General features: G+C 36.8%; 3 protein-coding genes across 4 annotated transcripts; 1 reads left to right on the top strand and 2 right to left on the bottom strand.

The window, feature by feature from the left end:
• Positions 1-25726: 25726 nt before the first annotated feature.
• Positions 25727-49292, top strand: LOC142358581 (intraflagellar transport protein 70A-like). The gene is made up of 10 exons (XM_075410002.1): positions 25727-26083; positions 26353-26519; positions 32762-32889; positions 36448-36559; positions 36700-36840; positions 37105-37284; positions 39015-39192; positions 47717-48172; positions 48414-48635; positions 48890-49292. Exons 1-10 carry the CDS (start codon positions 25783-25785, stop codon positions 49024-49026), a joined length of 2022 nt encoding a protein of 673 aa, XP_075266117.1. The 5' UTR covers positions 25727-25782; the 3' UTR covers positions 49027-49292.
• An 8555-nt stretch (positions 49293-57847) lies between these two features.
• LOC142358580 (CCR4-NOT transcription complex subunit 3-like) lies at positions 57848-60827 on the bottom strand. Its single transcript, XM_075410000.1, has one exon. It carries the CDS (start codon positions 60653-60655, stop codon positions 58160-58162), a length of 2496 nt encoding a protein of 831 aa, XP_075266115.1. The 5' UTR covers positions 60656-60827; the 3' UTR covers positions 57848-58159.
• A 9153-nt stretch (positions 60828-69980) lies between these two features.
• LOC142358579 (uncharacterized) lies at positions 69981-143142 on the bottom strand. Of its 2 annotated transcripts, none has more exons than XM_075409998.1 (9): positions 142445-143142; positions 141761-141946; positions 112006-112106; positions 111812-111942; positions 109033-109298; positions 106444-107042; positions 87234-87477; positions 80706-81005; positions 69981-70668 (listed from the first exon to the last, which is right to left on the bottom strand). In XM_075409998.1, exons 1-9 carry the CDS (start codon positions 143034-143036, stop codon positions 70244-70246), a joined length of 2844 nt encoding a protein of 947 aa, XP_075266113.1. In that variant the 5' UTR covers positions 143037-143142; the 3' UTR covers positions 69981-70243. The 2 variants fall into 2 exon arrangements, with proteins under 2 accessions (XP_075266113.1, XP_075266114.1); XM_075409999.1 differs by having other exon boundaries at positions 80706-80999.
• Between the last annotated feature and the right edge of the window lie 1037 nt (positions 143143-144179).

Genomic DNA, 144179 nt, shown 5'->3' with positions numbered 1-144179 from the left:
TGGAGAGTGGTGCCGGATTGACAGAAAGGTGTTGTCGTCAACTATGTACTTAAAGGCGACTGGAGAAGGAGTCGGGTGTTTTTCTTTGAACAACTCATATACAGTTTTTCCGTTAATTGCATCGTTTGGTTATAATATCCCGGATGATAGCTCACCAGTGAGGCATTTAATGGCGTCCAAAATTTTTCCGGTTCCAATTCACAAGTTTTGCCGGTTTTTGGGGTCTTACGCAGTTAATATTGCAGAACTTTAGCTTCCAGTAGAAGCTCGTCAAGGCGGCCTTGGCACTAAATTTGTAGGGGTCTGACCCGTCGTTGGTCGATTCGACGCAAACGAGAATCAGGGCAAAAAAATCAATTAATTAATTTCTACTAATTAACATTTACAAAGCTTGTACAATATTGCAATTGCAACGGGTAACTGCAACCACCAAACCAATTAGCATCCAAAACAGGGATTGAAACAGGGAATGATGTTTTCAAATTTTTGAACAATCTTGTTGATCTTGAAGTTGCCATCATCGATCATCCATGTCGCCTTATATCGATACAACCAAAAAATGATCATGTTGACGGTCAGTTCGTAGAAGTATCCAGGGGATACTTTACGTCTGAGTTTGAACTTTTTCTCCGTCCACTGGTCACACTAAGAGATAAAACTTCAACATTATCACAGAAACTGCTCAATAATTTCATTTGGGCCAAGAGAATTAACAGTCGGCAGTCCTAAACTTGGATTCGAAAGGCCATCGGCAGGACTATATGTGTGAGAAAAGTGTCCAAGTAGTTCCTAGAACTCCCGTAAACCCACCTCAAGCACTTTTTTGGACATTCATGAAAGCTCTGATGTCTGCAAGGGACAAGAAACAGATTTAGGAACCATAGAGCAGTAGTGGAACAACATAGGTGACATAGAGCTTGTACTTGATATGTGATGGAGTGCTCCAAGTTATAGTGTTCATGAGCTTATAGAAGGCTCGGCAGTTGTTGGTGACTTTACTTTGAGTGTGCGGGTTCCATTTTAATTTTCTGTTCACATAAACTCCGAAATCCTTCATGTACTCTTGTTGCAGAAATGTGAAGTTGGCGTACTCTAACATTGACTCCATAGTCCCAAAAGAAATATATAAGCTCTTTTTCGCATTGACTAACATCCCGTTTGATGCAGCAACGTACAAGATCGTCGTTTAAATTCAAAGAGTTGAACACTGGTTTTGCGTCATCAGCAAATAGCCACATAATACTGTCCAAAAAATACACGGCAGGTCGTTGATAAAAATCAAGAAGAGCACGGGCCCGTTGCACTTCGAAGGAAACCCGTTGATTCGTACGACTTTAAATCTTCCGAGCACGTAACTTTCAATGCAGAAAACAAAGTTTGATTCCAGACCAATTTTTTAGAGTTTCAGTAGTAGAACGGAATGTGGCACACGGTCGAAGACTTTCTCGTGAATGAAGTATATAGAGAAGAGTATGTCTCCCTTGTTGAGATAGAGGTAGTTGACTTTTTCTAGGAGCTGAAAAATTGTAGATTTCTTAGACTGGAAACCATACTGCCTGGCTTAAATTTTATTCTTGAGTAGATCAATATGAAACATGTGGAGAGCGGTTTTTACAATATATTTGGTTTTCATTGACCATGGCAGATTTATAAAACACTGATTGAATTCGTTGAAGAGATTGATTTTGTCGTGAGGTTGCGTGCAGCTCTGTTCCTTTGAAGTCAGTACTTTGGCTAAGCCAGCCCTTTTGCTGAGGCTCCTGGAGTGCATGCAGCTGAGATTTGTCTCTTTCGGAGAGCAGTGATTCCTGATAGTTGGTTTATCATTTTCCATGGCACTTGGAATTCAGATAAGTTGACGGACAGAAATCTATGGTCATCTGCAAAATGAAAGATTCAGAAGGCTAGAGCTTCTAGTAGGTTGTTAATAAAAAATACAGAACAGGTGTGGTCCTAAGATGGACAATTGGGGGACATCGCTAGTTACGTTCTCTGGTCGAGAGCTGACATTGTAAAATCGCATAACCTGCATCTGGTTGGAGAGATATTCATGGAGAAGTTCGAACAAGCAGCCACTTACTGTGTATAAATGTACGACTGTGTATAAAAGTCTGTGTATAAATGTACGATTTCGCTTTGCTGATCTTTTTCGAGTGCTTTGTAAACTGCTTGAAGGAAGGCGAGCATGTTCGTTATTGTCGAATTCTAGCGGACAAAACCGTGTTGGCTTGAACTCAGGAAGACAACGAAGTGGTAGTAGAGTTGCGAATACATGCATTTTCTAATAATTTGCTGTCTATGTTTTGCAACGATATTGGTCTATAGCTGTTCACGAAAAATTTTTGGCCTTTCTTGTTAATGGGCGAAACGACGGCACATTTCCAGCATTTAGAAAATTTTGAAACCGTTTTATGTTTTTCAGCAAAATGTGAAGAGCTTGAATCATACTTTCGCCTGAATTGACGAAAAAGGAAAGTGGATAGCCATTTGGTCCTCGGGTCTTGCTTACGCCAAGGTCAGAAGCAATGGTCCGTAGTTTTGTCTTTGATATGCTGAAGTTCGATAGGGAAGCGTTGTTATCTAAGATGTTGTTCAGCTTGTAGTCTAACTCTGGTGCAAAAACTGAATAGAAATATTTGTTGAACTTTCCCGAATTGCATTGTTAACGGAAATGAAAAGTTTTTCCGTTCTTCTTAAGCCTAATGAAATATCATCTGCAAAAACCGCAATTTAAAAAGAAATGATGTTCAAATTCAAAAAAAAACAAAAAATAAGGTGGATGAAAAACTTAAAGAGCTATACAGGAGAGATCAAGTGAACAACTCAAAAACGGCCTAACTCATCCAACACAACCCTATGCCGATATTGACAGAATAGAAAAATGGTGCAAATAGAACAAGATGAAATTAAGTGAGAAATATTACCTTTTACCTATCAGAAAGGAAACAATTGCAATCTTATAGTGACGACTGGCAAATAAATCGGGTCAGAAAATGAACAGAAATATTTGATTTTGGTAATATCCATCAAACTCATCGGGAAATCTATTTGTTAAAAGCGGTGCACAAACGCCTGAAAAACGTAATATTTCTTAAATGAAACGTTTCTACCAAGTCTAGTGAAAACATACAATTAAGTTCATATGCTGGCCACGGTGTACTGGCCACGTTTTGCAGGTCTCGTTTGCAAAGAAACTGACATGGGGACTTGAAAAACATCACCGCAAAACTACAAATTAGGTTTTTAAAGACTGGATCACTAATTATAAAATCAGACTGGAAAAGCTCAAGATCTTACCGCTTTCGATGTACTCGAGACTTCAAGACGTCCTGTTTTACTCTCCTCCCGAAGCGAATTTTGATATCAATCTAACAAAAAGAGAAAAGCAGAGAAAAATTTTATGACAAAAGCCAGACAACAGGATTTTATAGAAATAAAAAAAACAGCGAAAAAGCTGAAGAGAATTTCTGGACAAGATCCAGCCATCTTTTGAATATAATCGTTATTAAACCGAAATGTACATTTATAAGCGAAGTCAACGAATCTGATTTAATTAAGATCTATGGAATGACTTTATCAAGAGTTTTTCAGATGTAATTTAATGTTCGCGGACTCTCATGTGCAGTTGCGGACCTTGCGACTCAGTCCTAAGCTGTGAAATGACGGGACCAAGCCCCGAATCAGACAGAATCAGAGCTTAAACTTCTACTAAGAATATGAAGGACAAATGCGAAAACTGAAAAACGGAAACTCAAGCAGAATAATGTCAAAGTTTCAAATCGAAGCTGAAAGTGTCAAAAAAGTTACCAAAAGATGTAAACAATCCTAGGGGATAATACAACCAGGAAATGTGGCGTCCATCTTCGAAGAAGTATCCCTAAAATATGCATTAGTGGAATCGAAATGAAAACTAAACCTCTGATAAGAGATTACATGCTGATAGAGCCTAAATCGAAGCTTTTTTCAAAGTCTAACAGTGAACCTGTCGGAACCCAAAAAGTATGACAGATATGACAGGAAAGATATACCAAGAACTCTTCTGGTAAAATACAGAAATCCTATCAGCCGAGATATTGTCCTAAGAACTGCCCATTAGCTAACGACCGATAACAACCGATATGATTACCCTGTCTACGTTAACGGGAACTTAGTAGCATACACGCGTAAAAACAAACGGAATGTCTAAAATTCTGCCGACAGCCAATCCAGTAGTCATACTAACAATCTAACCATGAAAGATATTAGGAAAATAAATCTTACTATTAAAAAGAGTGAGAAAAATGGCTATCAATAGAAACAAGCTTGTTAGCAGAAGGGTAGTTTTTCAAATACAGAATCAAACGACAAATGACAACCGTTAGTTTGTCTGATAACTTTTAATGTGCGGATTCTACTGGCACTCTTCCTCGCTAAATTTCAAATCTATCTAAAAAAGAGGGAAATATAAAATTAAACAAACATCGGGTTATCGTAATTGACGCTAAAAATGGCATTCCACATAAACATTTCAGCATTGACTTTTATTATTCAGATTATGTGACCGTAACAGGATCAACTAAAACCAACTCGGACGTCAAATTTAAAGCACTGTATACATAATGCGCTGTGTCCAAGTCCACGTCAATTGAAACCAGATAGGGTAAGAGAACTCCAAATTTACGCTATTGAAAAAGATTGTGTTGGTGCTGTGAAAACAGGGGATACAATTTTCTCCAAAACAAATTGGAACGCCATGTCATCAAGAAAAGCCTGTGAAAAAGAAGTCCTACGGACAATTATTGTTAGAAGCACCAGCAATTTTTCACGAGATCAATTTGATTTCGTTCTCTGTAGAAACCCAGATTTTGAAAGTCTACTAAGAAATCAATAATGCAAAAATTATAGATCTGATGGCAAATCCTTCTCCGACCATGCACCTATTGAAACCAAATTGTCGTCAAAATATTTTAAAAAATCTCAAAAGCTCTGTTGTAAAATATCTATTTCAAATAACAAACTGTGGGCATTTCAATGAAAGCATTTTGATTGAACCCTTACGCGGTATTTCTACAGCAATGCTGACCAATTATTAATTCGCAGTCAACTATCCCCAATGATTTTAATTTTCATTTTTAAAAAACGAGATAACACTATGAAGCGAAAACCTAAGTTCTCTCTCGATAAATTGATGAAACTGAAAAAGCTCGAAATGCAAATTATGATTCATTCAAAAAATGTTGACTCCTTGCAGTCTAGATACCCCATAGGTGCAGAAAAGATTGGCAACTTAATTGTCAAAAAATGTCAAAAAACAGTTAGCGATTCATCAAAAAAATTCCAGACATTCATCAAAATGAAGAATTCTTTCAAATGTTGGAAAACAAGGCAAATAACACCAAGATTTAACGACGGAAATAAAACAGATTTATCACGCTGCAAACGCAGAAATCTGCTGTACTACTGCTCAGAATTTGTTCCAAACATCGTATTTGACGAATTATATACTTTTGGTTCCACCCCTGTCAATATGATTTTAAAAAACATCTGTGAATGACATTTCGGTTAGTAAAAATTCTCGATAAAAACTACGAGAACAATATTGATTCCTTGAAATATATAAATGCACTATATCTTGATTTCTCCAAGGCGTTTGACACAGTTTTGCATGGTATTAAGAGTGGAAAATGTGAACATTCGGAATCATACTGGCTGATATGATTATATATTAATTTGACGGAAAACAATTCCATTTCGTGCAAATAAACGATGAAAAGTCTTCTCTCATAAATGTTACACTTGGTGTTCATCAATTTTCAATACTTGGTACCTCATTATATGTTTTGGTCAATAATGATCTATTAATGTTGATAGTTACGGCGATGCGAACGACGTTAAAGCAGTTTTTCTAAGTCAAATTGACATGAAATAAGCAAGAGAAAGCATTGCAAAATGGCTTGATGACAAAAATTGAAACTGAATGCAAAACTAATTTATATGACACTCGCACCAGTAACATCCAAGCCTGATTCAGGGTTAAATTTTTCTTAAAAAGTCTCTCATTGAATGAAAATAGTCAAAAACGATTCTAAAAAAGAAATGGTATCTCTGTAACAATATAAAAGAAATTTTAGATTAAAGCGTGATTTCAAAGTGAAAATGATACACAAGCAAATATATAGAAAATACGTTAGCTATAGAAGTTTTTGCCTCTCAAAATCGGCTCCCCAACAAATAAAAAAAAGTTCAAGAATTTAAAAATTTACAAAATCTTGCAACGAAATGGATTTTAGGCTCAAACCTAGATTACCGGGAAATATTTCAATCACTAAGAATCATACCAACTGGTTTTTGTTGAAATTCGTGATTTGCTTTCCTTTTGTTTAATAAAGCAGGGCTTAGGATGTCAAACGAACGAGAAACAAAACCAGAACGTGAGGCAAATTGACAAAAGTGAATTGTAACGGCTGCTCTCCTATCAAAGTCAAGGAAAACTTTACACCGCCCAGTTCGTTTCAGCTGTTTGAAATCTGTTAGGATATTGTGTTTTTGCAGTTAACTTTTGTGAACTGTATTATCCGCAATACTGTAGATTACTGCTGCATTACTTGTTGCACAATTACTCTTGATAACTAGTTGCTCAGCTTTGCTGTATAACCAAATTTGTTTCTCTCGGAATAACAAAATAATTCAAATTAAAACAATCAAATTTTTGTTGAGTTTTGTTAATAACTCAAGTTATAAACCGAACTTAGGAATTCTATTTCCAACAAATTGTAGACTTGTATATTGGCCGTACTTCTACAAAGTTTCAGCTTTCTGCCACAAAGATTACAGAAAAATGGTGAGTTACTGTAACTATAACTGAAGGAGAATAATAATTTTCTAACTTTAATGTTAGCAAGTCTCTCTATTGGTTTCAATAACACCAATGTTGAACTAGAGTAGGCTTCGTTAAAGCCAGTAAGAGAAACTGACTTTATGCTTTGCACAAAGTTTCTCTTACTTAGGAACTTTGTTCCTCAGAGAGAAAGTTTTGAGAATATCAAAGTTAATTCTATTTTCAACAAGTCAAAGTAAAGTTAAAACTGTACAATCACTAATATGATCTTCAGAAACAAGACACGATAACAAATAATTTACCGCTCAAGAAAATGTGCTTCATTACGCACTATTTGTCAGTTTAATATAACCAAATTTACGAGTTTCAACTAATTTTTGTTAGTTTTTCAAGCTCCTTTTATGCTGCTAGTCACGTAGATTTACATGCCAAACTCAACTGTTGATTGGTTGTAGATAATAATGTCGACAGAATGTGAACAGTTTTCCATAGCGTCACTTTTTCAGTGTAAGTTTGATGTCATGGGAAATTTGTTAACCATGTAAAAGTTTTGTCGAATATTCTGTATCAATAACAGGTTGATTCGCAATCCAATCGCAAAGAATCTGATGCAATACTGTTTAGTCGTAGTATTGTTTCGCTGGTGGTTGAGATAGTTCGAGTTTGAGTTAGAGTTTAACTTCATGAATGACGATTGTGTACTAATAGTAGTTGCTAAATTTAAATGTTGAACAAAATGAATAAATCCGTATGACTTCCATAGAATGTAGCATTAAATTTCGCTTGTCATGCTATTCTAGCTTTGAGGTTTGAGATGGCCTTGAAGCGCTATTCAATTTGGTAATTGAGTTAGTAAGCTCAGCCGCCACATCGCCGGCCCTGTTTTCTATCGCGAAAACATCTTTCCCAGGTAGTACTAGGGCGAGCTTCACTACTGGTCTCTTGTACACTCCGTCGTTTGTTCGAACTATCACTGATCGAATCACACCGTCAGACCCATCGATGGTCTCCGTAACTCGACCTAGGTTGTAATATCCACGCTTATCGCTGTCTTCGATCAACCAAACGAGATCGCCTTTTTTAAGGATTTCGTTCGACGTAGATCGCCATTTTTGCCGGTTGTTCAGAGTTGGCAGATACTTTTTCCGAAATCTGTCCCATATGAGATTTGCATATGCTTGAGTTTGTCGAAAGAGCTTTCGATGATCCACAAATTCCTCTGCGCATGGTAGGTAGGGTAAGCAAACGTTTCTGTTGCCAAGCAAGAGGTGATTGGGGGTCAATGCTTCTAAGTCATTCACATCTGAACTGACTGGAGTCAAAGGTCTTGCGTTCAATTTCTGCTCAACAATACATATCGTTGTTGGAAGAACGTCCTCGGTGACTGATCTGTTCGCGAACACTGCATACATTGCTTTCTTGCAACTTCTCACCAACCGCTCCCATACTCCTCCAAAGTGATGTGCTGCGGGTGGGTTGAACTTCCATCTGATCCCTCGTTGAATTAGATGTTCTTCGATCCCTTCTTTGTTCCATACCGCAAAGTACTCTGCAAACTCTCTTTCAGCTCCAACAAAGTTTCTCCCGTTGTCACTGATGATTGTACTTGGTTTACCTCTTCGAGCAATAAATCTCATTATTGCATTGATGCATTGAGACAACTGTCTGTGTCCAACTTAAGTACCACCTCTATATGCACCGCTCTCATAGTTAGGCAAGTAAAGAGACAACAGCATCGCTTTTCATTTCTTCGCCCAATCTTCACAATGAAAAGGCCAAAGTAGTCAACTCCAATATTTGTAAAGGCTGTTCAAGCATCTAACCGCTCTTCGGGTAGATCTGCCATTACTGGTGCTATCGTTTGAGCTCTGCTCTTTCCGCAGGTAATGCACTTGTTCTTGATTGATCTTAAGGCGTTCTGTATGCCTAGGATCCACATCTTCTGCTGAACAATGTTTCTTACATGCTCAGTGCCCTCGTGTTGATTGTCTTTGTGTTCGTTTCGCAAGAATAATTCAACCGTATGATGTTTCCAATGTAACAAATTTGGATGCTTTGCATCAAAGTCCAATTGACTTTTGCCTATTCTGCTTTGGCTCGAATAAGTCCTTCTTAATCTAAGAAAGGTGAGAATTGTAGGATTTTGCTGCCTTTTGAAATTTCCTTTCCAGCTTTGAGAGATTTCATCTCTTCGCCAAAATGTTCTCGCTGTAGTAACTTGAAGATCGTTGCTTTTGCTTTTTCTCTTTCTTCAGTGCTGACTACGAGTGTTGCTGGTTTGTGTTTGTTCAATGCTCGCTGTACGTATGCCACTGTATTTACTAGTCTGTTAAAATTACTGAATCGTTCCCACTGAACAACAGCTTTATTTTCTTTAGTCTGTATCATGAAGACTGATGAGGGTATATTCCCTTCATCTGATGCAAAAATTAGGTTCACTTGCTCTAGCCACTCGCTTTCTGGTTGTTTCAACCAGGCCGGCCCAGTGAGCCACTCACTTCTCTTGAGTTTTTCAATGTTGATTGCTCTGGTGCCAATGTCCGCTGGGTTGTTGATACAGCTCACATGTTTCCACTGTTAAACATCAGTTGTGTCTAGTATCTCCGCCACTCGATTGGCCACAAACACTTGTTGTTTCGGATGGGAACTGTGTATCCACTGCAATGCCGTAGTTGAGTCTGACCAAAAACTGCAACTATTTATCTTCATTTCATGTTCCTTGACTATCTGTTGTTTCAACCTCACTGCCATGACTGCCGCTTGCAACTCCAATCGCGGTATTGAAAGATGCCTCATCGGTGCCACTCTGCATTTTCCAATGACAAATGCTAAGTCAGCTGAGTATTCCTTTGGATGTGAACGCAGATAGGCCACTGCACACATCGTGTCTTCAGATGCGTCAGCAAACACATGAAGTTCGGTTTTATCCCTCTCTCTGTTGAAGTACCTTCTATCGATGCTTGTTTCAGCCACTATTGGAGGTTGTTTTTTCCATCTCAGGAATTCTTCTTCTTCACTAGGCTCCACTTCGTTGTCCCAAAGTTGCCCATTCTTAGTCCACATGCCTTTCAGAAGTCGTCTCATGTGAACACTGAACGGAGCAAACAATCCGATTGGGTCGAATACTGAAGATACCAATGACAAAATCTTCCTCTGGGTTATAAGTGTTTCAACTTCCTTGTTTGTACCTCTGCATACTTGAAGACTGTCATCTGTAACGGTCCATTGTAGTCCAAGCACTGAGGATCCCTCCGTATTGGGTTCCACTTCGACTTGTTTCGTATTGCTGATTGACTCCAAGTCTTCTGGGATTGCTTCGGTAACTGCATCGTTGTTGCTTATCCACTTCTTCAATTCAAATCCATGTTGTAAGAGAGGAGGTTGTAGTTGGTCGAAGACTTCGCTTGCTTCTTGAGGGGTTTCTACTGATTTGATGAAATCGTCCATGTAGAAGTTGTTCTGTATTGCCTTTGCTTCAATTGGATACTCCTTTTCGTTGTCCAGTCCCACTGGCTTGAGAGCATAGTTTGCACAAGTTAGAGAACTTTTAGCTCCAAATACGTGACGCTGATATTCGTATATCTGTACAGGTTCGTTAGTTCTTGGACGCCATAAGAACCTCAAGCAACTTCTATCCTGTTCGGGAACTTGCACTTGTAGAAACATCGATTCGATGTCAGCTGTCAGGGCTATTGGTCCTTCACGGAATCTGAATATTGTTCCAATCAAGCCATGTATCAGATCAGGTCCTGCTAGTAGCTTATCATTAAGGCATTTTTCTTTGTACTTTGAGGCAGCATTGCAAACACGTCTTACTTTGCCAGGCTTGTTCGGGTTTAGCACTGGATGGTGTGGCAAATACCATTCTTTCCCGAAGGTGCCTTTCACTTTGGACTCGTCCAATATCTTACGAATCCTTTTTCTACGTCAGTAGCTATAGACTGTTGATACACACTCTTCAAGTTTGGGTCCCTTTGGAATCTTCGCTCCAGTGAGTAAAGCTGACCCAAGGCTGAGCTGTAGTTGTTCGGTAGGTTTGGCTCTGGTTCACTCCACAGCATTCCCACTTCGTACCGCTCGCCTGTGAACTTTGTCGTACTCTCTAGCATTTTTTTTGCCTGCAGTTCCTTCTTTGACTGGCTGACGACGTTGATTTTGGAAGCATAGGTTTCTATGTCCCACCAGGTTTGGATATTCTCAGCCACTTTCACATCTTCAGTGAAGGCGAAATGACAAAAATTTTGTCTTCTTTTGCCCGTCATGGGTCCACTTACTACCCATCCTAGCTCTGTTAGAACGGCGGAAAGTTCACTTCGTGTTCTTATCATGTAGTTCAATGGGCGTTGTAGCTCTTAAGCATCTTGACCAAGGATGATGCCAACTTCCTTCAAGTTGAAGCTTTTGTCGGGTAAAACACTCAAGTGATTGAAGCTTTGCTTCAGCTTGTTGTAGTTGTAGTTTGTGTTTCCCAAGGAGATTGACGGGTGTGCAAACGCTTCGATTGAATGCACCTTTGAATGTAGTCCCTTTATTTTGAGAGGAACGCTTTCTGTCTTCAGGTCCTTCGTTCCGTGTATGCCAGCTATGTTGAGCGTCACATCGGTGCCTTGGGCACGTAACTTCTCGTGCACACTTTGATCCATGAAAGAACGAGGCGCACTCATGCACAGCACCAACCCATGCCAGTTGGTTTTCCTCGCATCAATTCAGGAGATCGTGGCCTTGCTGGTTTGTAGGGGTTCCCAGGACCCACTTCCCTGCAACCCCTGGTCGTGCGGAGTTTTGGAGTCCTCTGATGATCAAGAGGTTTTCTCGGGGACACTTCAGATCGTCCACCCTTTTCCATTTTATCTCAAATGCCATTTCTCCGTGTGTGCTGATTGGTTGGTAAACCGCTATCAGGCTCATCTTCTCAATCTTGATGCTGGTCGCTCTCTCCTTGAAGTCCATCCGTTGTTTCCCGTGCGTCCATTCAGCCAACGCTGAACCCCTAAGGATGAAGCCCAATATAGCCTAATTGTTGTGACAGATTTATTAAATAGTTGCAAAGAATGTAAATGATCATATTGATCTTGCTCCTTTTGCAATTGAGCCTCTCTGTTGTCCCGATCAATAACGTCGGAACCCTCTGTGATTGTTTTATTGGTTTGTCTCGACAGTTGGGCTAAGTCTTCCTCCGTCGACTGGTAACAGGTGAGACAGTTCCTTTTTATTGTTTGATTTTATCGTTTGTTGTGTTTTTTAAGTTTTGTTTTTCAGTTACAGTCAGTTCAGTGAAAGTATTTTTTGCAGTTGAATTTTTGTTAAGGCCTTTGGCTCGGGCATGCTCGCTTTTTTTCCGTTACTACTCCTTTACTCATTAGTGATGCCTAACAGAGACAACGTTTTGTGTAACGCCCAAAACTGCTCTAAGTCATCTGGAATCCTAAACTGGATTAATGCAACTTTTGTAAAACTTGGTACCTTGGTGTTTGCGTAAATTTAAATCTCTGTGAAAGTGAATAACTAGAATTTTACAAGTGTGTAAAATGTTCCAGTGTTCTGTTAGTAGGAGATCATTCGTGTTCTAATGAGTTCACACTTGAGAGTGTGATTAAAGCCACGAAAGCTCGGTTTTCGAAAAGAGTTCATAAAGATTCACGTGATCATTTGGCTAACAGCTTAACCGAAAAAAAATTGATAATATAATCAGAGACCAGAGTGTGTGTCGTAGTTGGTTGATTTCCTTAGTGTCATCATGTCTTTTTTGGGCCAACCAAATAACAGTATCAGTTCTGTAATCAACCAAAAAGTACGACGCAATTTCTGACCTTGCCGACTGCTGATACGAAGGACTCCAAGGTAAACAACGACTGGGACTTTGAAAAGCGTATTAAACTTATTTCAGCTATATTAGATGAAGGCAAAATGTAAAACGGGAATATGGTTAGATAGCTCTGATAATTCCTTTGCGCCTTGTAACACTGGAAAATATGAAAAATTGTTTTCTAAACATCCGACGCGTAGTTCTATCAATGTTCCTTCCATTGAAAACGTAGACAGTTTTATAGCCAGCAAGTACGACGTTTACGAACGTATAACATCCTTTCCTAATGGGTCTGGTGCTGGCCCCGATGGGTTGGCTCCTCAAGTCTTGGAAAATCTTGTGTGTAAGTCTAATGGAAGCGCTGGGCTCGAGATTTTGAAAAGCCTAAGAAAACTTGTGATTGTAACTGCAAATAACAAAGTCGCAGAGAACATTAGACCGTTTTTCTTTGGAGCTAAATTAACCACGTCAGTTTAAAAGAATGGTGGTCTACGGCCCATTGGGATTGGCAACACCTTTCAAAGATTTGTTGCAAAATGTGCTGGATCCAAAGTCTCAGATGAACGAAAGGAATACTTTGGAGAAACCCAAGTTCGATGTGGCACTCGCAAAGGAGCAGAAATCGCGGCCTATCTTTTCCGAACCATACGTGAAAAGCAGTCTCCTAAAACGCATGTTTTGCTTAACTTGGTTTTTAAAAATGCTTTTAGTTCCCTGAACCGCGAGACCATGTTAAATCATGTGCATGCTATAAGAACAAGTGTGTATCCTTCGGTTTTTTCAACCTACAGCAAGCCTAGTTACCTGACTTTTGGCAATAAAATTGTCTCATCTAAAGCGGGGACGCAGCAAGGGAATTCTGAAGCCCCTCCTTTTTTAGCAGAGACAATTCAAGTACTTGCGAATGATATGAAGTCGAAAACTAATTAATGGTACCTAGATGATAGTAATTGAGCCGATGATTACGAAAATGTGTTGAAAGATCTTAAGTGGGTTAAGAGCGCTGAAAAAGATCTTGGTTTGAGTCCAAAATTTGCTAAATGGCAGCTCTTTTTTTTGGGAAATCTTACTGTTAAGCAGCATAACACAAATCTGCAACAATTTAAAAAATTGTGTCTGGGAGTAAAAGTGACAGCTAAAGACCAGCTTGTTATCTTAGGTGTCCCCCTGGGAGATGCAGATAAACGCGGCCGTTTTGTTGTTTTTGTTGTTGTTGTAGGGAATTTACGACAGCTTGTCGAGGGGTCGTTCTGACCTTTGAGTCTTGTTTTTCGAGAACTGTTCGTATATTTCTGCACCGGTGAAAATCGCAATACAAATGCCACGTGCAGATATTTTGAGTGTTGAACGATTTATTAACAAGACTTCCATATCAAATTTAGTATTCGGTTTTTCAGTACTCGGGGTTCCATAGAATTTATTTTATTGTCGCTTCAGTTTGCTAGTCTGCAGTTTTTGAAAACAAATCCGTTTCACGCCTTTTCGAGCCTTACTTTTCTGGGCGTGTACAATTCTGTGGATCTTCCTCAAAGATGCACAGAATTTTTTTCAGGTATTGTTTATTTCAGTTATTTCGATATCGTCTCTTCCTTCTTGAGTAAGCTTTGAGAGAGTGAGGAGATCGTTCTTCGGCATGTACATTGGTAATGGCAAGATGTTCAAAAGCCTCAGTTGATTCCCTTAGGGCCCGTTTCGTCCTGTTATCCACCTAACTGCTTTCCGCTGGAGTTCTTCAAGATTGCCAAAATCAGATTTTGAGGGCCGTGTACAATTGATTCCGTATAACAAGACTGGCAGAACCGGCGATTTGTATAATTCCAGTCGGTTTTATGAAATGTTTTACCGCATAGGCGACGTTATTTCTTATCAAGTAAAGGACTCTGTTTGCTTTATTGAGTGTAGCATTTATATGAGCTGACCATTTCAGTTTCTTACTGATTTATACCAAGATCCTTGACTGCTTGCAGAGAGTTCAAATTTTGATTTAAGAGTTCAAAATCTTTTTCTGCTCCTCTTATGTTTAGTATTGCACACTTGTCGACTGCAAGTTCCATTTTGTTTGTCGCTACCCAGTACCCGGTTTTGTACTGCATTTATGTCCTCCAGGAATTCGGTGTCACTGTATCCTTTTGATAAGATCTTCAGGTCATCGGCAAAGAGGTATAAATCGCCAAATTTTAGGACATCTGTGAGGTCGTTGATGAGTACACAGAACAGAAAGGGGTCCATGAAGAGATTTCAAGAATACTGGAGCTTGTGTTATCAGCTCTGACGATTGTCTTCTATTGTGGAGATAGTCAAACAAAACTTAGCGGAAGCATCCGCCCACACCAATTTGATCTACTTTGATGTCTAATTCTTTATGCGGTACTTTGTCAAAAGCTTTGGAGAAGTCAAAGTGGAGGGTGACTATGTTTTCACTTTTGTTCTAGTCCTTTGCCTCGTGAATCTTTAGCAGGAAAGAAAGCATATTTGTATTTACAGATCTATCTCAAACAAAACCGTGCTGGTGTTTGCTCAAGTGTTTTTCAAAGTGTTCATATAGTGGCTCAAAAACTTTTCGAAAATTTTTTACCTGCATTTTTCGAAAATTTTACTGTCGATTTTCATTAGAAAAACCGGACGATAATTCGTGACCAGCCTCCTGTCGCCTTTTCTATAAATAGTAGTGACTAATGCGCTTTTCCATTGGTTGGGAATTTTTCTCAAGCGCTTTATGTTCTGAAAGACTAGGTATAAAACATCAGTCATTGGTTTCAATGGTTTTTGGTAGAAGATAGGGGCTTACCCGTTAGGGCCTCTCGTCCTAGTGATGTCGAGCTCCAACTGTATTCAATTAATTTTTTGCTTTGATATACAGAAGTTTGTTAAAGTTGGGTTCATAGAATTGATGTCTTCCATGCTAAAGGAATGTTTAGGAGTGTAGACAGAATGAAAGAAGTCGTTTAATGAGTTTACTTTGTCTTCAATGTTGGATGCTGATCTTCCACCATTAATTAGAACTTTTGGGAGGTTTGTGACTTATTGACACTTTTGAGATGTTTGAAGATTACAAATTTTTTTTTCGCTTCTTTTCCGTTACTATTCCTTTACTCATTAGTGATGCCTAACAGAGACAACGTTTTGTGTAACGCCAAAAACTGCTCTAAGTCATCTGGAATCCTAAACTGTATTAATGCAACTTTTGTAAAACTTGGTACCTTGGTGTTTGCGTAAAATTAAATCTCTGTGAAAGTGAATAACTAGAATTTTACAAGTGTGTAAAATGTTCCAGTGTTCTGTTAGTAGGAGATCATTCGTGTTCTAATGAGTTCACACTTGAGAGTGTGATTAAAGCCACGAAAGCTCGGTTTTCGAAAAGAGTTCATAAAGATTCACGTGATCATTTGGCTAACAGCTTAACCGAAAAAAAATTGATAATATAATCAGAGACCAGAGTGTGTGTCGTAGTTGGTTGATTTCCTTAGTGTCATCATGTCTTTTTTGGGCCAACCCAAAAAAAAGATGGGGTCAAAAAAATAACAGTATCAGTTCTGTAATCAACCAAAAAGTACGACGCAATTTCTGACCTTGCCGACTGCTGATACGAAGGACTCCAAGGTAAACAACGACTGGGACTTTGAAAAGCGTATTAAACTTATTTCAGCTATATTAGATGAAGGCAAAATGAAAAACGGGAATATGGTTAGATAGCTCCGATAATTCCTTTGCGCCTTGTAACACTGAAAAATATGAAAAATTGTTTTCTAAACATCCGACGCGTAGTTCTATCAATGTTCCTTCCATTGAAAACGTAGACAGTTTTATAGCCAGCAAGTACGACGTTTACGAACGTATAACATCCTTTCCTAATGGGTCTGGCGCAGGCCCCGATGGGTTGGCTCCTCAAGTCTTGGAAAATCTTGTGTGTAAGTCTAATGGAAGCGCTGGGCTCGAGATTTTGAAAAGCCTAAGAAAACTTGTGATTGTAACTGCAAATAACAAAGTCGCAGAGAACATTAGACCGTTTTTCTTTGGAGCTAAATTAACCACGTCAGTTTAAAAGAATGGTGGTCTACGGCCCATTGGGGTTGGCAACACCTTTCAAAGATTTGTTGCAAAATGTGCTGGATCCAAAGTCTCAGATGAACGAAAGGAATATTTTGGAGAAACCCAAGTTCGATGTGGCACTCGCAAAGGAGCAGAAATCGCGGCCTATCTTTTCCGAACCATACGTGAAAAGCAGTCTCCTAAAACGCATGTTTGAGCACTGAAAAAGATCTTGGTTTGAGTCCAAAATTTGCTAAATGGCAGCTCTTTTTTTGGGAAATCTTACTGTTAAGCAGCATAACACAAATCTGCAACAATTTCAAAAATTGTGTCTGGGAGTAAAAGTGACAGCTAAAGACCAGCTTGTTATCTTAGGTGTCCCCCTGGGAGATGCAGATAAACGCGGCCGTTTTGTTGTTTTTGTTGTTGTTGTAGGGAATTTACGACAGCTTGTCGAGGGGTCGTTCTGACCTTTGAGTCGTGTTTTTCGAGAACTGTCCGTATATTTCTGCACCGGTGAAAATCGCAATACAAATGCCACGTGCAGATATTTTGAGTGTTGAACGATTTATTAACAAGACTTCCATATTAAATTTAGTATTCGGTTTTTCAGTACTCGGGGTTCCATAGAATTTATTTCATTGTCGCTTCAGTTTGCTAGTCTGCAGTTTTTGAAAACAAATCCGTTTCACGCCTTTTCGAGCCTTACTTTTCTGAGCGTGTACAATTCTGTGGATCTTCCTCAAAGATGCACAGAATTTTTTTCAGGTATTGTTTATTTCAGTTATTTCGATATCGTCTCTTCCTTCTTGAGTAAGCTTTGAGAGAGTGAGGAGATCGTTCTTCGGCATGTACATTGGTAATGGCTAGATGTTCAAAAGCCTCAGTTGATTCCCTTAGGGCCCGTTTCGTCCTGTTATCCACCTAACTGCTTTCCGCTGGAGTTCTTCAAGATTGCCAAAATCAGATTTTGAGGGCCGTGTACAATTGATTCCGTATAAGACTGGCAGAACCGGCGATTTGTATATTTCCAGTCGGTTTTATGAAATGTTTTACCGCATAGGCGACGTTATTTCTTATCAAGTAAAGGACTCTGTTTGCTTTATTGAGTGTAGCATTTATATGAGCTGACCATTTCAGTTTCTTACTGATTTATACCAAGATCCTTGACTGCTTGCAGAGAGTTCAAATTTTGATTTAAGAGTTCAGAATCTTTTTCTGCTCCTCTTATGTTTAGTATTGCACACTTGTCGACTGCAAATTCCATTTTGTTTGTCGCTACCCAGTACCCGGTTTTGTACTGCATTTATGTCCTCCAGGAATTCGGTGTCACTGTATCCTTTTGATAAGATCTTCAGGTCATCGGCAAAGAGGTATAAATCGCCAAATTTTAGGACATCTGTGAGGTCGTTGATGAGTACACAGAACAGAAAGGGGTCCATGAAGAGATTTCAAGAATACTGGAGCTTGTGTTATCAGCTCTGACGATTGTCTTCTATTGTGGAGATAGTCAAACAAAACTTAGCGGAAGCATCCGCCCACACCAATTTGATCTACTTTGATGTCTAATTCTTTATGCGGTACTTTGTCAAAAGCTTTGGAGAAGTCAAAGTGGAGGGTGACTATGTTTTCACTTTTGTTCTAGTCCTTTGCCTCGTGAATCTTTAGCAGGAAAGAAAGCATATTTGTATTTACAGATCTATCTCAAACAAAACCGTGCTGGTGTTTGCTCAAGTGTTTTTCAAAGTGTTCATATAGTGGCTCAAAAACTTTTCGAAAATTTTTTACCTGCATTTTTCGAAAATTTTACTGTCGATTTTCATTAGAAAAACCGGACGATAATTCGTGACCAGCCTCCTGTCGCCTTTTCTATAAATAGTAGTGACTAATGCGCTTTTCCATTGGTTGGGAATTTTTCTCAAGCGCTTTATGTTCTGAAAGACTAGGTATAAAACATCAGTCATTGGTTTCAATGGTTTTTGGTAGAAGATAGGGGCTTACCCGTTAGGGCCTCTCGTCCTAGTGATGTCGAGCTCCAATTGTATTCAATTAATTTTTTGCTTTGATATACAGAAGTTTGTTAAAGTTGGGTTCATAGAATTGATGTCTTCCATGCTAAAGGAATGTTTAGGAGTGTAGACAGAATGAAAGAAGTCGTTTAATGAGTTTACTTTGTCTTCAATGTTGGATGCTGATCTTCCACCATTGATTAGAACTTTTGGGAGGTTTGTGACTTATTGAGACTTTTGAGATGTTTGATGATTACACTGGTGTCTCTGGAGCTCAATATTTTCTCTTGATAATTACACCCATCTGTTTCTGCGGCCTCTGTCAGAACGTTTTGAACTTTCCTTACGATGTTTTTCCGATATGACGTTGGTTTGTTTGTTACGAGCTAACGCTGAGTGTTCAACTTTTTCATCAAATTGGACGAAATTGCTGCAATCCAGGGTGGTAGCGATTGCCTACGCCTGGTCCTTTTGGGAATCGTTGCTTATGCTAAGTTGTCGAAAAAGACGTAAATCTCTTCGCACATGTTGTTTATGTTTGTGTAACACACTGGTTTGAAGTCAGCAATTTTGATAATTTCGCTGACTTCCGAGTAATCAACTTTTCCAAAACTTCGAAAAATTCGAAAGTTGGTTTCATTTCTAAATGAGGACACTCAACTAGCAGACTGATTACATTGTGATATGAGCAATTAAAAGTTTTTGTGAATTCTTTGTCAAGAGCGGAGTACGTGTAGCATTTTCAATGGAAGGCAGCGTCCAGCATGTTGTTTTCGCGTGTGTTAAAATCAACAATTTGAATAAAAAAGTTGTTTTCAAAGAGTTCTAGTACTTTCTGTTCGTCAGTGTCCTCACTTAAGGAGTTGTGCCAGTTTGTGTTCGGAAAGTTAGGATCTCCACAGATTATTGCTGTGCTGTTTTTTGGTAGGGCTGACAGAAGAGTTCCAAAGTCCTCTTGTGTGTATCTGTCTTCACTTTCTTTCGGGGGGTTGTAGAACACAGAAATAAAAAAGCTGAGTTTGTTAATTTTTAGTCTGCAGGTGAGTGAACAGTCAGGTTGGTCAGTATTAAGTTGTTCAGATGCTAGGCTGTTTTTGATGGCAATCATTGCCCCTCCATCAGTGCTTTTTTCCGCATCTTGTTTTCTGTCTGATCTATATATGGTGTAGTTGTCTAAGGTTAGTACAGATTATGAAATTTTGTCGTTTAAACATGTGTCGCACGCACAAATAGTTTTATAGTCATTCAGAATTACTGCATTACCAAATTTCTGTCTTCATTCCAGGCTTGCTAGGCTTTTTGTATCAATTACAAGAATATTTATGAAACCTAGTTACCTTTCTTCATGGTTATCTCCTAAGTCTACTTTCTTGCCATCATTGAAGAACTCGAGGTTTCGAATTTTCAGTTTATCGCGGGGAACATTTTCCTCAAGAAGTTCTCTTCATTAATTGCGTCTTCTTTTGACAAGGCTGGTTTAATGAACACACATTTCTTAATTAGAACTGTTCTTTTTTGTGGGCCTTCGCTAAAACTCATCTGGCATCGAGTTCATCCGGAAGCGTCAGAAGTAGTGTCCGTGGTTTTTTTCCGTTTAATTTACCAAGTCGTTTTAGCTCCATCATTTGGTTGTCACTCCTATTCGTTTCAACACATCGTTCACTTCATTCGTAGTGGGGACAAAACTCTCGGCTTTGGATTTGTCGGGGTCTTCTGGAATCCCTTGTATTCGAATGCCTTTTCTGATATTGTGATCCAAGTCAGGCGGCTCTTTGGAGTGTGCTTTGTATGTAGCACCTGCATTTCTTGGCTGGACGGCAACAGCCCACGCTTAGCTCTTATCTACTTTTTTGCATAGAGTTTTAGTGGCATAATCCAGTCTTGTATCAACGACTGCTGTTAATCTCTCTTCCAATGTCTGCATTTTTTTTAACGATCTCCTGCGTTTCTGTTTCAATGTTTTTGTAAGTCCAGTACAACTTGGCTCGAAGTGCTTATGAACATTACAGGCGACGAATATATATCTGGGCGATGTTTGATTTATCACTTTTTTACGCGTACTGCAACTTTTTGATATTTTTAAGGCGGGTAAATCAAGCAAGACTGATGGAACAGAAAGATAAAAAATGCTAGGAGTCTGGACAACTAAATCCAGTCTCTTAACAACAGAAGAAGAGTCAATACAAAGTTGTATTCAAAACCTGGACCTTTAAATGTAGTCCTTTCACAAAAATTTACTATAAATTATTCAATGTCTTGAGTTTCTTCCAGTTTCCGTCATTTCACTATTCGTTGTTGCTTCTTCGGCTTCTTTCGTTTTTTTAAGAGTCTATTGAGTTCGATACCGTTATTGATAACAATTTCGATGCTGTGAATTGCTAAGGAATGTTGTTGGTGAAACTCGTTGTATTCGTTGGTCTGTGAGCTGTCTTTTCGTTTACTGTTAGATATGAGATCCTTGTCCACGTTGACAACCGGTAGGTTCAGATTTTTCAGCTCTGATTGTATACCGGGTGCACCCTCTCGCTCGCAATACACAACACCTACTATTTGTATCAGATTCCGAATTTCCTTCAGCAGTTGAGCAGACGACAGGGGAGTTCGGGGATCGAAAGGATGATCTGTTATAGTGTTTTTTATAACATCTTGCCACACAATAGATTCTTCTCCGTAATCGAAATCTTGGGTTTCTTGCAAGTGGATGTAGACAAATAACAGTGTCACTGTAGACGTTTGCTGATAATGTAACTGCTTTTTGTGGTAGTTGAGGGTCTCTTGTTTGTAGTGCGTGGTGTAATGAACTTGCTCCAATAAAGGTACAAGATTTAAAAAAGGATTGTCATTTTAAAACTTTCTTACGAACGTTATCGAACTCTGAGTTCATCGTCAGGTAATAAAGAATACAAAATGCTAAAATGAAAAGCTAAAAAATAAAATGCAAATCACTAAAATCAATCATTCAAGGAACTTTCAAACGAATTTTTACATATCTACAATCGTATCTACAAAAGATTTACATCTGAGTAAAGAAAATATTTTCGATTTGATGTAGCAGGTGCATATCGACATGTTTTTCATTAAAAAAACCTACATATATTGCTTTAAACTTACTTTGGTTTTGTTCAATTGTAAATTTGAAATTTTCGTTTTTTAACGTGTCTTTCAAGTTGGATTCTCATCTCCAAACTAAGCTTTCAGTGTCAATTCTCGTGTTCGGTATTCGTCGCGCGTGTTGATGGCTGTTTCAATGTAATTATATAGAGCGCCTCTAGTGTCATTAACTTAGATTGGTTGTTACATTGGTCTGATATCTTCCACTGGAAAGCTGTTTTATCACCGTTGCATTTGATTCCATTTACTCACAACGGTGAGTCCGCCTTGGCATGCTCTGCAACCCTTGTGGTAAAATGCCGGCATGTCTACCCTACATAGATGGATTTGCATCCATTGCAAGTGAGTTCATAAACCACGTGGGATTTGAGATCCTTATCAAAGCTAGACTTGAGGCTAGGTAAACAGCTCTTAAGTTTCCGAGTGGAGGAAATCGTTTGTACAGGATGAATTTTGTTCAACTTTTTTTTTACAAATTCATTAGAAATGTTGCCTCTGTACTGTAATACAAATTGTTGTTTCTCAGTATTTTCCTGTTGTTTTACGGCTCCCCCCGCGTTATATCCATGTCCTTTTCTTTGTTTTTTTCATTCGCAGTTTGTTAATTTTTTTTTTTTTAAAAAGTGGTCAATTAAGAGAAAGCCCCTCCCCTAAAAGGGTAGTCGGTCAACTCGGGGGCAGCAAGTCAACTCCTATGTGTATTTATAAATTCTGACAGTAGTCAAAAATTGAAGCATCAGATGCAAAGGATAAAGAAAATAAAGCATCAGAATTATGAACAAGATAGATATGGTAAGTAGCAATTAAAGTATAATATGCAGTGATTTTGAATCAAGATTAGAAAAAATATCAAGCATTTAGCATAACAGCCTCCCTTCCTCTACAATGGTTCCTATTGACGCTTCTACTGCAGGGCGCCTGCGCATGGAGCGCGCGCCACGGAGGCAGAGTATGGAGCTACGTAAAAGAGCGAAACTTAGTTTTGTCCTTATGTACGTGATCACGTCCGAATATGAATCTTCTTTCTTATCGCTGATCCTAGAAGCCAATCTCTGTATGGCTTTTGATGCTGATGGACCAGCTCCTCCTGTACACGAGAAGATTAACGGACAGAAGGTGGCTTTCTCGACGTCGATTATCCTCTGTTCGTATTTCAGCTTCTTGATGGACTCGTGATATTTGTAGGAATCCGGTATGCTTCTTGGGCAACTCTTCGCATACGGATTAAACACTTTCACATCAAAGAACGTTCTGCTGAAGCGTGAATCGAAGAAACCATTAGCTTTGATATCTGGTCGAGCGTCGTCATCAATAGTAGTAGTTCTATTTGCGAAGGTTTCCCCTTGCAAAGACTGAAGACAGGGCTCTACTTCGACATCATCGCAGACCTCATTGAGCAGGTTGGCAAAAGAGTCACGGATGTCATTGTGTCTTATGTGCGTATAGCCACCTTTTGGACAATGAAGAGCATGGGCTACATTAAAATTTTCTCCACATGCGCATCTTGATGGCAATTTTACGGGATCCCATCCCTATCTAAGAGCAATTCCATCTCTAAACTCTCCCTTGGTTAAATCAAAATGATATCTTTTCAATGGAAGTGCATTTAGCCAGCATGATGCTCCTTTTTCCATAGCCAAATCTAGAGAATATGCCTCTTTATCATTGATGAGATCTTTGATTGCCAACTTTTTCGCTATAGCTTGTTCCTGTTTTTCTTTTCTGATTTTCTGAAGTATTTTCTCCTGATAAAACTCTGCATCTATAGCGTTTTGATTCTGTAACGGCTCACAAACCCGAATAGATCTTTCATATTCGTTTGCCCTGTCTTCAGGAAGAAGAATGTTCAGCCCACCCTCTTTAAGAGGAAGAGAGAAAACCTTCCGGTATCTGTCACTGTAAGAGGGATGATTCAACATTGAAGGTATAAGATTTTTATCAATTATTTTTTCGGCTTCCCTCAGCAGACTGTCCGCGTTTGGAGTAGTCCTAGCAATAAAAGTCAACTTGTGTTGCAATCCGTTCGTAAATGATTTGTACACATTCTGAGGGGACACCTTACTATGTTTGTTAATTGTATCCTTGACGATATTCCCTACCCAATGCCTAGGATATTGATTACGATCCCAAATTTCTTCATTTTTTGTCAATGCTTCATGGAACGCTTCCCAATTGCCGGTGGCTCGGAACAGGCGGTGTATTGTTCCCTGTATTATGCTTTTCTTATGTTGTAGGGCTGCACAGCTAAGATAGTTCAGAATTGTTCCAGTATGTGATTGTTTTTGATACCATGTGCAAAAAATGTTCCCTTCCGGTTGTACGTTGATTGACATGTCCAGAAATGGCAAACTGTTTTTATCATCTGTTGTTTCTAATGTAAATTGGAGATTTGGATGAAGGTTATTTACCGCATGTAACTGCTTTTTTGTGTCACCTCTAACTGTTCTCACAATATCGTTGACATATCTTAGAAAAACTTTAGTTTCGGACGAAGGGTCAATGTCAGTCTGATCATTTTCACGACAGAATGATCACATCCAGAACTGGTTTTCTATGCTATCATACTCCATGCTATCATTTCCATGCTATCATATTAATAATAGGTACTATCAGAAAGATAAAGGGGCGACCTCGGCTGCCCCGTAAATCATGTTAATTTGAAACTATTTTGCTTGATATTTTATCAGATTCTATATCTACGAAAATTGAAGATTTTGATAAAATATCAAACACTGTTGAGCATCTAGACGCACATTATGGTTTTTATCTTCTGCACAATTGTTTTAGCTTGCACAAATTGTTGTATTTTTTGAGAACAAGTACCTGTTTTGGTGAAAAAAACCTACTGAAATTGTTTGATGATATTTTGAAAAAGCTCTGAGCAAAGTAACAATTGTGTGTTTTACTGATACTCTCTTCACTCAGTCAGTTCTTCCGTCCTCACTGAGTGGTTTAGATGTTCATTCTGCAAAACTACTTGCTCTTCCCGCTTTCTTAGCTGCAGCAGTAAGTGCCCGTGAAGCACAGGACCAGCACATTGGGGAGGAGTTCGAAGACAAATTTCAATTGTGGTCTGGAGGAGTGGTATGCAGTAACAGGAACCCTTTAAGCACCAGCCAACAAACATCAGAAGAATTGGTCTAAGATTATGTATCAAAAGGTTATTACCGATTTGTTGCCTAAGTTAGGTGAGGACGCAGTGAAACGGTTAAACGCCTATCAAGATAAATGTGTGTCTCAATGTCAAATTGTAACACCTTGCAAAAACCTTAATCTTAAGTTGTCAAATCTGTAGTTGAGAATCTCAAATTTGCGAGCCTCACTTACGGGTTTGCACGGGCTTTCTTGTGTAAGGAGTGCAGGGAGATTCTCACGTCACGCTAATTTGAACAACCTGTTTAATAAACTTTAGCCTCTGTTCGTGTTCCCTCTGTCTTAGAATCAGCTCATCTCTATAGATCCGACAACAAAAAGATCTGATGGTATGACTCTTGTACCCTGGAAACAAGGCAAACAACTTTTGTGGGATGTAACGACATTTGACGAGATTTTTTAAAATGATTTTCTGAAAATGGGTTTGCAACTGATGTGCGTAAATTTGCAGCTGACTCGCCAGTAAATTTGTCGGGAGGTGCGCTGGATGGCTAGTCCTTTGCCACTCCATGCACTTCTGGGAAGTTGTGTGGGCAGTCCTCGCGGATTTGTCTACATTCCTTTTCCAGGGTGTTTGTGTGATATTTGACGCACAAGCTTTGCTGTGCGCTGCCCACTTGCGCCGGAGGCCTCACACGTGGCAAGCTCCTCAGACCTGTGGTTTTGATGTCCAATCTAGCATTATCAGTGGTGTATCATTGAGAATAGAAATGAAAGTTAGGCTTAGAATAGTTTATGCACTATCCTTGTCATGGTCCACTTTTATTATAGTGTAATAATAATTCGTAGGACTTAACTATGAATCAGGTCGCAGAAGCTGATCTTCGAAATGGCTTATCTACAAAGTTTTAGAGGCGATGTATCATCACTCACAGCGCCCCAAGGATGGAGAATATACAAAAGTGGTTTATGACCTCATCAAAGACCAAAAATATGCGGAGGTTGTTAAGATATTGACTGCTGAGCTGAACATGAACGCCAGATCAAGGGCTGCGCTCTCCATTCTCGGCTACTGTACATACCAAATGCAGCACTATGAAGAAGCAGTTGTGTACTATCGGCGTCTAGTTGACTTGTGTCCAAATAATGAGCATTATCTGATGTATCTGGCCCAAGCACAATACAAGTCGTGCAATTATCAGGAGGCAATGAATACCGGTAAATAGAAATATTTCAGTCTCTTCGTATCCGCAATGCAAATTCGTATCATGAATAATGTCCAGATTTATGTTTTTAAAGCTTTATAATTTGCCCTTTGAAGTTTGACTAATGACAGCAGAAATACAATTATATAGTTGAGTTGACCGATTGCCCTTTTAGGGGAGGGACTTTCATTTGACATTTTTGGTTGAGAGCTCTGAAATTATCAAATTCCGAACAAATAAAGCCTTGCTCACGCTGCGATTTACTCGAGGCTCTGTTTTCAGCAGTTCAACTTGATGACGGGAACTCCGAGTTGGCCGTTGAAGTTAAAAAATTGCAAGCCGCAATTAAGTACGGCGAGGGTGACATTCAGGCAGCTAAGGGACTTGTGGAACAAAGTGCAAGTGGAGATGCTGATAAGCATGTCAATTATGGTTGTATTCTCTTCAAGGTATATTTTGTATTTTAATAGCCGCGAAGTGAAAGTGAGGCTATTATTGGTATCATCTTGTCCATACCATCTTTTGAAAAATATCGGTTTTCGCTTAGCGAGCCAGCAAATTTGTTGTACTAGTAATCACGCTTTTGTAGCGTTTTACAGCTTTAAGTTAACGGAATTTAATGCTAATATTCTGGTTTTTTTCAACAATTTTGATGATTTTTGTTGCACAATTTTTGGGCCCTTGTATTGCTTTATTGAGTTTATTGGTTACTGAATTGAAACATATTGCTTGTGAGCACTGTCAAGTTGAATCAAGTTTTTTTGGCGCAAAGTTGTATTCAAGGGCTCTCGAACAAAGTTTGTACTATACAATAAGACATAGTACAATATTGTACTATACTTATTGTACTATACAATAAGTTCGAACAAACAATAAGACCATCAAGCGTAGACTGCAAGCATGGTACAGCTGCAACTTCTCAGAACTGTTCTGTGAAGCGAAGGCAATCCAAATGAGAATGAATTCAAGGAACAAACAGCAGCACTCTGACCTCAAGATGTTCAACGATTTCATGTCTCGTGGTAAGATCAGTAATGCTATTCGCGTTCTTTCGGATGAGCACAAAGGCGGCGTGCTCGCACCTACCGATCTCATAGACGGTAGACCGGTCCTCGAGATTTTACGCGACAAACATCCTGAAGGTCAACCCTTGGAGCCCAACTGCATTCAGAGCGAACATCCACGCACGCTTCCTTACCGCCCTGCTGTCTTCGACAAAATCAGTGCCAGGCTCGTACGAAAGCATGCAATGAAGACTCATGGCAGTGCCGGGCCTTCAGGTCTCGATGCCGATGACTGGCGTAGACTACTTTCTGCTTTCGGACAAACCTCCACGAACCTGTGCAAGCTTGTTGCCAAGTTTGCTAAGAGGCTTGCCACGTCCATAATACCACCGGATGATTTGATTGCATACAATGGTTGTCGACTAGTGGCTCTGGATAAATGTCCAGGTGTGAGACCTATTGGTATTGGTGAAGTAATGCGTCGCATCACCGGACGCATAATCGTCGACTGCATCAGGCAAGATCTAACATCCCTCGGTGGAAACATGCAACTGAGCCTGGGCCAGAAATGTGGCATAGAACATGCCATGCATTCGCTTCGCCACAGTTTTGATGATCCCGAAAACGAAGCAATTCTTCTAATTGATGCCAAAAACGCTTTTAACGTGCTCAATAGACGAACAGCTTTAGAGAACGTGAAAGCCTTATGCCCATCTTTGCATGTTGCCTTACAGAATTCCTATAGCCACCCGTCTCATCTCTACATCGGTAAGTCGACCATACTGTCTCAGGAAGGTACGACACAAGGCGATCCCCTTGCGATGGCAATGTATGGAATCGCAATCCTACCCCTAATAACAAGACTTCATAATGACTCTTTGACTCCAAGAACAAACCAAGATCAGTCTCAGACAGAAAGCAGACAATCAACGTGAACTCATCTCGAAAAAATCCAGAATCGAAAACAATCTACCAGAAATGAAGTATACCATCCAGCTGGCCTCGGAGAAAGGAGCATCAAGCTGGCTTAACGCGCTTCCGTTGTCAAAACATGGTTTTGACCTCACGAAGACTGAGTTCCGTGATGGAATAGCACTTCGCTACACCTGGGAAGCGAAGAACACGCCAGCCATATGCCCATGCGGGAAAGAATTCAGAGTCACCCATGCCCTCCATTGCGCCAAAGGCGGTTATACGCACCTACGACACAACGAAATTAGAGATGTGTTTGCAAACCTGATGGATGACGTTTGCCACGATGTACAGATAGAGCAAAAACTTCAGTCGCTCGATGGAGAAATTTTCTCGAGTAATTCCACCACCACTGATGATGACGCTCGACTGGACATCAAGGCAAACGGTCTGTGGGGCTCCCGCTTTAATCGCACTTTCTTCGATGTGAAGATTTTCAACCCTCATGCGAAGAGCTGCCCTAAGACCATAAAAGATGCATACAAATATCACGAGAGCATCAAGCGAAATAAGTACGAAGAGCGAATCCGCGAAACCGAACACAGCAGCTTCAATGCACTGGTTTTTGCTTGTTCGGGTGGTCCAGGTCCATCAGCATCGCGCGTTATGAAACAACTCGCAACCAAGATCAGCGAAAAACGCGGAGAGCCGTACGCCGACACTATAAGCTACATCCGAACGAAAATCAGCTTCGCACTTCTGAGGAGCTGTGTTCTCTGCTTGAGGGGATGTCGTGCCCTCAAGCCTCGTGTTCTCAGTGAGACTTCGATTAGCGCCGTCGTGGAGGAGGGAAGGCTGCACTGAGTGTTTGGCTGCTTATCTTTATTCATTTGCTTATTCCTTGATGATCCATTTTTATTTTAATCCTTCCATTCTAGTTCCCTATGTGTGCTATATATATATATATATATATATATATATATATATATATATATATATATATATATATATATAGGTGCTTTCCTCTCCACTTGTTATTTATTTTTGTGACTGGGCCGTCTTTACACTGTCTGGAGGGGAACAGCTTGGAGTGCAGCATCCGGCTACTAAGTGCAACTCATCATACCCTATTTTTCGACCTACATCCATCGATGCCGGATGGTGTACACGGCCCTTTTATAATAGTGCTAAAAAAAGAGAAGATATCGAACAAAGTTTGAAGCAGTTAAAGTAAACGTGCGTGTGTGTCTTTTTTAATACATTTTTTGCTTGACCGTTTTTGCGCTTTTGTTCTAGAATATTCTTTGACTTCTCAAAAGCCTTTTTCACGCTTGTGTTCTTAGTTTTGAGTAAAGTCAATTGCTCTCACTCCGAAGTTTGTTGCTCAAATAAAAGCGATTGTAAGATAGGATATTACAACGGTATAGGATATTACAACGGTGTGAAAGGCGAGTGTTGTATGCTTCTGTCAAGAACTCAGTGGGTGGGGGTTTCAATCCCTCACTGTTCGGTTTTTTGCACCCATAGACACAAATTTGTCCAGGCTACATCCCTTGAAATAAATTGCCCCGCCTGTCGTTCGCTAGCAATTTGCCCGACGTTAGTCTGTTTGTTTTTTTATTGCTCTCGAACTAAGTTTGAAGCAATTAACGTAGACGTGTTTTTATGCAACATTTTCGCCTTACTGTTTTTTTGCTCAAGACATGACGTCTTGAGTGACTTTTTTACGCTTGAATTCTTCATTTTTGTGTGATTTATGTTGCTCTTGTTCTGAAATAAAGTTTTGCTAAAAGCGGTTGTGCACCAAACGAAAGCGAAGCCATTGTAGCTTAGCGGTGAAGATGTCGAACTGACATCCTGGAGGTCCACGGTTGGAACCGCTATGGGGGCCTTTTTGCAGCTACAAAACTGTTCCAATTTACACCACCTATGAATTAAATTGCTCCCGCTTGTTCGTTGGAGAGCAATTAATCTGACGTTATGCAGTTAATTTCTTTGAATGATATTTGGAAAATTTGAAATTTCTTCGAGTTTTTTTCCTTTTAAATTACAGGTTTTTGTCTTCCTATTATAGTTTGTCTAATATTTTGAAACCAGTTTGTCTCGCTATTATCAAAAAACGTTTTTTGTTCATGTGTTCTTGTACTAAGTGACCTTGTTGAATTTTAGGGTTAATTGACGTTTCGGTCAGTTTTTCTTTTATTTGACATTGTACTTTTCTCTGGTTTAATGCATTCGGCCAGTAGATAATAGTTATTTTAAAAGCTAGTTTTTTGGTCGTAGACGACTTCGAGTTGTTTCCGGAATTCTTTCGGCTGTTGTTTTGTTTTCATAGGAAGTACTTTTGTTCATGCGGCATATTGACCTAAACGCTAAAGTTAGAAAAACAGCTGTGGCGAAGAGTGCTTATATTTTCGGTAGAAGAGTGCTTATATTATACCAATTTCATCTTTTTTAAGTTTATTTTCTGTTTATAGTTACTGTTTTTTTGTATTATATTTTTCCATCGAGTCATCAGAAAAATAAAATATGGTGCTGAAAGTAAACTGTTTTAGAAAGCTAATTGGTGTGAGTTAAAGAGAAGTTTGTATATTAACGTTTTTCCCGTGTAATAAATTTTGGTGCGAAAGCATTTCTCTTCAATTGCGCCTTCATTTTTATGAATTTTCGGTGTGGAGGACTTTAATTATCATGCATTTGAACACTTTTGATAGCCTTTTTCTTAATTGTTATTTTTTATTTTAGATTGAAGTATTTGACCGCCTTTTTCATTAATTAGCGTTCTATGCAATTAATAATTCATGTATTTCAATGAGCCATATTTACGAAATTCAATAATTTTTCAGTTTGGTTTCGTAATCCTTTTAGGCAATAAACTTATGATATTTTTAATGATCTTTTCTTTCGTGTCTCTTTTAAGCGTAGTTTTTTGAAAAGTAATTTGGAGCATTCTCAGACAAATTGCTGTACTCTGTAGGGTTTTTTCTAAATTTATTTTCGTCCAGTTTTGAATCATAATTTGCCGAGTTTGTTTTGAGTTAGTTATTATAAGTTTTGTAATTCTGTTCAATTGTTCTCAAACGAAGTTTGTAGCAATTAGATCAGTCCTGGAATGCGACTTTTCGCTCGACCAATTTTTCTGACCCTTTTGACTTTTCGTACTCATAAACGGGCTAAACAGTTAGCGCCCAGATGGCATTAAGTTCTCTTAGAAACCTTCAACTAACTAGTCTCCAAGAATGTGATTAATAGGAACTGTTTTGGAGACGTATACTCATGATGAAGGGCGGTTCTTGACCCCCACTTTACCCTTCTCTCACGTCAGCCTCCCTTCCTTCAGCCCCCCCCCCCCCCGACCCTGTTTCCACCCATCATCCCCTAACCGCCCAAACTTTGCACCCATCAACCCCTCCGTGCACCCCCGCGGCACTGACCTCACGACACTTCAATTAAGCTAAAGCTAATTTAACAAAACCGTAGCAAGCTACTGTCGGAACCAACCGCTCACAGGTCGTTTGAGAGCAAATAGCAATGTTAGTCGGTTTTGTTTTTGTTCATTACTGCTGGTTGCGAGTAGTTTTACTATCGGTAACTAAATTGCAAATTGTTTTCGAATAATATGATTTGCAATTACTAATGATTGCGAATGGTTTTACTATCGGTAACTAAATTGCAAAGATTTGTAAGATTTTGACCTCTCTCGCGGTTTTCTGCAATTTTAAATTTTCATAGGTAATTTTGTTGATACATTTAATGTTTCCTCTGACGCGTGTTATAATGTCACATGATAAATTTTTCACCAAATTGCAAAGATTTCTAAGTAAAGTTAACAGTTTATTTCATAACTTGTTCTTAGTGTCTGGTATTTTTAATTCCTTACTATTTTCCATTTCTCTGAAATTAAGTATTTGCAACGCTGGTACATTTTACTTTCTGCTATTTTTTGTTTTTCATTGGTTTTTATTGCTAGTTGCCCCGTACTAGCAGTAAATCGATTTTGCTTCTCATAACTTTGTTACATTTTGTTTTACACAAAGTTTGTATTAAGGTCAAATTGGAGTAGGGATTTTGGTCACGCTGAAAAAGGAAATTGTGTGAAAAATCGAGTGGTTTTGTGGCGTGAAGTTTTTTCATTCTTGTTTTAAAGTAGAGTGAGAAAACCGTGTTTGAACAATTTTTTTTCTTGGTTGTGATTTTCTTCAGTGCTGCAATTTGACTTTTTTAAAAACTTTTTTAAAATCTTTTTTATAAATGTTTTTCCAAATCAATTCGTAGTCATTTCCAAAGCTTGATTTTTGTTCAACCAATGGAATTTCCTTGAATTGTTTCAGGACTTATCCTGCTGTTTTTTTTAGTTAGTCTTCCTCCCTATTATTGTTACTACGATTTGTATCTACGTGACGTCATTTGTTACTGGGTTATGTATCAGTCTTTTTGCCAATGGTATGATAAATTTCTAATCATATATGACTTACCTCACCCAATGAAATGACTTCCCCATTCAGAAATTAAATATTAATTCAGAGTTTAAACTCTTAATTGAATAGAGGTCACCTATGCTGAATAATTATAGGGCTATTTTACTTAAGACACAGTGCTTGAAATATAAATTGAAAAGTAAGGATCAGATGAAGTCGGAGTAGTGTTTTCACCGGCAGTTTTTTTGGTGAGTTTGTTAACTATGCGGTCTTTCGCAGCTATTTTCTGGCAATCTGCTGGCTATATTTTACAGTTTACCGTGAGTAACCTACGTGGAAATCAGTTAATTTGTTTAGGAGGGGAAGTATGACGAGTCATTGAAACATTTCCTGGACGCGCATAACATCCAAGGATTTAGGCCAGATCTCTGCTATAACATTGCTCTGTGCTATTACAAGAAGACTGACTATGCACAGTCACTCAGGTTTGGATAAATGTCATAATATTCTCTTAGGTTATATATAATAGTCAACATGACAACACTCATAAAACAGAAAAAATCGGAACACAAAAAATTAAGATTAAGAGACGGAGCTTCTGAGGAGAGCTGGAACAATTTTTTGGGGATTGGAATGCTCTTCAAACATCGTAAATTTAATTTCTTTTCTTATTAACAATTAAAGATAAACCAAAACCTAAAAATTTACATTATATATATATATATATATATATATATATATATATATATATATATATATATGTAAATTTTTAGGTTTTGGTTTATCTTTAATTGTTAATAAGAAAAGAAATTAAATTTACGATGTTTGAAGAGCATTCCAATCCCCAAAAAATTGTTCCAGCTCTCCTCAGAAGCTCCGTCTCTTAATCTTAATTTTTTGTGTTCCGATTTTTTCTGTTTTATGAGTGTTGTCATGTTGACTATTATTTTGGCTCCCAGCTCATTGTGTGAGACAATCCCATTGGCTGGAAACTTCTACTATCAGCAAGAAGTGGAATGCGTTAAGGGGTTTTCGAACCCGCTCTGTAAAACCACCAAACGTTTCAAATAAGGATCAAGAATCGTTTACAGCAAGTCATCGCCTATCAATAGTTCTTTTGTGAAAGAAACGGTTGATTGTGATCTGGGCCTGTGCCAATTTAATTGCAAATAGATTACCTGGAATGAAAGTTGCACTGTGCGTAAACCCAAACACTGTGCGTAAACCCAAACACTGTGCGTAAACCCAAACAGGTTTATTGTAATTCTAAATGGAACGCTTATCAAGGCTACTGTGTACCTAGAAAAATTTTCTAATGAACAAAAAGTGCGCAATAAGCCCAGGAGATATATCTCGAAATTTTTATCTATTTCTTCGACTTCAACTAATCCACGATTCTCCTGACTTTTAATTAACTTCCTGAAACTATATTATAAGTCTCAGCAAGAAACATTTCTAGCTGAGATTGTCAACTTAGCCAAAAAAGACAACCCCCTGCAGAAATTGGAGTGGCAAGCAAAATAGTCATTTGCCAAGTCCCGAAAGAGCAGTAAAGAGGATCACAAACACCGGAAAGGAGAGGATAGTTATTTCTTCAACTTAATCTTGATGAGACAGACTGAAGTTTGATCTGAAGATTTCAATAGAAAAGGCACGGCTTGAAAGGGCAGATTCCTCAATAATTTGTCATAATTCTTTCATAGAACAAGACAGACGCCTAGATTTGTTGCTGCCAATTAAAATGCTGAATTTTTGTAATGCATCAAAGGAGTTCGAACACATTAGCATCTCTATTATTACTCGAAGCAGACGGGAGAGATTTTAAAAATTATATAACAGGCACGCCCTAAAGAGGAAGAAAAAGCAGAAAATTTCTACTGTGTGAAAGGCGCAGCAAGGCCACTGCAAATTCAGAAAAAGATAAGGAAAACGAATACCTCTTTCGCTAAAACTGAAAAAACATCTTCACCTCTGTACTACAATAACATTGTGCTAAAGCCATTTAATCCTCACCGCAATACCAACTTAGACGTCATCTTCAATCTTTAGTATGAATGATTATGCAAACACGTTGAAAATAACGAACGAGTTTAAAAATAAGAAAAATTTAATAATAGCCGCAAAGCGAGCTGAGACTAGTATGTATTGGCATTCTCTTGGTTTTTGACAATTCAAAGAACTTGAATAGTATTGGTGTGCTATTTTGAGATTGGTGTGCTGTCTTTTGTTCCCACATTTTCATGATTTTTGAAGTCAAATTGAAGTGATGATTGCAGTCACGCCGAAGCGAAAAAGCAAGTGGTTTTGCGCCGTGAAGTTTTTTTCACTCTGATTGCAAAGTGGAGTGAGAAAACGGTGTCTGAAAAAAATCGCTTTCGCTAGTGGTTTTTTCACATGCAGTTTTTTGACAGATTTTTTTTTCGATTTTGTTGATCTGATCTTTCTAAACGGTTATCCCAATCCATTCATTATCCATTCTAGGTTTAGTTTTGTTTTCTTTATTCAATGAAAATTCTTTGAATTGTGTCAGGACTTGTCCTGCTATATTTTTACGTCGTCAAGATTTTTGTTGCGACCATATGACGTAACAATCACTTCAAATCTGCTTTTTGTTCATTCGGTCATGCAATTTCTACTGAATTGCGTGCTGTACGTCTTTTTTTCACTCTTAGTGGAGTGATTTTTGTTCATTCGCGAGATAAAGTTTTTGGTCACACGTGACTTACCTCACTCTCAAAAATGATTTCATCACTCTGAAATTGACTGTTCTTTACTTTAATTCAAAGAAAAATTCAATTGAGTGCGTGTCACTCTAATTGACGGGAATTTGAGGGCAAATAATAGAAGCAGCAGTAAGTTGAATAGATTCTTAATCAAAATATAACATCTGAGCCTTTAAAAAAGTTTTTTGGTCCGTTTCTTTTACTATATTTTTGTGCAGATCTACAAAGCTATTGCTGCTGTTTTCTGGTAATCTGCCAGCTATGTTCTCCATTGGTATCGAATAGAAATTTTCATCTTTTGATTGAATTAGAAGTATTTGAGCTGAAAATGGTTAAAAGCCAAGAGGTAAGTTTAGCCCATTAATAGACGTTGATTCTCTGAATTTAAATCGATGTACAGCTGAGATAAATAAAGGAAACGAGTGTGAAAAACAACTACTTTTTTAAGTGCCTAAAAAGTCTGCTGTAAGATATCTTACCACCTCTTATTACAATTATGAACCGAGAAGCAGTTAGCGAGCAATACATGGTGGCCGACTACTTCTGAGAAGAGACAAGACCAGTGCTGAACTTATATCTTCAAAAGCAGCTCTTGTTCAATAAAACAAAGAAAAATTCAGCCAAACTCGTTCGCTTAATGTTTAAAGAGCACGACAGTTGACGGAAACAAGTCAATTTTGAATTTCCAAGGCATTGAAATTTTTTTACCTTCTCAGCAAAGCCAACTTCATCTTGTCCGCGCAATAGTTAGTGCTACCCATTTTAAGCATAGGAATATAGGGCCCTGGATGGCTCTAGTTTAAATTGTTAATGTTTTAACGAGCGAAATCAGTCGACGGGGTTGCGGCAGCCTTGGGTATGGTAATTGAGAAGAGAACTTGCTTCGTCCGAACAGACAGCTAATTGGAGAAATTTCAAGCTCAGACTACAAAAGACATGATCGTTTTGGTTATCTGGCACTAAAAAAAGAAGGCACGAAGCACAGATCGAATTCGCAGCCACTGATCTCGGATTACCATGCAATTACTATTTGGACGATTGCTCTCAAACAAAGCGATTGTTCGCTTCACCGATTTTTCTTCTGACCCATCTAACTTTTCGTCCTGAGAAGCGGGATAAACAGGTCGCGCTCGGAGGGCATTAGGTGGCCCAGCAGCTCTCTTAGAGCCTTATGCCTCACTAGTCTCTAAGTATACGATTCGCCGAAACTTTAATTTAAGAGACATTTTAGAGTGTCATGGAGGGTTTTTTATCAAGGGCTAATCGCTAATGTTTTGAGGCAATCAATATTTCAAAAGGAAATGTGATCATTTTTTTTAGGTTTCTCTCTGAGATAATAGAGAGAGGAATTAAGGACCATCCTGAGCTAAGTGTAGGAATGGCTACCGAAGGACTCGAAATCAGAAGTGTTGGAAACACATTGGCCTTACAAGTAAGCTAATTAGGATAATCGCATTTGTTTTGCTCAACCCACTTAGTGTTAACATGTCAAGTTTTGTTTAACGAACAGCATTTTAATCTGGAGCAGTTGTAAAATTAAGTGTCACCGTGTAGTTAGTTATTTATGTTCAGGAGACAGCTTTGGTGGAAGGATTCAATCTGAAGGCTGCTATTGAGTTCCGTCTGAAGAACAACGAGGGGGCAATCGAGGCACTCACCGACATGCCTCCCAGATCAGAGGAAGAGTTAGACCCGGTCACACTTCATAATCAGGTATGAACACGACAAAGCAAAACAGATCGAGAAGTTGGAGAGCTAACTCAAACAGTTTAGAACTTGCTATTGTTAATCTTGGCAATATATAATTGGGTCATTCATTATTAACAATATTTCTCGGTGTTCGTAATTGCAAAAATAATTTTAAGTCTAGTTTGCATGCAACCTGATATATTTTTGTTCAGTTAAAGGTTTGATCAAATGCTGGGTTAACCTAGATATGCGGGCGCAAATATTCAAACATCTTTGTGTGATTTTTAGGCATTGATTAACTTTGAAGCGGAGCCAACCGCCGGATTCGAGAAGCTACAGTTTCTGATCCAACAGGCGGACTTTCCTCCAGAAACATTGGCCAATCTCCTCATCATGTATGTCAAGTATGACTACTTGGACTTGGCAGCAGATCTGTTGGCAGAGAATAACGACATTCTCACTCAAAAGGTTGCCTATCATCTTTACGTCTTGTATTTAATGTCAGCTTTAGTTTCTGGAGAGATAATGGTCTCTATATATTGATAGAGATGAATGTTTGGCGAATTACGATCTCACAATCTGAATGAATACTTATTTTTGACCAACTTTTTACTGCTATCAACACCCCTTTGCAGAAGTTGTGAAGCCCGGTCATATAAGTGCCTTCTAACTGGTACTCTTGGTTTTTGATTGCTCTCAAACGAAGTTTGTAGCAATTGTATTAGTCTTGCAGTCTTTCTTCAATGTGATTTTTCGGGTTAAACAGGTAAAGTCCGGAGGGCATTTAGTGGTTGAGCAGCTCTCTTACAGCCGTACGCTTTACTAGTGTCTAAGTATGCGGTTCGACAAAACTGTCCAGGAGACAAAATTATTGTGTGAAGGGTGGTTCTTGGAAGTTTGACCCTCCTTCTTCAGCCCCTCCTCATTCATCACCACCCCCCAAGTCACTCCCACCACTTCGTCTATCCGCCACCACCCTGTCGATTTGGAGCCTCTCATAAAGCCCGGAGGTCATTAATTCGGCGAAAAGATTTCTTAGAGCCTTACGGTATACTTAAGTCTCTAAGTATGCGATTCACCGAAACGGTTTAGGAGAAGTTTTTAGGGTGTCAAGGATGGAAATTCATTGTGAAGGGCGGATCTTAAAGTAGGAAACCCTTCACCACACCGCCCACTCACACCCACCCCTCACTTCATCCACCTCATTCAACCCCTAACCCAGTACGCTCGACCACTCCCTCCAGTTCTTATTTTTGTCGGAAGTTGATTTTTAGTTTAAGCTGCAAACCTCCAAAGGGTCATTTTGTTTAATTGCTCTCAAATGAAGTTTGTAGCAATTATATTAGTCCTGTCGGTCCTTTTTATGCGATTTTTCGCTTGACCGATTTTTGGTCTGACCCATTTGACTTTGCGTCCTCAAAAACGGGATAACAGGTAGCGCCCAGCAGGCATTATGTGCTCTTAGAGCCTTTCAGCTCTCTAGTCTCCAATTATACGATTCACAGAAACTGTTTTGGAGACTATACTTATGGTGTTAAAGGACCCCCACATCATACCCCTCGTACTTCACCCCCCCCCCCCCCATCCCCACCCCTGCACATAGTTCAGGCCGTACGTACCCCGTGCAGCCAAAACCCCTATCCCACCATTGCTGCGCTCACCTTACGCCCCTTCAATTAAGCTAAAGCTAGCGTCACTAAACCGTGCTAGCTACTAAAGAAGCCAACCGCTCGCTGGTCGTTTGAGAGCAATTCGCCGGACGTTGAGAGCAATTCGCCGGATGTTTAATTTTTTGGCCACTGTATTATTTTTACATGTTCAGGAAGCAGTTTGGTTTTTTTTCGAAATGAAGGGGGTTCGTTTTCGATAATAGATGACTAGCCTCTCTCTAAATGACTTTTAGCATTAATATGAAGGTCTTATGAGGTCACTGTAAACCATTTCAAGTTGAAGAAAGGATATCTAAGTAACAGAAACTGCAGCACTATATTAGTTTTTTTGGTGTAAAAAAATAGAAATCTTATTTTTTCCAAAGAAAAAGTTTTTGCATTAGCATTTTTGAACTCAGATATGAATCTGTTGCCGTCTGTATTCTGCGGCAGGCAAGTCTGTTGGCATCTATTTCGAAAATCTGCCTGCTATGTTTATAGATAGCATAACTGATTGCAGGTTGTGATGATTTTCCTGTTATGTTGTAGGACAACCCGTACCTCACTGCTTGGATGCTGGATTTCTTCGAAGCAGTGCTCATGGCGGAGACCTCACCTGAGGATGCCTATGCCAAGTTCGATGACATGAACGCCAGAATTACAGATGACCTCAGAAAGGTCACTAAGCTGGTGCAAGACTACAGAAACAACCGCGAGGATGAAAAAGGTGACTTGTTTTCTAGTGACTTGCGCGAACACCTTTTAATTGATATGGTGTTCGCATCTTAATCAAATTTCTTAAAAAGGAGTGTAAACGACTCTTTCTTAGTTCAAATCCAATGTCCTAAATAAGGGACCAAATCTCACCGTGGGAATGCACCACGAATCCTTGATAATATTTCACGCAACAATGTTCGAATTATCAAAAACGTTTTGATGGAGTTCGATGGAATTCACTGGCGCAAAAGAAGCCCTTGGTTGAGAAGACTGCTGGTTATCATGAGCTCAAAGGTACGGAAGCCATGACATGAAAAATAGAAGCGGATGAACTGGATTCCTACCTTTGGATATCTTTGTTATCGCGGGCGAGCTATCGTTGCCTAGCGCCGCCATTTTGTGTATTTGCTACTTAAATAATAGGTGAGCTTTTGTGAGCCAAAGAAAGGCATCATAGCTGGTTGTCGACGGCTTATTTAAATTTTAGCGACAAAACCAGATTCGGCAAACTTTCTTTTCGTTAAAATTCTTTTCCTTAGCGCGCAATTCGTAAAGATGATCTACGCAAGAAGTTGCCCAAATTCGTTTAAAACCATCCAAATATCATTGTCTTTACTCATAAAACGGCCTCATTGACCCGATTGACACCAACTTTGTGGTAAATAATAGCTGTCGTCAGCCTCAACAGCTATTATTTAGGCGCTCTACTTTTTTTTACAAGTAATTGCATTGTATTGTTGTGATCATTTTTAGGAATCGAAGACGAGTATTGGTTCTCCGGAGTGTTTTTTAACCGGAAGTTATATTTGTTCAGGCGGCCTTTTCACCTAATAGCGACAGTGAGTAAAATTGCAAAACTGCTATGTGAACTAACTTTTTCCGAGCGAGAGAAGTTTTTACGACTCCAAGAGGAGTATTGGTTCTCTTGAGGTTTTTTAATCGGGAGTACTATTTGTTCAGGCGGCGTTTTGATCCAAAAGAGAAAGTGAGTAAAATTGTGTGAACTAATTTTTGCTGAGCGAGCACAATTTTTTGTTCATGCGATGCGTCGAGTGATTGACTTTTTCACTTTGAAAATTGTTATGAGGTAATAGAGGATATAGATAACCGTTTTTAGCAGTGTTTCTGAGAGCGCCACATTGAGTTTCAAGTGCAAAATTTACTCAGATTTCTCCATTTTTTTCGTTAATTTTTGTTTATAGCTGCGAAGCTGTAAGCTGAGCGTAGCTATATTGCGGTGCTCTTGGTTTTTTTTGTTTCGTCGTCTGACGCTTTATTTTCGTTTTACATTTGTTCTAGAACATTCTGTCTCGTCACTGCTTAAATGGCTTTTTCGCGCTTGATTTCACGCTTTCTGCGTGACCTAAATTGCGGTTATTCAGAAACAGAATCTGTTCCTAAAACAAAGTTGATTGTACGAATACAGATTGTATGGTCCGACAGCCGAGTGGTTAAGGCGACTGGCTGTTAATCCGGAGATCGCCGGTTCGAGACTCGACAGGGAAACTTTTTTTGCACCCAAAAACAACCTTTGAAATAAACTTGTAAGTTTTATAGGCGGCGGCGATAACTATTATCAACTCACTTCTGTATCTTTTTCCATCTGTATTTTACGGCACGCAAGTCTATTTCGCAGCTATTCCGGCAATCTGCCGGCTATGTTTTTAATAATTACTTCATTTTTGATATTTGAGAGGACTTATAAATGAACCTATATGGCAACAGCACTGAACAATTCATGCCTCGAATTCCTCTGTATATGAAATGTGGTTTTTCTTTTTAATAGCCGCGAAGCGATAGCGGCTATTATTGGGGACATCGTGGTTTTTTTTAATTCGTCGTCTCCATCGATGATTCTTACGACCTGACTTCTTGGAATTGACTTCTTGGAATTGACTTCAGTGACTTCTATTGCTTTGCAGTTAAAATTTATGTACGTGACGTCGTTTCTGCTTTTAGGTCAATTGCGTGACTTACCTCACTCAAAAAAATGACTTCTGAACTCACTTATGGAACTTTAATTTTTTATGAAGATTTACTAGTTAATAGTGTGCATCTAAGTAGTGCCAATCTTATGTGCCCTAATTCGTGATTATTAGTCTTGAGTTTTTGATTTCGAATATCAATTTTGAAATAGCTCTTTAAGGGCTTTTCCTTATAGAACGTATGTGTCAAAAAATTGACAGTCCGAAGCTAACCCAAAAAGTCTAGTGGTCTATTAAAGGACTGGTGGTCGATCTGTCTATCTTATTTCTTTAGGTGTTTCTATTCATGGAAGGCCACGAGCGTCTATCGCGGCTATTTTCCGGCAGTCTGCCGGCTATGTTTAAAAAATAAACACAATAAACAGATTTTGGCTAATTTGTCGAGTTTTTCTGATTTTTGAAATTTGGTTTCATTTGCTAACTAAAACTTTTTAAGCACCGTAAGAGACTTTAATTTCGTTTCATTGATAATTCAATTGATTATTGGTGGTGACTGTTTGAAATGCCTTTGGAGTTTACTTTACAATTTTTTGACATTTTGCCAAATTATTTGTCTCGAAATTTTGAAATGTTACTGTTTTGATTTGACAGCAGGATGGCCCTATATTTCTACTGAACCTCCGATATGATAATGAAATGTTTTTGTTTTCCTGATTATCCTGTTTTTGCCCATATAGGGTCATAGGCTCAGTCTTAGTTTGATGTCGCTGTAAAATTGTTAATTGCGGGTTCATTAGTTAATTCAATTCTTTTTGTAATTCAGGCTTTGTCCTGCTATGTTATTTACCTCCGTTTTCGCTCTACCTCATTTTGCCATTTTTCCAACATTTTGCACGAATTTTGTTTTGAGTGCTCTAGGTTTAGTTCATTCTAATCAAAGTGCTTTTAAACAGCAGTTGCTCAGCAAAGCAATCTGAATGAACGGAAACTTAAAAAATTAAAACAAGCATAGAAACGGGATGAACGTGTAGAGTCCATTTTTGGATGCGCGCTCCTTGAACTTTCGTCTTAGTTACCATCTAGTACTTACTGGTATAACTTGTTCTATGCTGAAATTTTATAGTCTTGCCCGGTAAGCTTGATATGTAACTGCTTTTCAAGATTTCGATGTTGATGGCTGCGGGGATGCCGTGAAGATCTTTTACGAGCTGCGTGGCCGCTCTCACTCAGCATAGCTTGATTATCCATCGATGCCTTGCCTTTACCGAGGGGTGCGCTTGTGGCCATTTTAACATCAATTAAAATTTTTTCAGTTTTGTAGGTTTTTGATGGGTTCACTTTCTTTTTAGGACTCGAATAGGAGTAATGACGTTGTCTTTTTATTGGTAATTTTGTCAACGTGTTAAAGCAGGAGGTAAAAGTCAATGCCGCACGTGAAAACTAAGTATTTACATCAAACGACTGAACGAATTAAAGAGTAGAGGGAAGAGAGAGTGGTGTTCTTTTTATGGGGAGAGCTTCTTTGAGGGAGAGATGGAGAAAAGTAGGTGTAAAAAATTTTCCCCAAGCGAGGGATACTTTTAGATAACGTGCGGCTTTCTCAAAGCAGTTTTAGTTTTAACTCCAATACCTCATTCATTGGCGTTTCTCCGAATTAACTGAACTGGTAATATTGTGATAGGAAGCATTTTTGACCATCTGAAGCAAATATTACACTTCTAGACTCAATTTGAGCTTTTTTAAGCGTTTGGTGAGTTTTGTGGTTGGAATTATTTGTTCCAGTAGTTTTAGTTGTCTCTCGTTTCGATTGAATTTAATTTTGAGTTGTTTTTTTTACAGAAAATTGAGGAGAATTGAATTTCGAGTAAATTTGCCGTTTTTTGTCTGTTTTTATTTCATTTTTCTGCTTCTTCTAATTTTATGCTTCACCCTATAGTTTTTCTTAATGAATTTTTATTCATACTTATTAATAGCCGCCGTCAGCTTCTCAACGGCTATTATTTAGGCGCTCTCCTTTTTTTACATTCCAAAGAATTTGGATTGTATTGGTGCGCTGAATTTTTAGCTTTCGAAACTAGATAAACTGGAGGCCCTCGGCGTTCTTTAGTAGTCTTTCAAGTGCTTAATGTACTGAAGTTGCTAGCAGCGTCTAAGTTCAAGGTGAAAAGTCCCGTATTGGAGTTTTTGACCACAAAATTGCCGTTTTTCATGCTTTGTCTTTTTTGAGTTTTTTTCCTATTCGAATGATCAATTGACATTGGTTAAAACTCCTAGTAGTCTTCTACCAGCTAGAAATGCTGTTCAGCAATCTTTTTTGATGTATATGTTTGTATCCAAACTTAATTACAAAAATTTGACAAACATGTGGATATTTCCTTAGTAAGACAATTTTGCAATCATATTATAGTTTTTGGAAGTTTGTCAATTTCAATTTTCCTGAACTGAAGTCGTCAATAAAGATTTTTGACGTTGTTGCTAGCTTCATGCGCAGAATAAAAGAATTAACACTTTGGTTTTGAAGAAGTTGACATCAGAAAGTTGAAGAGAATATGCTGCAATTTGATAAAGAAAGCTCTTTAACATGATTATTCTAGAAGTGTTTACATTTCGAATGACGTCATTGTTCTCCTTTTGATTCGTAGTAATCATTTGGTTTGCTGGTCAGATGGTTGACTGCTTACTTTTCCATTTAATTCTTTGGATTGTTTTTCAGGACTTGTCCTTATGTTTCTTTTAATTCGCTTTACTTTTGATTACGGTTTTCGTTTTACATAAGTCACGATTTTCTCGTTTGACTTTTGACTTACTTTACTCACTGTTTCAACTGAGTGGATTTTAAATTTTCTCACATTGAATTACGAAATGTGGTGAATACTGTCAAAGTCAAAAGAGCAAAATCAAAAGAGACGGGATAAACCGTTAAAACTCGGTCATTAAGTAATTGAGAATTAGGTTATCAAACTTCTTTAGAGTGCTTGGTAGCTGACATTGGTAGCAAGCTTAATATTTTTCAGTTTGGAAGCTGAATTAAGTATAATTTTAGAATTGAACTGAAACTTCACGCCAAATTAGAACACTTTTTGACACTCAAGAAAAAAACAGAAAAAATTGGTCAATTTGTCGCTTGTTTAATTGCTCTTGAACGAAGTTCATAGCAATTATTGTAAACGTGAGTCTTTTTTATGCAAAATTTTCGCTTGACAGTTTTGACTTTTCGAGTGACTTTTACGCCCTTGACTTTTTGCGTTTCGCGTGATCTAAAATTCTCTCTCAATCAATTTCAAGCAGCTGAACTCAATTGGCGGCAATTTAATACTAAAAGGCAAATGAAAAGTGCGCCGAAATCCCCCCCCCCACGACTGAAGCAGGCTGCAATCCATTAGAGCTCCCACTAGTATTTCGAGAGCAATTCTTCCGACGTTTAGTCGGTTATGTTTTTCTTCGGTTTCAATCCCGATGTGAGTCAAGCGCGTCAACGGCGGCTATCTTCAGGCAGTATACTGGCTATTTTTCTATAGTTGTTGCTACTTTTATGTGACTTTTCAAAGCTACAAATGAAATTTTCAACTGAAATAAATTTTACAAATTTCTAACTTTTCAGGTTTTTTGTTCTTCGAAATTTTTATTTGTTGCGTTTCAAAATTTCTCTGCCGAGTATTGGGTGTCTGACTGATCTAGCAGAAGTTGTAATCATTTTTTTGGCGAATAATAGTTGGCAAGACCCATGAAAGCCAGACGTACTTTTCACTGAAATAAATGCTACAAATTTCTATTTATTTTTCAGTTTTGTTCTTTGCAATTTTCGTTCTCTTAGCTTTCTCTACAAAGTACTGAGTGGGATTGATTTAGAAGACATAATTAAAATTTTGCTTCGAATTTTGGTTGGCAAATTGCTTTTTAGCATTTAGAAAATTTGATTGATTTTTATATTTTGTCCTTTGTTCTTTCTCGATTTTTTTCGTTTATGAACCGTTTTGTCTTTAAATTTGTATCTGTTTTTAGAAACCACTTATATTTAAAGGTGTTTTTCACAGGAAGTAGTTTTTTGGAGTGGCAACTTCAATCATTTATATGAGATGCTATACCAGATTTTGTCATTTTTCTCATTTTTTTGTCTCTATTTCAAAATGATTGTAATTGTAGATGAATCAGGTCTGTGAGGTTGGTTAATTTTCACTTCGAGTTGTTTCCGGAATACTTCCGTCTATATAATGTTTTAATCTGTTCACCTTTTTTTCTGTTTTCACTGTCTCTGCCCTTGAGTGCTTATTAATAGGAAACATTTTGAAATTGCTTCATCAACGAGCAGCTAATGTTTTTAAGACTTTGACACTATTTGTTGTCCATATATGTCAGTGATTATTTGTATTAGCCTTTTTAATAGCCGCGAAGCGATAGCGGCTATTATTGGGGACATCGTGGTTTTTTTTAATTCGTCGTCTCCATCGATGATTCTTACGACCTGACTTCTTGGAATTGACTTCAGTGACTTCTATTGCTTTGCAGTTAAAATTTATGTACGTGACGTCGTTTCTTCTTTTAGGTCAATTGCGTGACTTACCTCACTAAAAAAAGACTTCTGAACTCACTTATGGAACTTTAATTTTTTATGAAGATTTACTAGTTAAAAGTGTGCATCTAAGTAGTGCCAATCTTGTATGCCCTAATTCGTGATTATTAGTCTTGAGTTTTTGATTTCGAATATCAATTTTGAAATAGCTATTTAAGGGCTTTTTCTTTATAGAACGTATGTGTCAAAAAATTTACAGTCCGAAGCTAACCCAAAAAGTCTTGTGGTCTATTAAAGGACTGGTGGTCGATCTGTCTATCTTATTTCGTTAGGTGTTTCAATTCATGGAAGGCCACGAGCGTCTATCTCGGCTATTTTCCGGCAATCTGCCGGCTATGTTTTAAATTATTTGTTTTTATCCTTATTTATTAGTATTGACAGATCTCATGCGTGATAAATGAACCTAATCAACGGCTCGACAACCTTTTCATAACTTTGACACTGTTGTCGATTTTTTTCAAGTTTTAAGCTTTCGCAAGGTTTTTGGTGTGTTATCATTTAATCTCATTAGGAACAGCTCTTGTAGGTTGTTAAAAGGTATTTTTCTAATCGATTTAATTGTTTGAGTTCAAAGATAATGCGCTCAATAACTTTGACATTAATTATTTTTAAGGTTTCGTGCCGAATTTTGAATCTTGCGTTTTTATTGTTCAATTTGTTTTTCTCTTCTCATTAATGGCTGGTCTCATCGGTTGCTAAGGATGCCTTAATTGATCGTTGCAGTTCATAGCTATTGTTTTCTATTACTTATACGCTGTTCGTCTTCAAAGATTTTTCTACTTTTTGAGTGCTCGTTGTTTTAGTTTTTGTTTTACTCATTGTGATCTCATGAATGACAGAATGCATCGTTTGCTTTTATTATTATTATTTTTATGAATCTGATACTTCCTTTTCAAAAAACATGTTGATTTTTCTTTGCATGTTTTCATTGATTTTTTGTTGTCCTATCGCTTATTCTCAAAAGTATCAATTGTTATTGGCCTTCTAATGTGGCGTAAATTGCCATTTTTTGGTTCCGACTTTTAGCTAACGTTATTTTTAATTGAGATACTGTTTGTTTTCGAAATCTTAATTGAATTTGTGAACCTTGCCTTGATTTATAGTTATTTTGTTCCTTTTTCAGCCATAGCTGCTAAAAGTAATGTCATGACTTCTTTTGTTTTTTGGTATTGCGTACTTAAAGATTTTGGCAGGCAGTTATGATGTTCTCTTACTCTAACTCTCTGACTTTCAAAGATTCTGATTTCTGCCAATTTCTTTTGTTTTGCTTTGTCTGTCATTGATTCCCACAAAGTTGTTATATTATGTACTCATTCTAAAGTAGCGTGGAGTCATTATTTTTTAAATAAATTGTTGTTATTTTTAGTAGCTCTTAAAACAAAAAATCTTGGAGAATGAAATTTTGTAATTATTTTTTGTTTTTGCCCATATAGGGTCATGGGCTCTGCTGACTGTCTTAGAGTGATGTCGCTGTAAATTTGTTAATTTTCAGTTCATCAGTTAATGCAATAATTTGGATTGTGATTCAGGATGTCCTGCTATGTTTTTTTTTACTTCGCTGAATGAAAATTTGTTTCGCTTTACCTCATTTTGCCGCTTTTTCGATATTTTGGAAGAAATATTTTTGACTTCTCTAGGCTAGTTTCATTCTTCGTCCATTCTACTCGAAGAGCTTTTAAACAGCAGCTACTCAATTTTCATTTTAGAAATCAATTTTCATTTTCTGTTTTTGCTATGGGGTGATCCCGATTGGGGTTATGGGAATCAAGGGCGGCTATTTTCCCGCCGGGTATGTTTATCATTGCTATTTGGAGACATGTGTACGAATCGGTTGCAGCTAGTTTTTGGCAGTCTGCCCGCTATGTCAAAATGATTTTGGGGGAAAGTACATTGTTTTATTACTATTTCGGCAGACGGTAATACGCGTTTCCTTCTTGTCTGAAATATTCTTATGACGATTCTATTGCTTAAAAAGTCGAGCCATTTCTAGTTCCGTCCCCTAAAATATTTGCAATGCTTAGTTGAGGTTCTTTTTTCAGTGCAAAAGACTATTAAAGAGTACGACGAAAAGCTTGACATGTACCTACCCGTGCTGATGCAACAGGCCAAGATATTCTGGGACAGGAAGAATTATCCTCAAGTGGAGAAAATCTTTCGAAAGTCGGTCGAGTTTCTGAATGACAATGATACATGGAAGGTAAACGTGGCCCATGTTCTCTTCATGCAAGAGGGCAAATACAGTGATGCTAAGGGATTCTACGAGTCTCTTGTAAAAACTGTACAAGCCAGACGCGAACCGTTGCTGTCGTGCAGTGCAATAATACCTGCAAACTTATGTGTGTGCTATATCATGACTAGTTTGAACGAGCATGCTGAAGAGATGATGCAGAAAATTGAGCGAGAAGAGGAGCAGGCTGCCTACGAGGAGCCTGACAAGAAAATCTACCATTTCTGTATTATCAACTTGGTCATTGGAACTCTTTATTGTGCAAAAGGTTAAAACATTAAGGTTCTTTATTGTATATGGAGTTTTTTGCTCAGTATTAAACTGCAATCAGTTACTAAATCTCATAAATTGATTTGAGTCGTAGTTGGCCATTCAAATGAGAAGTTGACTGCTCAAGTGGCGGATATGGCATTATTAATTTTGGTGTAGAAAGTAGTAATCGCAAAGCTATCGCAGTTTTTGTTTTGAGTTCTCTAGAAGCTGCTCTTGTTACAGCTTTAATGTTACAGGCAATTATGAGTTTGGAATTTCTCGAATGATGAAGGCACTTGAGCCCTTCAGCAAGAAACTGGGGACGGACACGTGGTTTTACACGAAGAGGTGTTTCCTCTCCCTCTTAGAGAATTTGGCTAAGCACATGTTGGTGTTGAAGGACGAGGTCTTCGTGGAGTGTATCAAGTTCCTGGATGCGGCAGAAGCCAATGGCAGGAATCTCAAAGCGTACCATGAAGGTGATATCTTCCCTGATCTTACTCTGCTCAGGTCATTAAAAGGACCTCTCGCTTTACATGTGAAACAAGTCCTCTGGGATAGAGCAGCTGAATTTACATGTAGTTTTTTATTGCTCTAAGTTAGTTTCACGGTTTCAGTTGAAACTCTTCTTAACGATATCAAATACCTAAATGTGTAGTCCCAACAACCATAATGTTGGTCTGCCTATCTTTTCCTGTTATTATGAGCGTAGACAGCAATAATTGAAATACAGGTCCGCTCCTGTCAGCTGAGGACAAAAATGACCCAATGAAAGACGGCAGAAACACGATCACTTTTGAAGCGAGATACCTCAAGTGGCTTTTCTACGAACTGAGAGACGGATTCAACTACAACATTTGTGCGCTGTAAATAGTGGACAGAAAAGAAAACAAAACGGACAAATAAGCTTGTTTGTACATGGTGAAAATGTATTTAATCCTTGTAGCGTGTAAATAGATTGTATAAATGAACTCACCTTAAAGTTCGCTTTTAAAAACGAATCAGCGTTGAATTGTTGGGTCATTCCAGCGAGTTTAAGCGTAAAATTTTCACCTGTAAATAAATGTACCAGAATAAGTGTAAATTCCTCAATGATAGATCCGTTTATAAATGTAATTCATTCTCAAAAGCTTCAAGTGTCATGTTTTGAGCAAGGCCGTCTTTCAGTTAAGGGAAAATACAGGGATTGCTGAAAGCAATTATGTCCAGATTAATATAGAGAATAATAATTAAATATTAATTAATTTAATTTTTTAATAGACGCAATGCAATATCTGGGCTGTTATTGGCGGCCTTCTCTTGGTTTTTTCCTACAATTCACAGAATTTGAATGGTATTGGGGCGCTCATTTTATGAATCGAACAGGAATATTGGTTTTCGTGAGGTTTCGTGTGGTAAGCTCCAAAATTAAATTCAATATCAATGATAGCAAGCAAGTCGACCTTTTTCAGAAAGGCGGTCAAAAACAGTATTTACAGAAATGGTGACCAATATCATTTCTCAATCAGTACCAGCTAAGAACAAGGACAAATTTAAAAAAAAGGAGGCGAGAAAATTGAATATGATTAATAGCCGCGTCCTCAATTCCAGGCGGATATTATAGCGCTCCTAATTTTTTTACAATTCAAAGAATTTGAATTGTATTGGGGCGCTGTTTTTTTTTAAGATGTGTTCACACATTTTTCAATGACTTTGATCTTTCAAAACGGGATAAACAGGTAAAGCCCAGCGGTCATTAAGTTTCATTAGAGGCCCAAAGTGGGCTTCAGTAGTCTTTCTAGTGCAGCTGCTAGAATGGCCTTAATTTAAGGTTAAAAGGTCATTTTTAGGAATTTTTGGGCTAAAAATGTTGCAATTTTTAATGTTTTTTTTTGTAATTTTTTTGAGTTTTTGATTAGTCTTAGGTTGAAGTTTTTTAAAAGTGACGAAGGCCTTTTGCGAGACAAAAATACTTGTTATGACCATTTTATGAGCTATATGTTTTGGTACTACAAATACAAACACAAAAAATGATACTAATTTTTGTAATTTTTTTTCAAGTTTTTTGAAAATTTTTATCTTTTTTGGAGTTTTTTCCAGCTTCAGGGGCCAGAAAAAGTCCTTTGTGATTTGATAATACAGCACTGCATAGTTTCTTGTAATAATGGATTGGTTTTCAACATTTTAATGTCCCGAAATTTTGCATTTTTTGATCAAAATCTGCAATTTTTTCAAGGTTTCCCAAAGCTGTTGTCGATTTTTGATATTTGTCAATTCTCAAGTGCCAGAAAATCTATTCCACGGTCTTAGAAAAGGTTACCGCATGGTTGTTTGTGTCACTAGATTTGTTTTCAAAAATTTAACCTTTTGAATTTTAGAATTTTTTGATAAAATTTTCAAAACATTTGTCTTTATTCAGTTTTTCTTGCCGTAGTAGCCAGCTAACCTGATCCAGGGTTCGATAGTATGTTATTAGATAGTTAAACGGCATTCAAACATGGCAATTGAACTGTTTTCAACATTTTAATAGAACGAGTTTCTATTTTTTTGAATTTTTTCTAAAAATTACTGCCTATGGATTAATGCATTTTTTAATTTGTTAATGGATTTTGAATTTAATGGGTTTGAATTTTGTTAATGGATAGCCTCTAGAGACAATGAAATGATTCTGAAGATTTTAATATTAGAATTTAAAGCAAAATTTTTATTAAATTTTGCAATTGATTTCATTTATATTTTTCGGTCATTTTTGAGTTAATCGATCTTCAAGGGCCAATGAGTTTTTTCAGGTCATGCAGATATAATACTGGTCCGATTCCAAAAACAGAAATTGGTCTTGAACACATTTTTGAATTAGGTATATCTAAAGGGATGAAATTTTGCCTTAAGGGTAAAAGCCTCAAGAGATTTAGTAATGAGTATATTTTTGTTTAGTTTGTTTGATTGCTTTAGTTTCTCAATTTTTTTTGATGAATTTGTTCGTGTTTTGGCTGCCATTGCTCAGTTGATCTGCTTGTCAGGTAGATTACTTCTAATTTTTTGATTCAATTCTTTGAATTTTATTTCAGGACTTGTCCTGTTATGTTTTTTTTACTTCGTCTAACAGATTTTTGTTTCGTCTTACCCTGACTTCTTGGAATAGACTTTTTCAATGACTTACCTCACTCAGAAAATGACTTCTGAACTCCCTCATGGAACTTTAAGTTTTATGAACATTTACTTGTTAAAGGTCAATAGTGTGCATCTAAGTAGTGCCAAACATATATGCCCTAATTCTTGATTATTAGAGTCTTGAGTTTTGGTTTTGAATATTAATTTTGCGATCTTCTCCGTTTGTGCCCCCAGATACAGCACGTGCCATTACATAGTAAGTCATTACGTAAAAATATTGCACGTGCATCTGAGGGGTGCAAATAATATGCGCCCACTAAGCTGAGGGGGCACAAACGGAAGAGATTCTAATTTTGAAAAGCCCTGTTAGGGCTTTCTCCGTATAGAGCTTATGTGTCTCATAAAAATGACAGTCCAAAGCTAACCCAAAAAGTCTAGTGGTCTATTAAAGGACTGGTGATCGATCTGTCTATCTAATCTCTCTTGAGCTGTTTCAATTGATGGAAGGCCCCAAGCGTCTTTCGCGGCTATTTTTCGGCAATCTGCCGGCTATGTTTGGATATGGGAAGGGTTTGTTACAAACCGGCAATCAACTTAAATGAGGTGAAAATTATCAAGTCGAAAACCAACTAAAAGAAAATCAAACGAAGGAGAATCAACTTAAAAGCTTCCCTTCCTTGACAACAGCCCCTATGGAAGCCTCGTCGGACTTCGGTCGAAGCCTCGTCGGACTTCGGGAACCGCGCAGGCAGAGTACGGAGCTTCTGAGTAGCGCAAACCTGATTTTCGTTCAAATAAAGGGGTTGCTAAAAGGTCCTGTTCCTAATGTGCAAGAAAAGATTAACGGCGTGAACGTCCCCTTCTCAAAATTTATAACTCAAGGATCATTTCAATTTTTTGATGTTTTTATGGTAACTATACGCGTCTTCGTTTTTTCGGGCAGCTTTTGGCAAAGAGGTTGAAAACTTTTACATCGAACAACGTTTTTGTGAACCTGCTGTCCCAGAACCCTGACTGTAATATCCAATCGTGCGTCGTCTTCACAGCTGGTAGTTTAACTTGCAAAGGACTCGCCTTGCAACGGCAGAAGAATCGACTCGATTTCAACATCAAATTAAATTTCTTCAAGCAGACTGGCGAGAGTCACGGATGTTGCTGTCTTAATTGGGTATAGCGGCCTCTGGGACAGTGAAGGGCATGAGCAACTTTGAATGACTCACCACACACAGTTGGACGCAAGCTTGGGGGGCTCCCAGACATAGCGAAGGACAATACAGTCTCTGAATTCAGACTTGACAAATTGAAGTTACATTTTTTCAATGGCATGGCATTACGCCAGCAGTAAACGCATTTTTCAGAGGCTAAATCGATTCAATTAAATTTGTCTGCATTCAAACAATTTCTGATGCTTGAATTTTTTCTCATTAATTTTCACTGATTTATCCTTTCTGATCCTCTCAATTTTTTAAAATTCTTCGGTCTCAATATTAGGTACAACCCCGAGTGACAGCGGCTCTGAAATGGTTTCCGACCTTTAATATTCGATCTTCAGGGCGAACGATGTTGAGTCCGCGATAGGTCTCGTCATAACTGGTGTTACATACAAGGTTAGTGATTAGATGATCATTGATAACTTTCTCAGCTTCTTCCAACAAGTCGAATGTGTCTGGGGCTGTCTCGACAGGAAAGTCAATTTATGTTGCACAGAGTTTGTCAAGCATTTGTATACATTTTGAGAGTCCGTTTTTGCGTGTTTTGCTAGTTATTGCAATATATGTAGATAGTTTTGCTTTTGATCTTCTATATATTGTCTGTAGGAGTCTACGTTTCCGTTTACAGATCCAAGGACGCTTGCTCCATCAATAATATCTACCTTTTTGCCTTTTAATAGTTTTTGCGTCATTGACGAACTCTGTTTTGGTGCCATCGAGTAAAATTGTCTTGTTAAATATTGTTTTGAGCTAGAGAAATTTTATGATCACTATCACTGCGTTTAGTGGATGACTTTTCGACTTCCTAATAAAACGTTTTTAAGAGACTGAAGAATAGATAATCATTTTCAGCCGTTTTTATATTCCATTTGGCTCAGTTTTTTGTTTTTAAACTGGTTAATTGCCCCTGAGCGAAGTTAGAAGAAGCTATTGAAAACGGGTATATTCTTGAGTGACTTTTTCTGGCTTGACTTTTTTGGTTTTGCTTGACGTAAATTACTCTTAGTGGGAAAGCTAAACCAAAAGCGATGCGATTGTAAGCTAGGAGATCATAAGTGCCTTTTAGTTGAGTAATAAGAGTATCGGTCCAATAAGAATATCGGAGTTTTGTTCTCCCATATAGAAAACTTTTTTTGCCACAACTGGCTCTGAATTAAATCGCCCCGCCTGTTGTTCGAGAGCAATTTTTCCGACATTAACCGTTTTTTTTGTTTCGAGGAAATATATTTTGATCGATGGAGCCTTAATTATTATATAACATTCTGAATTCGATATCACAAAGTTCTTGGGAGTCTAATAATGCGCTGCCTTTCAAGTGCATTTCAAGTTATTTTATGGATTTTGCCTTAATTTGTTTGTTTATGGATCTTTGAGCGGACCTTTCTTTCTTAAAACAATCAGTGTATATGGCAACGTCCTTTCGGCAATTCATGCCTTGAGGTAAGATAATTTTGTTTTAAAAAATTGTAAGCATACTAATACGAGCTGCTTTTGTCCATTTTTAACGTTCCTCCAAATATATTTATGGAAAATTTATTAATTTTTGAACCTGGCGAGCCTTGAACTCCTTAATTCTTAAATTCTTCGGTTCGGTATTGCATTATGCTAAGAAGATGAACGATCTTCTGCATTGAACTGGTTATTGGGAAGATAATAGTTTTAAGAAACTTTCTTACAAACTTTGCTTTAAAGGTAATTAACTTTGTGAAGGGGGTTGATGTGGAGGAGGGTGAAATTTTGTCATTATTGATGTTTTATGAGCAAAATGGGCCATTTAGATTCTTAACATTTCGTAGGATAACAGATAGATCTCATAAACGCAATTCAGTTCTTTCACGTTGCCTCTATCTGTGTCTAACATTTAAGAAAACCGTCTGTTGGCCGAAAAGGCAGTTATTGTAATGAGGAACAATGATTTTCAGGCAAATTTACGCTTTGGCCCTTTAAATTGATATTGAAGGCGTACTAAAAAAGCCGGAAAATGTATATTATTTTTTAAACACTTTTGTGGAGTTTCTCGATCAATAGTATTAGTTTTTCGATTGCCAGAAACGCCCACAGACTAGAGAAGATTAGTCCAAACAGCAATTTTCAAATTCAGAAGAGTCGGGTAAAAATACAATTTTACGTAATTTGGATAAAGAATAGTAATGGACAAACTGTCTGAAGATGAAGTAACAATATAAATTTCAAAGATATTTGAAAAACATTTTTAAAAAATGAAGGAAAAAACTTGGAAAGTTATAATTTAAAGCTTCATTTCAAAATCTCTAAAATTCCTGGGCAAAACTTAAAATTGTGTCATTCATAAGCTGGCTAAAATATGTTCATTGAAAGATACAAGGATAGTTTTGAGTCAAAGTTGGCTGAGTCTACTGGTCTTGTCAAACCACTGTATTATGACTTGCTTACAGTAACATTTTTCTCATGACGCGGTAAAAAATAAAATGTCGGATCTAATCTGTTTCCCCTCCACTCCCCAAAAATAGCAAAATAAATGGGCAGAGAAACAAGTATGATAATTATTCGAAGTAAAAAAAATGACCCCGCGGCACTAAAACAAAAGTTCTCTCGCTTAACATGGCTTGTTAACTACCCTTTCAAACTTGTTGAAAACCAGTACTTCCTCTTCAACAGGACCTAAATAATGGCCTCAAATTACTTTTCAAAGCAATAAAACATAAACCGGCTAACGTCTGGCAAATTGATCTCAAGCGACAGATGGTTAAAATTTAATTCAGCGGCTGTGGCCTACACATTTTTTATGGGTGCAAAAACTTCCAACATATCAGGGAAGGATTCGAACCCCCGGCCTCCGGTATCCTCGACAGAACCATTACGCACTCTGCTACAATGACTTTTGATTTTAGCAACAAACTTTACCTCGGGGAGAGCAATTACGATCACAAGCGTGAAAAAGTTAATTGAGAAGTCAAAGGATGTTCTGAAACAAAGGCTCGAAAACTCTCAAGCAAAAATTTTGCATTAAAAAACCCTAAGTGAGAAATTCGAACCCCCGAACTCATTACGACGATTCAAAAACAGGCGGTAGAGTATCGTAACCGACTCGAAGCGTCATGCAAAAAAAAATAATTAACACTACATATTGCATAAATGTCAAGAAAAAACCAAAGCAATATTTAGTTAGGTAGGGTTTAGGTAGGCGTAGAGAAGGGGGAGGTTGTCCGTGGGGTGGTAAGATTAAGTTAGTGAGGGGGGGGGGGTTTGTTGGCAAGAGGTACATATGTGGCCAGAATGATTGGGCGTGGGGGGAGGAGGTAATGCAGGGGTTCGATAGGTAGGTCTTTGTTCTTTAGTCTATATAGATAGGAGGGAGGGACTTATATGTGATCAGTTCTCAAAATGACCTTCTCAACTTGAATAATACCAGCAGTTCCTAATTACTATTTATTACAAACTAAGCTACTATTCAATTCCAATGTTCGAAAATAGAAGTCAACTTTCAAAAACAGAGGTAAATGATCGAAACGAGAAAGTGTACAAAAGGAGAAAACCGAGAAACGAAAAAGGAACAAAGTTTTTTGCTTGAATAATATCTCACAAAATGATAAAGGCTGCTTCCCCTCAATTACTCTGAGACAACCCGTTAAAACTTTTCATTTAGGAGACTACTAGATGATACATGCTAGAATGAGGAAAATATGTACACATTTTAAAAAACTTGTTCTTGTTAAAAATCAATATAAAGTTTAAAAAACAAATACAGTTCATTATTTAGCATGTAATGCTCGGACAACTACGTAGCCATCTTCCTTTGGAAACAGTGAAATATATTGAAAAAGGTCAAAACATTCTTAAAATTGCACAAGTGAATCTTGTTTACAGAATTCCAGAGACTCTACATCAGAAATTAATTGAATTATTAATAGAAGGAAATCCCTGAAGGTGCAAAAAAACATAGCTGGCAGATTGCCAGAAAATAGCCGCAATAGCTTCGTAGATCTGCAGTCTCAAAAATCAGTAAAAAAGACAGACCAAATAAAAAAATTCGTCTTTTCATTGAAGGCTGATATGTTATATTTTGATTTAAAATCTGTATAAGTTTTTGCTGCCTCTATTAACTGCTCTCAAATAACCTTCATTTAGAGTGACACACACCCATTTGACCTTATCTCTTTGAATTTAAGTAAATAAAAGTCAATTTCAAAGTGAGGTAGTCATTTTTGTGTGAGGTTAAGTCAAGTGTGACCAAAAATTTAATCACGCGAATGAACAAAACATAGCAGGACAAGTCCTGACGAACAATTCAAAGAATTTTCATTGACTAAACAGAAAACTAGACCTAGAACAGACTATGAATGGATTGGGAAAACCATTTAGAAAAAAATCCAATCCAAAAAATCGAAAAAACAGTAAAAATCAAAGTGGAATTGCCGAATGTGAACAAAAAACCACTAGCGAGAAAGCGAATTTTTGTTCAAACACCGTTTTCTCACTCTACTTTAAAATTAGAGCGAAAAAAGTTAACGCCGCAAAATCACTCGTTTTTTCGCTCCATTTCCTGTTTCCGCGTGACCAAAATCGCTACTCCAATTTGACTTCAAAAATCATGAAAATGTGTGAACAGATCTTAAAAAAAGACAGCGCCCCAATACAATTCAAATTCTTTGAATTGTAAAAATTCTTTGAATTGTAAAAAAACTCGCTCCACTAAGAGCGAAAAATGACGTCACACACGCACTTCAGTTGAAATTGCATGAAAGAATGAACAAAAAGCAGATTTGAAGTGATTGTTACGTCATTTGGTCGCAACAAAAATTTTGACGACGAAAATAAAAAACATAGCAGGACAAGTCCTGACACAGAGGACAAGTCCTGACTCAGATTTGAAGTTCTTGTGAGGTCATATGGTTGTAACAAAAATCGCGACGACGAAATAAAAAAACCAAGAGAAGGCCAATAATAGCCCCAGCTATCGCTGTGCGGCTATTAATAATTCTAGTAATTAAAACCAAATAAAAATACAGAAAAATTGGGCAAAAACTGCTAAAATCGAATTAGCATGTGCACAATTTTATAAAAACAAAAAACTCACACGTTAGAATGAGGTGTTCAATGCATTAATTATCAAAGCGAAGTTTCATATGCTCTGATTTTTGAAAAAAATGTCCTCTTAAAGATCCAAAAATTAAGAAATCACCGAAATTAAGCCAAAAATTTTCTAACATGAGAAATGTGCCCATTTTACTCTTGAAACGCATTGCTAGGCACTCAAGGGCGTAAAAGTCACTCGAAAAGTCAAAATTGTCAAGCGAAAATGTTGCATTAAAAAAGACACAGCACTCACGTCTTGAAAATTTCTTAGTCACACTAACACTTTACATACTTGACCTTACTTCATATGTCAGGTTTTGCTAGATAAAAAGCAATGAATTGAAAGATAATTTATTCGAAGTTGCTTTTTTGCTATTAATTGATCAATCAATCAGCTCATTAACAAGAATGAGTAACAACAAAGCAGTAAAGGACTGACCGACACTTGAGGACTAAATCACTCATCACAGTCTAGACTAGTTTTTGGCTAGTAGTTTACATCACAACCAGCAAACGAAAAGCCACCATTTAGTTATGCTTTTCATGCTTCTCCGTCTGTCGGTATGTTGGCATCGCTAGCTGAACAGAGAGAGATCAATAAACTAGCTGGCCAACAGGAGGAAGGGTAAGGGTATGTGAGTTAGGAGTTACTTCAGATCCCTGTCTTCCAGGAATCGGTACTCGAATGTGAAGCCTTCTTTGCGTCGTTGGGTCCACTTCTCATAGTCGAAGTAGATGTAGCTTCCCATTTCACAGTCGTCCGTGATTTGCTTAGGCTCCTCGTGTCTCTGGAACCACATCATGTACTTGGTATGGAATCGCCACGACTGTTTCTTGAGCGCTTTTGCTGCCAGATACTGTGCTTCCGTGCCCTCAAGGTAGTAAAATATGAAGAACAGCGTCTCGGTGGCCAGTCGCTCGAAGAAATCAACCGTGTCCGAATTGGGCAAGGGTTCTTTGGGGTAGTAGTTGGGCGTAGGGCAAGGATTTCGGGGCAGGTACGGCCGAAGCCTCTCTGAGTCACTCGCATGGGGGAGGTGTTCAAATGCTGCCTCCAGCATGTTCTGTTGGTAGACGTGTTCTTTGCCCAGTTTAACCGGTCCTAAAGGTGCGACTCCCAGAAGGGGTGGAATGTTGGTCTCTGTCCTGTATTGTTCGTCCTGTCGCCGAAGAGTTTCCAGGTAAGCTGTATCTGGAACGACGCTCATATTGCCAATGGAGTCTTTAATATCACCGGGACTCAAACCACTAGGCGTCTCGGCAGAAGAATAGGAACTCTTTTCGGCTGCCGTCGTTCCAGTGGTGGTAGACCCCGAAGACAAATTTAATGGCATTGCGCTACCAGACGAAAATGGAAACGAGTTTATTGCGGTGTTTCCATCTCCCCCATGCGAAATAGCACTTGCTGCTCCTGAGGCGCTATTATGTGGGAAGTTGTACGATCCACCATGTTGGAATCCAGATTTCAACTCTTTGTTCAGAGTACTGTCGCCATAACTGTGGCCACCAGAAAGTTGGGTCTGATAGGAGCTGAATGTGCTTGCTGGAACACTGCCTGCTGTGTTGTTGCTAGCAGCAGTTGCGAAGGACATTTCCGACTCTAGGTTTGACATTGTGGACCCGCCAGTTGAAGCCGCCAAGTTGTCAACATCTGAGGAGCCCGTGGAAAACTGTGAGCTTAATGAGGGCGCCATTTGAAACCCTGGCTGCACGTTGCCACTTGATATACTTCCAAATGCATCAATACCCGTTCCATTGGATTCTGCAACACCCTCAGCCGCAGTTTGGGGTGTTGCGCCCCTCTCACTGCTTGCAGACGATGTTGTTTTACTCATACCCGATGTTGTCGAAGCGAACAATGTAGGCGTCACAGTTGACGTTCTCGCTGCGGCTGACAAGAAATCGTTGCTGTTACCTTGCGACCCAGCAGCATTCGTGTTTGAACTGGCAACTGCTGAATAACCAGTTCCCGCGGCGACCATACTGGAACTTTTACTGTTTGGTGTGGTAGGTGGCTGGGTACCCCCAGGAAATTGTGTTTGCTGTGAAGGTGCGGAGCTAAATAATTTGTTGAGATTGGCGGGACCTACGCTTTGGATTGACGTAGTAATTGCACCTGGACTTGTGGGCGCAGCTGTAGTTGTGGTGACTGTGGGTTTGACAGCAGTTGGTTTTTGGATGCTGCTGCTGGTTGAGATGTTGCTTGAGGCCGAACTGTTTGAGGTGTTGTGAGGCGTGACATTAACAGTGGCTGGAGACGCTGTGGTTGTTTTGTTGTTAGATTGATTACTGCTCGAGGGAAATGACATGGCTGATGAAGATGAACCCTTCCGTGGTGACGGACTAGTTATTTGTGAGCTCACAGCACTTTCATCATCATCGTTTTTCGACGAATTTGAGATGCCGCTTCCAAAGTTTTCACCTGATGCTGGAATTGAGTCGGGCGTTATTTCAAAATCGAAGGTCTCAAAAACACACTCATCTTCGACAAAATCAGGCTCCCTACTTCTCTCTATGTAATCTTTGAGCGTGTCTTCGATATTTCGAACGTCATCTGGTTCAACAGAATCGTTCTCCAACATTCGCTTTAGCATCTCCATTTTGGTAATGTAGAACCTGTGCTTAGTTATTCGTCCGCCTAGTTCTTCAACTTTCTCTGCTTTGTCTTTATCTTTCTTCTTATTAGTCCGAGATTTCAGCTGTTCAACTTCGGCTTCGAACTGTTCGACCTCCAAGTTAAGTTGGTCGACCATTTCTGACAAACATTCCGACATTTCCTCCTTGGCTTGTTCTCTGGGATCTACTTTAGCCTCTTTGCCGAGACCTTCTTTGCTGTATGCTTTGGTCTTTGTGTCCCGTTCCATGACTTTGAACCTCTCCATGTGTGTTTCTATCAGTTTCCTCGCCTCCATAAGAGGTCGTTTGTCCTTGATGTCATTGGACTGCATCCAGGTTTTGATCTGATCTCTCAGTCGCTGCAGCTTCTTGATCTCTTTCTTCAGGTCTGCCTCGAACTTCTCTTTCTGGTTGGTGTTGGTCGCGTTCTGCACCTTCTGCCAGATCTCATCGAAGTCTGCGGTGCCCTCGTGCACTCGCTTCAGACACCTATCGATTTCCGCCTGTAGCTTCCTCTTGTCGCCCATGATTACTGTCTGTGACTCTTTCAGATCTCTCCAAATTATAGCCCACCAACACCTCGCGTCACTTCCTTTGTTCTTTTGGATTGTCAGGGAAAGGGAAAAAGGGAAATTAACGCACAAACGCGGACAAAATCAATCTGAAAGAAGTAAGTACTCTTAAATAAAAATTTACATTTAATCAACGGTAATATGACACGGAAAAAAACTTAATGACAATTTGCTGTAGAATGCAGATAGTTGTTGTTTAAGATGAGTCACAGGCACCAACGTTTAAGAAAAATGTTGCTTAGATGAACGCTTAATAATCGCACCAGAGTTCATTTTAAATTTATAAGTGAATTTACATTTTATATACGTGAAAGAAAAGCCACACTGGTCGGGTTACCAGAAAATATCAGTGATAGATTTTGAAGAGCTGTACAATAAGAATTATCCACGCAGCCAACTCATTAAGAGAGCCAAGAAAGTCACGATAAAACCAAAAATCAGTTCAATACCCTTGAAAATGACGTCTAATAAAACAATTCTCTCAATTTCCGTTAACTAAAGACACGAAGAATTGAACAAAAACCTTGAGTACAGATATAGACTTCCGTCGGAATAGGCTGTATAGAGAAAACTAGCCGATTCAATAGTGTAATAGATTACTATTAGGCCACTTCCTTGGAGTCTTGAAGATTAGGCCACTTGCCGCCAATTGAGGATCACACAATTGAGAAGCTGCTTAAAGCTCATACCACGAAAGAATTAACAGGTTATACGTAACAACAGCGATCAAAATAACTGCAGGACTTAAACATGTCCAAGATTTTATGTGAGTGCGATTAACAAAAATCGAGCCGTCAATAAAACACAGAAGACAGAATAGAGATGAAATGACTGAATCGTGGAATTACTTTCAAATCCAGATGCGGCAGCTAAGCAAACAGAACTACAAGAGTATTGGGATCTTGATTTCATTAAAATAAGTTAACAAAACCGCGAAGTCACCAGCTTTCTGCGACTGCTTTCTAGACAAGTAGTCGCAAAGTACCAATGGAACGATGAAAATAAACAATACGTAACGGTCATCTAAATCTGATCTTTATGGTTTATCATGCTTCAATTTTTGATTTCGTTTGATTTCAGAAAATGACGCAATTCACTTTCGGTTATTTTGCAGAGGAACTGCTTTTTAAATGCGAACTGATTATTATATTATAGGATTCACAACTAATTGAAATCAGAGCAGCTAGTTATCAATTGCAAAACAAAAATCTTTTTCAAAACACTAATTCGGGCATGAGCTTCAGCTAAGGGGAGACGATTGCGCTGAAATGGTATAAACTCAATGAACATTCTCCTACCCAGAAATAATTTGATTCGAATCAGACAAGTTAACCAGCAAAAATTCAAATGTCTAGGTATTCAATCGCAGTTCTGCACCGCTAAGCCACTTCTGCAGAATTGTTAACATGGAATGTAAAGCATCCTGTATCCAATCGTTCCTGGAGACAAAATAGATAACGATACCGTCATCGATAACCATAACAATGGCAACATACACTCAAACGTTTAAATATAATCTTCATCTTTATTTGATGACAGCTAAAGAGGAGACCCAAGAGTGAGACCTGTGCAACTCCCATTTTCTCGTCCTTGTTTTAGAAAAACTATTCATAATCAAAACTTTTTGTGATCAGCCAGATAGGTAACCCTCGATAAAATTCAGAACATTATCTTTAAACATGAAAAATTTTAAGGATGCAGAGCAGGATGAAATTATCAATAATGTCAAAAGCAGCCGAAAGGTCAAGACCAATGTACAGTGAGCCCTCTAGAATGAGAAGAAAATCACTCGTAACTTTTAGAAGTACAGTCTCAATAGACAAGAACTTTCTGTAGGCACGTTGAAATTTGCCTAGAAACTCGTTTTCAAGGCGTACTCTAAATTGGACAAATATGGCTTTTTATATTAACTTCAATTACGCACCTCAAATTCGATATTGGACGATAACTTGAGAATATTCACAATCAAAGAAACAACCCACTGATAAGCAAAGAGTATCATTTTCGAGCAAATTACTCAAAAATGAATAGTGGAAACTTTTATTTTTGTCGGAATTATATGGTTGTGCTAGAGGAGGATAACGACATTGGTAGATCCGAAGAAGTGTACATTAGTGGTTCAAAGCCATCTAAGGATAGAAACGAAAATTTCCCCGTTAATTCTGTTGCCATTCTCCGACAAGGGAGCTTTAGGAAAAGATGAGATCATTAATATCCTCCACTTTTGACAAAAACGAATTGAAGTGCTCAGAAAACTAACTTTTTTCATAATCTTATGACAGCTGCTGTTCCTCTTTTTTTCCGAGAAGTGACTTAAGTATGGGAAATTGTTGAGGTGCACACTCTGAAGTGACAGCATTTCTAATATAGATCTCGCTTTCGAAGGAATGTGTCAAAATACAACTTAGTACTGTCATCGAATTCGGTCTTCAATTCTGAAGTTCGTTTGTTTCCAGAACAGACGTTCAAATTTGCGTGCACTTAGTTTCAGGATGCACTCTGTTTCTTGATAAAAAAAAAGAACGGCTGTGAGTTATTTCTTTTCAAAGGGCAGAAAATGAGTTCACTATTTCCTGTAGAAGGAGGTACGAATTCGAGACATAATTTACATTCAGTGTATTGTCAAAGTTTACACCCCGCAAAAATTTCTCAAGGAAGACATTAGCATCGATTTTCTTCAAGTTGATTTAATTACACTGATTTTGAGGTTTTTTGATTAAGTTTTTGTTTGAGCAAAACTGGTAACAGAGCGATCGGAAGTTAAGGAAACAAGATTTGACATCCAAGTCAATGTCAATGATTGTTAAGATATGATCAAGAAATACGCCACTCTTCTGCATTTTCAACTCAAGCTGAATTATAACTAACTCTTTAGAAAAAGCTCCAGATTCCTGTAGCATTGTTATTTATTGTCAGCAAAATAGTGACCTCACAAAGTGAGATAAGAAAGAAACTATCCTAGAAAAGTGGAAAAATAATAGTGCAGAATGTTGAAAAATCATTATCTGGCCGTAAGACGCAACAATGAAATCAATTCAAGACAGCTATATTTAATTTCAATTAAAGATAAGCACCATCAGAAGGTACTCTCACCAACAATACCAACAAAGCAAAGTACAACTGTGTAAGTACACAAAAAACCTCTAAAACAAATCAACGTCATCAATAATAGAAGGCTTTACCTCATAGCTTTGTAGATTTGCAGTTCCAAAAATAATAAAACAGACCGAAAAGAAATTCATCTTCTGATTAACTTCTCTCGAACGAAGTTCGTAGCAATTATTGTAAACGTGTTGGTCTTTTTATGCCAATTTTTCGCTTGACCATTTTGCGCTTTTCTTCTAGAATATTCTTCGGCTTCTCAAATGACTTTTTCACGCGTATTGTTCTTCATTTTTGAGTGATCTCTATTGGTCTCACTCATCGATTGCAGCATAGGAACATGAAGGGCCTGATAGCCGAGTTGGTAGTGCTTCTGGGTAGGGCGTGGGAGGTCAATGGTTCGAATTCCGGCGTGGTCAACCATTTTTGCACCCATAAAGAAAAATTTATCTAGGCTACAGCCCCTGAATTAAATCGCATCACCTGTCGTTCGGGAGCAATTCTTCCGACATTCGTCGGTTTATGTTTCATTGATTGCTGATATAAATTTTGATGAATATGTATCAACTATTGCTACATCGTGTCCGAACAAAACAGACCGACAAAATAGTCCCAAGAAAACAGACAAAACAGTCCCAGAAAAAATAGGCCCAAATAAAATATTGAAACAATTGTCAATATAATCTACCAACAATTAACAAACATAATCTATGAGTTACGCTTCCGAATGCTTTGGTTTTTATTTGAAAGGAATTAGGACTAAACCAAAAACTTGTTTCAAAATGCACTATTTGGCAAAAACTATGTAATTAGCTTAATATTTGTTTAAAGAAAAGCAATCCTATGAATAACTTAAGGGGTTTCTTTGTTAATTGGTGTGCATATGTTTGACTCTATATTTAATTCGGACGATTTTTTCTGGGACTGTTTTGTCTAATTTCTTGGGATTATGTCTGGGACTGTTTTGTCTGGGAACATTTTACTATTTGCGACTGTTTTATCCGGGACTAGTTTATCTGTTCACCTTGCTACATATATCAGCTGATCCCACATAACCCTCAGTTATAACGACACACACTCAGGTGACCTTATCTCCTTGAAATAAAGTAATGAAAAGTCCATTTGAGAGATAATAAATTTTTGAGAGCGACGTCTGGTCAAACTCACATCTGGTCAAAACTTAATCACGCGATTGAAAAGACCGCGAACCACTAAGAGTGAAAAATGACTTTGCGCATGCTACGCAACCAAAATTGCATGACCAAAAAGCAGATGTGAAGTGATAGTGTTCGCGATATCACATGGTTGTAACTCAAATCTTAGACGATATAAGAATAACACACGATAAATCCTGAATCACAATCCAAGGAATTGAATTATCTAAAGACCTAAACATCAAACCTTCACAGTCGATCACGCACAGGAACCTAAAGGCTCCGAAAAACACCAAAAACAATTTTTAAATTATTTTTCTCCAAAAACCAGTATTGTAAAAATTATCAATAATAACATTTTACCTAACAAATGACACTAACTAATCATCTTTATAATGCGTACAGCATACAACAACAAGAAAAAAAGTAAAAAGTTGGCAAAACTACTTTATAAGAAATTAGAATCATCAAAAATTAGTGGTCTCAATTTAAGAATAAACGCAAATACATGCTCAAGTTATCAACAACAGACCACACAACTGTACATTTTTAAAGAAAAAACGACATGCTTCATTTATTCCATTTGATAGAAAAAGACAAAAATATGACCTTATAAAAGCAAGAATCAAAAATTCACCAAAACCCTTCAAAACATGTTGTACATCAGTCAGCAAATCAAATAGCTAAAAACTCAATCCAGAAAGCGACCAATATAGCGCTGCACTAGATGGCAAATGAGAACTGCTATAGTTCAGACAAGGCAACACGAAAAACAAAACCTAGCCGAACTGAAAAATCCGATAAGAATTAAAAAAAAATAGAGTCAAAGTAATGAAAACCACTGCTATGAACTCAGGTCAATAATTAGATCCAATGGTATTGAAGATCTGTCATCAATTGTAATAATTGAAGTCAAAAATGTACAAACAGGTAAAACTCAATATTTCACTAATATTGTTTGAAAAACCAAGTGTCATAGAAACAATTAGCTATGAACTTAATTGGATTCACGCAAGCCTAAAGGACCTGTCATTAACGATACAAAAATCGAAAAAGCACCAATATTTTATTTCACCGAACAGTTTCAGAGCCATAAAAAGTATAATCCTCCTATTGAGGGATTCACGCAATTGCAAATAGGCGCAATTAGAACACATAAATCATATTAACAGCAGAGAAGAAATACTGAAAATAGAAGTCGAAATGACCGACAAAAGAAACTCCATCACTAAAACCGAATACTTATTATAACACCAATTTCTCAGTCCAATTTAAAGGCAGAAAATTTCCAAATACTGTACTTGACTAGCAGACCAAATGAATAATGCCAGCCAAGCCCACAAACATAGTTTCACAAAATTTAGAGACAAACAAAAACATACCCAGCAGATTGCCGGAAAATAGCCGCCGCTGATTCCCATAACTCTATTGGGATTGAAAGAAAAGAAAATTTCGACAATAATTAATTTTTGTATAAAAACATTTTTAAGTGCGATTTATTTTGATGTCATTTCGTAATTGAACATACTCCTGTCTCTCATGAGAACAAAGTTCAAGTACCGGGCATCTAAAAATGGGCTTTATGGGTTTATCCCGTTTCTATTTCTGACTTTAATTTTTTTATACTAACTCTCTTCTTTTTGAATTGCTTTGCTGAGCAGCTGCTATTTAAAAGGAATTTGAGCAGAATGACAAGAGTGAAACTAGCCTGGAGAAGTCAAAAATATTTCACCCAAAATGTCGAAAAAGCGGCAAAATGGGTAAAGCGCAAAAAAAAGTTCGACGAAGTAAAAAAAGGAGCGCTATAATAGCCGGCTGAGAAGATGAGGGCGGCTATTAAACAAGAGAACTGCTAAAATGCGTAAAGCTGATAACTTGAAAACGAACTTGATTCAACTGAAACATAGACATCGCGCATTCATAATCTTTTAAAGTTTATTGGCCTCCAAAAAAGAAAATCGCAAATCATAAAAATTTAGAAATTTCCTCAAAATCATTCCATTTTCTCTAGAAATTATCCAGTAATCGATTTTCAATCTAAAAAAAATCCATTGGCCCCTAAAGATCCAGAAATTCAAAAACAGACAAAAATTTTCAAAAATTTATAAAAACAAATTTTACTGGAAAGTCATAAATTCCGTGATACTTATATCTTAAGAACCATTTATTTGTCTCAAGAAACTATTCAGCAAGTGTCATGCCCATATTTCGTGCCTCAAAGTTACGTGATGTTTTTCCTTTAAATATCCATATAAAGTTCTATAATTTAGTTCATTCAGATAATTCTCAAGGCCTTATCTAGCCAGCATTTCCATCTAGGCCTGTAACCCCTTATTTGTTTATGTTTACTGAAAACTACCGTAGATTGACAGTTTACAGATAAACATATTAAGTACCTAAAAGCCTCAAAGTTTACTTTTTTAAGTTCCCTGAGAAAGAATTTGTATAATTGGAAAATAAGTTCATGAGAAAATATGTACTTGGTGAAGTAATTATTTTGATAAACTAGGTGCTAACACGGAAATTTTATATATACTTAACAAACATCAAGAGACGTACAAAAGCCGGAAATTGCCCAACTTGAAGATCAGTAAATATTTGCGAAGGACCAATACAACTAGAGGTACAGCCCTGCTGAACCTACGATCACCAGAACACCGGAGAACCAGCCTGCCAATCAGTTGATTATAATCTCTTGAAACTTTGCTAAAACTTGTAAAACTTCTTATTGATTATTGTTAATAAATTCTCGTTAAAATAATTGAAGATTGAACTGGAAAATCTTTATAAAACGCTAAGTTATAAAAGGCTTCCATAGACCTAAAATAACTCCGTGAAAACTATTAAAATACAAAGCAACTAGTGGATATATCATGCGTAAATGGCTATTACTAGCTAACATTATTCCGAATATATCCGCTAAAAATCGCACTATGACAAGCTAAAAATCTATAATAAGTCCTTGTACAATGCCAATAATTAAAGTTAATTACACTAAATATTAACCTCAATAACGCCACGAAGAACACTCTAAAAGTTAGTGCGTAACAGCAAGCTATGTTCAAGTCTTATCTAGTTTAATCGGCCCCCAAGGATCGAAAAATAAAAAACATAGCTGGCAGATTGCCAGAAAATATCCGCAATAGATTCGTAGATCGGCAGTCTAAAAAAATCAGTAAAAAAGACAGACCAAAAAAATTCGTCTTTTCATTGAAGGCTGATATGTTATATTTTGATTAAAAATCTGTATAAGTTATTGCTGCTTCTATTAGCTGATCTCAAATAACCTTCATTTAGATAGACACACACCCATTTGACCTTATCTCTTTGAATTAAAGTAAGTAAGTCAATTTCAAAGTCAGGAAGTCATTTTTAAGAGTGAGGTAAGTCAAGTGTTACCAAAATTTCAATCACGCGCATGAACAAAAAAACTCGCTCCACTAAGAGCAAAAAATGACGTCACACACGCAATTCAGTTGAAATTGCAGGAACGAATGAACAAAAAGTGGCTGTGACGTCATATGGTCGTAGCAAAAATCATGACAACGAAATAAAAAACATTGCAGGACAAGTCCTGACGTACAATTCAAAGAATTTTCATTGTCTAAACAGAAAACTAGTCCAAGAACGGACTATGAATGGATTGGGAAAACCATTTGGAAAAAAAGCCGATCCAAAAAATTGAAACAGTAAAAAATCAGAGTGAAATTGCCGCATGTGAACAAAAAACCACTACCGAGAAACCGAATTTTTGTTCAAACACCGTTTTCTCACTCTACTTTAAAATTAGAGCGAAAAAAATTCACGCCGCAAAACCACTCGCTTTTTTGCTCCACTTCCTGTTTCGGCGTGACTAAAATCACTACTCCAATTGGACTTCAAAAATCATGAAAATGTGTGAACAGATCTTAAAAAAAAAGAAAGCGCCCCAATACAATTCAAATTCTTTGAATTGTAAAAAACCAAGAGAAGGCCAATAATAGCCCCAGCTATCGCTGTGCGGCTATTAAACAATGACTAAGTTTCAAATAATTTTTTTAAAAAGCAAAATTTATCGAAAGCCAAATTAAAGCATGCGGCAAAAACCTCGATAACTAAAATTATGTTTTCTGATTCAATTTTAAAAGGTGAATTCAAAGCCCTAAAACTAATTCAAGGCTCTTTCGCTCCCTTTACATCTTAAAGAACATCGCCCTAATACAATTTTATTGCTTAGAAGAAAATTGAAGTGTAAGAAACAAAGAGGCCGCCAATAATAGCTCACTCAGCTATCTCTTTCACCACTTCATAGAACAACTTTCGATAAATCAACGTTAATTCGAAATCTTTCTTCCTTTATTGAATGCAGGTAGGCTAAGAATCCAAACAATGACGACGGAATAGAGCTCAAGCGACAGTCTGGGAAGTGGAAGAGTACGGAGCACCGCCTTCATTAGGCAGCTTCGTATGATTTTATATGTTTACTATAGGCTACTAAAAATTTTCAAATTGTAAAATGAATACATGTTAGTCGCACTTTAAAAATTCTAAATGAGAGCAATTTAGATCACGGAAAACCAGAACGTGAAACGCGAGGACTGGTCAATCATGTCATTTCAGTCCGGCAAAAAATTGTCCAAAAACGAAGACAATACCTACAATAACTGCAACAAACTTTTTCTGAGAGAACTGAAAACTTGAGTCAAACAGATCGGAAAAAAAGTATACCTCATTTCGAAAGTTTTCGAATGGGGGTATAATTACTTCCGGTTTCGCTAAACTAATAACCCTGTGACGCTGGCTGACCTTTGTTCAAAGAACAGCTGACGTATTTTCAAATCATTCATTCATTCCCCTAAATCCACATTCTTTGATTTAATAGAACTAACTATTCGTTAAAAACCAATTGATTTCTTCAATCGAGCAATGGAAATTTTTGGTGTAGATAAAGGTTCATGCCAGGCAAAACAAAATAGCAGGACCCTCATGGTTGCCGTCAACACGTTCTTTTCCAATCATTTTTCTTAAGTTCAGTGAGGGAAAACTAAGGAGACAATAGCTAAATTCTAATAACAATTATCCAATATTTATAAATGCAAGCATGCATTAAGATGCAAATATATATTACAAAATATGATGACGAGCTTAGACACTTATTGACATTCAGTGCTGATTAAATTTCAAGGACAAAACATCGTGTGAATATGTGAATTTCACGTAACCAAACCGCAAGACAACTTAAGTGGGCATAACTAGTAAGGGGATACCAATAAATAGCGAAGAGCCACAATGAAACAAGATTCGCGAGTCACCAATTAGGCGACATTTCCTCAGATGAAAAAGTATTGTCCAGATCTCCTACTCCTTCCTCTCCGGACAATGATGAGGAGCTACCAAACGTCTCTTCCTCTTCACAATTGTTGGTCCCGGAAGACGACAATGACTTGTTATTGTCGAGAAAGTTGAGGTTGAGTTTGAGATTATCAGTCATGATGCTCTTCATTAGTTCTTTTTGTTCCAAGTCAGTCCCGTAATCTTCTTCCTCATCCTCATACTCTATATCAACTGTTGTTTCATCAAAAGATTGACGCCTGTCTGCTTTTGAGAAGGTGGACTGAGATTCTGTTTTTGAGTTGAACGAGAATGTTTGAATTTTAGAGCTTATATTGTCACTTTTCAAATCAGCGTCTGAGTTTAGGTTCTCTAAGTTGGTGCAGTCGTTTGAATCAAGTTCTAAAACAAATGAAAATTGCCAGAAAAAAAACAATGATCGATTCTTGTAACGTCTATTGGGATCTTAAAAAATGTATCAAACAGAACCAACTAACATAGGCAAATTGCTCTCGCGTGGGAATACCTTTGGCTGCAGTTGGCTTAAGCCAGGAGAACTGCACTGAAACTTAACCAGAGCTCGTTAAGTTTGTCGCGTTTTTGAAGACCAACGATTAAATCGGTCTGACGAAAAATTGAAGGGAAAAAATGCATTGAAACATTAAACAGGACCCAAAATGTAGCAAACTTTGACAGTGTTTGAGAGCAATTAAGATGTTCAACAAACACCAGTTGTCGTTATTAATTGTGTTGTTATTGACACGTTGTTATCTCAGTTGGTACTACCAACTATGGTTAACGTAAGAGAAATTGCACTCGAACGATAAACAGATCCGAAAAAATCTTAAACTGACTGTGTGGCCAAATCTTTTACGCGAATGAATAAAATCGCTCCAATAATGACGTCACGCTCAAAACTCAGTCAAAATTGCCATGAGTGAATGAATATACATAAAATGACTCCAATCGGACGGATTGCTCTCGAACAATTGTCGAACTGATGTAATTTAGAGGGGGGTACAAGATACATAAATGGGTGCAAAATTTTTCGACAAGGCTGTGGTTCGATCCCTCAATCTCCATTAACTAATAGAATATACGGAATATGTACGGTAATCCCTCAAAACCGTTTTTATTTTAGCAAAAGACGTAATTTCTGAATGAGATTTCTGAATTTCAATCACTCAAAAACGTCAAAAAGTCTCGTGATAAAGTCACCCGAGACTTGAAATCGAAAGAATGTTCTAGAAGAAAACGGTCGAGCGAATATTCTGCATCAAAAAACATACAAAAATTGCTTCAAACTTTGTTCGAAAGCCATTAAAAAACAAAATTGAGGACAGTGTTACGTCAAAGAGTTATAGGAAAATTGACGACGGAATAAAAAAAGAGCAAGACAAGCCGTAAATTCTAATTCAAAGAATTGAACGGAGCTGACAAATGAATATAATCCTGCTTTGAAGAACCAATTTTGATAGCAAAAAATCATGTAAAATACGTACATCAAAGCAAACATTACAAAGACTGGAATTATTTCCATTCTTGGTTTAGAACAATAGGGTTGTCACAATGATTCGGTCAAATAAAATTACCCTACAAAAAAATTAGACAGCAAATGCCAGCTTCGTAGGAAACCACAGAGACAAAGTGACAGGATATCGCAAGACAAATAGTAAAAATTTTCTAAGGGCCTAAAAATAAGTGGCGTCAAAGCCATTTAGGCACGAAACCAATGCATGAAACTTTTAACGCCTGTAACGCTACCTGTTTATCCCGTTTTTGAGGGAGAAAAGTGAAATGGATAAGATGGAAAATCAGTCAAGCGAAAAATCGCATAAAAAACTAAATGACTCATATATTGCTACAAAATTCATTTGAGAGCAATTAATCAACTCACGTCGGGCGAATTGCTCTCGAACGACTACCGGGGAGGGGTCAATAAGTTCGCTACGCGGCTACAAATGAGGTCTTCATTAGGGGGTTAATATAGACAACTATTACGACTAGAAGTGAGCGGACCCAATTTTGTCGCACGGCAAAATTGTAAAGCGAAAAAAAGTTTGACGAAGTAAAAAAAAAATACGAGCGCAATAATAGCCGGCTGAGAAGATGAGGGCGGCTATTAAAAAAGATTTTAAATTTTGATCAGGAATCTGTATAACTTATTGCTGTTTCTATTAGCTGCTCTTAAATACCCTTCAATTGGAGTGATATACACCTACTTGACCTTATCTCTTTGAATTAAAGTAAAGAAAAGCCAATTTTAGAGGGAGGAAGTCATTTTTGAGAGTGAGGTAAGTCACGTATGACCAGAAACAATCACGCAAATGAACAAAAAACTCGCTCCACTAAGAGCGAAAAATGATGTCACGCACGCAATTCAGTTGAAATTAACAACCAAAAAACACGGAATCCCGAATTTCAAATTAGGCCTGAATGATGAATTCTTGATAGCTTTGCACCACTGACCTTCAACTACACTGACACTGTATTTTCTCCGTTTGTTCAACCCTCCTCCCCCCCCCCCCCCCCCGCCCAGCTTAGTGGGTGTAGAATAATTGCACCCTCACCCCCACCCCAATCCCCCCTCCTCAAACGCATGTGCCATATTTTTACATTATGCTTTATTTTAGTGAGTGTATAACGTACTCGTGGGAGCACAAACGGAGAAGATCCCCGACAAAATATTCTCGATTGAGTTGGTGAAAGAATGAGTGTCTGCTTTTACGCCAAACAACTGAATATTAAAAACGAAAAAACAGCTAGAAGACTCCGGAATCGGTTCGAAAAACCTGGTCATGCGTTGCCCCAGGCAGTAAGGCGTTCTGTTTTTCATTAGTGTCTTCTCGCACACCGAGAGCTGCCTTTAAGTAATACTTATCTAAGCTCCTGCATTTTTCTAACTCTTTAAAAAGAATCATCTGTCAATAACTATTGAAGAGTTTAGAGTTCGAGATCTAGTTTTAAATTTATTGTCGGTGCATGATGTGCCACAAGCACTACATGCACGCCCAGAAAAATATTGATCAAGAATATGCAAGATTCTAGAAAACGACTCACTGACGACTATGCAAAATGACTCACGTCGGTCTTCTATCTACTTGGATCTTCTATCTTTAACACTCCTACATGTTATTGCTTCAAAGCGATAGCCTTAGAAAAAGAGCACTCATTTCAAATTCTGTATTATAAAGTTTGAATTTTTCAAAAGTTTGGATCTGCATATAACTGCAACAAAAAGGCCGTTATTACCTCAGGAGAGTCATGAGATGGCAAATAAATTTGTTTAAAATCAAATACGAAAAATGTGAACTACTTTGGAGAAAAGCAAAATACTTCCAATTTCTGAAAAGAAATCAACCAAAATTTTGTTTTTCTGAAATATTGAAAAAATGCCCTAAACACACTTCCGAGAACCAGCCTGCAACACAAAGGTATTATTCTCTCTTAACCCTTATGAGCAATGTCATCAAAATCAAACAAACGAAGACGATCAAAAACAGAAAAAATTGGGCAATAGAGTGGTTCTCTATCGAAAACGTTACTAAAAGATTTTAACTCGCACGGCCGTCTCCTGGCCACAAGAGACAACAGTACGGAAATTCGCTGATTATTATTCGAGACCTTTAGTTTGAATTTTGGATCTGCATATAGCTTAGTTTTTACCATACCACCCTCTCGTTTTTAGGATACCAAAGGACGCCCAAGAATATGACAACAGCCAGCTAAGCAATTTACTTCAACATCTAAGCACCGCCCCTCACCCCGATGTAGAAGTCTCTAAAACAATTTCTGTGAATCGCATACTTGGATATTAGTGAGCTGAAACGCTCTAAGAGCACTTAATACACGCTGGTCGCGACCAGTTTATCTCGCCTTTCAGGACGAAGAGTCAAATGGGTCAGACAAAAAATCGGCCTAGTGAAAAATCGCATAAAAAAGACCGTCAGGACTAATATAATTGCTACAAACTTTGTTTGAGAGAAATTAATAAACATAGCCGGCAGATTGCCGGAAAATAGCCGCGATAGACGCTTGTGACCTACCATGAATTGAAACAACCAAAGAAATAAGATTGACAGATCGATCACCTGCTTTTTAATAGACCACTAGACTTTTTGGGTTAGATTCTTCGGAGTGTCCTTTTTATGATACATTTGCTCTATAAGGAAAAAGCCCTAATAGAGCTTTTCAATATTAATATTCGATATTAAAACTCAAGATTCTATTACTCAGGAATTAGGGCTTATACGTTTAGCACTACTTAGATGCACTATTGACCTTTAATTAGTAAATGTTCACAAAAATTCAAAGTTCCATAAGTGAGTTCAGAAGTCAATTTTTTCAGTGAGGTAAGTCACACAATTGACCTAAAAGCGGAAATGACGTCAAGAACACAAATTTTAACTGCAAAGCAGTAGAAGTCACGAAAAAGTCAAATCCAAGAAGTCAGGGTAAGACGAAACAAATCTGTTAGACGATAAAAAAATTAGGAGCGCAATAAGAGCCACCTGGAATTGCTGACCTGGAATTTTAAAAAATTTCACTCGCTTTGAGGAAATTTGTCGCACCCAATTTATTACTTTCTGAGAACAACCGTTTTCCACAATTTGTAGACGTGCAGGGGTGGGGATGGGGGCTGGTGAAGTGAGAGGGGGGGGGGGGCTGATATATGTGTGTGGGGGGGGGATCAACTTCCAAGAACCGCCCTTCACACCATAAGTCTCCAAAAGTTTCTGTGAATCGCACACATTAGTGAGCTGAAACGCTCTAAAAGCACTTAATACACGCTGGGCGCTATTTGTTTATCTCGTTTTTGAGGACGAAGAGTCAAATGCGATGGGTCAGACGAAAAATCGGTCAAGCGAAAAATCGCATTAAAAAAACCGACAGGACTAATATAGTTGCTACGAACTTCATTTGCGAGCAATTAATAAGAAAAATCTCTAGATATATTCATGTTTTTACCGCCGAGCCCCCTCCTCCTACGAGGAAAACAGTACAAGGTTTGCTTGAGAACAAGTTAGCGCTCTGACACAACAGACTCGTCATTTGGCACGATGTGATCAACAACAGCATCACTCAGCACAAAACCAACTGATGTCCCTTCAAAAACCGATACATCACCCTTAGCACAGCGCAAATGACGTCACGCATGCAATTCAGTTGAAATTGCATGAACGAATGAACAAAAAGCGGCTGTGACGTCATATGGTCGTAACAAAAATCATGACGACGAAATAAAAAAACATAGCCGGAAGAATTCCGGAAGCGACTCGCAGGGTCAAAACTACACTAACAAAACCATATCTGCAGCGGAAGCCACTACCTTTTGTAATAAACCATTAACTCACTATCTCTCACGGTCTGCTCTAAAAATTGGTGAAACTTAAACCACTGTCACCAAGAGAAACAAAATGCAGCAAAATTTTATATTATTGAAAATGTTTGGTAACGTTAAAAAATCCGAAAAAATTAAGGTGGTAAAAAGACTGATAGTCTTAAAACGCTGACAAGGTTATCAATTGCCTTCAAACAATTCATGATTCTAATCTGAAAAAGATCGCGAAAGCAAACGGCATATAATAATCTTAGCAATTAAGTTAAATCTTTTCAAAAAAGAAAGCTCAAATTTAAGAATAAGAAAACACCTATAATTACACTTATAATAACTGCATTTAAGCCAAAAAACAACACACACTTGTTCCCTAGTGTACATATGCTAAACAACATGATTTCATACTAATTCAAAAATTAAATTGATCGTAGAAAAGACATAAGCAGCAGAAGAATATTCAAGGCAAAATATCGTTTAAATTAATACCAAGGCCGGAAGAACGTTGCAGTAAATAGTCATAAAGGGGAAATCTTGGAATAGGCTTGCTATCAAACTCTCAGTACTGCCTTATGTTGAAATAAATCAATTGCAAACCAAAGAAATGACGAAAATCTAGGAAAAAGCTGAAATCGTTCTTTTTTAACAACTGAAAAAAATCAATATACCGAAAAAAATGTAGGCGCCAGGACAAAGCAAGAATGATACCAACTAGAATGCGAAGAATATGGGCACAATGTAAGGAACACCGTAACAAAAAGACATTCTTGATTTTTGAAAGTTAAAAATCAATTTTTAAAATTTAAGCCGGAAGCAAAAAACATAGCCGGAAGAATTCCGGAAGCACCAAAACTTCACAAAAAGCTGAAGCCGTTACCTTTTGTAAACCATTAACTCATTACCTCCCCGGGTCTGATCTAAAAATCGGTGAAATTTAAACCACTGTCACCAAGAGAAAGAAAATGCAGCAAAATTTTATTATTGAAAACGTTTGGAAACGTTAAAAAAGTCTGAAATTTTTAGGATGGTAGAAAAACTGATAGCCTATCAAACTCTCAGTACTGCCTTATGTTGAAAGAAATCAATTGCAAACCAAAGAAATGACGAAAATCTAAGCAAAAGCTGAAATCGTTCTTTTTTAACAACTGAAAAAATCAATATACCGAAAAAAATATAGGTGCCAGGACAAAGCAAGAATGATACCAACTAGAATGCGAAGAATATGGGCACAATGTAAGGAACACCGTAACAAAAAGACATTCTTGATTTTTGAAAGTTAAAAATCAATTTTTAAAATTTAAGGAAAGCGAATACATTTCATTGTTCACCATTCAAGACATAGAAAAGATAACTAGTCATTCAATATAAAGATCTATCCTCCTGAAGAGAACAAAAAAATAGGAAAAAGAAGAATTCATAAATACGAAACATTGAAACATTTTGCAAAAAATGGTCAAAAAACTTTTAAGACTGCATTTATGAAAAAAATTTAACTGTTTTTCAAAAACTTTATTGAAACTGTTTTATTGAAACAAAATTGAAGTTCCTCATGTTGCACAGAAAGACTATTTCTAGGAATTACAACCAAAATACAAACAAAAAACTGACGAAAATCGGAAAAAAACAACCAAAATTGGATTAGCATATGTACAATTTTGTAAAAAAAAATTACACCGAGGGAGAAAGAGGCGTTGAGTATATGAATTATCAAAGAGAAGTTGCCATTTTAACTGATTTTTGACAAAAAGACAGTTAAAAGATCCAAAAATGAAGAAATTAATAGTAAAAAAGCCAAAATTAATTTAAAAAATCAAGAAATGTTTGCCAATTTTCAAATTGAAACGCATTTTCAGGCTCTGCAAAACACTGTGGAATCAATTTCCGAGGTTGACATTTCAATATAGTATCGAATAAAATTTATTTCTACAAGAAACCAAATTAAAAGCAAAAAAATTGGCCACTTAGACGAAAAACGGCTAAAAACGGTTATCTATATGTGCCATTCAGTCAAAAACTACATTTCAAAGTCAAAAAATCATTCACTAAACGCAACGCATGATCAAAAAACTTCTCTCGCTTAGCGAAAATCTGTTCACCAAGACATCTTTTCTCACTTTTGCTTTTAGGTCAAAATGCCGCGTGAACAAAACTACTTCCTGTAAAAAAAACATAGCCGGAAGAATTCCGGAACCGACTCGAAGCACCAAAACTTCACAAAAAGCTGAAGCCGTTACCTTTTGTAAACCATTTACTCATTACCTCCCCGGGTCTGATCTAAAAATCGGTGAAATTAAAACCACTGTCACCAAGAGAAAGAAAATGCAGCAAAATTTTATTATTGAAAACGTTTGGTAACGTTAAAAAAGTCTGAAATTTTTAGGATGGTCAAAAAACTGATAGCCTGACAAAACTGACAGGGCCATCAATTGCCCTCAGATAGTTATTGATTCTAATCTCAAAAAGATCGCGAAAGCAAACGGCAGATAAAAACTTTTCAAAAAAGACAGGAAAGTCAAAATTATTCAAAAAAGTGCTCAAACTTAAGAATCAGAGAACCACTACAATTAGATTTCTAATCACGGCAATTAAGACAAAAATAATACATGATTCTTCCTTGTTTCATATATGCTAGACAACATGATTTCATACTAATTCAAAAATTAAATTAATCATAGAAAAACAAAAGCAACAGAATAATATTCAAAGGCAAAAAATCGTCTAAAAACAATACCCAGCCCGGAAGAAAATTGCTATGAATAGTAATAAGTAGAAATGTTAGAAAAAGACTTTCTAGCAAACTCCCAGTACTGCCTTATTTTGAATTAAATCAATTGCAAACCGAAGAAACCAAGATCTAAGAAAAAGTTGAATTCATTAAATTTTTTAACAACTGAAAAAGTCAATATAACGAATATAAAAGTAGGTGCCAGGACAAAACTAGAATGATACAAACAAGAATGTGAAGAATATGGACACAATGTTAGGAACACCGTAAAAAAAGACCAATTCTTGATTTTTGAAAGTTAAAAATCAAATTTAAAAAAACCAAGAAAAATGAGTACATTTCATTGATCAGCATTCGAGGCATAGAAAAGACAACGAGTCATTCGAGACAAAAATCCAACTTGGTGAAGAGAATAAAACAAGAAAAAGCAGAATTCAGACATGCGAAACAATGAAACATTTTGCAAAAAAGTGGTCAAGAAATATTTAAGTGGTCAAAAAATTTATCTGTTTTTTCAAAAACTTAACACCAAAAAATGATTGAATTTTTATTGAAACAAAATTAAAGTCCCTCATGTTCCCCAAAATACTATTTCTAGTAATTAAAAGCAAAATACAAACAAAAAAACTGAAAAAAATTGGCAAAAAACTACGAAAATCGGATTACCAAATGTACAATTTTATGAAACAAAATTACATCGAGGTAGAAAGAGGCATTGAGTATATAAATTATCAAAGGGAAGTTGCCATATTAACTGATTTTTGACAAAAAAACAGCTAAAAGATCCAAAAAAGAAGAAATTTATACAAAAAAAGCCAAAAATTAACTAAAAAATCAAGAAATATGTGCCAATTTCGCATTTGAAACGCAATTTCAGGCTATGCAGAAGATTGTGCTATCAATTTCCGGGGTTTACATTTCAACATAGCATCGATTAAAAATTATTTCTACAAAAAAACCAAATTAAAAGCAAAACAATTGGGCCACTTAGACGAAAAAACGGCTAAAACGGTTATCTATATGTGCAATTCAGTCAAAAACTACTTTTCAATGTCAAAAAGTCATTCACTAAACGCAGCGCATGATCAAAAAACTTCTCTCGCTCAGAAAAAATTAGTTCACACTGCAATTTTACTCGCTTTCGCTTTTAGGTCAAAACATCGTCTGAACGAATAGTACTTCCGGTAAAAAAAAACCTTAAGAAAACCAATACTCCTCTTCGAGTCGTAAAAAGACCGAGAGAAAACCAATGCTCCTCTTCGAGTCGTAAAAAAACCAAGAGAAGGCCAATAATAGCCCCAGCTATCGCTGTGCGGCTATTAACAAAGAAAAAACAGAAAGACGTTCGACATCTCTACGAAGTTAATCACTAGTCATCAACAGATTAATGATTAGTCAGCATGGTAACCAAGAATAGTACGAAGAAGCCTAACAACAGAAACCACAGCAGCCATAATTTAATTGAATAGTTCTTAATCTGATCTCTTTTATTAGCTTCCCTAGCCTGTGTATCTTTTGGCACTTACTGACGCATAATCGCGGATTGAGTTAGCTTTTTATCAGGCGAAACAATTAGCAACGAGCATCCCTTCTCTCGCCTAGGCTATTTTTCGACCTGTTTTTTTTTCACCTGTTCGCTTGTTTCAGTGAATCTGGTGGCACCCAGTGACGAAGAATCCTGTCAGCACCTAAACCTACATTTGTATTCACCAACATTTGTTTTCACCAGCGGAATTGACTTTTGCATTCTGTTTTGCATCACTGACATTCGACAGATTATAAAAACAGAGATCACCATATATCCTCATCGAGTCTCGAAAACCGTGATAAAGCTACGCGCGGTGGGGGGGGGGGGTGGAGCCAATAGTGGGGGTGGGGGGGGTCAACAAAGGGGGGGTGTCAACCTCTAAGAACCGCCCCTCACACCATAAGTATAAGTATAAGTCTCCAAGACAGTTTGAGCTGAAACAGACCTGAAAGGCTCTAAGAGCACATAATGCCCGCTGGGCGCTACCTGTTTATCCCGTTTTTGAGGACGAAAAGTCAAAAGCGTCAGACGAAAAATTGGTCAAGCGAAAAATCGCATAAAAAAAGACCGACAGGACTAATATAATTGCTACAAACTTCGTTTGAGAGCAATTAATAAGGATACAAAATTGATCAACTGTTATATTGTAGAGGTATAGCCGTTAGATGCGGAGCCTAATTGTTATAGGACACATGGTGGACAGAGCTCCAAGAATAGCTGTTAAGATCAGACCTCCTTCATGATATGCTTCTCAAGATTAGATTAGGAGGATGTAGCTGGATGGGGGCGGGGTTGGATAGGTGAGGGTTATTTAGGTAGGTAGGGCATTTAGGTACGAATGGGATACGAACCAGATTTGGTCATCTCGCCTTCCGTATTTTCCTCTGAAACCACTTCTTGCAGCAGCCGTGCTCCTATGTACGGTCGCGAAATGGGAGGAGGCACCGTTGTAGATTCTCCATTCACGATAGTCGTCAGTAGTGGCAAAAAGTCTCCAGAAGGCCCCGTAGGCAGCCTAGGTAGGTGAGATGCCTTCGTGCCGGACTGTTTGTATGCACTGCTGGATAGATTGTTGTCATCTATTACTGTACGAGGCAGTTGATATGAGGCTTCCATGGTCGAAACGTCAAACTGGGTATTCTCAGCTGTCACTAAGAACAATAATTAATGAAATCAACCTAGACAGTTACATTATGTAGTCTTTTTTTAAAAAAATGAGACTTCTTATTCATATTACAATAAATAGTGCTGAACATGATTTTCACACTACATAGTATCAAAATATATGATTTTATATTATACTATAATATTATACTATACTATATAAACATTTTAAACCATTATCATCAGTCGCATTGTTGCGGCTGCTCAAGAATATCAGCCGAACCGATATATCACAGCCTAAATCTCGAGCTTTACGCCGGCTTGATTCTTCACAGGGTTCGATCCACTAATAATCTCGTCGAAACAATTAATACGGACGTATTAACGGACTAACTTTAATTTTGTTGATTGAAGTTAAGAAAATCCTTAGTGATAATCTATGTTCAATCTCGTGCAGAAGTTTGAAAGGCTTCAGCCAGTGTTAGTAATGTCGCTAAATTCTCGTCAAGTAAGCTCAACTAACTTAAAACTCGCAAGATCTTAAGATCTATCAAAACTTAGCAAAAAAGACTGAAGTTGTTAAAGAATCAAATCTGAGAGCCAACTGCTCTTGGTAGCAGTTTCTAATGGTTCTGAATACAATATGGTTTCACTATTCAAACAATTGGGTTAAAGTAAATAATCAAGCATATATCCATTATAACATCATTGCTACTTGTTTCTGATTGGTTAATCAAGAAAGTGATTTAAGTATTTGTTTACATAGTAAATGTCAAATTACTGCAATATTTACTTTTATTCACATAAGCACGGATGGTCATTACGTAGCTTTAAATAACTCTAATGTACGGTATCTGACCTTTAATGAACACCTTAAATATAATAAAATAAACAACTTAAGAAATTCAACAATAAATGACAAGATATCAAAAAATGCCAATTTTGCACCATATAAGTGCTAATAGCCACACTTGTGGGTCTGTTGCGAAAAAGTTCGTTGGGTCCATGAGTAGCTTAGAGGTTACCCTAACCGTGTGCTATAATCTCGGGTTCCTCAGGTTTTCCCTTCCAAAAATCGGGGGGGGGGGTGGAGAAATGTTTGGTCCCAACTTGCAAAAATTTTCAGTTTTGACCATTGTTGAGTTTTGACAAATTCTAAGTTTTTTCAGTTTCAAACGCTATTTCTTGCTGTCTGACGGCTTTTGTTGCTGATTTGAAGTGGCGCCAACACGTATGGAAATTTTGTAAGCCTAACGAACAAACCATTCATCCTAGTTCAATCCGATCATTTTATCAGCATTTTTTCAATTCCGTTTTTCCATCAAATGGGATAGGAAACATGTATCTCTTACACGGAACATGAATAACTTCTGCCGTGCATAAATGAACAAGAGACCTTGCCCTAGCAGAATAGGGAACAGGTACCAATGATGCCGACACTTTCGTTGAACCTTTTCTTGCTATTTTTGAATCAGCTGTTGATAAATATGCATCAATGTCACATAAAAAGGCAACAAAGCAAAGTAGAACAAAAAAACCGTCGACTGACAGAAGAGCAAAGAAAATCGATATCACAAAAGCCTTTTTTAATAATCAGTTTGAGAATAAACCCTGATACTCAGGCGTACAAACATTATAAATAGTAAACAGAGCCGTAAAAGCAGTCTGATTTGTTAAACAGAAAACTAACAGGATGGGAAAAAATCAACAGATCTTGGTGAACTAGTAAACCATTTGAACAGATCGTTTACGAAGACGAGTTTACAGTGGTCCGCATGTTTTACCTTTTTTTAACCATACTGATTTGCCAAATAAGGCATTCTGGGAGACACTCAGAAAATACCTCTACACTGCTTTTGCTTTACATGAAAATAACAAAGCCCCGGGACCTGGAGAGATAACTGCTCTCCCGATCAAATCATGCAAATTGACAATAGGCCAGCACAATAAGTCTGCTTTCCATGGCTGTAATAAGGAACGTATTATTCTCTCTAAATTGACACTGGCTCATGTATCTCATTCTAAAAAAATAGACTGGAAAGAAAAACTGCCGTTGAAAAAATAGTGAGCTTCTCTTAAAACAAATGACAGAATATACTAAAAACAAAACAAACATAACCGTCTAACGTCGGGCAAATTGCTCTCAAACGACCGGCGAGCAGTTGATTCCGTCAGTAGCTAGCCACGGATTAGTGAGGCTAGCTTTAGCTTAATTGAAGGGGCGTGAGGTGAGCGCAGCGGGGGGGGGGGGGGGGTGGGTGGGGTGGGGGTGTGTGCACCGCAACAGCAACAGTGGGAGGGGATCTTTGGGTGGAGGGGGGCACTTACGGCATGAACGAGGTGAAGGGGTGGGGCTGGGGGCTGACATGGGGTGGAGGATCAATTTCTAAGAACCGCTTTTCACACCATTAGTATAAGTCGCCAAAACAGTTTCAGTGAATCACATACCTGTAGACCAGTGAGCTGAAAGGCACTTAGATAACTTAATGCTCACTGGGCGCTACCTCTTTATCCCCCTTCTGAGGACGAAAAGTTAAATGGATCCAAAAAGTTAAAAGTAAAATAGGTCAGCGAAAAATTGCATAAAAAAGTTTAACATGAATAATATAATTGCTACATACTTCGTTTGAGAGCAATTAACATTTCCTAAAAATTGCAATTTTAAGTAAATTATTACTAAACATTTCTACTATAATTCAGCGTTAATGAGCATAATAGATGACAACATCACGCCACATAACAGCATCTGAAGTGCGACATCAACAAAAGAGTTAAGGAGAGAGAGAGAGAGAGAGAGGAGAGAGAGAGAGAGAGAGAGAGAGAGAGAGAGAGACTGATAAGGAAAGAAACCCCAACTTAAACATAGAGAGAAAGAGCTAGAAAGATTTTCCATGATGAGATTAACTCCGCAACTTCTAGTTTTCTAGCCTTGTTAGTAATTAACTCAAAAACAAAAAAACAAAAAAAGGCAAGATGTAAAAGTCCAGAATTCGCAATGAAAAAATTGTTCAAAACTATTGTTTGTCTCCGAAGTTCTGTCATGTAACCCATCTGCCAGACTTAAAAAGTTTCGTTGGCCAGTAATAATCGTTAAACTCGAAGAAAAAAATTTTAACAATGGCAAGTTTTAAACGAAATCTTGATAAAAATCGGAATATTAAGTGATGAGATTAACTCCGCAACTTCTAGTTTTCTAGCCTTGTTAGTAATTAACTCAAAAACAAAAAAACAAAAAAAGGCAAGATGCAAAAGTCCAGAATTCGCAATGAAAAAATTGTTCAAAACTATTGTTTGTCTCCGAAGTTCTGTCATGTAACCCATCTGCCAGACTTAAAAAGTTTCGTTGGCCAGTAATAATCGTTAAACTCGAAGAAAAAAATTTTAACAATGGCAAGTTTTAAACGAAATCTTGATAAAAATCGGAATATTAATATCTTAGGAACTACTTAATTGTCTCAAGAGACGATCTAGTATCCCTATTTCAAGCCTTAAATAGATTCACTGGAGATCCATAAATATTGATAACCAATCCATTGAATTTAGAAACTATGCAGTAGCTTGTTATCAAACCTTGGAGGAGCTCCCTGTGCCCTTGGTGCCGAGAAAAGCAAAAAAAGCTGGCAGATTGCCAGAAAATAGCCGCAATAGCTTTGTAGATCTGCAGTCCCAAAAAGATTTAAAAAAGACAGACTAAAAACAAAATTTAATCTTTTCGATTGCTGCGATTTTAAACTTCGATCAGGAATCTGTATAACTTATTGCTGTTTCTATTAGCTGCTCTTATATACCCTTCAATTAGAGTGATATACACTCACTTGACCTTATCTCTTTGAATTAAAGTAAAGAAAAGTCAATTTTAGAGGGAGGAAGTTATTTTTGCGAGTGAGGTAAGTCACGTTTGATCAAAAACAATCACGCAAATGAACAAAAAACTCGATCATCTAAGAGTTAAAAATGACGTCACGCGCGCATTTGAGTTGAAATTGCATGAACGAATGAACAGAACGCAGATTTGAAGTGAATGTGAGGTCATAGGGTCGTAACAAAAATCTTGACGCCGGAATAAAAAAACCAATAGAGAGCCAATAATAACTTCAGCTATGCAACAAGCTATTATAAAACAATAGAGGAGGTTCCTTGGCTTTTGAGACTGGAGAAACCTAAAAAAATGGCAAAAAATTTCCAAAGTTTTGAAAAATAGTTTAAAATTTTGAAAATTAGTATAAATTTGCGTGTTTTTGGTTGGAGCACCAAAACTTATAGCTCTTAAAATGGTCATAAAGATTACCTATATCTTGCAAAAGACCTTTATCAACTTTAGCTAGCCTCATTTTTAGACGAGTCCAACAAGAAAATTCGAAAATTGACGAAAAAAAAACAAAAAAATGCAGCATTTTGAGCTCAAAAACTCCTAAAAATGACCTTTTAACCTTAAACTACGGCTTTCCCAGTAGCTTCACCACACTAAGCACTTGAGTGACTACTTAATGCGGTTAAGGGCTTCTAATGAAACTTAATGCCCGCTGGGTGCTACCTGTTTATCCCGTTTTTAAGGACGAAAAGTCAAATGGTTCAGACGAAAAATCGGCCAAGCAAAAAATCGCATAAAAAAGACCAACAGGACTAATATAATTGCTACAAACTTCGTTTGAGAGCAATTACTCAAAAAACTGTTTCATTTTCAGAAAAAAATTTCTATTATAAATTCTCTTCCAGAGTTGCTTCTATTTCATCAAACTTGAAAATAACAAAATACTGTTGCTTTTTCCTAGATTTGCAAAAGTTGTTAATTCTATTGCACAAATTTCGTGGAAAAAGTAGTTATCTACGGCTTTTTCAAAATGCGACAAATATACTTTTTGTTCCTTGTTGATGAAAACAAAACGAAATGGTGTTGTCTCAGAAACAGAAATTAATCACGGTGTTCCTCGGGGAACAGTTTTAAATCCACTTATTTTACTTCTTTATGCAAATGATTTTTCTCAAAACGTCAAGACAACCGAACAATTAGTCCAAAGTGTAGACATTTGTATTTGGACCGGGGAAAACGTATTAACACAAACCCGCAGAAAAACAAGTTGACGTTAAATGCAAATAGAACTGAACTAACTTACTTTTCTCGCAATGATGAAATTGCCGCTTTTTGTTTGAAAAAAGATGTCATCAAACCCTGACAAGCTGAGGACATCTAGGTATCCAAATTGATATGAAGATCTTATTCTATGCACAATTGAAGTCTCTAAAAATATGGCTACAGCTATTCGTTCAATATATTTGATAAGACATCAAATTGATTTAAACACGAAACTAATGCTGTTCAAATGACTTGTTCTATCTATTTGTCCTTTATTGGAACTATTTTCAATGCCTATCAGAAAATACTTCTACATCGGCAATTAATTACGTGGCAAAAGTCCTTCCTTCGTACGAAATACGACAGGGCTAGAGATTTTCTAATACACGTAAAATTACTCCAAGTTGAGCTGCTGTTATCTAAACTGATATCTGTCATTAATGAAGATATCTGTCATTAATCAGCAAAAGCGTTTCCACAAGTTCCACGGATTCCTAACACCAAAGTAAATCCTCAATCAAAACGCTGGAAAATCAGTCAAGAAGACATTATATGAAATCATTGATGCACCATGTGTGCATAACAGGAATAAATTGCCTGATTATATTCGATTCGCACGTGAAAAAAGTATAATAAGCTGAAGGATTTCTTTGTTTCTTAACACGAGCATATACCTTTAAATAGAAACCTAGGTACATTCGGAACTATATTATAATTATATCTTTTATTTGATTTCATACTTAAAATAATGTTAATGAATGCCTGGATCATTTTTAGATACTATTTTTGTCAATTCATTCAACAAAAACTCAACAAAAACTTTAGATAATTCAACAAAAACTCAACATAAACTTTAGATAATTCAACAAAAACTCAACAAAAACTTTAGAAAAACTTCAAAAAAAACTTTAGATAATATTTTTGTCAATGTCATTCAACAAAAACTCTATATTAGAATTATATCTTTTATTTGATTTCATACTTGAAATAATGTTAATGAATGCCTGGATCATTTTTAGATAATATTTTTGCCAATTCATTTACCAATTCGAAAAAGATTACGAACGCGTAACAAGCTGAGTGTGTTTATATACAAAGTTTTTGCAAAGGCAATGAGAACCTTTTTAAGACACCACCTTTTCCTTTATTAAAGTTCGCTTCGACAATATACCATCCGGTAATCTAAGAACTGCTGGATAACCTTTGAATGCTGCAGCAGTGACATCCCACCCCATCTCATTGACAGCTTGTGATCCATACTTCCTCTGAATTGCTACATTCTCCCTCGTCTTCTGCTGGGTCACCCTCTGACTCATCACCTGGTTCAGCTCACTCATCATGGCCCGCTGAGACTTAGCCATGAACTTCTGCTCTTGCTGTTCCTCATCAAAAGTTGAATTGTAGAACACATGTCTACTGCCCTGGTCTCCGTGTCCCATTGATGACTGTAACATAAAAATCAAAATGAAATTTAAGTAGAGATCACTAATATGTTTCTTCTTAACTTTCAGCCTGAGCTCTTAAGGCTCTTCGGAGTGTTGGATCACGGTTTTTTTCTCTTAAAGCAACCAACTGTTCTCAAGACTTTATTCTCTCTCTCTCTCTCTTATAATTTAATAGCTTTCAGTAAGTAACATTTGCTATGTATATTCATTAAATATTTATCCGGATTCAACAGAGGCATATAAGGGCAGTGCGTACAATAGTTTACAGCATAGTAAATTTAACAACAAATATACTTGTACAATTTAAATGCACCGGTTAAGAAATGTAACTTAAAACAACAAAATGTTTATTAGCTCTATGATCATCAAAACAATCCTTTTTAGGACTACTTGATATCCAAGGATATCACACTAGCTCCCTCTTTTTTTTCCTTTCAGCATTTTTTTATAAATAAGAATATACAGATATGCGATTACACCAATTTACCACAGCTTAATGGAGTCCAAACAATTTTTAAGAAATAGCAATGAATGATTTACAGAATGTTTCAAATATAGAAGGATTAACATTTTTTTTATAAAAATGAAAAAGTTACACATTGACTTCCTCGAAGTCGTTTATGGAGTCACCTTTTGTATAAACCGAGCATAAACTTTTTCTCCGCTCCATAAGCTCTTCTTCCCTTTCAGTGTCAGGGGGTATAAGGCTGTTTTCCGATTCAGACTTTTTCATGACAACGTGTGCATGCTTTTCCCACTTATCCGTCTCTCCAGCTATTTTTCGAGAGTGAGTTCTGTCAACTACGACCATTGGTTTGACTGGAACCTTTTGTTTTCCGACTTTCAAAAAGTTCGGAACTAAACGACGCACAGAGCTAAATCTGTGATAACGATACATGCATAGTAAGTGCAAGGCCAGTGAAACTAGGAATGATACCACTCCCATAAGGAGTGCAAATTTAAACGGCATGTAGCTCTCAAAAGTGTTAATCAAAACAGGTTTCAATTGTGTCATTTGAATTGCGATGGGCTTGGCTATCTCTGCAAGGTTTTCTGTTTTTCTCATTGACGGCATTTTTATTAATTTCTCTTGTACTTGTCTAATAAAAGTAAGACCGGCCTGATCTTTATTGTTGAAGTATGGGAGTTGGTCGATTCCTGGCACTTCAGTCAATAAATGCTTGAGAGGGTCAGGAAGTTCTACTTGAATTTTAATTGCTGGAATCCTGTGACAGCTTCCTAGGTCAGATCTAATTTTCAAGTGTGGAGTGGTAATTTGCTTGCCACATTACAATGTAATAAGACATATTTGGCAACCTGGGTAAGTTCTGACTTGGAGAGCGTTTGAACTGTCCATGGAAGACTCTCGCATGGTAAATGTGTCCGTCGCTGACCAGATTACCCAGATTCCGTATCCTAAGTTTTCTGCTGCCTCTATCACTGGTAAAACAACATTTTCGGTTGGACAAATTACTAAAGCATCCATATTCGTTCTGAAGAAGAGTGTAGCTAAGCATGAGGAGTGTCCCAACTCCGTTGGAATTGTCTCATGACAAATTCTGTAGTTGGAAGATCCTAAACATTTTCCCAACTGATCTTTGCTTAGCACTGCTGTTTCCATAGAGTTCTCTGATATGGCTAAGTATGGAGCTTCTATTTTCCATCTAATAGCACTTCCAGTACCTTTTTGTGGCATTGGTACAATTTTTGCAGTAAAAACTGTGAAAACTGTTTAACGAGAAGCCAACGGGATTGCGAGGGTTAAGAGTAGCCCTTCCTTAATCGATAGTGCATCCGTCAACAGTTCCGCATTGTAGTAAGACAGGAGATCATCCATGCGAATTGCTAGGGTCAGTCGGTCACGAGCGTTCATCTGTTCGCGGGCAACATAGTCTAGAATGTTCATTAGAGAGTCTCGAGGTACTAAAAACATCGGTAATCTTTTTTGTAACAGTGTTGGTATTGAATTAAGTAAATTCATGCGATATCCGATAAGTGCAGCTCTATAGCTCTTGACGTCTGAATATATCATATTGAGTAACGATGCTGCCGTGCCCAATTAAAGTTTATCTGCTGATTTGAAAAAAGTAGTTGGTCACAGTCTTGGAGCAATTTAATGTTTTTGTTGAAAACTTCGAACTGTTTTTGAATTAATTCCCAGTTTCTGTTCTGGTTCTCAATAAGTTGAATCTTTTGCAGAGTGGCCAGTTCATTCGAAATGAAAAAGAATTTATCATCTGTCTCAGATTTTACAAGTGAGACGTATGTCGCTATCTGTTCGGTATAGTCGGCCAGTTTTTGAATGTTTTCAGCATTTTTCTTCGATTTGTCGTGACATCCGCCAAATACTCCAATGATTCCACAGCTTTCAGACAATCCAAAAGCAATTCCTCCAAAAAGTCCGATTGCCGCCAATCCCGCTAAGATAACTGGCGCTGCTCTTTTTTTCCGATTAGGAACTGTGTTTTTTACCGCCTCCAGGAAGTGCTCTGTTTCATTATGTAGGTATCTGACCTCTGACTTTGCAGTTGCCACCTCAGCGTCAATTTTTTGTAGAATCCAATCAACGTTAAAGCCAGTCGTGTTAGATAGAAAGTTCGTAGAAAAATTGAGAGGACAAAAAAAAGATGATTGGTGCCACATGTTCTTAAGATCTTTTAGCAGTTTCTCAAGGTCGGTCTTTACTGTAAAGTTGTACCTCGGAAATGGAATAAGAAATTCAACAGGAACAAATTTCTCGGCTAGAAGAATTTTTGAATTTTTGTGAAAGATTACTCCTTTTGACAAACATTCCGCATTTTCTCTGTTTTCCTCAACTTTTGTGAAAGCAGTGTTTTCATCGATTTGAAGCGATATTGCCACAAGTATACTGCCTGCTAGCCAGATCAGATTCATTTTCCTAAAGTATTTCCGTTTAGGTTTTCCGTTTATGACGATACAAACGGGAAACAGATGAAACAACATGAGTGCAGCGAAGTGAAACTTTAATTTCTTGAACGTTTCAATTCATTTTAACTGTTTATTTTCTATATACCTGGTGTTTGTTTTTTTCCTGCTTTATTCAAATCAGTTTAATTTTTTTGGATTGCTTTTTTTTAGCGTTTCTATGCTTCTGGTGTTAGATTTGACGAATTTGATCACAGAATTGCAAAAATGCATCGCTAATTGTAAATTGAGTTTTTCAGTTCAAAATGTGCTTCAACATATCTTATGGCCAGTACGGATTGTACTGTTGCATGAACGGACCCTTCGTGTGGGCCGAAGGAGGCCAATTATTGAGTTTCACTCCGCACAGAGCTTCACCTTGCCCGGTTGAATTGATCTCGAACAATTTTGAGGCACCGGAAAATGAATATTCTGCTTGGCCCATCATAATTGTGTTGTTGCCCATGATCGTCCTCATGGGTATTTTTTATTAATTTACTAAGAGGGAGATGGCGAAGACTAATTTAGCGTTGTTAGACTGCTGTTATTACTTGCTGTTAAGTGTTGTGTAACTTGTAGTTGATAATTTGCCAGTGTGTAGTTTTAAATGAACAAGTTTGTATTGTTATGTACTGTAACAGTATGCGGGAGAAAAGGAGAGATAGCGCGTTAATTGAGTGCACTTTCACGGTTGTTGGCTTGTTGTTTGTGTCAACTTACTAATTTAGTTATTTGCGTTGTTTTCAAGTGTAATACATTACTTGAGTTTTTTCATCAATTTACTTCAAATACAGAATTTTTTTTCTTTCAGGTTAAAATGAGTTTGGTTGAGATTTTTGATCTCATTAAATTACAACTGCCTCAACCAAAAGAAGGTTTTGGCCACGAAATAACAAAAGGAGAGCCATTTATTGTACGTGAAACTCTGATCAAGTATAAAGACAAAAATGTTGATGTAAGTTCATTCTCATTCTGCAGCAATAATTCTGACTAAACTTACGGTTGTTTCGTATTTATTTCAATGTTTGATTGAAATAGTCTATTGATTTTCAGCGTGCATTGTACAGTGCACTCAAATTCTCAACCGTATTGTCAAAATTCAATTGTCTGGAAGAGAAAGTCGGCTATTTTAACACCTCAGTTTATAATAACTGCGTCTTAAACCAAACTCAAGAAGATTTCCTGACCTGTAAATTACCCGATGGATTTACCCTTTCTCCCTGGTCCTTCGGTTTCAACATTCTCAGCTGTGGTCCTCACTATACTAATTTTCATACTGACTGCGAAGACCCAACAGATGCCTTTATTACATTACATGGCACCGGGAAGAAAATTTGGATTTTTCTTCCACCTGGAGAATTTGCGGCATTTTACGAACGGCCTACTGAAAATCCCGAAAATTTGTTGACTCATTTGAAGGATATAAAGCAAAAACGGTCATATTGTGTTCAGCTTCCGGGTGATACCGTTTATTTGCCATTTGGACAATTTCATCTAGTAGTAACAATTGCGGAAAGTTCAATTGCCCGGTTCAATTGATTTCGAACAATTTTGAGGCACCGGAAAATGAATATTCTGCTTGGCCCATCATAATTGTGTTGTTGCCCATGATCGTCCTCATGGGTATTTTTATTCATTTACTAAGAGGGAGATGACGAAGACTAAATTAGCGTTGTTAGACTGCTGTTAGTACTTGCTGTTAAGTGTTGTGTAACTTGTAGTTGATAATTTGCCAGTGTGTAGTTTTAATTATGAACAAGTTTGTATTGTTATGTACTCTAACATTATGCGGCAGAAAAGGAGAGATAGCGCGTTAATTGTGTGCACTTTCACGGTTGTTGGCTTGTTGTTTGTGTCAACTTACTAATTTAGTTATTTGCGTTGTTTTCAAGTGTAATACATTACTTGAGATTTTTCATCAATTTAATCTAATACAGAATTTTTTTTCTTTCAGGTTAAAATGAGTTTGGTTGAGATTTTTGATCTCAATAAATTACAACTGCCTCAACCAAAAGAAGGTTTTGGCCACGAAATAACAAAAGGAGAGCCATTTATTGTACGTGAACCTCTGATCAAGTATAAAGACAAAAATGTTGATGTAAGTTCATTCTCATTCTGCAGCAATAATTCTGACTAAACTTACGGTTGTTTCGTATTTATTTCAATGTTTGATTGAAATAGTCTATTGATTTTCAGCGTGCATTGTACAGTGCAATCAAATTTTCAACCGTATTGTCAAAATTCAATTGTCTGGAAGAGAAAGTCGGCTATTTTAACACCCCAGTTTATAATAACTGCGTCTTAAACCAAACTCAAGAAGATTTCCTGACCTGTAAATTACCCGATGGATTTACCCTTTCTCCCTGGTCCTTCGGTTTCAACATTCTCAGCTGTGGTCCTCAGTATACTAATTTTCATACTGACGGGGAAGACCCAACAGAAGCCTTTATTACATTACATGGCACCGTGAAGAAAATTTGGATTTTTCTTCCACCTGGAGAATTTGCGGCACTTTACGAACGGCCTACTGAAAATCCCGAAAATTTGTTGACTCATTTGAAGGATATAAAGCAAAAACGGTCATATTGTGTTCAGCTTCCGGGTGATACCGTTTATTTGCCATTTGGACAATTTCATCTAGTAGTAACAATTGCGGAAAGTACAATTGCCCGGTTCAATTGATTTCAAACAATTTTGAGGCACCGGAAAATGAATATTCTGCTTGGCCCATCATAATTGTGTTGGTGCCCATGATCGTCCTCATGGGTATTTTTATTAATTTACTAAGAGGGAGATGGCGAAGACTAAATTAGCGTTGTTAGACTGCTGTTAGTACTTGCTGTTAAGTGTTGTGTAACTTGTAGTTGATAATTTGCCAGTGTGTAGTTTTAATTGTGAACAAGTTTGTATTGTTATGTACTGTAACATTATGCGGCAGAAAAGGAGAGATAGCGCGTTAATTGAGTGCACTTTCACGGTTGTTGGCTTGTTGTTTGTGTCAACTTACTAATTTAGTTATTTGCGTTGTTTTCAAGTGTAAAACATTACTTGAGATTTTTCATCAATTTACTTCTAATACAGATTTTTTTTCTTTCAGGTTAAAATGAGTTTGGTTGAGATTTTTGATCTCATTAAATTACAACTGCCTCAAACAAAAGAAAGTTTTGGCCATGAAATAACAAAAGGAGAGCCATTTATTGTACGTGAACCTCTGATCAAGTATAAAGACAAAAATGTTGATGTAAGTTCATTCTCATTCTGCAGCAATAATTCCGACTAAACTTACGGTTGTTTCGTAATTATTTCAATGTTTGATTGAAATAGTCTATTGATTTTCAGCGTGCATTGTACAGTGCAATCAAATTTTCAACCGTATTGTCAAAATTCAATTGTCTGGAAGAGAAAGTTGGCTATTTTAACACCCCAGTTTATAATAACTGCGTCTTGAACCAAACTCAAGAGGATTTCCTGACCTGTAAATTACCCGATGGATTTACCCTTTCTCCCTGGTCCTTCGGTTTCAACATTCTCAGCTGTGGTCCTCAGTATACTAATTTTCATACTGACTGGGAAGACCCAACAGATGCCTTTATTACATTACATGGCACCGAGAAGAAAATTTGGATTTTTCTTCCACCTGGAGAATTTGCGGCACTTTACGAACGGCCTACTGAAAATCCCGAAGTTTTGTTGACTCATTTGAAGGATATACAGCAAAAACGTTCATATTGTGTTCAGCTTCCGGGTGATACCGTTTATTTGCCATTTGGACAATTTCATCTAGTAGTAACAATTGCGGAAAATTCAATAGCCCGGTTCAATTGATTTCGAACAATTTTGAGGCACCGGAAAATGAATATTCTGCTTGGCCCATCATAATTGTGTTGGTGCCCATGATCGTCAACATGGGTATTTTTTATTAATTTACAAAGAGGGAGATGGCGAAGACTAAATTAGCGTTGTTAGACTGCTGTTAGTACTTGCTGTTAAGTGTTGTGTTACTTGTAGTTGATAATTTGCCAGTGTGTAGTTTTAATTGTGAACAAGTTTGTATTGTTATGTACTGTAACAGTATGCGGGAGAAAAGGAGAGACAGCGCGTTAATTGTGTGCTTTTTTACGGTTGTTGGCTTGTTGTTTGTGTCAACTTACTAATTTAGTTATTTGCGTTGTTTTCAAGTGTAATACATTACTTGAGATTTTTCATCAATTTACTTCTAATACAGATTTTTTTTCTTTCAGGTTAAAATGAGTTTGGTTGAGATTTTTGATCTCATTAAATTACAACTGCCTCAAACAAAAGAAGGTTTTGGCCACGAAATAACAAAAGGAGAGCCATTTATTGTACGTGAACCTCTGATCAAGTAGAAAGACAAAAATGTTGATGTAAGTTCATTCTCATTCTGCAGCAATAATTCCGACTAAACTTACGGTTGTTTCGTATTTATTTCAATGTTTGATTGAAATAGTCTATTGATTTTCAGCGTGCATTGTACAGTGCAATCAAATTTTCAACCGTATTGTCAAAATTCAATTGTCTGGAAGAGAAAGTTGGCTATTTTAACACCCCAGTTTATAATAACTGCGTCTTAAACCAAACTCAAGAAGATTTCCTGACCTGTAAATTACCCGATGGATTTACCCTTTCTCCCTGGTCCTTCGGTTTCAACATTCTCAGCTGTGGTCCTCAGTATACTAATTTTCATACTGACTGGGAAGACCCAACAGATGCCTTTATTACATTACATGGCACCGAGAAGAAAATTTGGATTTTTCTTCCACCTGGAGAATTTGCGGCACTTTACGAACGGCCTACTGAAAATCCCGAAGTTTTGTTGACTCATTTGAAGGATATACAGCAAAAACGTTCATATTGTGTTCAGCTTCCGGGTGATACCGTTTATTTGCCATTTGGACAATTTCATCTAGTAGTAACAATTGCGGAAAATTCAATAGCCCGGTTCAATTGATTTCGAACAATTTTGAGGCACCGGAAAATGAATATTCTGCTTGGCCCATCATAATTGTGTTGGTGCCCATGATCGTCAACATGGGTATTTTTTATTATTTTACAAAGAGGGAGATGGCGAAGACTAAATTAGCGTTGTTAGACTGCTGTTAGTACTTGCTGTTAAGTGTTGTGTAACTTGTAGTTGATAATTTGCCAGTGTGTAGTTTTAATTGTGAACAAGTTTGTATTGTTATGTACTGTAACAGTATGCGGGAGAAAAGGAGAGATAGCGCGTTAATTGTGTGCACTTTTACGGTTGTTGGCTTGTTGTTTGTGTCAACTTACTAATTTAGTTATTTGCGTTCTTTTCAAGTGTAATACATTACTTGAGTTTTTTCATCAATTTACTTCTAATACAGAATTTTTTTTCTTTCAGGTTAAAATGAGTTTGGTTGAGATTTTTGATCTCATTAAATTACAACTGCCTCAACCAAAAGAAGGTTTTGGCCACGAAATAACAAAAGGAGAGCCATTTATTGTACGTGAACCTCTGATCAAGTATAAAGACAAAAATGTTGATGTAAGTTCATTCTCATTCTGCAGCAATAATTCTGACTAAACTTACGGTTGTTTCGTATTTATTTCAATGTTTGATTGAAATAGTCTATTGATTTTCAGCGTGCATTGTACAGTGCAATCAAATTCTCAACCGTATTGTCAAAATTCAATTGTCTGGAAGAGAAAGTCGGCTATTTTAACACCTCAGTTTATAATAACTGCGTCTTAAACCAAACTGAAGAAGATTTCCTGACCTGCAAATTACCCGATGGATTTACCCTTTCTCCCTGGTCCTTCGGTTTCAACATTCTCAGCTGTGGTCCTCACTATACTAATTTTCATACTGACTGGGAAGACCCAACAGATGCCTTTATTACATTACATGGCACCGGGAAGAAAATTTGGATTTTTCTTCCACCTGGAGAATTTGCGGCATTTTACGAACGGCCTACTGAAAATCCCGAAAATTTGTTGACTCATTTGAAGGATATAAAGCAAAAACGGTCATATTGTGTTCAGCTTCCGGGTGATACCGTTTATTTGCCATTTGGACAATTTCATCTAGTAGTAACAATTGCGGAAAGTTCAATTGCCCGGTTCAATTGATTTCGAACAATTTTGAGGCACCGGAAAATGAATTTTCTGCTTGGCCCATCATAATTGTGTTGGTGCCCATGATCGTCCTCATGGGTATTTTTATTAATTTACTAAGAGGGAGATGGCGAAGACTAAATTAGCGTTTTTAGACTGCTGTTAGCACTTGATGTTAAGTGTTGTGTAACTTGTAGTTGATAATTTGCCAGTGTAGTTTTAATTGTGAACAAGTTTGTATTGTTATGAACTGTAACAGTATGCGGGAGAAAAGGAGAGACAGCGCGTTAATTGTGCTTTTTTACGGTTGTTGGCTTGTTGTTTGTGTCAACTTACTAATTTAGTTATTTGCGTTGTTTTCAAGTGTAATACATTACTTGAGATTTTTCATCAGTTTACTTCTAACAGATTTTTTTTCTTTCAGGTTAAAATGAGTTTGGTTGAGATTTTTGATCTCATTAAATTACAACTGCCTCAAACAAAAGAAAGTTTTGGCCACGAAATAACAAACGGAGAGCCATTTATTGTACGTGAACCTCTGATCAAGTATAAAGACAAAAATGTTGATGTAAGTTCATTCTCATTCTGCAGCAATAATTCTGACTAAACTTACGGTTGTTTCGTATTCATTTCAATGTTTGATTGAAATAGTCTATTGACTTTCAGCGTGCATTGTACAGTGCAATCAAATTTTCAACCGTATTGTCAAAATTCAATTGTCTGGAAGAGAAAGTCGGCTATTTTAACACCCCAGTTTAAAATAACTGCGTCTTAAACCAAACTCAAGAAGATTTCCTGACCTGTAAATTACCCGATGGATTTACCCTTTCTCCCTGGTCCTTCGGTTTCAACATTCTCAGCTGTGGTCCTCAGTATACTAATTTTCATACTGACTGGGAAGACCCAACAGATGCCTTTATTACATTACATGGCACCGTGAAAATTTGGATTTTTCTTCCACCTGGAGAATTTGCGGCACTTTACGAACGGCCTACTGAAAATCCCGAAAATTTGTTGACTCATTTGAAGGATATAAAGCAAAAACGGTCATATTGTGTTCAGCTTCCGGGTGATACCGTTTATTTGCCATTTGGACAATTTCATCTAGTAGTAACAATTGCGGAAAGTACAATTGCCCGGTTCAATTGATTTCAAACAATTTTGAGGCACCGGAAAATGAATATTCTGCTTGGCCCATCATAATTGTGTTGGTGCCCATGATCGTCCTCATGGTATTTTTATTAATTTACTAAGAGGGAGATGGCGAAGACTAAATTAGCGTTGTTAGACTGCTGTTATTACTTGCTGTTAAGTGTTGTGTAACTTGTAGTTGATAATTTGCCAGTGTGTAGTTTTAAATGTGAACAAGTTTGTATTGTTATGTACTGTAACAGTATGCGGGAGAAAAGGAGAGATAGCGCGTTAATTGTGTGCATTTTTACGGTTGTTGGCTTGATGTTTGTGTCAACTTACTAACTTAGTTATTTGCGTTGTTTTCAAGTGTAATACATTGAGATTTTTCATCAATTTAATCTAATACAGAATTTTTTTTCTTTCAGGTTAAAATGAGTTCGGTTGAGATTTTTGATCTCAATAAATTACAACTGCCTCAACCAAAAGAAGGTTTTGGCCACGAAATAACAAAAGGAGAGCCATTTATTGTACGTGAACCTCTGATCAAGTATAAAGACAAAAATGTTGATGTAAGTTCATTCTCATTCTGCAGCAATAATTCTGACTAAACTTACGGTTGTTTCGTATTTATTTCAATGTTTGATTGAAATAGTCTATTGATTTTCAGCGTGCATTGTACAGTGCAATCAAATTTTCAACCGTATTGTCAAAATTCAATTGTCTGGAAGAGAAAGTCGGCTATTTTAAGACCTCAGTTTATAATAACTGAGTCTTAAACCAAACTCAAGAAGATTTCTTGACCTGTAAATTACCCGATGGATTTACCCTTTCTCCCTGGTCCTTCGGTTTCAACATTCTCAGCTGTGGTCCTCACTATACTAATTTTCATACTGACTGGGAAGACCCAACAGATGCCTTTATTACATTACATGGCACCGGGAAGAAAATTTGGATTTTTCTTCCACCTGGAGAATTCGCGGCATTTTACGAACAGCCTACTGAAAATCCCGAACATTTGTTGACTCAATTGAAGGATATAAAGCAAAAACGGTCATATTGTGTTCAGCTTCCGGGTGATACCGTTTATTTGCCATTTGGACAATTTCATCTAGTAGTAACAATTGCGGAAAGTTCAATAACCCGGTTCAATTGATTTCGAACAATTTTGAGGCACCGGAAAATGAATATACTGCTTGGCCCATCATAATTGTGTTGGTGCCCATGATCGTCCTCATGGGTATTTTTTATTAATTTACTAAGAGGGAGATGGCGAAGACTAATTTAGCGTTGTTAGACTGCTGTTATTACTTGCTGTTAAGTGTTGTGTAACTTGTAGTTGATAATTTGCCAGTGTGTAGTTTTAAATGAACAAGTTTGTATTGTTATGTACTGTAACAGTATGCGGGAGAAAAGGAGAGATAGCGCGTTAATTGTGTGCATTTTTACGGTTGTTGGCTTGCTGTTTGTGTCAACTTACTAATTTAGTTATTTGCGTTGTTTTCAAGTGTAATACATTACTTGAGATTTTTCATCAGTTTACTTCTAACAGATTTTTTTTCTTTCAGGTTAAAATGAGTTTGGTTGAGATTTTTGATCTCATTAAATTACAACTGCCTCAAACAAAAGAAAGTTTTGGCCACGAAATAACAAACGGAGAGCCATTTATTGTACGTGAACCTCTGATCAAGTATAAAGACAAAAATGTTGATGTAAGTTCATTCTCATTCTGCAGCAATAATTCTGACTAAACTTACGGTTGTTTTGTATTTATTTCAATGTTTGATTGAAATAGTCTATTGACTTTCAGCGTGCATTGTACAGTGCAATCAAATTTTCAACCGTATTGTCAAAATTCAATTGTCTGGAAGAGAAAGTCGGCTATTTTAACACCTCAGTTTATAATAACTGCGTCTTAAACCAAACTCAAGAAGATTTCCTGACCTGTAAATTACCCGATGGATTTACCCTTTCTCCCTGGTCCTTCGGTTTCAACATTCTCAGCTGTGGTCCTCACTATACTAATTTTCATACTGACTGGGAAGACCCAACAGATGCCTTTATTACATTACATGGCACCGGGAAGAAAATTTGGATTTTTCTTCCACCTGGAGAATTTGCGGCATTTTACGAACGGCCTACTGAAAATCCCGAAAATTTGTTGACTCATTTGAAGGATATAAAGCAAAAACGGTCATATTGTGTTCAGCTTCCGGGTGATACCGTTTATTTGCCATTTGGACAATTTCATCTAGTAGTAACAATTGCGGAAAGTTCAATAACCCGGTTCAATTGATTTCGAACAATTTTGAGGCACCGGAAAATGAATATACTGCTTGGCCCATTATAATTGTGTTGGTGCCCACTATCGTCATCATGGGTATTTTTTATTAATTTACTAAGAGGGAGATGGCGAAGACTAAATTAGCGTTGTTAGACTGCTGTTATTACTTGCTGTTAAGTGTTGTTTAACTTGTAGTTGATAATTTGCCAGTGTGTAGTTTTAAATGTGAACAAGTTTGTATTGTTATGTACTGTAACAGTATGCGGGAGAAAAGGAGAGATAGCGCGTTAATTGTGTGCATTTTTACGGTTGTTGGCTTGCTGTTTGTGTCAACTTACTAATTTAGTTATTTGCGTTGTTTTCAAGTGTAATACATTACTTGAGATTTTTCATCAGTTTACTTCTAACAGATTTTTTTTCTTTCAGGTTAAAATGAGTTTGGTTGAGATTTTTGATCTCATTAAATTACAACTGCCTCAAACAAAAGAAAGTTTTGGCCACGAAATAACAAACGGAGAGCCATTTATTGTACGTGAACCTCTGATCAAGTATAAAGACAAAAATGTTGATGTAAGTTCATTCTCATTCTGCAGCAATAATTCTGACTAAACTTACGGTTGTTTCGTATTCATTTCAATGTTTGATTGAAATAGTCTATTGACTTTCAGCGTGCATTGTACAGTGCAATCAAATTTTTAACCGTATTGTCAAAATTCAATTGTCTGGAAGAGGAAGTTGGCTATTTTAACACCCCAGTTTATAATAACTGCGTCTTAAACCAAACTCAAGAAGATTTCCTGACCTGTAAATTACCCGATGGATTTACCCTTTCTCCCTGGTCCTTCGGTTTCAACATTCTCAGCTGTGGTCCTCAGTATACTAATTTTCATACTGACTGGGAAGACCCAACAGATGCCTTTATTACATTACAGTGCACCGGGAAGAAAATTTGGATTTTTCTTCCACCTGGAGAATTTGCGGAACTTTACGAACGGCCTACTGAAAATCCCGAAAATTTGTTGACTCATTTGAAGGATATAAAGCAAAAACGGTCATATTGTGTTCAGCTTCCGGGTGATACCGTTTATTTGCCATTTGGACAATTTCATCTAGTAGTAACAATTGCGGAAAGTTCAATAACCCGGTTCAATTGATTTCGAACAATTTTGAGGCACCGGAAAATGAATATACTGCTTGGCCCATCATAATTGTGTTGGTGCCCATGATCGTCCTCATGGGTATTTTTTATTAATTTACTAAGAGGGAGATGGCGAAGACTAAATTAGCGTTGTTAGACTGCTGTTATTACTTGCTGTTAAGTGTTGTGTAACTTGTAGTTGATAATTTGCCAGTGTGTAGTTTTAAATGTGAACAAGTTTGTATTGTTATGTACTGTAACAGTATGCGGGAGAAAAGGAGAGATAGCGCGTTAATTGTGTGCATTTTTACGGTTGTTGGCTTGCTGTTTGTGTCAACTTACTAAATTAGTTATTTGCGTTGTTTTCAAGTGTAATACATTACTTGAGATTTTTCATCAATTTACTTCTAATACAGATTTTTTCTTCTTTCAGGTTAAAATGAGTTTGGTTGAGATTTTTGATCTCATTAAATTACAACTGCCTCAAACAAAAGAAAGTTTTGGCCATGAAATAACAAAAGGAGAGCCATTTATTGTACGTGAACCTCTGATCAAGAATAAAGACAAAAATGTTGATGTAAGTTCATTCTCATTCTGCAGCAATAATTCCGACTAAACTTACGGTTGTTTCGTATTTATTTCAATGTTTGATTGAAATAGTCTATTGATTTTCAGCGTGCATTGTACAGTGCAATCAAATTTTTAACCGTATTGTCAAAATTCAATTGTCTGGAAGAGAAAGTTGGCTATTTTAACACCCCAGTTTATAATAACTGCGTCTTAAACCAAACTCAAGAAGATTTCCTGACCTGTAAATTACCCGATGGATTTACCCTTTCTCTCTGGTCCTTCGGTTTCAACATTCTCAGCTGTGGTCCTCAGCATACCAATTTTCATACTGACTGCGAAGACCCAACAGATGCCTTCATTACATTACATGGCACCGGGAAGAAAATTTGGAATTTTCTTCCACCTGGAGAATTTGCGGCACTTTACGAACGGCCTACTGAAAATCCCGAAAATTTGTTGACTCATTTGAAGGATATAAAGCAAAAACGGTCATATTGTGTTCAGCTTCCGGGTGATACCGTTTATTTGCCATTTGGACAATTTCATCAAGTAATAACAATTGCGGAAAGTTCAATTGCCCGGTTCAATTCGTTTAGAACAATTTTGAGGCACCGGAAAACGAATATTCTGCTTGGCCCATCATAATTGTGTTGGTGCCCATGATCGTCCTCATGGGTATTTTCATTATTTTACTAAGAGGGAGATGGCGAAGACTAAATTAGCGTTGTTAGACTGCTGTTATTACTTGCTGTTAAAGTGTTGTGTAACTTGTAGTTGATAATTTGCCAGTGTGTAGTTTTAATTGTGAATAAGTTTGTATTGTTATATACTGTAACAGTATGCGGGAGAAAAGGAGAGATAGCGCGTTAATTGTGTGCACTTTTACGGTTGTTGGCTTGCTGTTTGTGTCAACTTACTAATTTAGTTATTCGCGTTGTTTTCAAGTGTAATACATAACTTGAGATTTTTCATCAATTTACTTCTAATACAGATTTTTTTCTTTCAGGTTAAAATGAGTTTGGTTGAGATTTTTGATCTCATTAAATTACAACTGCCTCAAACAAAAGAAGGTTTTGGCCACGAAATAACAAAAGGAGAGCCATTTATTGTACTTGAACCTCTGATCAAGCATAAAGACAAAAATGTTGATGTAAGTTCATTCTCATTCTGCAGCAATAATTCTGACTAAACTTACGGTTGTTTCGTATTTATTTCAAAGTTTGATTGAAATAGTCTATTGATTTTCAGCGTGCATTGTACAGTGCAATCAAATTTTTAACCGTATTGTCAAAATTCAATTGTCTGTAAGAGAAAGTCGGCTATTTTAACACCTCAGTTTATAATAACTGCGTCTTAAACCAAACTCAAGAAGATTTCCTGACCTGTAAATTACCCGATGGATTTACCCTTTCTCCCTGGTCCTTCGGTTTCAACATTCTCAGCTGTGGTCCTCAGTATGCTAATTTTCATACTGATTGGGAAGACCCAACAGATGCCTTTATTACATTACTTGGCACCGGGAAGAAAATTTGGATTTTTCTTCCACCTGGAGAATTCGCGGCATTTTACGAACGGCCTACTGAAAATCCCGAACATTTGTTGACTCAATTGAAGGATATAAAGCAAAAACGGTCATACTGTGTTCAGCTTCCGGGTGATACCGTTTATTTGCCATTTGGACAATTTCATCTAGTAGTAACAATTGCGGAAAGTTTTCAGTGGACGTGTCTGTTATCAGTTTCGACTTTCATCAGTCCGGAAGTCCTTGAGTAATAGTTTTCTGCGAACTTCCTTCTTGTCAGGTTTGACTATCATCAAATTCGCACGTGAGTTCCGAAATTTTAGTCTCTAGTGAATCTTGTGCTTGGCCCATCTTTGTGAGAGCATTTACTAAATTCTCGGTAAATCCTTGCTGAATTTCGCTAACTGATCCTGTGACCATTCATCTCTGGGACAAAGGTCCTTCAAAACTAATTTTTTTCGAGCTGCATTACATGCTTCTTGTGGGGTAGCATTTTCAGGAAGTTCAAAAAGTTATAAGCGTAGCCAGTTTGGAATTGCTCTGATAAACGCTCTTTTAATTTGACTTTCTCTGTTTCTGCCTGCGCTTGCTAACCTTTCCGCATTTACAGCGGTTTCTCTGTCAAACCTAGGCCTATCTGCGTCATTTGCAGCTGGTGCTACAACAGGCAAAATAGGATCTGGGTAAGCTTGATGTGCGCATGTTTGAATCAGTACTAAAAAGTCCTCTGGCGTTGTTTTTCCCGGTATAAACTTAAAGTTCTCTAACTTTATTGCATGAACTTCTCTTAAATTTGGATCGCAATACTGATTTGTTAGTGCTGTTAGTGCATTTTCTAAGTTGTTTTGAGTAGCTTCAGCTAGTGTCAGGAAAAATCTTAGAGCTCCATCTTTTAAGTGAAGTCGCAAGAAATTTGCTTGTTGATCATCAGGGACTGCTGTTACCGCTATGATGGTGCGTAATAAAGCTGCAAACTCGCACCAATTTTCACGTTCGAGGCCCGAGAACGGGCTGAGAGAGATATGTGGTTGAGCCATGCGTTTTGTTAAAAATTTAACTTAATTAATTGTTTTTCTGAGCAGGAGGAGAGCAGTCTGTATTTTAATTGTATGCGCCTATGAAAAACCTTTTAAATGTTTCAAAAGATGACTAGTTTAGCACTGTTAGCACGGAGTGATTAGCTAAGGATAGAGTGAAAGTGAAAGCACTTGATGACATATATAAACTACACTGAGATAATTGGTTTTACTGCATTGTAAGCTTACTAGCTTTTGAAGTCCGTTTCTAGCTGTTCTCTGTAGTTCTCAGCTCTTTGCAGTTCTTATCCAACTGTTTATTACCTTTCTTCCCAAATCCGGTTGTTTTATTGTGTGGGCTCTTCTGATTTTGTGCCTGTTTGTGGTTGTCGTCTGTTGATGATCCGTGTTTGTAGTAAGAGTCGTTTTCAATAAAAATCGTTCTTAATAATTCTCAATAAAGAATTTTCACAGCAACAAATAATACAAATTGCAAGTTATCTAACAAGTGTTCTTTCAAACTTATTAACAATTAGCTTTTGAAAATATTAATTTGCGTGATTTGCATGGCTTCTCAATAATTTGAATGGATTTTTAGCTCTCTGATGAAAGCGATGATGACAATTTGACTTTGGCAGAAATAAAGAGAAGTAAAAGATCAGAAGTTTAAAGTTTCTGTAGAAGGTAAGATCAACCGTTTCCCTCCTGTCACCAACCAATATGTTTCTTCTTAACTTTCAGCCTGAGCTCTTAAGGCTCTTCGGAGTGTTGGATCACGGTTTTTTTCTCTTAAAGCAACCAACTGTTCTCAAGACTTTATTCTCTCTCTCTCTCTCTCTCTCTCTCTCTCTCTCTTATAATTTAATAGCTTTCAGTAAGTAACATTTGCTATGTATATTCATTAAATATTTATCCGGATTCAACAGAGGCATATAAGGGCAGTGCGTACAATAGTTTACAGCATAGTAAATTTAACAACAAATATAATACTTGTACAATTTAAATGCACCGGTTAAGAAATGTAACTTAAAACAACAAAATGTTTATTAGCTCTATGATCATCAAAACAATCCTTTTTAGGACTACTTGATATCCAAGGATATCACAAGATCCATATTATTTATTGGGTTGTAGTGTCATCTAGCATTAGCGGCCTATTAGTAGTTTCTTTGGGATTGATATAGTTTCTTCAACCGTTGATTTTGTACGCCTTTTTTTACAAGTGCGGGGTGCGGGAAAAACGTTTTGATTTCTGCTGATTTAAATTCTAAGTTTTTTATAAGTACTATACGGAGCCAACCGACTGGTAAGCAAAAAGTGATTTTATGATATTTTCAATTCCTATGTTAATCAGCCAATTAAAAGCTCCAAGCATGATAGATATTAACGATACATCAAAAAAAGGATCGGCAACATGCGTAGGGTTCGGACCCCTGTCGTTACCATTTTCTCTCCCCTATACCAACAATAAACAACTACTGTCGGAAGAAATGCCCTTGAACCACAATTAAACTAAATTAAGGAACAACTTCGTTTTAAGCTCGTTTTAAAAGGTCGCAAAATAATAGTCAGGAACTATTAAACTGACAAAGATCTCAATTTAAAAAAAAACTAGGAAATGGAAATCGGCAAAAAAACTTAAAAATCCGCAAATCAGCTTCAATTAGCCTTTGTTTAGATACCAAAGGGCTTCCAACGCCATCCAAAGAAACTGAATGCGGTAACATAATTATGTACATGAATTATTGCCTACAATAACCTTATAGAGAACACGAACAATAATCAGAAACAGCTTGAAGAAGACGCACGTGAACATAGAAAACGCTGGCTGCGTAAAAATTTTTTCAGACCGACATTACCGCTGTTTCAAAATCCATTTTTATGTTTTCTCCGCTCACCGAGTTTGTTAACTGAAACAAGAAGCCCTTCACACCATGAATTTATATCTCTTAAACAGTTTCGGTGAATCCCAAGCTTCGACTAGTGAGCGGCAGCGCTCTAAGAGAACTTAATGCCCTCCGGGCGTTACCGGTTTATCCCGTTTTCGAGGAAAAGTCAAATGGTCGGACGGAAAGTCGCTAGTACAAAAAATCGCATTAAAAAGACCAGCGGGACTATCATAACTGCTGCAAACTTCGTTTGAGAGCAATTAATAATCCGAACTCTTTGAGTCGTAAAAACCAAGAGAAGGTCAATGTCAGCTCAGTTCAGCTATGAAAACTGTTAAGAAGCAGCTTTAAAAAATTGTGCAATACAATAAGTACCATGTTCTGAAATGTACCTTATTTGCATGATCATGCTGGCCAGCTTTTCCTAGGAACACATCATCTTCAGTGGTTTCCACAGACAATGAGAATTGATCGTACGGCAAATTTGCCACATACTGTCGCTCCATTGTAGTAACGTCCTCACTTAACCCTTCATTATTGACTTCGCCTATTAGGGCATAATTCGTTTCATTGTGATCATCATCAAATGATGCTTGTTTCTTTTTGCTTGCGTTCAACAGAAGATGCAGATTGTCCATACAAGATAAAGCCGCACCCAGTCTCTGTTTCACCATCTCTACGCTCCTTTCATCAGTTTCTCGCATGTCTTTGAAATCGTTAGTCAATTTCGCAATCTCTTTCAAATGAATATTGAAACTGGTTAAAACTGACTTCCAGTTAGATCGCTCAAAAGACGCTTCGGATCGTGATCCTTTTTTGGCTCCAGTGCCACCGCTGTTAGAATTGGAGTCCTCGTCGTCAAGATCAATGCCCAGATAAAGATCCTGAACCAGATCGAGTTCCTTTTCCAAGTTCTGTGCAATTGAGAGATCGTAGTTAACAATAAACGATTTGAACACTGTCACGATTTCTGATGTCATAGTATCGTTTCCTGGAAAACATAATCGTTAGCCAGACGAAATTTGAACCGACAGACGTCTCACAAACTGCTCTCAAATTCGAGATTGAACATCTGAGAACGAGATAAGAATGAAACGACTTAAATCCCTTATAATTTACAAAGAAATTGCTATCGGCCAGAATGCTATCTTGAAGTGACCTCTCCGTTCACATTCCGCTAGACGGGCTATGTACTGTCATCGGTCACAATCGCCTTTATTTTAGCAACAGACTTATTTTCTGAATGTGCGAAATTCAAATCACTCAAAAAAATCAAAAGCCAAGGGTCACAAGTCACTCAAGAAGTGAAATCACAAGTCACGACAGAATGTTATACAAGAAAACGCTCAAGCGGAAACTTTGCATTAAAAAGACACACATTTTTACAAGAACTGCTTCAAACTTCGTTCGGGGCAATTAAAAAAGACCAACACGTTTACAAAAAATTCTTCAAACTTCGTTCGAGAGCTATTAATAAACATTACCCATCAAGTAAAATACCCAGATCAACAACTAAACTAAACAAATAACGAAAGAAAGAATTCGTTTCACTTTTTCTTGAACGAATTACAGTAACAGAAAAAGCACGGACAGATAACGAGACCAAAAATGTCTGCTTTATAAACTCCCCCAAAACTTTTCTAGTATCAATCAACACGAAAGATTACTGAACGAACGCAACTATCAGTGTTATAAACTTCGTAAGCTGCTCGTTCTCGACCAAAAAAGGTTTTATTCTATGACAAAACTCAAGTTATTTCATTGTTCGGAGCCTCATCAAGGCGTGAATGAAATATTCCGATGACATTTAATTTAATGCACAATTTAGTACTACAGAGTCCGATTGCGCGTCCTTGTGTTTGTAGTTTGAGAAAAATTTCATTAAGCAATTGCAGATTTTTCTTCTCGTATTCCTCTCACAACTTTTCAGTTTAAAGAATTTATTACAAAACGATTGTGTATGCTATTTATTGATTGCCTTCAAAACAATTGAGAAGTTCATAAATTTGCAATTTGTAAACCGAAAACAGAAGATGCATTTGGAAAATGTCATGGCAAATATCGATTTATGTTCTGAAAGCACACAGTTTGCAAAATCTTTTTGTAGAAATTATAATGGTTTTAGAGAAGAGTAGCTACAACAGCAGTAAACTACAGTACGGTATTAGATGATAGGAACAACGTTAGTAAAAGAGCATTTAGTCATGTGACAGCGGGACACGAAATAACTAAATTCAGATAAGATTCAACATTGTTTAGATAGTCTGTTTCCAATGTACATAATGTGACTTAGAAATGAGAATTCAGTGTCTAATTAAAAGCCCAATAGTTGAAAACAGGCTCTACATTAAAAATTTCATAATTTAGCTTAAAACAGTGATTTGAAGTATTGATTTGAACCAACCAAGATAACTTCGTCTAATACCATACTCCTCTAGCGTTTGCAGCAAAATATCGCGATCAAGCGAAGGCCTTTTTTAAATCCAGAAAGAAACCAACAATAGCTCTCAACTTTTGTGTCATCCTGAGTTTTTGTGAGCTCATCTAAAGCATCAACTGTACTGTACTTCTGGATCCAAATTGCTGGTAAGTATCATATCGAATTTTTCCAAATAGGAGTACAGCCTGTTATACATATTACGTTCATAGATTATTCCGTACACATAATGTAGTGATACCGGACGATAATTGTTTTCGTCTAACTTAGAACCCTCCTTGTGCAAAGGAAAAACCTCAGCTTTGGCCATTTGAGCTGAAAAGTTCCATTTAGAAAAGAAAGCTAAGGTGAAATTGCAACTTTGATTAATATGTTGCATATGTTTTTACAGCCAATTCACAACTTATTATCCAAATTTAAGACTGTTTCTCTAACTTCAGCAACATTGTTGTATAGGAATATCAAAAAAATTGGTGAAAAATTAGGCTCACAAATGATCTGGAAAAAAGGCTTTGAAAGTGAACAAGTCTAATTGGAAACTAACCAGTGAAAAATGAGTTTGCAATTGCAAGAACCAGACTGAAGTAGAACTCGGTCACCAGTTCATAGTGCAGCTGAATGATTGTTTCTAATTTGGAACAGTTCTCATCCCCACCACCACTTTCGACACCATCAAAGTTTGCTGCCGAACCATTGTGTTTTCCTCTACCTGGTTCGCCATTGTGTACAGTGGTTGATGATGCCTCGTATTGGACGTTGCCGTTGAGGGTAGTGATCACTTTCTCAACATCCACCGACTCACAAAGGTGTCTGAACATACCATTTTTAAAAAAGACCCACCACTAGCCAAAACCTTGGCATCACAAATACAGCCATCTCAAATAGCAAATTTTGCACAAAATATGACAATCTCTAACGGAAGAGATTAAAAGTACAATCTCTGAATCGCTTTTTGTATTTTCCATGCATGATGCAAAAGTTGAAAAGTGAGAACTGCTTCCAGACTCGGCAACAAAATTTTTCACCTTATTTATTTGAAGATCAAAATAACATTTTACATATTGATTGCTATTTTTCATGTATATTTAGTTCATAACTCTTCCGTTTGTCTCTCTCACCTTCGCTTTTTATGCTTTTTATTCATGACTCTGAGTGGGTCAACTCGGGAACGGCAAGTCAACTCCTAGATATACATACATAGCAGGACATCTTTTGGTCTTCGAAAGAGAACATTTAATTTTTGGGTTTCGGCTGGAACTCTTCAGCTAAGTAGTTACATCTTGAGCCGCGTAAGGAAGTTGAACGCCATAGCCCAGAAAGAAAAATACGTTTATGGGACAGTTCGGCAATTTTAGCAAAATAAAATTTTTTAAAGAAAATTTAACCACAATACCCACCTGATAGATTTAATCAATGTCCATATGATGAGCGGACGTCCTATTTGCAGTTTCTGTTAGTTACATGACCAAATCTGCCTTTAGTTTTAGATTATAGGAAAGGAAAAAGCTCAGGGCGAAATTAATTGTATAATCAAAAAGTAAAACATTTGAACATACTCGGCAGATTGCCGGAAAATAGTCGCCGTTGATTCCAATAAGCATGATTGGGATTGAAAGAATATAAGATATTGAAAAGGTTTTTGTACAAAAACATTTTTTAAGTCCGATTTATTTTGATGGCATTTCGTAGTTGAACATACTTCTGTTTCTTAGAGAGAAGCTATAGGGGCTACTATCAATACCACTAAGCATAAGAGACAGTAACTAAGACTTATAGGAACGACGTTCAAATAGCGGGCATCTAAAATTGGGATTTATGGGTTTATTCCGTTTCTATATCGGACTTCAATTTTTTTATATACTGACTCTGTTCATTTTGAATTGCTTTGCTGAGCAACTGATGTTCAAAATCCCTTTTAGCAGAATGAGAGAAGAGAAAAAGCTAGCCTAGAGAAGTCAAAAAGATTTCAGGAAAAATGTTGAAAAAGCGGCAAAATGAGGTGAAGCGAAACATTTTTGTTCGACAAGTAAAAAAAATAGGAGCGCTATAATAGCCGGCTGGGAGATAAGGGCGACTATTAAAAATAGAATATCAAAAATACAGCTGGCAGGTTGCCAGAAATCAGCCGCAATAGCTTCGTGGATCTGCAGTCTCAAAAAAAACACTGAAAAAGACGAAAAAATTAGTCTTTTCATTGAAGGCTGAGATTTTAAATTTTGATTAGGAATCTGTATAAGTTATTGCTGCCTCTATTAGCTGCTCTCAAATAACCTTCATTTAGAGTGACACACATTCACCTGACCTTATCTATTTGAATTAAAGTATATAAAAGTCAACTTCAAAGTGAGGAAGTCATTTTTGTGAGTGAGGTAAGCCACGTGTGACCAAATTTAGTCAGGCGAGTGAAAAAAATCGCCCCACTAAGAGCGAAAAATGATGTCACACATGCACTTCAGTTGAAATTGCATGAACGAATGAACAAAAAGCAGATTTGAAGTGGATGTGATGTCTTACGGTTGTAACAAAAATAGCAACATTGCGACAAGTCCTGACGTTTAATTTAAAAATTTCCATTGACTAAACAACAACTAGGCCAAGAACAGACTATGAGTGAATTGGGAAAAGCATTTCCAAAAAATCAGATCGAAAAACCAAAAAAAAACAGACAATCAACGTCAAAATGCCACATGTGAACAAAACCCACTAACGAGAAATGGAAATTTGGTTCAAACAAAAAACTAGCCCTATAATGAGCTATGAATGGATTGCGAAAACCATTTAGAAAAAAATCCGATCCAAAAAATCGAAACCAGTAAAAATCGAAGTGAAATTGCAGCAGGTGAACAAAAAATCACTAGCGAGAAAGCGAATTTGTGTTCAAACACCGTTTTCTTACTTTACTTTAAATTTAGAATAAAAATTTCACGCCGAAAAACCACTCGCTTATTCGCTCCATGTCCTGTTTCGGCATGACCAAAATCACTACTCCAATTTGACTTCAAAAATCATGAAAATGTGTGAACAGATCTTGAAAAAAAAAGTCAGCACCCCAATACAATTCAAATTTTTTGAATTGTAAAAAACAAAGAGAAGGCCAATAATAACCCCAGCTATCGCTGTGCGGCTATTAATCACTCAAAATGACGAAGTGAAACTTGAAAAAGCCACTTGAGAATTCACCAAATGTTTTAAGAACAAAAGCGCAAAAACTTTGCATAAAAAAGACCAACACAAACAATAATTGCTTCAAACTTCGTTCGAGAGCAATTAATAAACTGAACACCCAACAGAACTAAGATAAGTAACAAAAAACATATGCTTACACTTGTATGAGTTGAATTGGCTGTTGTGGCAGCTGGTAACATGACTCCTGGCAGGCCAAGATATCCATTATAATAACTTCAGTCAAACTTCGAAACAAAGGCATGTTGGCCTCGATAGCGGCAATCTTCACCTAAGCGACACAAATCAAAATCATGTAGAACGAAGATATCTTTTAAATTAGTCATGCACGTACCTGATTGGCAATTCCCTTGTGTGAGAAGTTAAATCCCGAGTTGACATTGGAGTAGTCGGAGAGATATTGGATAGCATTCTTGATGCATAGCTTGGAGTGCTCTGGAAAAAAATTAATTGTCTGTCTAACACCAACGCGCAATTGAAACCTCGACAACTTGATACGGTGACAATGCTGAATTATAACCACCAGGGCATCTTATAAACTCTAACAGATTAAGTTGTCACCAATGAAAGTAGTGATGTGTCTTTCTGGGCAAACTACGGGGGGGGGGGGGGGGCATAAGTGTCTTCCCGTGAACACTACGGGGGGGACACAAGTGTCTTCCTGGGCAAACTACAGGGTGGGACACTTTGAAATTCTTTCTCCTTATTTCCCCTGCCATGCATGAAACTAATCTTAGGAAACCATTTTCCCTCCACTTGCGTGACTGGTTTGCCGCTTTGGGCTTGAAGCCATTTTAACTACCACCGCTTTTGCTTTGAAAGTGAATTCGTCATATGTCTGCGCCAGGGTACTTTAATCTTGTTTTGGTCTGGGCAAACTACGGGGGGGGGGACATAAGTGTCTTCCCGTGAACACTACAGGGGGGGACACAAGTGTCTTCCCGGTCAAACTACAGGGGGGGACATAAGTGTCTTCCCGTGAACACTACAGGGGGGACACAAGTGTCTTCCCGGTCAAACTACAGGGGGGGGGACACAAGTGTCTTCCCGGTCAAACTACAGGGGAGGGGGGACACTTAGATTTTTTCTTTGTTTTTCTCTGAGTCTTATGGAGGGGAGGGGTGACACTTGCATTTAAAAAAAAATCAGTTTAAGGAAACCAACAAGGAAGAACTTTAAAAACCTTGGGGGAAAAGGAGCTGTCATGTAGACACAAACAAAAAAAAGTAATTATCATACCCTGCAAAAGTCACCTAATTTTCATTTGTCTATAATGCTTGCTCAAAAACAGCATGACAACAACAATCGCGACGGTAGATTTAAAAACCATTCATGAAATCTATAATTTAATAAAAACAGACTATCCAGAACATAATGAAAGATTTCTTTACTTTTTGGCAACCTGCTTGCACTTGGACCCTGATGTTAACCTCGAAATTGCACTAAAACTGAGGCCTTATGGTGGGATCATTGGAATAGATAACTCTTCATTGGATACCTATTTGAAATCATTTAAAGTGCTTCGCTTACATGCAATTCTTCATGATGCCTCTGGATTTATTGCAGAGTATAGCCAAAAGGGTCCAGGATACTCTTACGTTTTGCCTTGTCCAATCACAAACGCTTACGTTGGACACCTGACAGGTTTATTCTTCTGCATGTTCGTGAAAACTTTTAAACGTAACTTATTCAGTTTGCTGGAATGTTGAGTCCGGAGATTGTTGTTATAGATTTTGAAGGTTTTCGACACAAAAAGAGTGGATTCATTATAAAAGAATTATCTATTTGTTCAAACAACTACTCAGACACGATTCTTTTTCTTCCTCCAATTTCCTTCAACTCGCTGTCCTCGAGTGAGAGGAAATCGCATCAGTGGGTATCGAAGCATTTGCATGGTATTTCGTGGGACAGCGGCAGCTACCCTTACTGGTTTCTATCACAAATATTTATAGCAATCAAGATCCGTTTTCCTACTGCTAAATTCTACGCAAAGGGGAAGGAGAAGTCGGAGACACTGCAAAAACTCCTCCAAAAAGACGTCACAAATTTAGAAACATTGCTATGTCCAAAAATTGAAGAAATCTTCACTCCAGTAGAGCACTTGACTTGTTCACTTCATTCATCTATACTACCATTCAAACAAAAGAAAAAGCATTGCGCAAAGAGAAAGGCACAGGTGTACTTTTATTGGATAACACTACCAACTAATGAGTCGTCGTGTGGAGAAAGCAACTCCTTCAGTTCTTCAAGTGAATTTATCTCCAAATTTGACAGTATGCAGTTGCATTGCGAGTGATAACCAGTTGACAGTGACTTTTCTGAAAGAAGAAAAAATTGATTCTCGTGGACAAACTATACTGAGGAAGCAGCAAATACTTTGTAATACTGCTGAAATTGAAACACTAAAGAAATATCTTTCACTGCTGGAGTACTTTCAAATGTATCATGTCTTTACAAGAGAAAATGAAAAAACTGAAAATAACCCCTTTACCTACGCCCAAGTATCCAGTGCCAGTACCAGTACCCCTGGACGATGAGAGTCTCCCCGATGAAATCAAAGAGGTAGTCAGAGAAGGAAAGGTGGAGTCAATTGTCTACTATGGCAATGACTACGGATTCCAAGCGAACTATAAAATAAAATATAAGAAGGAAGACAAAAACTCTGAATTTATTACATACGAATTTTTTATGGTTGATGAACTAACTAAATAAATAAACTAAAAATGAATTTTTGAATTAAATTCATTTTTGAAAATCCTTTGCTTTCAAAATGAGTCAATCAGGAGATCAATTAGATTGCGCTGGCAGTGGAGGAGCAGGAATCACTGATTTGGTTTTTGATGATCAAAACCAAGAGAGACGGTCTTGGAGGTTTTGCAATTCTAGATTACCGCGCTCTGAGGTAGTTTATTTTACACAAGTTTCGATAATAGTTTTTCTTATTGTAGTTTCACTGACAAAATTAGTTTTCTTCCACCTCGATTGTGAAGAATCAACATTTTGGTTTTCATTGCTATCGTGCACAGTTGGATACGCACTTCCAAATCCTAAGTTATGAATAAAATAATCTCAACGAGTGATCGTCTCTTCATGGCAGTCTGTGGTCCTTCAGGTTGCGGAAAGACCGAAATTATTTTTCAAATGCTTCTTAAGAATACGTTTTTCCCTAATTTCAAGTCAATATACTATTTCTATCAACATGATCAACCAAAATTTCAAACGATGGAGCGTAACTTGAACATTTATTTTACCAAATTCTCGGGATTTGAATTCATTTCACAGTTGGAAAACTGTTTGCTCGTCTTTGACGATTCTTGCGAGGAAATTTTCAATGACAAGGAGTTTTCAAAACTTGCAACAGCAGGACGCCACAAAAAGATCAGTGTTATCTATGTTAAGCATAATTTGTTTCAACAGAGTAAATGGTCTAGAACAATTGATCTCAACACAACACACATCATTTTGTTCAAATCTCCCAGAGATATACAGCAGATAAGTTATATTGGAAAACAACTCAATAACACAAACTTTTTAAAAGACAGCTATGATCTTGCAACAAAACAACCATTCGGACACTTATTGATTGATTTAGACCCAAAAACAACCGACTCACTACGTTATTGTTCAAATATTGTACCACCGGGGCCAACAATCTGCCATCTTCCAAAGCTGTAATTACCCACCTCACAAATGAGAGAGAAAGAGATATGTATGCTGAGGCGAATGCTCGAAATGCCGGAAAGCATGCTAAAAAAATTCATCAAAAAATCATCAAATAAATTTATAAAATTTCTCTGTGAATGCTTTCTCAATGTTATAAATGGAAACGTGCCCACAGATAAAAGTTTACTTGAAAACTACGAAACATCATTCCGACATTTTCTTTCCAAAGAGACAAGTTTGAGGAAAAAGCGTCAGCTTTTGGTAAAAAATTTACATCTACTTCGAAGCATAAGTCTCTCTTGTTACCTTTACTTGAAGAAGTAGTAATGCATGCGGAAGAGTTTGTCTTGATACCGAAAAGAATGTTTGAGTCAAAACAACCGACTAGGACAGAAATTTTGGATAATCCCATTTATAAACAGAAAGCTGCTCAATTGTCACTCCTCCACCGAAACAACCCAACCGATTTTGAAAGCAAAGAGGCGACTGAACAGGAAACTAATAAAACTAATATCGTGAACAAGCGCAAAAGAAGAACAAGTAGTGTTGATTTAAAAAGTGAATTGGATGATGGAAGTGAAAGTGTACAGTCTTTCTTTAGTGATGATGGCGAAATTGAGCCCTCATTGAAAAAAAGACAATCAGACTTTGACTCTATAATGTCAGAAGTAGAATTAATGGAAGAAAACAAAATCCAAAGAGCGGAAATCATCCTAAACAAGATATTAAGTTCAGAAACAGTTTCCATTGAGGACCCGAGTGGTTTCCTTCATATTGAGGACAAACCTATGAGAGTTAAAGTGTCAACTTTTTTGTACAATTTGCAACAGCCGACAAAGAAAATTGACCTAGCCGTGTACACAAATATTTTGCACGAACTCAAGATACCCCAGCACTTAGTATCCAACACTCATGCTAAAAAAGTTCTCAAAGAAGTTTACAGCGATGAGGAGAAAGAAGAGGAAACCGAACAAATTCAAGGAGAATCAGAAAAACAACAAAGAAGCGAACAGAGCAGTGGAAGTCAAAGTAAAGCCTCCGGATCAAAAACTGCAGAACCAAAAAATAAAACAAACAAAAAGACAGAGCAGGAGACGAAAGGAAAAAAATGGGCTAACTATTAAAGATGTGAAACTACTGGATAGACTCTATTCTAAAGGTCCAGCATCATTCGGAAGTTCAAAGCGATTAAAAGATTTCAGCAAACTGCCAATGATAAAAGTCAAAATCTATTTGGAAACAAAACCATCCTTCACAAAATATCGTGCACAGCGGTTGAATTTTCCGCGATTAAAAGTAATCGTCAACGATCTGAATGAAATCTGCTCTTTAGATTTAGCTCATGTTGATAAACTTGCAAAATACAATCGGGATGTTAAATATTTGCTCGTAGCAGTTGACTGCCTCTCGAGGTATCTACGTGTTGAACCGCTGAAAACAAAAAATGCAACAGAAACCGCAAACGTCTTCCAAAACATGATCAAACACAAGCAACCACAAAAAGTTTGGGTGGAGTTTTTGGGAGCTTTCAAAACACTCTGCAACAAACGAGGAATTCATTTGTATAGTACTTTTAGCGAAAAGAAGTCTGCGTTTGCAGAAAGAAACATCAGGTCACTAAAAAATATTATTTACCGATATTTGGAGGAAAAATGGACGTATTCTTATATTAAAAATTTGGATCAATTCGTAAAAACTATCAACTCCCGTGTTAATCGTGTCACCAAACTTGCTCCTAACAAAGTTACCAAAAAAGATGTACCAAGACTTGTATCATTAACTGTGGAGACACGTCGCAGTCAAAAACCAAAACTTTACGTGGGTGATTTTGTTCGAATCGTTAAAAAGGAAAAAACTTTCCGAAAAGGATACAAGCAATCTTTCACTGACGAAGTTTTTGAAATTGCCGGTATTCCAACGCTTAATCCACCTACATATTCTCTTATTGATTCTAATAAAGAAATTATCCAGGGCAAGTTTTACCAGCCAGAATTACAACTAGTACGAGAATCTCCAAATCAAAATGAGTAGTAACCGTTTTGAGGATGAGTTCACAGTACACGTTATATCATCTGCTTCGATGGACATTTTCCAGGAAAACACTTTAGCAAATTTTAGAAATTTTTTTAATGATGAAATTAATCTCAGAGGAGACTGGAGAGTGGCTCTGAGTGAAATCATTTTTCCAACAAAAATTGAACACATAGTTAATGGAGATTTGGTTGCGTTCAGTCTCAGGGGATATGAGGAATCACAAAACCGCGCAACTGGATCCAACGTCATTTCACGACCCTACAATGGAGAAAAATTAGCGTTTATGGCTGGCACTTATGATACAGTTGCTCAACTTTTAGCAACTATCAAGAGAACAGTTGGACTGCCTAACTTCTCTTTCCGAGAAATCAAAAGCAGTGGGAAATACGAAATGATTTTTGGTAAATACGAGGGAATTACCTTTCCAAGTGAAGAAATACCCAGTATAATTGGCTTTAAAGGTATTCCAGATGGCTACGGAATTCATATTGGATACAAAATGATTCCCACAACAGCGAACCGATTAATGAAAAATGATGATACGAAAACCTATTATGGTGATTTTCCAGCAGACCTTTGCGCTGGAAAGCATTTAATTTTTATTTACAAAAACATTATTGAGTATCAGTATGTGGGTGATGCGAAAGCACCATTGTTAAGAGTCATTGATTCAAAACAGCGTTTGAAAAACGGCAGCGTTTGTGAGTTAGAGCCAACTCACCGGATAGTTTTCACAAATTTAGACTACAAAAAACTACTTTCGAACACCATTCAATCAATATCAATTGAGCTACGAACTGAAACGGGACAGTTAGTTCCCTTTTCGGGGACTGGTAAAGTTATTTTAACATTACAATTTAAAAAATTTGGTGATTAAATGGATTCCTACTACGCAAACCAAGCATCATCATTGCCTCACTTTTCCGGTCACTATAGACAAAGAGGTAGTGGTTTTGGAGCATTAGCTAGCGGTATTGGACGTGTTGCACTGCCACTTGCTCGGAAGTTTGTTCTGCCAGCAGCTAAACGCATCGGAAAAGAACTGTTGCTACAAGGCGTCCCTGAGTTGATGGATGTTATCGGTAAAAAGAAATCACCAAAGCAAGCTCTAAAGAACACCATATCAAACACAGTGAAAAAACAAACAGGTGGATCTTTAGCCATCCGCATGCGACGAACGAGAAGAATTAGAAGGAATCCAAAACGCTTACGCGCTGGACCAAGGAAAACAACCAAACGCAAAACCACCATTTCACGAAAGAGAGTACCCAAAAGAAGTCGGTCGGACTTCTTCGCCAAAGTAAAAGATGATCGGTAATATGTTACCAGCCGAAGCAACGCATAGTTCGTTGGATTTATTCGAGAAACCAGCTCTCCTTGTTACATTTGATGGAAGTTTTTGTCAGAAATTGGGACGGGTTTACAGCCCTAATGGACCAATGCTAGAGTTTGAAGTTGCAGGAGACCGCAACAATTTCATTGATCTCCAAAAAATTTTTCTTGAAATCAAGTGCAAGATTCTACAGTCTTCTGATGCTGATTTGAAATATGACAACACTGCTGCTGCAGATGTGACTAAAACAGACGCGCCATGCTTTTGCAACAATGTCCTACATTCACTTTTTTCTGATTGTACAGTATCTGCTAACGGTTTGAAAATTTCAAATGCCAATGGTAACTATGCCCACAAAAGTTTCATCGAAACCGAGTTTTCTCACAATAAAGATGCCAAAAGCACGTGGTTGGCATGTCAAGGCTATTCTTATGAAGCAAACCCCGGGGTAATTGCAGCATCCGAAATCACCAGACGAAAAACTTTAGTCAGAGCATCTGCTGAGTGTACATTTTACGGAAAGGTGGCTGTTGACTTCTTTACCTGTGATCGACATCTTCTCAGTGGTGTAACACTCCGAATCTCTTTTCGGCGATCAATTGACGATTTTTCTTTAATTTCAGATGACGCTGCAAAATCCTACAAAATAAAAATTACAGAAGCTAACTTATATGTACGGAAAATGACGCTGAACGATGATGTTGTGTCAGCAAAAGAAAAGACCCTGCTGTCCAGTCCCGCATCCTATCCTTACCTAGAAACGATTACTAAAACTTTTCTGGCTTCTGCCGGTTTGCAGAGCTGGAAGCAAGAAGATGTTTTTGGCAGAGAACCCATTAGAAGACTCGCCATTTGCTTAAACACGAACGAAGCTTTCCTCGGAAGCAAGCTGCTTAACCCATTTCACTATAGAAAATTCAATTTGGAACAAATTTGCATTTACCGTAATGGTCTTCCCGTTGCTGATAGTCCTATTTCAACTGATGATTCAAAACGTGTTTACTTTAACACTATGTCAGATCTAGCCTATATCGACAATGGACATGGAATCAGTCTAGAAGACTACCCAAATCATTTTATTATGGTTTTCGATCTGACGAGTACTCAGCAGGCATCTCACGATTTTATTCACCCTGAACTTACAAATTGTTCTTTATCAATTGAACTAAAGTTTTCTGCTGCCTTAGCTCATAATGTAGAAATATTCATTATTGGGGAAAAAGCAAGTACCATTTATATTGATTCGGCCCGGAAAGTTTCAAAGAATCATATTTTAACAAACTAATGGACGAAGACAACTTGAACTCTCTAATTCAGAGATGTTCGGAACTCAAATACAAATTTTGTGGAGTTTATGCGGCTGATAATTTTCCAACCAACTTAACCGACAACAGCTTCATTATAGTCAATATTTCAACGTCTGCATCAATTGGAACCCATTGGATTCTTCTCTGCCAAAAAGATCAAAAAATTATTTTTGCAGATCCCTTAGGCCAAACCCTATCGTCATACAAACACTTGCAGAGCAGAATAGTCTCAAACTTTAATGTTAATACCGTATATGAATTACTGAAAATCCAACCTATACAGAAACAAAACTCAATTTTGTGTGGCTTATTTTTTATTTATATTGCTCATATTATTTTCAGTGAACAAAAACTTGTAAAAATGAGTGATATTGATTTGCTTCGTTTTGCGCTTCATATGATGTTCTAATATTACTAACCTATATTGAAAATAAATTTCTTTTTTCAAAATTTAATTTTTTCTTCATAAAGGAAACGAACACACAGAACATCAGAATCAATTTCCAACTTTCCATATCCACTAATAAAAATATCCATTACTTGACAAAAAGCACCAACATGCGGTCCAGAGAGAATCGATTGAAATCTTTTCAGAGTTTCAGTTGTTAGTTGATCAGTTTGAATTGGTTGATTTTTTTGCTTCGATGCAATTAATTCCAAACTTTTGTGTCCAGCAATGTTTCGGTATAAGCAGTCAGGTTGTTGAAATTTGTTTGTGACGTTTTTCGTAAAAATTGGCAAACGCTTTTGAATGGAAGCAGTAGTGTCTGCTTTTGAGAATCCGTTGAAATTGCTTTTGTTGTACTCCACTGCCAGCAAGAGTTTTTGAAAAACATCTCCCTTTGCCTCCAGTGTATCCGAAGACGAGAACAGATACTTGAAAGTTGTAAAAAGACACGGAACTGAACACGGTTTTGTTTGTTTGAGAAAGTCTGCTGAGAACTCCGACACGTCGATAAGAACATGGTAATGATTAGTAGGGTTGTAATCACAGTGGACACTGTCAAAATGCATGCAAAAGGCAAAGTTCTTGAGAGAAGAAAAATTAGGTTTTTCTTCCAATATGAAAAATTTGAAGTTTTTCTGAAACTGCTTGAAGAAACCCGGAGAACGCTCATACATCGCTTCCACCATTTTCTAATAAATTATAATTAGTCTGAATTGTCGTGCTCGTCGTCTTTTTTAGTTTTACGTCTTTTCGCTGCTGGAGCTTTGTTAGCTTGATCGTTTTCAGTAGCTGTACCTACAGCAGCAGACCGTATTTTTGCTGACCTTTTTGACAAAAGCTCAAACTCATCTAAAGTTAGAGTAATTCGTTGTTGAAGTTCATATTCCTTGTCAACTTTTTTAAATAGCTTGAGAAATACATAGGCACCCGTATTTTCATAAGACTTCACTGTTGCGCGTATCAATCTTTTCTCTGTTCTAGAGATTTCAAAATACACATCTCCAAACTCTGCGTCCTTATCAGCAGTAAATGGCATTTTCAAGAATTGTGTACTTAAACTGTGTCAAACTACCTGTTTTGAAAGAATTTTCGGAAATGATTTTTATTTACAAGTACCTTTAACACACAAAACACAAACAACACTTTAAATGCTTACTACTGATAAGAGCGCTCTGGGTTAACATTTAAGCTTCTGATTTGAATTTGAATGTAAGTCTAGGTTATAAAACTTGGTAATTTTGTCAAAATGTAAGACAAAACTCGTGACCCTCAATTAAACTGTTTTATTGCGTTGGTATTAAAGTTTATATTTGGATAATATTACTCAACATAGAGCAGGAACTAGTACAATTTAATGGAAAACAAATGTGACCTCTGGGTGTGTCCATAGATAAGAAAGAACTCACAATTACACAGCAAGCGTTTGATAGAAGGCTTTAGGCCTTTGATATAACACAGTCTATACTAAACAAAACTGGTTGTAAACTTCTTGCTATTGCATACATTATAAAAGTTAGTATACATATCAACATAATAATAATGAAAAGTATTGCGTTTAAGTCTGTGTAGATAAGACTTTCTTATACACTTTGCAACTAGTTACAAAAACATAAAACTATAACACAGACAAGTTCATGTAGAGTAAACATTCACAATTGTAGTTACAACCCTTGACCTGGGTGTGTTAAGTATTCAACAAATTTCACACACAAGTGTTGCTAATGTTGGTATTTGCCGGATTTTATTTATTCGTTTTTAAATTCAAGACTATAGTTGTTCAGTTCTGCTCCATTTTCAAGAGAACAAACTGTAAAAGTGCTTTACAAATAATGTCTTACCACATTCTTTGCGAGTCTGAAGATTCTTGGGAGCGCAGTATTGTGTATCACACTCAATACGAAAACTACATAGTTTTTATACAGCAGAAGAAAAATAGCGAAAAAGGCTGTTGGAGATCAATTGAACATTGCATCATACCAAAAATGTTCGTAAATTTTGTTGCAACACTACCAGATAAATACGTATCTACAGAAAACAATGGCACGAGAACTGTGCTAACAGCTGGAGGATACAGTGTTCCTCGGAAAATGCCCCTACTTTTCCCCTATGACATTGAGACACTTTCTCCAGACACAAAGAGACTTTTGTACCGATACGATTGTGACTGTGTGCCTATTTTTGAGAATCAACTCGGCCAATTCCAGGCAATTGAAGAACTGGCTCAACTTTGGGGAATTCAACCTTCGCCAACTTCACCAGCTACTTCACCAATTGGATCACCGGCAACGAACGACCCAAGCCCCTTTGTTACGCCGGAGACAACAGATACAAAACGAAAAACAGTTATCGCTTCAATCATGGACAAATTGTCTTGGAATATGGGGTCAACCGAGCAGTTCGAACCGAATTTCGATAGTTCTCTTCTTTCAGAGACAACTTTTGTGACACCAACGCAGAGTGCAGAGAATGCTACAGTATCCTTCGAAACGTACAGAACCTCAACCAACACAACACCCTTGAATTCAGAGACTCCCAAAGTATGCAATGCTCCACAGAAAAAACGTGCCAATCGAACACCACTTATAGATATATTTGAGGACTAACCTGAACTCGGAGAACTGAAACTTTTCCAAACAGTCACCATTTCTATCAACCTCTAAAAAAATTGTGTGCTTTAATAATATTTTTTTTGGTGTGAAAATGTAAAAAAATATCAATTTGCATTTCTAATTTTAATTTATCTCTTTTTTGTTTAGAGAACAAAACGGGAAAGAGAAGGCAGAATCAAAAAGTATTCCGTCAAATTGTTAGTTAGTGAACGTTGGAAGAAAATCTCACATGTTATAACATAAAAACACAGCAAGCAAGCAAAGTTCTGTTTAAAACACATATTGAAGAATGAAAGTTTTTGAAACGGTAAAAAGTCAATTTTCATATGAAGGAATTCTGTAAAAGTGTAAAAATCTCACTACATAAGTAGTTACAAAAATCTTTTATTTTACTAAACATAGGGTAAAAAAAGGTTTTTAAATGGTAAAAAGTCAATTTTCAAAGTGCAAAATCCTCACTATATAAGTAGTTACAAAAAACTTTTATTTTACTAACCATAGGGTAAAAAAAGGTTTTTAAATGGTAAAAAGTCAATTTTCATATGTAGGAATTCTGTAAAAGTGCAAAATCCTCACTATATAAGTAGTTACAAAAAACTTTTATTTTACTAACCATAGGGTAAAAAAAGGTTTTCAAACGGTAAAAAGTCAATTTTCATATGTAGGAATTCTGTAAAAGTGCAAAAATCTCACTACTTAAGTAGTTACAAAAAACTTTTATTTTACTAACCATAGGGTAAAAAAAGGTTTTTAAATGGTAAAAAGTCAATTTTCATATGTAGGAATTCTGTTAAAGTGCAAAATTCTCACTACATAAGTAGTTACAAAAAGCTTTTATTTTACTAACCATAGGGTAAAAAAAAGGTTTTTAAATGGTAAAAAGTCAATTTTCATATGTAGGAATTCTGTAAAAGTGCAAAATCCTCACTATATAAGTAGTTACAAAAAACTTTTATTTTACTAACCATAGGGTAAAAAAAGGTTTTTAAATGGTAAAAAGTCAATTTTCATATGTAGGAATTCTGTAAAAGTGCAAAAATCTCATTACTTAAGTAGTTACAAAAAACTTTTATTTTACTAACCATAGGGTAAAAAAAGGTTTTTAAATGGTAAAAAGTCAATTTTCATATGTAGGAATTCTGTAAAAGTACAAAATCCTCACTATATAAGTAGTTACAAAAAACTTTTATTTTACTAACCATAGGGTAAAAAAAGGTTTTTAAATGGTAAAAAGTCAATTTTCATATGTAGGAATTCTGTAAATGTGCAAAAATCTCACTACTTAAGTAGTTACAAAAAACTTTTATTTTACTAACCATAGGGTAAAAAAAGGTTTTTAAATGGTAAAAAGTCAATTTTCATATGTAGGAATTCTGTTAAAGTGCAAAATTCTCACTACATAAGTAGTTACAAAAAACTTTTATTTTACTAACCATAGGGTAAAAAAAGGTTTTTAAATGGTAAAAAGTCAATTTTCATATGTAGGAATTCTGTAAAAGTGCAAAATCCTCACTATATAAGTAGTTACAAAAAACTTTTATTTTACTAACCATAGGGTAAAAAAAGGTTTTTAAATGGTAAAAAGTCAATTTTCATATGTAGGAATTCTGTAAAAGTGCAAAAATCTCATTACTTAAGTAGTTACAAAAAACTTTTATTTTACTAACCATAGGGTAAAAAAAGGTTTTTAAATGGTAAAAAGTCAATTTTCATATGTAGGAATTCTGTAAAAGTACAAAATCCTCACTATATAAGTAGTTACAAAAAACTTTTATTTTACTAACCATAGGGTAAAAAAAGGTTTTTAAATGGTAAAAAGTCAATTTTCATATGTAGGAATTCTGTAAATGTGCAAAAATCTCACTACTTAAGTTGTTACAAAAAACTTTTTTTTTTATTCATCATAGAGTAGAAAAAGGTTTTTAAATGGTAAAAAGTCAATTTTCATATGTAGGAATTCTGTTAAAGTGCAAAATTCTCACTACATAAGTAGTTACAAAAAACTTTTATTTTACTAACCATAGGGTAAAAAAAGGTTTTTAAATGGTAAAAAGTCAATTTTCATATGTAGGAATTCTGTAAAAGTGCAAAATCCTCACTATATAAGTAGTTACAAAAAACTTTTATTTTACTAACCATAGGGTAAAAAAAGGTTTTTAAATGGTAAAAAGTCAATTTTCATATGTAGGAATTCTGTAAAAGTGCAAAAATCTCATTACTTAAGTAGTTACAAAAAACTTTTATTTTACTAACCATAGGGTAAAAAAAGGTTTTTAAATGGTAAAAAGTCAATTTTCATATGTAGGAATTCTGTAAAAGTACAAAATCCTCACTATATAAGTAGTTACAAAAAACTTTTATTTTACTAACCATAGGGTAAAAAAAGGTTTTTAAATGGTAAAAAGTCAATTTTCATATGTAGGAATTCTGTAAATGTGCAAAAATCTCACTACTTAAGTAGTTACAAAAAACTTTTATTTTACTAACCATAGGGTAAAAAAAGGTTTTTAAATGGTAAAAAGTCAATTTTCATATGTAGGAATTCTGTTAAAGTGCAAAATTCTCACTACATAAGTAGTTACAAAAAACTTTTATTTTACTAACCATAGGGTAAAAAAAGGTTTTTAAATGGTAAAAAGTCAATTTTCATATGTAGGAATTCTGTAAAAGTGCAAAATCCTCACTATATAAGTAGTTACAAAAAACTTTTATTTTACTAACCATAGGGTAAAAAAAGGTTTTTAAATGGTAAAAAGTCAATTTTCATATGTAGGAATTCTGTAAAAGTGCAAAAATCTCATTACTTAAGTAGTTACAAAAAACTTTTATTTTACTAACCATAGGGTAAAAAAAGGTTTTTAAATGGTAAAAAGTCAATTTTCATATGTAGGAATTCTGTAAAAGTACAAAATCCTCACTATATAAGTAGTTACAAAAAACTTTTATTTTACTAACCATAGGGTAAAAAAAGGTTTTTAAATGGTAAAAAGTCAATTTTCATATGTAGGAATTCTGTAAATGTGCAAAAATCTCACTACTTAAGTAGTTACAAAAAACTTTTATTTTACTAACCATAGGGTAAAAAAAGGTTTTTAAATGGTAAAAAGTCAATTTTCATATGTAGGAATTCTGTTAAAGTGCAAAATTCTCACTACATAAGTAGTTACAAAAAACTTTTATTTTACTAACCATAGGGTAAAAAAAGGTTTTTAAATGGTAAAAAGTCAATTTTCATATGTAGGAATTCTGTAAAAGTGCAAAATCCTCACTATATAAGTAGTTACAAAAAACTTTTATTTTACTAACCATAGGGTAAAAAAAGGTTTTTAAATGGTAAAAAGTCAATTTTCATATGTAGGAATTCTGTAAAAGTGCAAAAATCTCATTACTTAAGTAGTTACAAAAAACTTTTATTTTACTAACCATAGGGTAAAAAAAGGTTTTTAAATGGTAAAAAGTCAATTTTCATATGTAGGAATTCTGTAAAAGTACAAAATCCTCACTATATAAGTAGTTACAAAAAACTTTTATTTTACTAACCATAGGGTAAAAAAAGGTTTTTAAATGGTAAAAAGTCAATTTTCATATGTAGGAATTCTGTAAATGTGCAAAAATCTCACTACTTAAGTTGTTACAAAAAACTTTTTTTTTATTCATCATAGAGTAGAAAAAGGTTTTTAAGCACTTAAAAAGTTCACTTTCTGTAAATAGTTTGCATTTAGTTATTCCACAACCACATTTATGGTTTTCACCAAATGACATTTGGTAAATGTGTTATCAGTACTAGTGGTAAATATCAAGTCCGTAATTTCAATTGCTTTCGACCTATCTTTGTCTTATATATAGCTACAATTTACTTTTGCACAATGATAAGATAGAGTGTCTTTCATGGAATTACTTTATGTTCACTTGAAACACGCTGATAATAGCAGTTTAGAACAATTTTAGTCAATAGTATAAGAATACTGCCAAGTATTCCAGAAACCTAAAAGTGAAAACTGATAATAAGGTTGAAAATAGAACGGAATTTCGATACAACCCTCGAAAAGTAGAGAAAGTCTAAAACAACTTTGGTAGAAGAGTATTTTGAACACTTGAACTGTTTCCCGACAAAAAAGAGTATATTGTAAGTATACTGCGTTAGCTATGTTTCAGTTGTGGTAGATAACAGATATAACTAAAACTACACAATAAACTTTTACCTTGCATGGAAATAATGGAAATGAGTAGTTCTGAAACATGAACACACCGCTTATTGGTCAAAAGTTAACATGGGTTAGCAAGCAAGCAAAGTTCTGTTTAAAACACATATTGAAGAATGAAAGTTTTTGAAACGGTAAAAAGTCAATTTTCATATGAAGGAATTCAATGTAAAAGTGTAAAAATCTCACTACTTAAGTAGTTACAAAAAACTTTTATTTTACTAACCATAGGGTAAAAAAAGGTTTTTAAATGGTAAAAAGTCAATTTTCATATGTAGGAATTCTGTAAAAGTGCAAAATCCTCACTATATAAGTAGTTACAAAAATCTTTTATTTTACTAAAAATAGGGTAAAAAAAGGTTTTTAAATGGTAAAAAGTCAATTTTCATATGTAGGAATTCTGTAAAAGTGCAAAATCCTCACTATATAAGTAGTTACAAAAAACTTTTATTTTACTAAAAATAGGGTAAAAAAAGGTTTTTAAATGGTAAAAAGTCAATTTTCATATGTAGGAATTCTGTAAAAGTGCAAAATCCTCACTATATAAGTAGTTACAAAAAACTTTTATTTTACTAACCATAGGGTAAAAAAAGGTTTTTAAATGGTAAAAAGTCAATTTTCATATGTAGGAATTCTGTAAAAGTGCAAAAATCTCATTACTTAAGTAGTTACAAAAAACTTTTATTTTACTAACCATAGGGTAAAAAAAGGTTTTTAAATGGTAAAAAGTCAATTTTCATATGTAGGAATTCTGTAAAAGTACAAAATCCTCACTATATAAGTAGTTACAAAAAACTTTTATTTTACTAACCATAGGGTAAAAAAAGGTTTTTAAATGGTAAAAAGTCAATTTTCATATGTAGGAATTCTGTAAATGTGCAAAAATCTCACTACTTAAGTTGTTGCAAAAAACTTTTTTTTATTCATCATATAGTAGAAAAAGGTTTTTAAGCACTAAAGAAGTTCATTTTCTATAAATAGTTTGCATTTAGTTATTCCACAACCACATTTATGGTTTTCAACATATGACATTTGGTAAATGTGTTATCAGTACTAGTGGTAAATATCAAGTCCTTAATTTCAATTGCTTTCGACCTATCTTTGTCTTATATATAGCTACAATTTACTTTTGCACAATGATAAGATAGAGTGTCTTTCATGGAATTACTTTATGTTCACTTGAAACACGCTGATAATAGCAGTTTAGAACAATTTTAGTCAATAGTATAAGAATACTGCCAAGTATTCCAGAAACCTAAAAGTGAAAACTGATAATAAGGTTGAAAATAGAACGGAATTTCGATACAAACCTCGAAGAGTAGAGAAAGTCTAAAACAACTTTGGTAGAAGAGTATTTTGAACACTAGAACTGTTTCCCGACAAAAAAGAGTATATTGTAAGTATACTGCGTTAGCTATGATTCAGTTGTGGTAGATAACAGATATAACTAAAACTACACAATAAACTTTTACCTTGCATGGAAATAATGGAAATGAGTAGTTCTGAAACATGAACACACCGCTTATTGGTCAAAAGTTAACATGGGTTAGCAAGCAAGCAAAGTTCTGTTTAAAACACATATTGAAGAATGAAAGTTTTTGAAACGGTAAAAAGTCAATTTTCATATGAAGGAATTCTGTAAAAGTGTAAAAATCTCACTACTTAAGTAGTTACAAAAATCTTTTATTTTACTAACCATAGGGTAAAAAAAGGTTTTTAAATGGTAAAAAGTCAATTTTCATATGTAGGAATTCTGTTAAAGTGCAAAATTCTCACTACATAAGTAGTTACAAAAAACGTTTATTTTACTAACCATAGGGTTAAAAAAGGTTTTTAAATGGTAAAAAGTCAATTTTCATATGTAGGAATTCTGTAAAAGTGCAAAATCCTCACTATATAAGTAGTTAAAAACTTTTATTTTACTAACCATAGGGTAAAAAAAGGTTTTTAAATGGTAAAAAGTCAATTTTCATATGTAGGAATTCTGTAAAAGTGCAAAAATCTCATTACTTAAGTAGTTACAAAAAAACTTTTATTTTACTAACCATAGGGTAAAAAAAGGTTTTTAAATGGTAAAAAGTCAATTTTCATATGTAGGAATTCTGTAAAAGTACAAAATCCTCACTATATAAGTAGTTACAAAAAACTTTTATTTTACTAACCATAGGGTAAAAAAAGGTTTTTAAATGGTAAAAAGTCAATTTTCATATGTAGGAATTCTGTAAATGTGCAAAAATCTCACTACTTAAGTTGTTACAAAAAACTTTTTTTTTATTCATCATATAGTAGAAAAAGGTTTTTAAGCACTAAAGAAGTTCATTTTCTGTAAATAGTTTGCATTTAGTTATTCCACAACCACATTTATGGTTTTCACCAAATGACATTTGGTAAATGTGTTATCAGCACTAGTGGTAAATATCAAGTCCTTAATTTCAATTGCTTTCGACCTATCTTTGTCTTATATATAGCTACAATTTACTTTTGCACAATGATAAGATAGAGTGTCTTTCATGGAATTACTTTATGTTCACTTGAAACACGCTGATAATAGCAGTTTAGAACAATTTTAGTCAATAGTATAAGAATACTGCTAAGTATTCCAGAAACCTAAAAGTGAAAACTGATAATAAGGTTAAAAATAGAACGGAATTTCGATACAACCCTCGAAGAGTAGAGAAAGTCTAAAACAACTTTGGTAGAAGAGTATTTTGAACACTTGAACTGTTTCCCGACAAAAAAGAGTATATTGTAAGTATACTGCGTTAGCTATGTTTCAGTTGTGGTAGATAACAGATATAACTAAAACTACACAATAAACTTTTACCTTGCATGGAAATAATGGGAATGAGTAGTTCTGAAACATGAACACACCGCTTATTGGTCAAAAGTTAACATGGGTTAAAGTTGACCTACACTCCTACCAATATTTGCCTTCCAAACCTGGCAAATTGTGTCAAAGTGCAAGCACACCCTTATAGGGAAACTAACACTCCCTCTAATTGTACCAGTTAACTGTTGTTACAATTTGACTTCATTTGCTCAGTCGTTTTCTCAGTAAAGCAGTCAGTTGAATTTTCAAAAGAAAAAAATTGAAAAACTCAAAAATGACCCAACCGTGTGAAATTTGCGCAAAGGAACTGGCCGACAAAAGAAGCCTTCGAAGACACAAACAGCGCGTTCATGGAGTTCAACCGGAATTCCCAGCCTTGGAGTGTAGCACTTGTGGTTTTGAGACTCACAACATTCTCATAATGAACCAACACACCCGACGGGAGCACGGTGGAGAAGTTCAAAATCAGTGTGCCTACTGCACTCTGGTTTTCAACAACCAGAGTAACTTTCATCAACATCTGAAGAATGCTCACGGATTGCCTGTTTGGAACAGAGGCCAAAGCAATAATCAAGCAGTACCAGTACAGTCGGCAATTCGAGGTGCTCTGGAGATCTACGAGATTGAACGTAATGATCACACTGACGTTTTGTCTTTCATGAACTCATCGAGGTATCACATCAATGAACTTATACGTCAAAAGACCCTCGAAGGTTCTCAGAAAGTTCAACTTTCTCTAAGCATTACACTCACTAAGGGGATTAATGAAGAAGAAAAACACGTAACTATTTACGCTAACGCTGAAATGCAAAATTGTGTACACGGATGCTCTCTCCGAAGAGCAGTTCTTTGAGTCCGTGCAGCATATTGTCAACGTGGTTTCAATGTATGCCACAAGTGGAAGTGGTTGGATTATTGAAAAGGTAGAAAAACTCGAAATTCGATTTGCAAAATTCAACCCTATTCGGGGATCAACCTATATAGCACTTCCAACTGAACTTAGCGCTCTAAAATGCCTGCTCAATATCCGAAACTTTAACGATCCAAACTGTTTCTTGTATTGTTTCACGGCTGCCTACCATTTGCAGGGGAAAGGTTGCCCCCCTCACGCAACCTGGGGATCGGTACAGCAAAAAAATAAACCCCGCAACATACGCTCGCTCAAACCCTTTAACTCATCAAGCAGTAGGAGATTTCCCGATGCCGATGCCAACTGACAAAATAAGCGCGTTTGAAAGATGTAATGAAGTAAAAGTGAACGTTTTTCGATACGAAAAGAAAAGTTTGTATCCTTTCCGAATTTCAAAGCACAACTCTGATTTTGTCGTTGATCTCCTACTGATAACTGATGGTGAACGTTATCACTACGTGCTGATAACGGACCTGGTAAACTTAGTTCGAAAAGTGCAAGGGCGACAGATTGATGCACGCGCAAAAATCTGTCGCAACTGTTTTCATGTTTGCTCGAACAACGAAACGCTTCAAAAACACAAAAAACTTTGCTATCACTTCGAAACTTGTCAAGTTCTGCTACCTGAGCCGGACAGCAACAGTCTCGCTTTCAAAAAATTTCAAGCAAAAACATCTCTTCCACTGGTTGTCTATTTTGACCTAGAGTCAATCATTGTTCCGGTATCATCAGTTGAACAAAACCCACAGACTTCAGGGACTCGTGTGTTGGACAAACACATTCCGAGCGGTTACTGTTATGTAGCCATTTCACATGGAAGTCCAAATTTGGAGTTCTTCCATCTGTACAGAGGTGAAGATTGCATGCAAGTCTTTGTGAAGCAAATGGAGACACTGGCAAAAGATATCTACGAGAAAAAGCAAAAACACAGGTACTTCACGGGAGCAGTTGGACAAGCAAAAGAGCTTGCGACTCACTGTTGGATATGTGAAACTAGTTTTTCTGCGGACAACGAAAAAGTCTTGGATCACTGCCATTTCTCAAATCAGTTTCTTGGCTGGGCTCACTCAAAGTGTAACCTACAGCGCAGAACACAGAGCTTCGTCCCCATAATCGCACACAACTTGTCAGGATATGACTTGCATCATGTTGTAAAGAGTCTTCATCACTGCAACCCTAACAATAAGTTTTCAATAATACCTCAAACTGATGAGAATTATATCAGTTTTAGCTTTAAAGTTTGGATCAAAGATATTGTGAACAAAAATCAAAACGTCATACCCATATACGAAGAACTTCGCTTTATCGATTCTCTTCGCTTCATGCAGTCGTCTTTAGATAAACTAGTTCAGTCTTTGCCTGAAGACAGTTTCGATATACTCGATAACCATTTTGAATACTGTGACCAAAATGATGTGAAACTACTGCACGGTAAAGGATTCTACCCCTACTCCTACATGGACACCTTCAGAAAATTCAAGCTAAAAAAATTGCCGCCTAAGAAGTGCTGGGTCGACAAACTCAAATCAGGAAAAGTGACAATAACCGAAGCTGAATACGAAAAAGCAAAGCTGATCTTCGAAAAATTTGATTGTAGAAACATGGGTGAATATCACGATCTGTACTTGACAGTCGACACCCTACAGCTCGCCTGCTGGTTTGAGCGGCTACGAGCAGTCTGTCTGGACTCGTACAGCTTGGACTGTGCTCAATATCTATCAGCACCACACTTAGCGGGCGATGCCTTTCTGAAGATATGTCAACCCGACCTGGAACTTCTCACAGATCGCAACCATCTTGATATAGCAGAATTGTTGCGAGGGGGTATGTCCTCGGTATACACAAAAAGACTTTTCACGCCAAACAACAAATATCTGGAACGTTTTGATGACACGCAAAAATCAACATATGGTCTCACCATAGATGCTAATAACCTCTATGGTGGGATCATGAAGGATTTCTGCTTGCCACTCAATTCCTTCCAGACGGACACAGAAGTGACGATTGAACAAATTTTGCAAACTCCAGACGACGCTGAATTTGGATATATCGTCTGCGTCGACTTGGACTACCCCGACTCACTTCACGATGCTCACCAAGATTTTCCAATGGCACCCACCCGAGAACCTGTAGACAGCATGTGGTTGAGTAGTTACCAGTTGGACCTTTTGGAAGAATATCATCTCCCAAAAGTTTCAAAGTGCAACAAACTGCTTCAAACACTCTATGATAAGAAGGATTATACACTACACTATGTAACGTTGAAGATTTATGAACGAAACGGCCTTAAAGTTTCAAAACTGCACAAGGTGCTCAAGTTCAGACAATCAAAGTGGATGGCAAAGTATATCGAACTGAACACAAGATTGCGGCAAGCAGCAACCAGCAAAATTGCTGAAAACTTCTTCAAACTCATGAACAACTCTGCTTTTGGAAAGTGCTGTGAAAGCATGCGAAATCGAGTTAACGCTTTCCTGGTCCGAGATGAACGAGCTCTCCTCAACCACACAGATAAGTTTAACATGAAATCCTTTAAAATTTTTGATGAAAACATGGCAGTCGTGACTACAAGAAAAACGAAAATAAACTGGGTGAAACCTACAATAGTTGGTGCTTCAATTCTGGATCTTTCAAAAGCATTCATGTTTCGATTTCACTACGAGAATATGAAACAGTGGTTCAAGTGTGAACTTTTATACTCTGATACGGACTCACTTACCTATGCTGTTGATTGTGATGACTTGTACGAGGAGCTAGCACGAGCAGAAGTCAACACAGAATTCGATTTCTCCAACTACCCTTCTGATAACGCATTGTACAACACAGAAAATCATATGGTAACTCTCAAATTCAAAGACGAACTGGCAGGGGTGGTAATGGAAGAGTTCTGTGGCTTGAAACCCAAAATGTATTCAATACAAACGAAGGGTATGTGTAACATTATTTTTTATTAAAACAAATTCCAGTTTTGAAACTAACCAAATTCATGGAAGCGTCTTTTTAATATAAAAGGAATATTGAAACCTAGATTAGGAAAGCACATAGAATAAAGTAGAAAATGGATTGATTGTAACGTTCTTTCAGACTGTCAGAAGAAAAGTGCAAAGGGAATAACACATGAGGGGCAAAAGCAACTAAAGCACGAGGTCTTCAAGAGAGTATTGAACAGCGGGGAAATTGTTCGCGTCAAAAATGTGACCATCAAATCAGAGAAACATGAGTTGATGACACTGGAACAAAACAGAGTTGCGCTTTCGGCCTACTGTGACAAGCGGTTTTACCTTGACCCAATAAACTCCCTACCATTTGGACATAAAAATATTAGAGAATTTGCATTTCACAATGTTATATTAAATGATTGGGATTGAGAGTCAGAAAGCGAAAGCGATTTGGATTCAATTTCACAACCAACCCCGGAAAATGTGATATCTGAAAACAATAGTTTTTCTTCCCCCAATCGAGGATTCAATCAACCCGATTATTCAGAAAGTGAGCTTGATCAAGGTATTGTTGACTGGAATGAACCCTACGCAATTTCCCCGCCAGCCCTTGACAATTCTTTTCTAGAATTGGAAGCAGTTGAAAGCGAAGCAAGCAATAATAGTGATATGTCTGATTTATCTTCAAGTAATAGTCTTATAATAGAACCAACACCAAAACGCAGACGTCTAGTATTATACAATTCAAGCAGTGAAGATAACTGATAATTTACATTTAGTTGTAGTTGAAGTGCATGGATAAATTATAAAAAGCATTCATATAAACTAAATAAAAATTAATGTAAAAATTGAAACTTTATTATAAAAAGAAGACAAATAAAAGGTTTCTCTAACGCCGTTTTATCGGGATTCCACGACGACTAAGAATAATTTCCATGGGGGAATGACTTTTAACATGGTTAGTCAAACCATTTTGCTGGGTAAAAACTTTGAAACAAATTTTACACCTTAAAACAGGGTTTTGGATAATTAGAGGGGGCGCAGTAACTGCTGAATTTTCACACGGGTGGTATCGTGTGTCAATTAAACGCCAAATTTTCTGATTGCAGTTTTCACATTGATATCTAAAATTGTTGGGGTGTATTTTTTCAAAATGAGTAAAAAGATCTTTAGAATTTAAAAATTGGGAGCGACACAGAAAGCAGTCCAACAAGCAACGTTTTCGCCTTGGTGGCATTTGGAATTCGTATTGGGTGTGTAGGTTCTGTATAACTGTGGGTAAAATGTTGAAATGGGCCCAGACCAAAACAAGATTAAAGTACCCTGGCGCAGACATATGACGAATTCACTTTCAAAGCAAAAGCGGTGGTAGTTAAAATGGCTTCAAGCCCAAAGCGGCAAACCAGTCACGCAAGTGGAGGGAAAATGGTTTCCTGAGATTAGTTTCATGCATGGCAGGGGAAATAAGGAGAAAGAATTTCAAAGTGTCCCACCCTGTAGTTTGACCGGGAAGACACTTGTGTCCCCCCCCCCCCTGTAGTGTTCACGGGAAGACACTTATGTCCCCCCCCCCGGAGTTTGCCCAGACCAAAACAAGATTAAAGTACCCTGGCGCAGACATATGACGAATTCACTTTCAAAGCAAAAGCGGTGGTAGTTAAAATGGCTTCAAGCCCAAAGCGGCACACCAGTCACGCAAGTGGAGGGAAAATGGTTTCCTAAGATTAGTTTCATGCATGGCAGGGGAAATAAGGAGAAAGAATTTCAAAGTGTCCCACCCTGTAGTTTGCCCAGGAAGACACTTGTGTCCCCCCCCGTAGTGTTCACGGGAAGACACTTATGTCCCTCCCCGTAGTTTGCCCAGAAAGACATCACTACTCTTGGAGTGCTCTGGAAAAAAATTAATTGTCTGTCTAACACCAACGCGCAATTGAAACCTCGACAACTTGATACGGTGACCATGCTGAATTATAACCACCAGGGCATCTTATAAACTCTAACAGATTAAGTTGTCACCAATGAAATTTAATGAGGCTGTGCTTAGGAACGTTCAGCAAAAGACTCCCGAAGATAGACTTATACCTAAAAAAATTTGCTAAAAAAACTTGCTAAAAATGAAAGACCTAAGTTCAGATTTAGCAGTAAAGACAGCCTGGCCATAATGCTAAGTAAATTCAAAGGCAAAGTATATTTCAGATACTCTGGAACATAATTGAAAACATTACTGGATAAATCCGTAATGGGTCGCTGAAACAGCATTTGATAACATCAGAATTTTAAGGACTTACCTTTTTTTAGTACAAAAACATGTGGACTGATTTGAATATCTTAAATTAAGTAACATGACGCATTCAGTAAACTTGAAGCTGCCAAAAACTGCGACTATTTTTATAGCTTCGAAGAACACCTAACAGTAAGTAAGAACACCTCACAGCTAAGAAGAACACCTAACAGTAAGTAAGATGTACATAGTCCCTCCCTTATAACCAACTTGACATAGTTGATAACTGCATTAAAGAAAGCTGGTCATTCTTTGACGCTCGAGGAGGTCACAAAGAACAACCCTAATTTTGAGAGTTGCAGCAACCAAATAATTTCTTCCTCTTGACTTCAGAAACTTTAGGCGAAAACTCTCTTCGACATTTTTGAAACGAGTCAGATTGTGGATCGAAGGATAAAACCCAAATTCAAGAGGCAGAGAGACTTGCAGAGAGACTTAAAAAAAAGCTTTGCAATTTTCATCTTGAATTTTATTTGAAGCTTGACTGCCTGTCAATTTATTGATCAGTTCGTCTGTACGGCTTTTAATTTGCCATCAATTTGCCAATTAGGTTGAAAGCGCGTTGAGAGCGCGCGAAAAAACAGATGTAAAAGCAAAATATTATTTATCAACTAGGGGTGCCATTAAGCATATGGGTCACTTAAATGCATCATTTGGTTTTGGCGCTTTATATAAACTTAAGTCAATCGTGTTGGTTTCGTTTTCACTTTCAATGTTTTTTATTTATAACATTAACATTTATTTATTTCAATGTTTTTATTTACAGATATTTATAAGAAAGATCTATCATCTCTTCTCAGAAAATAAAATTCAAAAAACTTTTTTGAAGTGACGTTCAACTCTGCTGCAGATCTCTAATGGCATTACTCCAATGGTTCTCAACTGAGTATCTCGAGGTGTCAAGCTGTACTGGCAGAGATCCTTCCCATAATCTTCCAACATATTCCGAAATCTGGAATATATGCAAGGCCGGCTTTTCTCTTCAGTCAAATTTTCAGTTTTTGTTTACGAATCGCAGAGAAAAAAAGAGAGGAACATCAGTTTGTAGCACTTAGAGACTACTTTGGATTTTCACTTGAAAAAAGATTTTTATGGCAGGATGCAAAAAGGGAGCAAGTTTTTGACTTCACAGCTAAGAAGAACACCTAACAGTAAGTAAGATGTACATAGTCCCTCCCTTATAACCAACTTGACATAGTTGATAACTGCATTAAGAGAGCTGGTCATTCTTTGACGCTCGAGGAGGTCACAAAGAACAACCCTAATTTTGAGAGTTGCAGCAACCAAATAATTTCTTCCTCTTGACTTCAGAAACTTTAGGCGAAAACTCGCTTCGACATTTTTGAAACGAGTCAGATTGTGGATCGAAGGATAAAACCCAAATTCAAGAGGCAGAGAGACTTGCAGATGTCCGCCTTCTATGGAGCCTTGCAGATGCCCGATTCAGATGTCCGTTTTATTATTAGAAAGCACAGGGGCAATGCAATTAGATAGACAGAGGTAGTAGCATTAACAGCATTTCAGACTTTTCTGAAAAACTGATGAAAGTGAGGAGCCCATTGCTCTTTTTGTGTGTGATTTGATTTCCTTTCCCTTGAAAGTGGTCAAAACACTAACTGTAATTTTGATTGTAATAAAAAAGCTTTGCAATTTTCATCTTGAATTTTATTTGAAGCTTGACTGCCTGTCAATTTATTGATCAGTTCGTCTGTACGGCTTTTAATTTGCCATCAATTTGCCAATTAGGTTGAAAGCGCGTTGAGAGCGCGCGAAAAAACAGATGTAAAAGCAAAATATTATTTATCAACTAGGGGTGCCATTAAGCCCATGGGTCACTTAAATGCATCATTTGGTTTTGGCGCTTTATATAAACTTAAGTCAACCGTGTTGGTTTCGTTTTCACTTTCAATGTTTTTTATTTATAACATTAACATTTATTTATTTCAATGTTTTTATTTACAGATATTTATAAGAAAGATCTATCATCTCTTCTCAGAAAATAAAATTCAAAATCTTTTTTGAAGTGACGTTCAACTCTGCTGCAGATTTCTAATGGCATTACTCCAATGGTTCTCAACTGAGTATCTCGAAGTGTCAAGCTGTACTGGCAGAGATCCTTCCCATAATCTTCCAACATATTCCGAAATCTGGAATATATGCAAGGCCGCCTTTTCTCTTCAGTCAAATTTTCAGTTTTTGTTTACGAATCGCAGAGAAAAAAAAGAGGAACATCAGTTTGTAGCACTTAGAGACTACTTTGGATTTTCACTTGAATAAAGATTTTTATAGCAGGATGCAAAAAGGGAGCATTTCAAACATTCTGAAGAAAATACTTCAGATCTATGTCTGTAGCTCAACAGGTTCGGAATTTGCCAAGACAGAAACATTTTTTTCCACAGAAGATGGGAGCCGAAAATAATAAAACTGAGGCCAAATTTTTTTTAAAAAAAATTGAAGAAAATAGAGTTTTTCTTTTTCTTTAAACTTTCAAGTTAGCTTTTAACCTATTTCATATCTGATTTTTTTGTCAGAAGGTGTACCCAAATGAACCACTTGGACGCACTGGAACAAAAAGTACTTTTAGAGAATAAAATCCGACCGAGGGAGATGCAAAAACAATTTTGATATATGGTTCCAATTTAATCATGGAACCAGAATCCTAAATCATTTTTTAGAAACTAAAAATTGCTATTTGTTTAATTTTCGGTGATTCCGTTCGTTAAGCTTAAAACTCAGCTCTCATAAGTAATTCAAGAAATAATCTGACTGACAATTTTACAGAATTAAACGCAATATGGGATACTCAAAACTAAAACATAATTTTTGAGAATACCGAAAAAAAACTTAATTTTTCAACTCTCGCTTCAGATGATTAATCCCTATAATTCAAATCACTTTCAAAATTAGAATTCACATTGGCCTCCAGTTGATGAAAAATTTCAGTCAGCGGTAGTAATTTGGGATTTATCTTTAAAACCGAGGTAAATAAGAACTATTCGGAAATGTCAAAAAAGTTCCGTTTATCGATTATTTCTGAAAAAATCTTAACTTGAACATTAAAAAATTCTTCTACAAATGTAAGGGGTTTAAAATGACAATCAGTTTTTAAAAAGTTGATAAACATCCGAAACCAGAACAAACTAGCACAAACAAAAACATTTTTTTTATTTTTCAAATTTATTTTGCGTCAATTTCCTAGAACTTATATTGCCAATAAAGCTTGTTCCCTCGAGTCGAGTTGACACTGATAAGCAGTTTTATTTAAGAGAAACACTTGAAATCCTTTACTGTTCTCTTTTCCTTTAATAAAAAATGGGATCAAAATTTTTTGAGTGAAGGAAGGACTTAGGCAGACCATAACGGCAGTTAGATAAATGTTAAATCTGACAAATAATTGATATAAATAATTAAATATGAAATAATTGTTATTAAAAAAATTGAAATAAATTTAATTTATTAAAAATATGAAACATAAACCCACTAAGATCAGACAAATTGCACTACAGGCGTCAGGCGGGGCAATTTAATTCAAGGGCAGTAAACTAGATAAATTTTCGTTTATGGGTGCGAAAACGTCCAACCAGGGTGGGATTCCAACCCACGAACTACAGAGTCCTCGCCTTACAGCCTTCACCACTGGGCACTACGTTCATGTATATAGCAAAAAAAACACGATCATGTATAAATCGCTTTTACTTACCAACAAACTTTACTTAGGAGTGAGCGCAATCGGGATCACTCAAAAAAGACGGAGAAGCGTGAAAAAGTCACCAGAGAGGCCAAAGAATATTCTAGAACAAAAGCGCAACAATTGTCGAAGAGCGCAAAAGCCAAAATTTTGCACGTTTACAAAAGCCAAAAGACACGTTTACAATAATTGCTTCAGATTCGTTCCAGAGCAATTAAAAGTTTTTTCTTTTTCAAACATTTCGTTCTTACTTTCTGATACCTATCGTTCTTGGAAACTAATTTTCTACCCTCCCAGAGATGATAAATTGGACTTAATACCAATCAGAATCTACCAACATGAGTCAATTGGTACACAAAAGGAACACTAATTGGTTAGAGAAATCTTGAAACAAAAGTTAATAAATTAAAGCTTTCATGTTTGGATGGATTAAGTTTCTGTCTACTATTGCAGGAATGTGATACTTGAAATGAAAAGAAAACAAAATTCAAAACCTAGAAAATTCTCGTAGAAAAATTTGTCCAATCTCTTCATTTGTTGGCAAGTTACAGTTTTTTGTATCTTTAAGTTTAAACCTCTAGATTGATTAACCCTTGTTGAACATCAATTATTCGTGAATAACTTTTATTCTGCAAATTAAATGGCAATGCACATGGTTTTAGATTAGGTATCATTATCTCAAATTGACGGTTCTGAACTTTTAAACTGAACTTGATACATTTAAAAACATAACCGGCAGATTGCCGGAAAATAGCCGCCGTTGATTCCCATAACTCTATTGGGATTGAAAGAAAAGAAAACGTCAACAAAAATTGATTTTTGTAAAAAAACGTTTTTAAGTGCAATTGATTTTGATGTCATTTCGTAAATGAACATACTCCTGTCTCTCAGTGAGAGGCTACAGGGTCTAGTATCAATACCAATAAGCATTATTAATAGTAACTAAAGCTTATGAGAACAAAGTTCAAGTATCGGGCATCTAAAAATGGGCTTTATGGGTTTATCACTTTTCTATTTCTGACTTTGATTTTTTATACTAACTCTCTTCATTTTGAATTGCTTTGCTGAGCAGCTGCTGTTTAAAAGGACTTTGAGCAGAATGACAGAAGAGTGAAACTAGCCTAGAGAAGTCAAAAAGATTTCACGCAAAATGTCGAAAAAGTGGCAAAATGGGTAAAGCGAAAAAAAAGTTCGACGAAGTAAAAAAAACAAAGCAGGACAAGTCCTGACGTACAACTCAAAGAATTTTCCTTGACTAAACAGAAAACTAGACCAAGAACGGACTATGAATGGATTGGGAAAACCATTTAGAAAAAAAAGCCGATCCAAAAAATCGAAACAGTAAAAAATCAGAGTGAAATTGCCGCAAATGAACAAACCACTACCCAGAAACCGAATTTTTGTTCAAACACCGTTTTCTCACTCTACTTTAAAATTAGAGCGAAAAAAATTCACGCCGCAAAACCACTCGCTTTTTCGCTCCATTTCCTGTTTCGGCGTGACCAAAATCCCTACTCCAATTTGACTTCAAAAATCATTAAAATGTGTGAACAGATCTTTAAAAAAAATACAGCGCCCCAATACAATTCAAATTCTTTGAATTGTAAAAAAAATAGGAGCGCTATAATAGCCTGCTGAGAAGATGAGGGCGGCTATTAACAATTGTATTTATGGTTTCTCCACAAAACTAGCCGACAGTTGCTCTTGACAACATCGATAATGAAAAGAACTTAACCTCTAGAAAAAGTGACAACATTCAGACATGTTGAAAGACTGTGTTACGCACAGTTTTGCATGGGCAGCCTTGTTAAGTCTTGCATGAGGTCGAAAAAAAACGAAAGTAACCTAGAGATGAAATGAGTGTGGAGACCAAGTAGGACAATCGGAAGTAGTAGAACAGATTGAACATCAGGAAAAGCAAGTAGAGGACAGAGAAGGCGACGATAGCCAGACACAAACATCCCAGAAGCACCTGAAACAGCTGGCTGTACTCTTCGCCCACAACTGACACCAACACAGACAGCAAACAATCTGAAACAGAGCATACATATAATATCACAGCCTGTAAAATTAGCTGGTCTGTATGAGGGCTCATAGCAACATGAAACTGAAGTATATAAAAATAACACTGGAATCCCGATGTGCATACATAAGCCCTAACTTTAAAACACAGTACTACATTTATTTCCTTAAACTAATTGTTCATTACTTCTCTTATATTAAAAAGCATGTCTTAAACAAATTCAGAAGTATGGATCAGACTAATCTAATTTTTTTCAACGCAAAATTAATCGTTAGATTGATTACGACAGATCAATGATAAACAAGCGTTATAACGCAGCTACTGCTGATTGTTAACACGTTTAAAGAAAAATTGCGGTCGTATTTCTCAAGAAGTTGACAGCTAATTTACTAACTCAAAGTATGTCACATTAATCATGCAGCTAGAATTGCCAAAATGAATCCAATATAGAACGCATGGATATAATTTCTGATTCCTTCGAAACTCTATATGAAGAACACACTGACCTTTCGAATCTGGCGACTGATGATGATGAGCATCAAGTAAATTGTCCAGAGACATGAAATCCTCGCCAAAGGTCGCAAATCCCAACGCAAACACCATTCCAGCAGTCCCCACAAACATCGACAGTACTTTCAATTCATGGACTTGCCACAGCCGCACACTTTTATACTTGGAGAACGCCTTGTTCACACTCAATTGAACCAGATCCAAATCCTTTTGTGATACCAACTGATACTTGAGACACGAACTGATTAGCCTCCAGTGCAGGTAATTGGATAACGAATTGACCCTTCGTGTGGTCCGCTTCACCTTTGTCTGTGTCTGTTTGTTCATGCTCCGGTTCGGTGTAGATTGAGGATCGTTTAACGATGTTTGACTGGCACCTAACATGTCAACGTGTTCATCTTCTGTACGCCTTCTGAATTTGAACTGAGGTCTCTGTTTCTGGTGGTTTGAACTGCCTGTTCTATTTCTGCGAGAAATAGCAGAAGTCACATTTTCATTTGTTTGTTTACCCAAAGCGTGAAGCTCAACTGAACCGTCTGACGAATAGCTGTATTCATTGCTGCCCTCCTCGAATGCTCTTAGGGTCATTCTTCTAGGAATCGGTTGAACAGCTCAAACAGCTGTTTCGTTATTTCACTGCATTTGACCCTCACGTTGCAAACATATCATGTAAATCACACTTAACTGAAAGGAACTATCTGAAAGAATACAGCTTAGATAAAACTTGATATAACTCAATTTTTTGATAAAACTCAATTTTTGTGAAAACAACATTGAGAATAAAGGGACAATGGACCAGCAAGAACAATGGTCAATTAATTCTCAACTGCATTATTGAGAAAAGAGGGTGATCCATTAAGAAAGGCAAATGCCTCATCAGAATTTCCCCCCAATGCGAGGAGACGTTTTCTTAACTTCAAAAAGGCTCCAGGCAATTAAACACTGTCATCTACTAGTGGTATTATGCCTCTGCTAGCTAACGGTTTGCTTAGTGCAATTCCATTCAAAATTTTCCGAGTGCTGCGTTGGGCAAAAACGTTTAGATTTCTGGTACAGTTAAATGCTTAGTTATTTCGCAGTACTATCTAGAGTCATCTGAATAGTGATCGGTAGTTGTAACAACTTATTAACCAATCTAAAGCTGGAAGCATCTCACGTCAGTAGCTATGGCTAGATATCTTAACCTCTAAGATCCTAATCAACCATTTGAGTTCATCGTGGACCACTTATTGATATAAGTTAATTGAGCAATAAAATTAGACCAACCTTGATTAGGAAAATCTACTTAGTCCAGCTGATTTAAAAATCTGAACTGGAGATTCACATCTAAAAAACATAGCCGATAGAATACAGGAAACGACTCGAAGAGTCGGGCAATATAATCTGTTAACTAACTTTAACCAAATCAGAAACATCAGACAAATAAATTAGTTGTCTAAACACAGCCGGCAAATAGCCGGGAAAAGCTGCGAATTAGACTTACGGTCCGTAGAAAACAGCAAGAAACCGATACAGAAATGAGTAGAAAATCGCCGCCGCCTAAAAAACTTGATTAAAAATTCACTAAAATTTAATTCAAAATTAAAATTCAGTTCAAAGGGGTGTATTATTTTAGAAATTTTTGGGTTTAAAACGATCGGACAAAGGAGAGTTACCCATATCTACCGCGAAAATACATCAAGCATTAACCACTCGGCTATTAGGCCCTTGTGCTCGATTATCTGACAATCG

Source organism: Convolutriloba macropyga, chromosome 2 (genome assembly GCF_964194025.1).
Source record: "Convolutriloba macropyga chromosome 2, txConMacr16.3, whole genome shotgun sequence".
Taxonomy (NCBI): domain Eukaryota; kingdom Metazoa; phylum Xenacoelomorpha; order Acoela; family Convolutidae; genus Convolutriloba; species Convolutriloba macropyga.
This window is presented reverse-complemented; position numbering and strand designations above follow the sequence as displayed.

What these genes read in the sequence shown, in the direction of transcription:
- LOC142358581 (XM_075410002.1), top strand. Translation starts at nt 25,783, where the DNA reads ATGTATCATCACTCACAGCGCCCCAAGGATGGAGAATATACAAAAGTG. An exon ending in GACTATGCACAGTCACTCAG is followed by an intron (nt 32,890 to 36,447) that starts GTTTGGATAAAT and finishes CATTTTTTTTAG; the next exon opens with GTTTCTCTCTGAGATAATAG. An exon ending in AACTCTTTATTGTGCAAAAG is followed by an intron (nt 48,173 to 48,413) that starts GTTAAAACATTA and finishes TTAATGTTACAG; the next exon opens with GCAATTATGAGTTTGGAATT.
- LOC142358580 (XM_075410000.1), bottom strand. Translation starts at nt 60,655, where the DNA reads ATGGGCGACAAGAGGAAGCTACAGGCGGAAATCGATAGGTGTCTGAAG.
- LOC142358579 (XM_075409998.1), bottom strand. Translation starts at nt 143,036, where the DNA reads ATGACCCTAAGAGCATTCGAGGAGGGCAGCAATGAATACAGCTATTCG. An exon ending in ACAAGGGAATTGCCAATCAG is followed by an intron (nt 111,943 to 112,005) that starts GTACGTGCATGA and finishes TGTGTCGCTTAG; the next exon opens with GTGAAGATTGCCGCTATCGA. An exon ending in AGCATGATCATGCAAATAAG is followed by an intron (nt 87,478 to 106,443) that starts GTACATTTCAGA and finishes TTTATGTTACAG; the next exon opens with TCATCAATGGGACACGGAGA.